At 42.6% G+C, this 135,868-nt stretch overlaps 3 protein-coding genes across 4 annotated transcripts; 2 read left to right on the forward strand and 1 right to left on the reverse strand.

Annotated features, from left to right (window-relative positions):
* Positions 1-7,270: 7,270 nt before the first annotated feature.
* Positions 7,271-34,728, reverse strand: SLC26A8 (solute carrier family 26 member 8). Its single transcript, XM_077839393.1, has 19 exons — positions 34,568-34,728; positions 30,907-31,046; positions 28,054-28,170; positions 26,724-26,899; positions 25,456-25,620; positions 24,809-24,958; positions 23,468-23,550; positions 22,307-22,454; positions 21,143-21,256; positions 20,352-20,429; positions 18,742-18,837; positions 16,159-16,265; positions 14,654-14,723; positions 13,854-13,946; positions 13,629-13,763; positions 11,848-12,231; positions 10,271-10,325; positions 9,954-10,141; positions 7,271-7,444 (listed from the first exon to the last, which is right to left on the reverse strand). The coding sequence occupies exons 1-19, from the start codon at positions 34,726-34,728 to the stop codon at positions 7,271-7,273; spliced, it is 2,634 nt and encodes an 877-aa protein (XP_077695519.1).
* A 2,693-nt stretch (positions 34,729-37,421) lies between these two features.
* Positions 37,422-87,841, forward strand: MAPK14 (mitogen-activated protein kinase 14). Of its 2 annotated transcripts, none has more exons than XM_077839082.1 (12): positions 37,422-37,996; positions 47,432-47,561; positions 62,004-62,062; positions 67,428-67,539; positions 68,090-68,119; positions 68,622-68,669; positions 69,164-69,278; positions 70,081-70,152; positions 83,110-83,189; positions 83,791-83,869; positions 84,717-84,890; positions 85,402-87,841. In XM_077839082.1, the coding sequence occupies exons 1-12, from the start codon at positions 37,881-37,883 to the stop codon at positions 85,467-85,469; spliced, it is 1,083 nt and encodes a 360-aa protein (XP_077695208.1). In that variant the 5' UTR covers positions 37,422-37,880; the 3' UTR covers positions 85,470-87,841. The 2 variants fall into 2 exon arrangements, with proteins under 2 accessions (XP_077695208.1, XP_077695207.1); XM_077839081.1 differs by lacking the exon at positions 83,110-83,189 and adding an exon at positions 77,771-77,850 and having other exon boundaries at positions 37,424-37,996.
* Positions 87,842-99,226: 11,385 nt separating this feature from the next.
* Positions 99,227-114,937, forward strand: MAPK13 (mitogen-activated protein kinase 13). Its single transcript, XM_077839147.1, has 12 exons — positions 99,227-99,345; positions 104,064-104,193; positions 105,696-105,754; positions 106,715-106,823; positions 108,449-108,478; positions 108,949-108,996; positions 109,921-110,035; positions 110,445-110,516; positions 111,040-111,119; positions 111,703-111,781; positions 114,102-114,278; positions 114,680-114,937. Exons 1-12 carry the CDS (start codon positions 99,227-99,229, stop codon positions 114,757-114,759), a joined length of 1,098 nt encoding a protein of 365 aa, XP_077695273.1. The 3' UTR covers positions 114,760-114,937.
* Positions 114,938-135,868: the final 20,931 nt, after the last annotated feature.

A 135,868-nucleotide genomic window follows, 5' to 3' on the forward strand; every position in this document is an offset into this window, starting at 1 on the left:
CTTTGAGCAGGGGGTTGGGCTAGATGACCTCCTGAGGTCCCTTCCAACCCTGATCTTCTATGACTCACTGCAGCGCCCCCCACTCTGCCGCAGGGTGAGTCCACACAGCCATGCTGCCTGGCCATACCGAGTGGCACACGCCGCCTGACACCCTACTACACACCGTCCATCCCACAAGAAGCAAAAGACACGGTACCACCTCACACAGGGCAATACCCGCCACACCCAGACTGCACACTACAATGCACACAAGTCATGATACACATTACACATGCAGGACAAGGCACGCATCGCACTATAGAACGCAAAACACACATTGGTTGATCCCTTAGGCATTACCACAATAACCATGAAGAGGTGAATCCCACGACAATACAACCACCTAATATATGAAATACACGGAAGGCATCTTACAGTATGTCATTAATCATACACAAGTCAGTGAATTATAACTTTTAAGATGTGGTTTTTATTGATACGGTTTCTGTTGATCAAATGTTTGTTTGCTTTTATGTCCATTTTTATTTCCATTTCAAGCACATTTGTGATTACGTCCTGTGCCATTACAGAAATGCATGCATGGATCACACATAACATTAAAGGGACAGGGCTAGTCTACACTACAAAGGGGTTGCTGGTATAACGCCCTAATGGAGATGCAACTTAAAAGTTCTTTCGCTGGTGTAGCTAAACCACCTCCCACAACGACAGAAGGTATGCTGTTAAGTCTACACTGGAAGTTTTGCTGGCACAGCTATGTCAGAGTGAGAAGTGTGATTTTTTTTTTCATGCTCCTGCAATAATTGTGGCCCTAACAATTTGTAACATAGCCCTGGCTACCGTCAACTTGAAATCTCGCACATTCTTTTTAAGGCTTGGTCTACATTTGTACGTTTTGCTGATCTAGCTACGTCAATTAGGAGTATGAAAAAGTCATAACCCAGTCAATATAGTTAGGCCGGCAAAGGTCCTAGTGAAAACTGCAAAAAAGTCTTTTTGCTGGTATAACTTATTTCGTTTAGGAAATTGGTATAAGTAAAAGAGGGTTTGCTGATATCTACCTACTGGTATAGTTATGCCGACAAACCCTTGTTAGTGTAGATAAGGACTAAGTTAAAAGTAGTTTTGGGACTTAGACCTTTCTCCTGATTAACCTTACCAGTTTTTATGGATTTATCACTACATCTTCCTATTTTTAAAAATGTCCCCCCCTTACTTCAATTAACCACATGCAGCAGATTGTCTACACCAGAGAAAACACTGAAATTGCCTATAAACCAATTGCTATCAAATGTACAAATGTAAGTAAACTAAAAAAATTTTTTTTACTTATGCTCAGTTATAATAATCTTATATTTTGCTTATGGCTGTTGTAGGTAAAGAAGTGTTCAGACAGAATTATGATTTTTAATTTGACAGTATCCCTTTAAATTAAAAAAAAAAACAATGCATAGAGGTCAATATGACTAAAATGGAGTCTTATGATTTCTGGATTGCCAGTTATAGCAGCCAGGTGAGTTGTTGGCCATCTCCTACCAAATGAACTTAATGTAAATCCTTGTATTCTAGTACATAATCAATGTCCTGGTCAGAGTATCTAGTATTTGCCCTCTTAAGGAATTCACAATCTCTTCCTCACTTTTATAAATAAAGTTTTATATCAAGGTGATTTATATATAATCCGCATCCCTGAACAGATATGGGCATCTATTGGTACATTTGGTAAATAATAGGAAATGGTAAACTTTGTCTCCAGGGTATTTAATCAGCCACAGAGTAAGCAATTTTAATTTAAATGTTGTGAGTTTTAATATATTCAGTGTTGTTGCAGCTGTGTCGGTCCCAGGCTATTACAAAGTTTAAAGGTGGGTGAGGTAATATCTTTTATTGGGCCAATTTCTGTTGGTGAAAGAGACAAACTTTCAAGCGTACACACAGCTCTTCTTCAGATCTGGATAACATACTCAGAGCATCACAGCTAGATATAAGGTGGAACAGACTGCTGCAGTTTCCACGGTATGTATCTGATGAAGTGAGCTGTAGCTCACGAAAGCTCATGCTCAAATAAACTGGTTAGTCTCTAAGGTGCCACAAGTACTCCTTTTCTTTTAGCGTAAGTAGTTATCACATAGTTTAAGGGACCATTCACGGTGAAGTGGCCCATTAACACCCTTTCAGTCATAAGGGTTAGTAGGTTGTAGATTGTTTTAATAAGCCATAAATCCAGTGTCTCTATTCAGTCTATCATTTTTAGTGTCGAGCAAAGTTATGAATTTAAGCTCCCAGGCTCGTCTTTTGAAAGTGTCGTGCAGGTTTCCTTTGAGGATGAGGACTGATAAGTCAGAAATGGAGTCATCACTTTGTGCAAGTGTTCACCCACAGGTGATATGATGTTTTGTCTTTTATTATTTTCCTGTGTGAATTCATTCGAGAGCAAAGTGATTGTCTGGTTTCACCTACATAGTTGTTCTTGAGACATTTAGCGCACTGGATGAGGTACACAAGTTGTGATAGGCATGTATAGGACACATGGATCTCGAAAGGTGTGTTGTAGAGGGGTGTTGGACACTGTACCAGTGGGGTTATGTCTGCATCTGTTGTTCTTCAGCCATATAGGGCTGGCAGAGGGGGTTTAAAACATTGGGTTGGTAAAATCTGTATATGAGCAACGTGTATTTTCTTTTTATTTCTAGGCAACAGAGTTTTAAAAACAACCCAAACCTGGAAGCCATTGTAGGAGTAGAGAATTAGATTAGATTATAAACATTTCCAAGGTAAGGCAAGTTTAGAGGCCAAGGTATGTCCATATGTAACTTTAAGACAACAAAAAGAAAACGAGTACTTTTGGCACCTTAGAGACTAACAAGTTTATTTGAGCATAAGCTTTCGTGAGCTACAGCTAAAGCTTATGCTCAAATAAATTGGTTAGTCTCTAAGGTGCCACAAGTCCTCCTTTTCTTTTTGCGGATAGACTACCACGGCTGCTACTCTGAAATTTAAGACAACAGTTAAAGTATTTTTCACTGTTTAAAGTTGTTGTTTTGTTGCTGCTTATTACAAGCTCCTGGGATCCCAAATCTATTTCCTTACAAAAATGTAGCTTCCCATCTATTAAATAAATGTATGTACTGGTCTCTCTAATCTCCATAGCATACTGTACATCTGATGGCACACTTGAGGCCCTGTTCCTGCAATGGGGTCTGCTGTTCCTGCATTTGTAACCAGTGACTGGCACGCTTGGTGGAAAGAAGATGTGTGTTCACATACAATTTGATCAATATTCTGTTAGTAACCATCGTAACCACCTTTCTTTCACGTTTCTAGCAGCTTGGGCGAAGATGTGGTTTTCTTCCTGCCACCAGTTTGGCACGGATTTTTTTAAACAGTGTAGATGGCCCTCTAGCTATGCCTGTGTGTAACTGGTTTGACTGGTCCTCCTCCCTCCCAGCTCCCTGTGCAGTATGACATACTAGAGTGCATTGGTCCATGAATTTCTGCTGCCAGTCTGCGTGCATGTCCCCTTTACGCTGTGGGGCCTCTGGATTGCCTTTTCTCTTGTCTCGTCATTTATTCAGTTTATTCTGTCTGGTGGTATTTGACACCCTCTTTGCATTGGACTAAGTTACTATATTATACAAAGCAATGGAAATTCAGGACCTGAATCTCCTGTTTAGGTGCCATGGGATAGCTGCCCAGACTTCCTCAGCACATAATGATACAAATAGTTAAACAGCACGCTAGCACTCACATAGTTCATGGTGATGTGTGAAAAAAGTTGCGGTGTCAATAAAACACAACCATGTTTGTTGTAACCGGGTCAGAAGAGACTGTCACAACCTGTTTACAAGCATAGGATTGTGTAGACAGACCTTTGGACCCTGACTTCCATTAGCCTGCCTTTTAAGTGGTACAGTCAATGGTGAGCTGGAGCCGGTTCGCACCGGTTCACTAGAACCGGTTGTTAAATTTAGAAGCCCTTTTAGAACCGGTTGTTCCACGAGGGAGAACCGGTTCTAAAAGGGCTTCTAAATTTAACAACTGGCCAAAAGTGGCACCTTAGGTGCCAACTCCGTGGGTGCTCCAGGGCTGGAGCACCCACGGGGAAAATTTGGTGGGTGCAGAGCACCCACCGGCAACTCCCCACCCCGCTCCGCACCTGGCCCCAGCTCACCCCTGCTCCGCCTCCTCCCCTGAATGCACCGCCCTGCTCTGCTTCTCCGCCCCCCCCGGCTTCCCGCGAATCAGCTGTTCATGCGGGAAGCTGGGGAGGGCTGAGAAGCAGGCGGCGGCTTTGCGCTCAGGCCCAGGGAGGTGGAGGTGGAGTGGAGGTGAGCTGGGGTGGGGGGAGGGCGCAAGGAGGGCCACCCGCGCCGCAGCAGGTAACCTGGGGGTGGGGGGCGCGCAGGGGAATCGCTCCCCGCCCCAGCTCACCTCCGCCACCCTGGGCCTGAGCACGAAGCCGCCGCCTGCTTCTCAGCCCCCCCGGCTTCCTGTGCGAACAGCTGATTCCCGGGAAACCAGGGGGTGGGGGGGCAGAGAAGCGGAGCGGGGCGGCGCGTTCAGGGGAGGAGGCGGAGCAGAGGTGAGCTGGGGCTGGGCGCGGGGCGGGGAGCTGCCGGTGGGGGCTCCAGCCCCAGAGCCCCCATGCAGTTGGTGCCTAAGGCACCACTTTTGATGTGATCAGTGGGGGGAGCGGCCACTCCCCCTGCTCCCCTCCAGCTACGCTCCCCTGCCCCTAGGAGCCAGAGGGACCTGCCGGATGCTTCCTGGGAGCTGCCCCAGGTAAGCACCGCCAGGACTCCCCACCTCGCCCCCTGGCAGGTCCCTCTCGCTCTTAGGGGTAGGGCGGGCACCCATTACGGTGGCCCACGAGACCCTCCTGCCCGGTTCTGGGAGCAGTCAGGGGATAGGGGTGGATGGGGCAGGAGTCCCGGGGGGCGGGGCACGAGTCCTGGGATGCGGGGCAGGAGTCCTGGGGGACAGGGGCAGGCCACGACCCCCCTCGTGGGGTAAGGAGGGAACCGGTTGTTAAGATTTTGGCAGCTCATCACTGGGTATAGGTGGAGTCTTTTGGTGCAAGGTACATGCTTTCTCACACCACAAAACTCTACCAGGTGATCTGTCCCTTGGTTAAACACAGGAACCTTGTGCACAGTTTTGGGATTAGTGTTAAGGCATTGCAATGACTAGACAAGAAAAAGACCAGGAAATAAGAAAGTGCCTGGTCTCCCACTAACTGAAAAGTACATGCCTTGCACAATTAATACACACATATTTTAGAACTGTTTTAAAACCATGTTGATGTTTGAAGTTAGGACATCAGAGTACCAGTTTGTGGAGTGGAAAGGGCACAGTCATATCTTTGCTGCTGGTATTATTTATTCTTTGCAAGGGCCAAGAGTACTCCTCTGAAATTTGCAATGGGAAGGTTCTTTGCATTGCAAAGGGCTAGTAGCACCACTCATCTTAAGTCAAGGGTGCCACAGTACAGCCCATAGATTCTGAAAATTAAGGCCTTGATTGTTGCAATTCGGTATCGCTCTGTTTTGATTGGAGCTGCCACTCAGGAAGGGACTTGGCTTGAAGCCACTGTACAGAAACACCACAAGGGAAGCCTGTGTACTATGAGAGTTACTCAACACTCTTAGGTTTCAGAGTAGCAGCCGTGTTAGTCTGTATCCGCAAAAAGAAAAGGCGTACTTGTGGCACCTTAGAGACTAACAAATTTATTTGAGCATAAGCTTTTGTAAGCTACAGCTCACTTCATCGGATGCACTGTTAGAAAGACAGGAAGAACTGAAAGTTCCATTCACAAGTGTCAGAGCTGTGAGACTGAAAGCTTCGTCCACTGTAAGAATGCACACATATATTGTTTTAAAAAACCTTTTACCATTTCACCTTACACAGATACAGTACCATGTCCTTCCTCCAGAAACTCCCTGGAAGCAGTAAGAATTTAAATTTAAAAGGTCTGGAGGATTAACTAATGCAGGTGACATTACAAATAATTAAATATTAACATTTCTATGCACCCCCATATAGTTAAAAGTTAACCGCCAGGAACAGCCCAGCCGTGGAAGAGTCCTATATAGTCTCCCTGCTACATGGACCATGCACACAGCAGAAGCTGGAGATGCTCTCCCAGAGTGAAATTCATGCTGGAGCACAGGACCAGTACAGTAGTTTAAATCTAATTTATGCTCTCACAAAAGGGCTTAAATGGTACATGGACCTTATGCTGATGAATTTCACCCTCAGTCTTCACTCTCGGTACTGAGGCCAGGGAAGAATTCCCTCAATGTACACACGGTAGGATGGGATGGGATGTGCATCCCTGATATAGCAAGACTGCTCCTGTTCCAAATAAAACCCCAGCATGCACCATTATGGTGATGTCACAGTTTCACCAGTCTATTGAGTATGAGGCTGGTACTCAGATAACACAATTGAGAAGTTTGTTTTTTTCCACTTGCCACCTATATCTTATTCTAAAGCAGCCATTTTCTCAGCTCTTAATAACGAAACTGAACTAAATGTCTCTATTTGTTGCTGTCTCAGTGAATGTCTACCAAAAAGAGAAGCAAATAACATAATTCACTGGTAGGAGGTTATAGCAGGACTGGAAAAAAAGTCACAGTATTGAGTTTTTACTGAATACACTAGGCAACTTTAGCAAAGTATCAGTGATTAAATGCTTTCTTCTAGAGCAGTGTTTCTCAGTGACCAAGTCCATGGACCAGCACCGGTCCCTGAGATCTCCTTGACACAGTCTAGGAAGGCAGCAAGCCCTGGTATCAAAAAGGTTGAGAAACACTGTTCAAGAGTGTCACCTAGTTTTGCATGCATCTGAGGTTAATGAAATAGCAGGTGTGCAATCTGCTGAAAACTGCAAATGAGATTTAGTCCCTAGAAAAACAATATGCAAAAGATGTGCCATGTTTGAGGACATTTAAAAAACTACAGAGAATTTCAGAAACATGTAAAAATTCATTTAATGGCTCCAAGCTTTATAGTTAATTCAGTACAAAGGTTAAAATTGCTGCTGAATAGTCCCTCTGTTTGAAAGTCCTGAAGAATAACTTCATACACTGTGCTAGTTTCCTTAAACCAGCAGAACCATTGGATGGACTGGCTAGTTGGCTATTTCAATAACTTTGAAAGAGACAAAGGCAAAAAACCCCAAAATGCAGGCAAGAACTACCTCAACTGTGCTGTAGCAGCACCTCTCCCCATATATTGGGCTAGGATTTCCTGTCCGCTCTTGTGCATCTCAGGGATCTCTGGCATATTTCCACTTCTGCTCCCACTCCTCATCTCTGTCACCTGGCTCAGGAGGTGGAGCATCATACTGTTGAAATATGTTCATCTCTGCTTCACTCTGGAGTGAATAAGCACGGAAGAGATCTGATATTGGCTCTTCATTTAAGAGTTCGCTCCCGGTAATCTTTAAAGAGGAAATATCTTTGTTGTTACCGGAGTGCAGACTTCTCTCCTGAATAAGACACACACACACACACACACACACACACACACAGTGCCTTCTAGTGAGCTGCACAATGCCCGACATATTGGAATGAAAAGCCCCCCTGCTCCCTTGCACTTCCCTTGATAAGGCTGAAGTGATCCAGCAATAATTTAGAAAAGAACAAAACTTCTGAATTGCCCTTACAGAGTCCTCGATCTAGCAGTCAAGTGGAGACGCATTAAAATTATGTCAACAACAAGACCATCTTTGCCATAACTCACATACTGGTTCACCCCCTGCCAACATACTATTATTAGGGTGAAATCATTTTTTGTGTATCTTCTTACGCTTCCATTGTACTTGTCATCCAAAAGGATCCCAAGGTGGCACCACAAACTATACATACATAATGGTCACTTTACCAACCAATGAAGTGCAGCAACCTCTTGCGAGGGGAAAGCAGGAGTGAGGGCAGGTCTACACTTAAAACACTATCCACAGTAGCGCTTTCATGAAGATGTGCTCCACCAACAGGATAATCCACCTCCGTGAGAGGCAAGAGCTATGCTGGCGGAAGAAGCTCTCCCACCAACACAGTGCTGTCTACACCGGTGCTCAGGTCAGTATAACTACATCACGCCAGGGTAGGGATATGAATGATTTACAGCCCTGAGTGATGTAGTTATACTGAACTAATTCTGTTGTATAGAATTATACAACAGAATTGTATAATTCTAGGCCAGGGTTTAGTTGTTTAACAACACGCATCAATAGTATACACCAGTTTAGGAAGGGACGGGAAAACAGAATGCTGTTTCTAATTGAAATTGCAGGATAAATGTAGAGAGGCTGAATTTATGTAAGTAGGCAAGGACAATGGGATTAGTTCCTTGTTTTTTCAGAAGTGTCATGGTATCTTTCCTGAATAGGAGTTGTCTTCATTGCAAGACAATAATGCATTATACTGTTGTCAGTGAGATAAGCCAAAATTCTGAAGGCTTACAGCAGGGAATACTTCCATCGACTTCAGTGGGAGTTTTGCCCAAATCAAAGACTTCAGGATTTGGCCCACAGTGAACAGAAATTTTTCCAAAATTCATCTTTGGTTTGAATTTAAGCAGGGTAAATTTAATTTCAAGGATTTTTTCTGGGAAAATTAGAGGGTATGGAAAATAGAGACTGACTTCTAATATTCAAAATACCTCCCGTCACCCTTAGCCACTGTGAATATTTTTTAAGGACTATGAAACCTGTGCTGATGTGATCTTTAAAGAATAATACTTACCTAATTATCTTCCAGGGAAAGTAGATAAGTCATTCCTGTGAGAATTAATTGGTTAACACTCAGCACTTGAGTACTGCTTTACAAATATTACTATTTGAAACCTGGCCAGAACCCAAGTGGAATCCCAGTTAGCCAGCTTCTTAGTCAGTTTCAACATCAGCAGTTAAGTGTGTAATGTGACAACACATGAAAATGTATACTCCAGTTGATCTACCTTAATTCTGTAGATCAGAGTATAAAGATGAAAAGACTTTTCAGACGGATTCCCTCTCTCTGTCACCCAACATAGCCCACAGTCAAGACATCATTTTTCTTCAACAATATATTTTCTAGTGCTGACAGAACTTATTGCTAGGAACTTTTTCTGGTATTCATTCTAAATTTATCTTTGCTTAATTTCATGCCATTACTCCTATGTGACTCTAAACAATTTCGGTCCAATTCTCCTCACTAACACCACTTTTATACTAGTGTAAATCCATTAACTTTCATGCTTGTGATTTATACTAGCATGAGAGAAGAATCAGGCCTTTCCTCTTACTTCTTGAGGTTTAATAATGCTTATCTTATATATATAGCCTGTTACAGGGTGGTACTGTTTTCCTGAAACAGCTACACTTTGCTAGCATGTTTTGATCCTGCTGGGAATGGATTAAGTGGTTTCTGATGACTCAATACCGCAAATGGTTCATTATCTCAACTGCATATCAGAGAGCTAGCAGAGGTTTTTTGGAGGGAGAGAATTTAGGTTGTGGGCTAAGCAGTCCTGAGATAGGAATCCTAAGAGCAGCCAAGCTTGTGAAAAGGTTTTAACAGAACTTGCTCTTATTGTTAATTTCTTTGTTAAAGCCAATCCCCAGGAAGTGTAGAATTTGTTTTAAATCAAATTGCGAAAGGCACCTGGTCACAGCCCTATACATCTTCAAAACTGCTCTGCAAACATTCATTAATACAACAGGCAATAACATAGGGCAGTATTATTACCCTCATTTTACAGGTGAGGAAACTGAGGCACAGACTGATTAAGTAACTTTCCCAAGATCACAGAGGGAGTCTACATAAGAGTTGGGATTAGAACCCAGGAATCCCTGGCTACCATATGCCCACACTCATTCCCGTAGCTCAAACTGCCTTTCTATGTTTACACCTTCAAATCCTTGTAGGATCACTCGGCGGTATCTAGATTTAAGCGGAGTACCATACCTTCTGTTCCTCTGTGAGCCCTTCATCTAACTCCTGTTCAGGGTCTCCAGCGCTGAGTTCCACAATCTCTGGCCTTTGATTCTGTTCCAAAGCGGCCAGCACAGCGTCATGCAGGGTTAGAAAGAACCGGGCTTTGGTGACGCAGCCATCAAAGAAATCATTCTTCTCAAAGATTGCTATTACAGAGACTGTAAAAAAAACCAAAACCACCAGGGCAGACACGAAGGAGCACAGTTATAGCATTTCACCGAGGTTTAAAAACGTATCTTTTTCTTACAAAAAGTGGCTAAATACAGCATTACCCATACTATACTCACGGTGGCAGCTGGCTATCAGGACCGAAATACCAAGATTCTGAAACATATGGAACATCTGTAGAGAGAATCCCATATTAATATTAGTGACACTCTCATGATCTATGCAGGAACGGCCATAGAACCAGAAGGCAGGACATGCAAGGGGGGAAAAGCTTTTGCTTATAACTCTGCTTTTCTGAAGATACCGTTCTTCTAGAAGACTTAGTCCGGGGTTATAGGTCAGTGCAAGACCAGCAGAACTCTCACAGTTCAAAGAATTCTGGCTCCAAAGAGCCAGGCCCCACATTGGACATCCTGTACCACAGCCTGCAGGATATAAATTTGGCCTTCCCAGTATTCAGATCAGTTGCTTTGGTTGTACAGGAAGTGGAGCTCCCATGTTAAGTCAACTGGAAATGATTCAATGCCCACACACCTGCGTGCACACATGCAAAATATGCCCCAGAGTAAACAATGCAAATAAGGACCTACGTTTTCAAACATAACCATTAATTTTGAGTGCCTGGTTTTGGGTGCCCATCTTGAGACACTTAATTTCAAAAGGGACCTGATTTTACAGGGCAGGTGCTCAGCATACCTGGAAAATCAGGTCCCTTTATGATTAAGGTGCCTGAAGTTGGGCACCTCAAAATTGAGGCCCTTAAAATCATTAGTTGCTTTTGAAAATCCAGGTCAAGTGTAAGTAGAGAAACTCCTTAAAAGATCATCTTTAATATTGATGGGGGACCGGGTGAGAATCCCAGTGACAGGGTATCTTCAGAGAACCGCTGCTACAGGCAGTCATTTTCTCTACAGATACGGTCTGCCAGGGTTCTCACTTGACGACTAAGACGCTAAAGAGCTGTCCCAAAGAAAAAGGTAGATAAGGCTGCAATGAACAACAATAACAAACCAATGTCAACAGAGAGAACAGACATTTTTTATCTACTCTTCCTGTCTAGGACTAAAATAACTCTTAAATGTCCAGACAAACGAAAAAATGCTCACGTACGCTAGAGACAAAGACTTCCTGTAAGAACATGCTAACTTGCAATGAACTTTTTAAATAACTTTTTAAATAAAACATCTCAGGGAATGAGAGCGTTTATCCTCTCCTACTCTGGAAACAAGAACCAGCCCTCTGAGTGTCCCAGACAGGATTTCCTCCTGGAGGCTGAAACGAAGTACAAAGCACTGAAGTTCCAAAACAACCGGCACGAAGTACTACGGAAATATGCCAAAGCTCCCAGTTTGCTGTGTGAAGGGCAAAACACGAACAGCAGAAATGGGGAAAAATAAATGAAAGATTAAAAAAGTCATCTGAGTTGACATAATCTCAGATATTATTAGTGAGTCAGGTAAGGGCATTTCTGCATGTGTTTTTTAGATCTACAGTGTACCTTTAAACAAATAGCCAGGGAATATATGTGGATCTTCGAAATTACACATTTGTGAAAATACAAAGATCAGTCTTGCTCCCATTAAAGTCAATAGTAACAGGGCAGGTGCTTATATAATAGGTAACTTTAGGGTAATGGGAAGCATCTGATGTTGGGCAAACTTCAGTTTCTGCTTTTACATGCATTCAAGTGACTTGCCTGCCTCAGTAAATCTGAAGCTTGCAAATCCACAAACTGCACCATGCTGAAGTCTAAAATAATAGTGTGGACTGGATATGTTGAAAACTCTGTGGACCGCAACTGTGTTGCTTCCTGGCACAATAGTGTTGTGGAAGTATCTACTCCAGGGTCTGAAGAATGCCATGTTCTCTCCCCTTCATCCTTCTTCTTTCCACTCTCAGGTCTTGCTGCCCTGAGCCTGATGGCTGTGGACTGAGCATGCTGTGTTTGCAACATTCCTGTTGGGAGAGTCCCAGAACTGCGCTTGCTTTCAAACTTTGACCAACGTATCAAATTCAGGGAAGATGATGAAGACTCATTATTCCTATGAAGTCGCTTCACCAGTTTCTCAGTATAGGGTATCTAGAATGGAAACGTGGAGAGTAAAGACAGTTAAGAGAATTGTGTCTAGAAGGTTGCAGTTGCAGTTATGACAGCATTGTAAATCATTTGATATCTTTCCTCTCTCATGGTAGAAATACCTTTGAACTTGTGCTAAATATAGCACTAAGCCACAACAGTACATAAATTAGAAGGAGATTGATGCAAGCCTTGGTTGTGGTCAGCAGAGTACCTTCAGCTACCCTGGAAGTGCTGTGTTAGCTTAGTCCTGCACGCCTTGAAGTTGCTTATTACCATTGGAAAGTGGGCCACTAATTTAATATTCCATTTTTTAAAACAGAAGCATTTTTTTCAGGTTTTATGTACCATATTCTTCCCCTATGAAAAGTAGTTCCTAAGATAAAGTGATGAGAAAACAGAGACGCGGTTATCATTTTTTTCCTTAATAGTTTGAATATATGCTTTTGTTATTTAACTTTTAAACCCAACCCTTTCTTGTGATGGTTCCTTGGTCTCTCCACCCCCTGCCCCTTCTAAGCCTAGCTGCCCTTTCAGCAATAGTTGGTCACCCAGCCAATAATTTTAACTCAATTCCTTTTAAAAAAAGTTAAGTTTGGAATACTGAATAGCTCCAAGTTTGGCTTTTGCACTAGTAAAAGAGTTAAAACCAGCTAAAAGGTTCACACTCTGCAGCTTGGTACTTTGGAAGAAGATGGCTGTTCAAAGCGATCACTGACTTTCTTCAGAAACTCAATCCTGCCCATCCTTCCAAAACTGCTTCCCTTCATGCCCCTTCCGCATGAGGGGCCTTTGTTATCTTTTACGAAGTGCATTAGATAGTTTAGAGAATTAAGAATATTGCCCTGAAGCCTCTTCCATCCATTTACCTATCACACTGTCAAATTCCAATTATGGGGCGTGTGACTGGCTGTACAGAAGGCGTTCATAATAAGGAGAGGAGAAATCCTCTGATCACGGAGATTGTGACTGGTAGGATTTGACGTATTTAATGATCATGCATTTGTGGGTATCTCACACTAGGAGTGGCTAGAATTCTGCAGGCAGCCAAAGACAGTCTTGGACTTGTGTGGGAAAAGGAAAGCAAATCCCTGTTGAGGCATCTGACAAAGTTAGTTCTTTCAGCCCCAGAAAGGAAGGCAAACATGTTGGGTTTTCCCATGCTGGTCAATTCAACCAACAAGCAAAATCTCAGTTCATCTGCCATGGAAGATATAAACAAATATAAGGGTTGAGAGCAAAGAGAAGGGTTGTGCCTGCTTATTTCTGGTTTGCAAATATATGCAAATGTATATGCAATTAGGTATGGCCTTCAGGCAAGCTAGTGACATGGCTCTCAGTGTCACAAAGTCTGGGTTTGTTTATTAAAAAAAAAAAAAAGAAAAAAAAAGGGAGCTGACCCTGGGTAATGGCTCAGGTGGATCACAAACACAGGCACACTGAAAATCCTTTTTCTCCATTCCAGTGCTAGACAGACTAACGGAGATTAAAGCTCTCATTTCGTTTTCATCGAGGGGCACGGCTTTCACATCCATCTGAAAAAGACAGACGGTATCTCAGAGAGGGTTGTGTGCTTCCACTGGAGGAGGTTAGAAGCTGATGGTGATTGGAAAAGTAGCGTTTACCTTCTCTAACAAGTAGCCTTTGAAGTGTCTCATATTTGCAAAGGAGATGGAGGAACAACACTGGAAGATTTTCACACCTTCAATCTCCGCTGCCTGGAAGACAAAACCGGAGTCTCTGAGGTTTGTGCCTATGCTAGAAAAATGATCCACCGTTGACATTGACAATGGGTCTCCTCTGACCAGGACAAGCCACATTGTTTCCAAAACTCATTAGTGAAAATACCCTATGCCTTGTCTACACCAAACCTTTTTTTTTTTTTTAAGTTCTTCCACCTTTGCAGCTCCATGAGTTCAGCAATACGGGGAGAACTAATGTAGACATTGCTGTTCACTGCAGCATTATCCAGATCTGCATAAAGTAGGGTCAATAACATTATGGTAAAAATATCAGTGCCCTGCTCTTGCTACCACTGCTGGGAGAATTTTTAAGAAACTCTAGTACGGACACAGCCATTATTGACATCTGTTGTGAAAAATGAGTCATTTTCCTAGCATAGACAAGACCTGACTAAGGACAGCAGATCAGCAATAAATTCTATATAGTTCCAGCAATGACAGGGAGCAAGCCTTTCATTACTGGGGGAGCCTGGATCGATTGAATGAGCTCCCAAAATGACAAGTCAGACTGATCTCCTGATCTTTGGGCAATTTGTATCACTCTTCGCTGCCAATATTCAAAGATCCTTACAGATTTTCAAGGCTTGAAGTGAATGAACTGAGTCTGATGGATCACTCCCAGGTGTCCAAGTGAAGAAGCTGGATTACAGAGAGGAACTGAGTATTAGGTTTTGTTCTCTTACTGCTTTGTAGTCAGATAAACTTCTGTATAGATCTGTGTTTGGAATCTGGCCCAGCATCACAATCTTCATTCTGAAATAAGATGTTTATTAGGTTTTCTTAGAGTAGAGAGGAAAAACTAGCACCACCCAATATTTTGGTCCCTGTCCCTATCTTCTTTATTGGGGACACCCAAGCACCTGTGCCCTTCACATCAAACCTTGAACCGTCTAGAAAGCTCTGTTTCAAGCCACGGAACACTCCAGGCAAGGGTATGTAAGAAGGCATGTAGTCTCTCCCTCTCCCAAATCCAATATATTCTCCAAAGAAGGGAGGAAGGAGGATCTAGATCGTGGCTAGTGTCAGTGTGTAGCGACACTGTACTCAAAGGAATCCATTTCCTGGTAACTTTTCTCATTCTTTAGAGTATTGTCAGTACACACCCCCACTTTTGAGAAATTCACCAGCAGTAAAAAACCACCAACATGGTATGAATGCGGAGGATATTTAAATGAACAGTTATCCGGAACTCTTTCTCAAAGTGCTCATTAGATGTCAATGCTAGGTCACGAAAATGATGCTGCACAGAAGTATGAGCTAAATTCCATGTCGCAACTTGAAATATTTTCATAATTGTGACATTCTGAAGGAATGCCTTAGAAGCTACCTTGGATCAATTCAACTGAGGGCTGTAATACTTTGGTCTAATTCCGGTTGTTAGCCTGGTATGGGGGTGGCTGGATGGTATTTAGTAGCCTGTGATATACAGAAGGTCAGACTTGAGGATCTGGTGGTCCCTTCTGGCTTTAAACTGTATGACTCAATAAATGTCTTCTGATACTTTTAAGGACTGGGATACCTGCTAGCTCATAGCATGTCTCTGTACAGAATTTAATGTCCTTTGATAATCACTAGGAAGAAATAATCTGTCCCATAAGTCTATCAATGTAAACCTTAAATAACTGGAGGTGGGGAGGGGGCGGGGAGATTTTACAGAAGAGTTTTGTTCTGTTACAAGAGTAGAGAAGGGTCCATTTAGTGTCGATCTTGAGTAAGCTGATCTCCCCTGGCAGTGAATGCATTTAGTGAGAAGAAAGATACGTTGATGGACCGAGTCAGGTGAATATCAATGACCACTTTAGGGATAATCTTGGAATGAGGACACAGTGTACCACCTTATTGTTATGGAAGACTGTGTATAGAGGGTAGGTGATTAAAGCAAGCAGCTCACTGACTCTCCTGGCTGATGTTATCATCACAATAAATGGTCTTCAGTCAGATGACAGAGGCACCCTTTCCAGAGGCTCAAATGGATAGTCCATCAGCTAGGCTAGGAGGTTAAATTCCCCAAAATGTACCAGTTCATGCGCAGATGGGAAATCATGAGACCTGAGAAAAACCTTGACCGAAGGGTTTACCCCACAAGCACAAAACCACTTCTGTACTGGACTGTGACATACTGCTATTCCCAAAATAACAACTTTAGGTACACTTAGTGCCCTGCTCTGAGGGTAACATGACCCAGTACCTGTGTGACCTAACAGTGATGATGAAGAAGGTGAATCCCATTGCGATGGCCAAGCCGATATCGAGACCAAGACACAGAACGGCTGCAAAAGTCACAATCCAAATAACCTTTGAATAAGAGGCAGGGAGGACAATATTAGCTGCTGACAGGGTCAAACAAGAACACACCAACAATGTACCCATGTAACCTGCTCCATCTCAGCCACCAAAGACAGCAGCTTTCACTGAGTCAAACCAATAATTCAGCTGTGTCCTGTACTGATGAATGTACTTGGGACGACTTCTCTTGTGCAGAGCTACTGTAAACCTCAGAAAGGCCCTAATGACTTTTCAGTTGAACTGTTCTGGGCAGCACCATCAAGCTAGATTTATTATTATATTATTTGTATTACAACAGCCCCTGTGAGCCCCAGTGATGGCCCAGGAGCCCACGGTGCTAGGGGCTACACAAACACAAGCAGAATGAACTGTGTGATGGCTGCAAACATCATGTTAGTTCTGCAACATTTTTGAGAAGGGAGATTTGGTGGGTTTACTTAGGAGGGGATCAGCTAAATGGAAAGAAGGAGAATGGGACAGGGCAGGGGAAAAGGTGTGAAGGGAAGCTGAGGTGAAGATCCTGTGAGAAGGAAGTGGAGGGCTGGAGCAAATACCCAATCAGCCATAGGGCAGAGAAAGTCAGAAAACATTCTACAGTTTTGATTGGACTGTCCAAAGGCCAAAAGGTCCCTGCTTTGGCTTCTGCTGGTCCTACCACATGGCATCTCTGGCTGGCTTCTCACTGCAGCTCATTTGGTTGCTGTACGAAAGTAGAGGTTAGAAATGGTAGCATAGGTGAAGTGTCTCAACTTCACTCCTGGAACATTTCTAGCCTGGAAGTGGTGACAGACAGGGATCAAAGCACAGGGCTTCAGAACCTCCACCACAGACTCAAGCTACAAATGCTGATAGATTTACTCCCCCTACTCCACCAAATATACAGGCACCATACATTTGAGGATGCAGAATCCAAAGCCCATAATACACTAGGGAAAGTGTTATGTGTAACTGCAAGGGGATCCAAGTTTGCATACATAATTGTACCCTACACCAAGAGGACTGTAAGGATAAGAAGGCCTGACTGAGACAGGGTGCTGAGAATTCCCAACATAGGTCTGGAGCGCCATCCCCAATGGCAGAGAAACTGTACTGAGTCCCTGGGTACCAAGACCCAGTCTCTCCCAGAAGGAGCTCATGTGCTAAATCCCGGAGTGGAGTAACAGGGGAAAGAACCCTGCTGTGGTCAACTGAAGAAAACACAACTACTCTCGTTGGAAATGGAGGCACAAGTGACCCAGATGCTCCATCCTTTCCAGTGATCAAAGGGAGCATTGACCGAGGTTGACACCAAAGTCTCCACAATCTGAGGAGAATGAAAAGCTGATGCTCAGTCGGAATCTCAAGCCTCCTTAACAGGGTTTCAGTGATGTGAAGGTATCAAATGGCAATTGGGGTCATGCTCCTCTGAGCTCAGACTCCTGCATGAGGGGAGAGGGGATGTGGGTCCACAAACGGTGGGAAGACATCATGGCTCCAATGGACACTGCTTCTTATAGGTTCAGTAGTTCAGTCACCAAGAGCACACTTCTGCCTACAGTGTGAATCTACTTGGCTAACACTTTTTAAAAGCAGAACCTGCATTTAAAGGGAGAGGTTGGCTATAGGTTACAGGCTGCTTTTACACCAATATGTGTTTGAATAAATTACAGTTCAGCTAATGCATTTTTTAATACATGTATGTTTTAATAAGCTGTTTTAGTTCAGCTGGAAATGTTCTAGGTTCATAGAATTTTAGAAAATCTTGTTTCCAGCTATAAGCCTTGCCAAGGAGTAGGTGAGTCAAGTTTTATAGTGTTTATAAACAGGCTACTAAAGTTATGGGCCTCTTTTGTCCCAGCTACCAAAACCACAGCACAGGCTGAGAGCATTAAAAACAGAATATATGATCTGGAAGCAAACCTCCTCAGGTAAATTTCCTTTCCTTAACACGCAGAACACTGAATGAGGTATCACATTTAGTTTATCTTTTTATCAGTTAGGTGTGTATACAATGCTCATCACTGTGGGATCTCAGCATTCAACATTTGTCTACTTCAAACATATGTGGAGATAATTTTGTTGATTTTTTCATTGCATATATTTTATTTTGGGAGAAACTTTCTTAAATATATTTGTTCTTTTTAAAAAAACAGGATACAAAGTAATCTATAGGTGAAAGAGGGTGTGGGCTGGCTTGGGTGCAGGTGAGAATTGTTTCCCTGCAAACATCCAACTCTTCCAGCCTGAAGTCACCCACATGGTACCTGAACAGTTTGCCTCCCCTAACATTTTGAGGCCATAAGCAATTCTGCCTATATTGAAATAATTGCAAGTTAATTTGTAAAACTATTTCGCTGCATCAAACAGCCCCTTTCAGTAATTCAGCTTCCTCTGTGCAGCAGAGGACCATCTCTCCAAGAGCACCTGAATTGTTTGCTCTGCATCCTTCCCTGAAAGCATACACACACCCCCGCTCCAAATCCCTGTGTGAGTCTTTCCCACTTACAAAATGATACTTATCCTGTCTCCACAGGGTGGGGACGTCCATAAATTTTTCAAGAAATGGGAACATGTTAACCATTACAATCGCAGCTAGTACAGCCTATGGGAGTCAGAGAAAAATAGCATTTATTCTCCTGTTAATTCGTTATGGGACTCTAAACATGCTATGAAATGGATACATAGACCATGGCTAGATAAACTGCTAAGTTAAGGTGTTAAAATATCTACATTTCAGTAATTACCGTGTATACATATGACTAACAATTTTCTTCTGATCTGTAAACCCATATTAAATTTGTATATAATCTCTTGTCTAATTTCACAGGAATGTCTGCAAATATAATTGCATCGTCTGTTGAAATATGTGTTAACTTCCGCTGCCGTACTCTTCAATAAACCACCGCAAATATGCTTTTGCCTCCTGAAACACTAAGGGAGGGCCACATCGCCACCACAAAAATACTGCTTCGATAAGGAATGCTTTTAGCTAGCCCGGACAACACGTAGCCAGACAGGGGAAGCTGTCTGACACCGTTTGTCAAAAACACCCCTTTTTCCTAATGCAGACAAGAGAATTGGGGGTGGGTAACATCCAATTTGTTAGCTAGTTCTGGGAAAGGGCTTGGTCTTCCTATCTTAGGCCATGTCTACACTTACAAGCTGATACAGCTGCGCTGCTGTAAAAGTGCGCGTGTAGCTGTGTTATGCAGACGGGAGAGCGCTCTCCTGTCGACATCATAAAACCAGCTCAACGAGTGGCGGTAGCTATGTCGGTGGGAGAGCGTCTCCCGCCGACATAACGCTGTGCACACGAGCGCTTATCCTGGCAACATTTATGTCGCGCAGGGGTGTGTTTTTTTCACACCCCTGAGCGACAAAAGTTTTGCTGACATACGTGTTAGTGTAGACATGGCCTTACAGAGAGGCCAGGGGACACTGGAAAATAATGCTCGGTCTCAGCAGTTCCCTAAGTAAAACTTTCCAAAGAATGGGAGAGCCAGAGGAAATATTAAGAGATGAATGGAAATATGGGTCCCTGAAAAAACAGTATTTTATTAGAGTCTCATAGGGCAATGAAAGATCTGGGGCAGGCAGTTTAGGAGACCATTTGGTTTTGGAATAAATCTCAAAGTCCAAGCTGGTATCACACATACTAAAACCAAATTCCAGTTGGAGGGTTTTGTGTCCTTTAGTGAAGTCTGAGGCACCAATCCTACAAACATGTACACATTTGTGTCTAAGAGTACTTCATGGAAGCGTATAGCCCTGTTGAGTTCAATGGGACTACTCGGTGTAAGAGTTTGCAAGATAGGGGATTAAGATAATAAGCAAAACCTTTATTTCTAAATGATGGATTCTGGCTATGACGTTTCATTTATGCTCCAGCCCATGAGATCAAGCTCTTTCTAAACAACCAGAAATGGGCCTCAGATGCAAAATTTTCTATCTGGATTTTCAGCAGGCGTTTAGGGGCGTTTGAATCTGTGACTTTGGTTTGGTCCCATCCCTAGAAACCGTTAACTGTTGTGTAATCCCTAATGCATTCTGGAAGACTTCTGTATTATGCTTAGTTATGGGAGCAGCCTACTTACATCCTGTTTCAAATTCACTTACATTAGGCAGAGCCTGGAAAAAGTGTCCTACTTTCATCACTACCACTAGCATTATGGATGCTCCAATTAGTGCTGCAAACTGAACAGAGATATTGTGTTAGAGATGCATTCCCGACCTGACCATGTGTTGCTCCCCTGCTGAGCTCCTCAGATATCGAAGGCTGTATGGCCACCAGCCACGCATCTTATTGAGGGAAGAAACTAATGCAGGATTTCACATTACAGCGGGAAATAGTACTGCAAAAGTACTCTTGCTTTGTCCAACCCTCCAGCTCTAAAGCGCCAGCTTTCACTGTGCGGTTCAACCCATTGGCCTAATCCCACTCAGAGGATTCTGAAAGAGTCTGGTGATGTTGTATGCCACTCAGATACACTCTTCTTTTCAGCTGAAGGACCATTTGCCCACAAACAGTATACGCAGGGGGATTTGAGACCGCCTTCAAGTAAGGAAAGGGGCAAAGGAAACTGTGTGCTTCTGATTGCAAGATCACCACTATTACGCCCTAGCACAGGAGTTGCAGCAACAGTAGATGACCCATCGTGTTCTGCTCCAGATACTACAAAACTAGCAGTCTGTGATCATGTAATTAAAGACTGCATGTTAATGCAGAAGCATAAGGGGACGGAATTAATGTTGCACAGGCAGAATTGTGAAAAGTGGTGTTTACAGAAGTCTGTAAATTGCTTGGATGAAAACCAGGGCCCTAGTGGAATTATATTGATCCTAGAGGAGGGTCTGGAAGCTTGACCTCCTGATCAGGTATCGCAGCTCATAAAACCAACCCAACTCACCTGTGTTTTTCCACCTGTCTTCTCCTGAATGACAGTCCCCGAAATAGCACAGCTGACGGCAAAGCTTTTGAAAAATGAACTGAAGATATTGCATAGCCCTATAGCCATGAGCTCCTATAAAGCACAGACAAAACAAAAACACACAACCCCAAAACTTACTTACTTATAGTAACTGTGGTTTTTTTCAAGAGTGATATTACTGTCTGCTCCCGTTTATTGGATGCCCACCTGTACTGCTTGGCTTTGGGGATGTTTTGAAAAGCAGGGCTAAGGCGCTCCCTTTCATTGTACCACATGTTCACACCTGAAGCACTGACCTCAACAACTTCAGTTCCTTCTTCTAAAAGAGTCCTTTGAGAGTGAACTCTAGCCCCCTGAATGATATGACACCCCAGTTAACATGCACAGCATAATGTACCTATGCAAATGCTGGGTGCAAATGACATGCCCTTTGTAGTCATCCCCGAAGGCTATAAGAAGTCATGCTGACTTCCTACCTGCCTTAGTTCCATCCTAATAAAATCTCAATGCCTTCGTAAGAAGCTAAATATGAAATGGCGCAAGCTTGCTAGTTACTAACCAGAGTACACTAGAAATAATGGAGTTTGAGGCCAAAGACTTCCCATATCATCACTCCAGACAGAGAAGATCCTTGCACCAACAGGTGGCTACAGAAAGGAAGGAAATGAGGCTATTCAGCCCTTTTATAACCTTGGCTATTAATGTTTGGGTGCTGTGCACTTTGAACAGGTTCCAAAATTCATTGGCATAAGCGGGGGGTGCACCCCACAATTAGGAACATACAGAGGTCAGGTTGTAGAAGAAGTAGCTGTTTTAGCCTGGCCTCTCCAACCCCTCTACCATATCCCATATCTTTCTTCAGGGGCAAACAAACATCCATATGCATGTGATTGGTTTCAGCCAGGGTGCTGGAAGTCACCCATTGTTTTAGCCTTTCTCAGCTCGTACACTGCTTCAGATAGTTGTGATTCAAGTGCTCTTCCTCCTGTTGGGAAGGTAGCTGAGTTGCTGTAAAGCCACTGGGCTGCATTTCTGCTCTGCCCCTAGGACTCCCACCACACTCCGAGACAGTTAGTGGCTTTGGTAAGTGACAAGTAAGTCCAGGTTGGCTGGCCTAGGAAGCATGTGAGGTTGTGCTCTCACCTGGTTGCTGGAGATGTTGTAGTTGTGAATACAAGCGTACCTCTTTCCCACGAAAATGAGAAGGAAGTAGCTTACAATAGCCAGGGAGAAGGCATGGGCTACAATCCTGCTCAAATTTGATAAGTCTGGCAGCGTAGGAGGCAGAAACCTGGAATAGCAGAGAATAAATTGTCTTAATCTTGTTCTGTGCCTTACGTACAGTTCCCCTGTTCAGGACCTCAGCCAACGGCATTCAGAACTCTTCAGGGGATGCTCTGAATCTTGTTGGGGTGATCACTGCCATCTCATGAGAATCCCTTGATGGGTCTGTGCACAGTAAATGTAAGTCAGTAATCTGTGGAGAATACTGTTTAAGAGAGGAGCAGATGGAGGGTGGATCAAAGAGCATGCAGGTAGCCTCTTTCTAACCAGCATAGCCACAGGAGCGGGGCAGGATGCCAAGCATTACCTTAAGCACTAGGCAGAGACCTGGCTAACACACAGAGTAGCATTTCATGGCCCTATGGGAGGTGGGAGAGAGCTACTAGTTGGGGTGTGTCTAGGCTCCCCTATCTACATGTTGCCTTCGGCAGCACACAATGAAGGGAGCACAGACTGCATCTATTTTCAGCAGCAATAAGGATCGTTGCTGAATGTGTTTCACCCAGAGCCCTCCTCTCAGAAATATCCTGCACTGCACTTTCCACTTGGCTTCTACTGCTGGTCTATAACCTCTTGGGGCCTGAATTTCAACCTCTTGTAAAATAAGGATATTTAATATCTCAATTGCAGGGATAGTGGGAGGTTTAGTTCATTAATGTTTGTAAAATACTTTAAGTCCATTGCAAGGCAAGCCCAATGTAAAGAAAAATGACCAGGAGGGAAAAAAAAAGACATTTGGAAAAACAAAACAAAAAACCCCCACAAACAAGAACCTTTCTCTACAATTTAAAATAAAATTTAATCTAAAATGTAAATAAATAAAATTAAATTTGTGGATGGTAAATAATGGTGAGGAAAGGGCAGACATACAGAACAATTTGGATTACTTGGTAAGATGGGCCCATTCAAACCAAATGTTTTCATAAAGCCAAATGCAAAGTCATACATCTAGGAACAAGGAATACAGACCATCTCTCTCTCTCTCGAGTACGTTTTCATTCATAACTGGAAATTACCAACCTGTGTGGAACCATTTTGGCTGCAAGCATACTGGATTCGGCATGCAGATGCACATGGTTAGCAATAATGGTGATTGTAATAATCTGGGAAGGAAAACAGGAAAATTATATTATAGATAGTAAATTCTGGGGGGAAGGGGGCAGAGACTGTCTTTTCATACATGTTATATAATACTTCCTTAAGAAATACACCAAAAGAAATGCAGTTTCTAGTTTGTGATAATGGAAGATGAGGAGAAAGCTAAACACTTGCTTACAAAATTCCATCATAACTTAACTATGGAATGTTCAAAATTCCACAAGAATAATTACAGAAGCTACCTACAGATTCTTTCTGCAAGTGGAAATATATGAGAACCTTGAAATAACCTGTAAAATGTTCTTTTCAATAAAATACATAACTACTGGCACTTCTGAACTTCTTGCAGGTGACCATGATTATGATGTGGCACTACATAAGGAGATATTACAATTAACTTTATTATTGACTTGACACTTTTTGAACACTAAAGAGTTAAAGTGTTCTTTCTCCAGTTGTTAAATTAATAACAAAGCAGGATAGAAACCAGTTTACAATCTCCGATCTTGGATTCCGACATGGCCATTGTCACAAACGCGCCCTATTCTACGAAGTGCTGAGTAACCTCAACTTCCGTTAACATCAATCACAGTTGGACTCTAAGTACCTTATTCCTGGGGAAAAGTACCTCTGACCCGCTGAACTTTCAGACTTCTGGCTGAGCAAAATGGTCAGAGTTTTCCTTTCAGCCTTTTTTAAACTATTTTTACATTTAATATTTTTGATCATTAAAAAAAAAGACACAGGAGAAGAAAAAGAGAAAGAGAAAAAGTAAACAAAAGATGACACCAACAAAATCTGAATCCACAGCTGGAGCCTGTCTCTAAAATAGAATGAGTCTGAACATCCCCAACATCTGGGAAGGTTCAGACTCAGACCCGGATTTAGAAACCCCAGTGAGTGTTTGGATGCAAGGTTCTAATTTTGCTCACAATAAATAAAGATAAGAGGTTCAAACTCTGATCAAGACGGGAGACCTGGTGTTTTGGTTTGCGCCAATTTCTGAATAATACTTTGCATTTATACAGCACTTTACAGACATTAGTTACTCCTCACAGCATCCTCAGGAGGCAGGGATGCAGAGATTTAGTAATTGTCCAAAGCCACTCTGCAAATCCGTGGCAGAGCAGATAATGGGACTCGGGAGCTCCTGGTTCACAGCCCCGTGCTCTAACCACCAGACCAAGCTACCTCTCATATAGTGAGACTTTGCTGGTTTCTGTTAATTTTAGTTATCATAGTGGACATATGGAGAAGACTTACCAGGAGAAGTTCCATAGGGAATGCAACAGGACTGTGCTTGTAAGTTATCTTGATACAATTGCTGATCCTCAGCATGACTAGGCCAACCAAAAATAGCAATATACTGGTGGCATTAGCCTTTGGGAGAGCCATGCAATACTGAAACAGGTTCTGAATGGGAAACATCACAGAGAAGATGAGAAGGGGATATTACAGCGTTTTTTATATGAGCTGGCATTTCACACTCTCTAAAAGGATGACAAAGAATGCCCTTGTATTTCAACTAGTAGGCCCTTCTGTGACAAAAGTATCTTTAATGGGAAGAGGGAGACAGCTACTAAGAACACAGCAAGATTTTAAAAATATGTTTTCTATAGAGAGCAATACAGAAAATAACAGCACAGATATGGCTTTGTACTTCTCATTGTATTTTCCAAAGTGAGTAGAGAACCCTCTCCAGCCCCTCTCTCCTCCTAGCATCCAGAAAATCTGCATACACTGTATAGTACACCCACCTACGAAGAGTGAACGTAGCTACGGTTGAGACTTGCCTAATTTCTCCCCTAGCAATGTGCTTATACTGAAATTATCTTAATTTCTGAAGCTGTTCATTCCCTTCCCCTCCAAGGGGCAGGCACGTCTCTGAACCAAGTGTCTGGTTTACTCACGTAGAAAATGGCCAGGGGGCCCATATGGAAGTTGATCACAATCCCGAAGATGAAGGAGAACTGGGATACGATGACATGCAGCGCTGCTGCAGTGAGGTAAGAATCAATGAGGGTCTTTGGCAGATAGGTTGTGACAAACCCCAAGCAGAAGCAGCCTAAAAGCAACTGAAAGGAAGGCAAGAGAGGAATGAGAAGTGGTGGCACAAAGGGGACTGAGCCTGACACTAAGTGATCAGCTACTTTGGAACCTAATCCTTAACTCTCCAACACCCTCCTTGTCCTTTATACACCAAAGGCCTGATTCTCCACTGCTTTACACCAGGTCAACTCATTTGTACCTGTTGCATCCATTTTGCACAATGAGTAAAACACTACTAAAGCAGCTTGATAGCATTTTTCATCCACTTTGTACAGGTATAAATGACTACATAAAAGTGCAAGCAGTGGAGAATCAGGATGCCAAATGCAAAGCATTTAACTCTAACTATCCAGTATCACACAAGGAGATTCTCTGGCCTCCACTTTTGATCGGATGGATTAGAAATAATTCCAAGACAAAAAACAATGTTAAAGAGAAATTAAGAGTCGGTATAGAAATCAGTACATGTAAGGGTAAATCCTTATAAGGACATGGCAGTTAAGAGAAAAACCTACTAGAAAAGGAAAGACATTCAGATTTAAGGTTAAAACTTACAAGAAACCCAAATATTTGAAAGCATGGAAATCCACAGATAAATTACCAAAACTACCAGGCATCACTGGCAAGAGACAAGAACTGACAACTGGGGCAAGGCAGAGCAATAAAGAGTCTTAAAGGTAGAGTCAAAAAGCTGAAATTTGATGCAGTAGAAAATGGAGAACCAGTGAAGAGATTGAACTGGAGCATGTGTACAAGTGTTTTGGAGGGACTGAACAGAACAGGCAATCACTGAGTGATCCATCCCCTGTTGTCCACTCTCAGCTTCCAGCAGTTCTTGTTGTGTGGACAGAAAAAAATTCTGATTCAGGAAATATTATGGAGGAGGATGTACCAGGATTTGAAAATGAATTGAATGTGTGGATCAAGGGGTAGAGGCACCTTAACATAACTTGGTCGGAAATCCTAAGAGGAAAAAGATCTAGAGCCCTGTGTTCAATGCACTGCAAAAAATATATATTCAAACGTGTGTGCTGGGAAAGTTTAACCTCTTGGTAGTTCTAGTTCCCTGGTTTGTACAATGTCCATCAAGGCCACATCCATTGGGAGCTAAAAGGAATGCAACTTCTACCTGGATGATCCCAGTCAGAAATGTCGTTGATGCAGTAAGTGTCAAGGCTTCCATGTAACTTTTCATATAATTTGCATCTGAGAAATTGGCAAAGGTTCCATTAGCAGTCAATATAGGGCTGAAATTCAGAGTCTTCAGAACATCTGCCACCATTGCATTCAGAATGCTGAATGAACCTGTGACCAACAGAAGCAGAGAACAGAGAAGAAGGTTGTGTGATTCCCTGCAACCACAAGTCCATTTTTCACCCCCACCCATGCACTAGAAGGTCTATTTTCACCATCTGTGTGTGTTTGTGTGTATACATTCACACACACTTCTTAATAGCTATATAAAATGATGTCTGAAACACTGATTCTCACACACCTCCCTCCCAAGTATATGAAATTCCTGATATATCATTCAAAAGCAGATTACATCTACAACCTCACAAACATGAACTATCAAGTTGTTCAGATGCATGACCAAAGATTATTTCAATACAAACTCTAAACAAGCTTTTACCCCACTGTCAAATAGATTGAAAAGTGAATGTGAAAGAAGTTAGCTGAAGAAGGAAGTGTAGCTCTGGCTCAAAGACTAGAGGGCACCCTATACCCACTTATTGTGATACAGTGGCCAACCTTTTCACCTGAAACGAAGGGAAAACAAAGGAGGAGGTTTAGGATCAGAACCATTGCCAAAAAATAAATTGCCAGGACTCTGTTCACAGATTTATGTCTCCAGTCCATTTGTTTGTTGATCTCTTTGTACAAATTTCTCTCTTTCTCGTGTGTTTGTATGTATTGTGAATATATAATTCGGAAGAGTGCAGAACCATTAAGGATGTGATAGTGGCAAGCAGCTGTGTGACCCCCACGAGCAGACCAGAAGCCAAATTGTGACTCTCAGTCTGGTTCCCCACTTGCTCTCGGGGATGGTGGGGGAGAGAAGGAAGGAAGAGTATTCTGCGCAAGCCCTGCTGTGTCTGGTGCTGATTACTCTTCCATGGCATTCTGGCTCTCTCCTCTGTGCTGGTACTTGTGATGTGGATAGTCCATGCAAGGAAGTAAGTGGACACCTTACTCCCTTGTGCGGGCATACAAGGTAGTCCACAGTTGAGTCCTAAGTGATTTCCTCAGGATCATACAACAAGACAGTTACAGAACTGGAACCGAACCCAAGCAGGTGATTAGGAGTGAGGATGCTCACTCCAAGACCATGCTACCAAGTAAGATCAAGTAGATGAGACAAAGATAGATATAAGCACCTCCCACACTCTTTAATGACAACTCTGCACATGACCCCATAAGTCCTGGAGACCCAATTCACAGAGCAGAGTAAAACTTACCAATGGAGATATGGTGCGAAGTCCCGAATATGACATATGTTAAAGAGCAGCAGAATGCAGAATAGAAGCCATTGACAACTGGTAGCGGTAACCTCGTTAACAAAACTCCTGACAGTCCTGGAGGAGAAACATACATTTCTAAAAGCAAAGTGTGCCTGGCAAGATTTTATCTTCTACTTTTATTTTTGAAGTGAAACTCTGCTTGTGAAAAAGTGCCTGCCTGGCAGCCTTGAAGAATGAAGCTCCGTATTGATTGACAGAACAGGCAGAGCACAAGCAGCAAAGCAAGATTCCCTCATACTGACCCAGTACTGTCTCCATCTGTGTCTGGAGAAGCCACCTCCACAGGTGACAGGACAGTTCAGCCCCCATAATCCATTCTGCCGAGAAGGCAAGAATTGAGACTGACAACTATGGGGCCAGTTAGTGTCAAACCTCGTGGTTGTTTTGTGACATGGGCCCCTGTTAACTAGAAACTGGACTTAGAACCACAAACTCATTTCACTTAGGTCACCTAACGATGATCAGATGCTAAAAGTTTTATGACAGGTTTCAGAGTAACAGCCGTGTTAGTCTGTATTAGCAAAAAGAAAAGAAAATGGCCCAACTTGATTATCATACACATTGTAAGGAGAGTGATCACTTTAGATAAGCTATTACCAGCAGGAGAGTGGGGTGGGGGGAGAGAAAACCTTTTGTAGTGGTAGACACCCATTTTTTCATGGTTTGTGTGTATAAAAAGATCTTCTGTACTTTCCACAGTATGCATCCGATGAAGTGAGCTGTAGCTCATGAAAGCTTACGCTCAGATAAATTGGTTAGTCTCTAAGGTGCCACAAGTACTCCTTTTCTTTTTTAAAAGTTTTATATATCTGGCCAATTAAATTGCACTAAAAAGTATGAAAAATATGATTCACAGCAGTCTGATGTTTTGTTCCTGCTCACTTGAAGCAAGCAGTTCAGCAAAAGCAGGTGACTACCAAATTCTCTTTGTAATTCATTTAGTAAATTATTGGTGGGCATGGAGGTGGTGTTCAGATACAGCTTGGGATTAGATTTAAAATGAGGACTGGGTTTGAGGCCAGATCAGGGCTTAGGGACAGGTTCCGTTTCAGAATGACTAACAGTGAAGTCTGAGCATTGTTTTTTGAGATTTTAGGCCCAATGGATGGAAATCTTGAAAGCTCAGTTGTTCTCATGGTATCTGAGACATATCTGAATATAACTGGAAAATAAGTCCCTTCTGGTTTTAGATATGACCCAGGAACTGAACCATGTGGTGGATTCTATCAGGATTCTAACAGATTCAAGTTTCTGGCTCAACATACCATCTTCTATATAGGTCTCCTTTCAGTTTTACCTCCAGAAGTTGGAGATAGGTCATCCAGAAAGGTCCTAGAGGGTCCTGATCAACATTATTGGAACCTGTAGCTGAGCTGTAAACCTCATTGTCACAAAGAATACTAATAAAATACTCAAAAAGAAAAGGAGGACTTGTGGCACCTTAGAGACTAACAAATTTATTTGAGCATAAGCTTTCGTGAGCTTACAGCTGAGCTGTAGCTCATGAAAGCTTATGCTCAAATAAATTTGCTGTGGTACCTTAGAGACTAACAAATTTATTTGAGCATAAGCTTTCGTGAGCTTACAGCTGAGCTGTAGCTCACGAAAGCTTATGCTCAAATAAATTTGTTAGTCTCTAAAGTACCACAAGTCCTCCTTTTCTTTTTGTGGATACAGACTAACACGGCTGCTACTCTGAAACCTAATAAAATACTGAATCTTAGAAGGCGTACATGTGTGTATGCATATTTGTTTGAGAGCACATGTGTGCCTCTCTGTGTATGTCTAATATTGTGCATAAGAGTAAATGCTGAGTACAAGTACAAACATATGTATGCAGATGTTTACAGGCCTGTACATAGCAGGCTATAAATTCAGTTAAGAAAATTTGATGTCAACTTGAAGCCCATTGTATATTCCCCAATAAAAGCTATGTTAAGATGGCGGTAAAGACTGAAAGTATGTATCAGTAATTTAGGGGTAAAATACATTACAGGGATGTTACCATTATTCCAGAACTAAGCATTATAAATCCTGGAAATTCAGAGTTCACGTCAAACTTTAAAAAAATACAAACATGTCAAGGAATGGAAACAAACAGTCAGGGCATTCAAACAATCTTAATTCTGCCCTGTATTTAAACCATTCAATAACCATATGATTTTTATTAAGGCATTTTAGTGTTTGTGATCCCAAATTAGATTAAAGTAAGTTTCAGAGACAAATTAGTTTTTTTCCCCTCTCACAGCATCCGTTGTTTAAGAAATTTTATCTCAGCTCATTAATTGTAAATTCTCAGAAAATGTATTCTGTAATCAAAGAGTAAATGCTGTAACTTTGGGGAGAATACATTGTGTTCTTCATTCATAACAAAGTGGCTGAATCCCTACTTTAAGCAAATAAACAAACAAACAAGTAAACACAAACTCAACTATGGAACAATGAGCAGTGCTTCCATACTAGGGTAAGCATATGCAAATGTACACAAGCATACACATGTGAGCTGAAAAAGCTACTTTCAAATTCATCCCCCAAAACGAATCCTGCAAGTGCGCATACACATGCATACCCACATCAATGTGTGCATATATGCAAGATGCATACCTGAAAAACAGGCGCACTTGCATGTACAAAAAAGCACGCATATACAAACTCTATCCACTTTAGGACCCTGCATGACTGGAGAATAAACTTCTGATCAGCCTAGGGAGAGTGGAGGAAAAATGAGGTGTGAATAAAAGGAAAAAGATGGAACGGGGAAGACACGCAAGAATATTTTTCTTTGCTTACCTTGTGGAATCTGGACCATCCCCACACTTAGGCCAGCATGTATATCGTTCAGGAACCATTCTCTGACTCGATATGCACACAACCAGTTCAGGATAGGAAACATCTTGAGTATGATCTTTCTGAATCTTGCCCAGGAGAATCTGAAAGGAACCAGACAAGTTCTGTGTGCACTGTTGTTCAGTAGTTCCACCTCTGTAGCTTCTTACCAGGCCTTTGTCCTTTTTATGCCCAGAATTCATAGAGCTATGATTAACCCCTTTCAGGTCCTGTAGAGACATATAACATGAATGCAATGTAGTGATTCCTATGTCTGGTTCCCTTGCATTCCATTCAAATCAACAGCAAACATTTTATGTGTCACTCACATTAGTCTTTGAATTAAGATCCCCAACTCTGGACATACTGATTTCTTATTTTTGGTACCAAAGAGGATAAGCGGAAAACAGTGCTTAGATTCCTGCTATTCTGATGAGGGTGGAAAACTGGAAATGATAAAATCTTTGAAAACTGAGGTGAAAAAGACTTATTAAGTCCCCGTGTCCATCTACCACAGGGAACAGTCAAATTTGTTTCTCGTACTATATTCGGTAATACAGGGATGTCAAACTGATGGCCTGCAGTCAGGATTAAGAACATAAGAATGGCCATACTGGGTCAGACTAATGGTCCATCTAGCCCAATATCCTGTCTTCCGACAGCAGCTGGTGTCAGATGCTTCAGAGGGAGTGAAGAGAATAGGGCAATTTATTGAGTAATCCATCTGCTGTCATTCAATCACAGCTTCTAGCAGGCAGAGGTTTAGGGACACTCAGAACATGGGTTTGGGTCCCTGACCAGCTTGGCTAATAGATACTGATAGACCTATCTGCCATGAACTTATCCAATTATTTTTTGAACCCAGTTATACTTTTGGCTTTTGCAGCATCCCCTGGCAATGAGTTCCACAGGTTGACTGGGCATTGGGTCACATAATGCATTTATATGGTCCACATGTCTTTATCAGAGTTTCTAATAACTAAGCTTTCATTTAAAAAAAAGAGCAAGTTTCTAGTCCCCATGTATGCAATAACGCTCCAAAGCGAACCAAATGTAATTGATGCAGCATCTGCCCAAGTCTGCAGACAGCCTGAAACAGTGACTTTGAGGAGTAAACTTCCATCTTCCCTATTAATCTGATTGGACTGTCAACTTTAAAGCCCAGTTATGACACTTTGATGTCAAGATTAACTATTTAATCACTGATCATTGTCGTGGACAGAATGGGGGCATGGGGAGTGATTGAACTTCAATGAAGAAAAGGAGTACTTGTGGCTACAGCTGTAGCTCATGAAAGCTTATGTTCAAATAAATTTGTTAGTTTCTAAGGTGCCACAAGTCCTCCTTTTCTTCTTGCGAATACAGACTAACACGGCTGCTACTCTGAAACCTGAACTTCAATGGTCTGGCAGCTAGGAATGAAACACAGAGAAGGAACAGAAGAGACTCACAAAGATAGGGAAGTGGGCCAGACACTGTGAAAGGAGGATGAGGAAGCAAGAGAAACAAAAGGCAGAAACAACAGGCCTAAAGGGGGACAGATTTTCTCAATGAATGATGAATGCAATAATAAAGTACTGAACAAATAATGTTGAGCTACTACATAAAGGCCATATTCTCCTCTTGCTCTCTGTGCAAATCTCCTACTGACATCAGGGGGTAGTACACAGACCTCAGTGTAAACTCCAGCTCTCAGACCATAACTAAATAGAATTCGACCCTCTCCTCCAAATAACTTTGATACCTTTGTTCTAGTACTTTGTCTGATCTCTCTTTTATTTAATATCTCATATGATGGAGCTTCCTTGATCTCTGTGAAGGATGTTTTTCTTTCTGATTATTCCTAAAGGTAAAGGAAGAGCTAGAAAAGGAGGCCAGGGATAAAATTGCACTCTTATTTACATCAATGTAAATCTAAAATGCCTCCACTCACTTCAGTGAAATTACTCCAGATTTACAACAGTGTAACAAAGCTGAATTTGACCCACAGTCTTAGTTAGCTTTGAACCTCAAGTCACACCAGGGTCACAAAACAGCAGGTGAAGCTTCAGCAGTCACTTCAGTTCTAGTGAGCAGTTGAAACAGAACACCAAGAAGTGATAATTCAGTGATGTTTCAGGAGACTTGGTCTCAACTTCTTTATAAGAACAGTGGTATGTAGGTGCTCCTATTAAGTGACTCAAGAATAAGGAACTCACCTAGTCCACTCACAGTGCTCTGTCGGCCAATCCACAGAACAATAACTGGTATTATTTCAAAAGGAAGCCCCTATCCTGATCTCCATATGGGAGAAAGGAAGTGTGCCCACGAAGAAAACCTACCACATGCAACCCCCTGATGAACCCAAATAAATACCAATGACTGACAGAGTAAAGCCTGAGACAACACGGAGATGACAGTTCAGTCTGGGTGACAGAGTCCCACAACAAAACTAAAGGGAATGTGACAAATGATTTTCCAAACTTTGATTGGTTAATTTTTCCATGGTGGAAGAACAAGACATCCTCTGATGCTGCTGAAAGAGGCTCCTTTGTGGTCAGCACCTGCAACATCTCAGCATAGATGACAGGTTTCAGAGTAGCAGCCGTGTCAGTCTGTATCCGCAAAAAGAAAAGCAGGACTTGTGGCACCTTAGAGACTATCCAATTTATTTGAGCATAAGCTTTCGTGAGCTATAGCTCACTTCATCGGATGCATTCATGAAGTGAGCTGTAGCTCATGAAAGGTTATGCTCAAATTAATTGGTTAGTCTCTAAGGTGCCACAAGTCCTCCTTTTCTTTCAGCATAGATGGGTATTTTGAGTCTTTGTGTATATACTCTGGAGTGCAAGTCCCTACTGGGAAGAACAGGGTGGGGTTATATTAACTAATGCTGCATTTGCACACTCACCTCACCCATCCTAGAAGGGAACCTTAGAGTGCAGCAGCAAGCAAGGCAGAATGAGGTAGAGCAATTTCTACCATACTCTTAGGAAACCTAGTCTCTTTCTACTCTAGGCAGGAACTAAAAGTGATACTTGGGAGAATTTAAACAAAAATAGCAAATACAAATGCCAGAAAAACCAGATGTAACCTTGTGTCTGCCAGCTAGGGTGGAAGGAAGCACCGGAGGGGACTGAAACAATTAGTAGAATCCCTCCTCACTATGCATAGCTGCCTCACATTACCACAACTGTGAAATGAAGAGAGACTTTTGTGGTCTGTAGGCAGAAACTCCCCCAGTGTTCTGGTAAACCTGACACACATGCAGGGCTGCCCCTGGCGGTGGGTGACACCCTGTGCACCAACATTTGGGGGCACTAAACCTTTGCATTCAGGGGTCCCAAATCCCTGATTTTGTGTGGGTTTTTTTCTCTCAACAGTTTTGCTTTTGTTTTGCTCAGTCATCTGGAGGGTACCAAAAACATTTTCCATCTTTGGTGGGAAAACAGATACAGATGGCCCTGCTTACCTGCTCTAGACATGGGACTCTACAGTTTGGTGCTTTGATTAAGCTTCTATCAGTCACCTCTGTATTGTAGTACTGAGTTGGGGCTGCAGGAGGGTCAGTCGCTGCTTTTACATTGGTAGGTGAACAGGCTCCTCAGTTTCTTCATACCTGCCAAATTCCTGGTATATTACTCACCTGCACTGGACCCTTCCTTGGATTCTGAAGTCCCTGTTCCTTGGGGAGGGAGTGTTTCTTTCATAGTTTTTCTGGAACTGCTCTTCAGTGTATATGTCTCTCTTGATTCTGTACTTCCCTAGCTGCCTGGGAGCGCTGACCGTCTCAGCATCTGGCTCCATGAGGTCACACTGAGAGTGGGCAGTCAAAAACGTGGGAATAAGGGAAGGCGAGAGAGTGAAATCAAAGTCACTGTCCTTACCCGTGACACTGAAGGGAGGAAGGAGGTCACAGACCCGGACTGTCTCACTGAAAGAGAACGTTTAACTGGCTAAGCCGGGGATACATCCATCCCTGGTGTAACTCCATCCAAGCAGGGGCGCCGGAACAATTTGTTCAGTGTGGGTGCCCAGAGCCATTGAACCAAACTGTAAACCCGGGATATGCTGGAAAAAACCACTTCAGGCCAGAGGGTGCAGCCGCACCCCACTTCCAGCACCCAAGCCACTGGGAGCAGTGGTGGCGCTGTTATCACCCCCTCCACCGCAGCAACCCCCAGGGCCACTGCGGGAAGATTGGGACCCGTGCTCCCAGATCCCTGGGGCAGCTCTTCAGAGGGGCTGGGGGCCGAGTGCCCCCGGGGGGCCACTCTCAGCCTCTTCCCCCCCCCACGGCCCCTCCCCTTATTCTCCCCGCCAGCCACGGCCCCGCCCCGCCCCGGGACACCCCCCTCGCTCGCCGGGAGCAGGGGGAGCCCAGGGCCCGCTCACCCGCGGCAACCTGAGCCGCCGCCGCCGCCCCGGCTTCGAGACTCGCGGGGGCGGCCGGGCCTCGCCAACTGCCAACCCCGGGGTGGGGCGCGAGGGGCACGGGATGCTGCCCCCAGCTGGCCCGGGGGGGGCCTGGGCCCCGCCTCCAACCCCGTGGGGTGACTGGGTCTGATCCCCTCCCCGCCCTCTTCCAACCCCATGGGGGGTACATCTGATCCTCTCCCCGCCCTCCTCCAACCCCATGGGTGGCACATCTGATCCCCTCCCCTTCCTTCTCTAACCCCATGGGTGGCACATCTGAGCCTCTCCCCACCCTCCTCCAACCCCATGGGGGGCACGTCTGATCCCCTTCCTCCTCTAACCCCATGGGGTAACCGGGTTTGATCCCGTGCCCTCCAACCCCATGGGGGGCACGTCTGATCCTCTCCCCGCCCTCCTCCAACCCCATGGGGTAACCGGGTCTGATCCCCTCCCTCCTCCAACCCCATGGGGGGCACGTCTGATCCCCTCCCCGCCCTCCTCTAACTCCATGGGTGGCACATCTGAGCCTCTCCCCGCCCTCCTCCAACCCCATGGGGGGCACGTCTGATCCCCTTCCTCCTCCAACCCCATGGGGTAACCGGGTTTGATCCCGTGCCCTCCAACCCCATGGGGGCACGTCTGATCCCCTCCCCTCCTCCCCCCGGAGTGATTGGGTCTGAGCCTCTCCACTCCAACCCCATGGAGGCCACGTCCGATCCCCTTCCTTTCCCTCTCCTCCCCCGGGGTGACCTGGGTCTGAGCTTCTCCCCTCCCTCCTCGAACCCCACGGGGGCCGAGTCTGTGGATATTGCACAGATACTGAAGAAAAGTGCATGTACAGCTCATAAAACTTTTCATCCGCTGCACGGTACATAGTGAAGCAAAAAGATCAGGCACTTTGATAGCCCCAGTATTTTAATGGCCTCTTCTAGGGCAGTTCTTTGGTTTTTCTTGCATCCACCTACTTTCTCAAACCCAATTTTATGTAATTGCAAAATAACCAGCGTTTCATGCATTTGCCACTCAGAAGCAGTTTGGTGACTCACGTCTGTCTTGAATAACGTAGCGCCTACAAAACTGGCCACCTCAAGTGAAAGATAGCATGGTCTAGCGCTTAAAGGGAGGGGCCCCTGCATTCAAAGGCTGACCGCCACTTATTTGTTGTTGCGCGACCTTGGGGCAGCCACTTCACTTCGTTATTTGGTGCCGACACTGAGCTTGAGCTCCATTTCACAGGGCATTTCAGCGCATGCTGCACTCTCAAGCAAAGGCTTACATCCCACTGCTTCCCAATTCTCAGACCCGAGCTCGGCGCAAAGCCCCTACACAGCTGCTCGCTCCGCTGCGGATCCTTGTGCACCGCCCAGCCCCCAAGAGGCGGCTCCCCCGAAGCGCCTACAGCCCAGAAGACAGGGCCACAAGGCACGGGAAACCCTGGAGAGGATTTCGCAGCTTTCCTCCGCCCCATTATTCCGTGGGCTCCTGCGTGCAGACGGTCCCAGGGCAGAGGGCTGAGTTGGGAGAAGTCAGTCACTGGGGGGGAGGAAGTGAAATGAATCCCGAGGCACTAGACCCACAGGGGCCGGTCGCCTCTGATGTACCAGAGCCAGCTAGCCCCATGCCCAGCAATGACCAGGCCTGGCCCCCTGCCTCTCTCCCCCAAGCCCAGCCGGCCCAGCTGCCCCCGACGCCGCTGGCAGCAGCCCGGCGCCCTGCAGCCCGCGGGCTCCAGGCAGCCGGGCCCAGCCGCCCCCGGTGCCGCTAGCAGCAGCCCCTTCCTCCGCGCCAGGCTCGCCGCCCACGCCGCCCGCCGCGCGGCTTCCCCGCGCCCCGCTAGCTCCGCCCCCAGCCCGGTCTCAGGCCGCTCTCGCGAGAGAGGAGGGCGGTGGGCGCTGGTTCCATATTGGGTCATCGCCGCGCTGTGCGCCTCAGCTCTCGCGAGGCGGCGGCGGCGGCGGGGCGCGATCGATTGGTCGGGGTTCCGGGAGGAGGCGGAATCGCCTGGGCAGTGCCACTGGGCACGGGCGGGGGAGGTCACTCCGGAGTCGCCTTCGCCGCCTGCCTTGCTCTGCCTGTGAGAGGAGCCTCCCCCCCCCCCCCCGCATCAACATCTGGTTCCTTTCAGGACCCCCCCCCTCCCCTCACCCACGCGCTGTCCCGCCCCTTGGGGTGACAGTGCGGAGCACCCAGGGGGCGCGTGAGGAGAACCCTAACAGCTCGCGCGGGACAGCCCCCACTCTTTTGGTTTTTTGGGGTTTTCTTTTTGGGGGGGGAGGCGCTGCACGAGACACCCGCGGCCCCTGGGGGGGCAGCAGCGCGCGACAGGGGAGGGGGGGGTCCGCGGCGGCTGTCAACGGTCACTGGCCCGGGCCGTGGTGAGGGGGGGGCCGGCGGCGGCCCGAGGCCCCCCTGAGGGGAGGGAGGGGTGCAGACCTGCCCCTCTCTCTGCAGGGGGGGGGGGCGGGGGAGGAAGAGCCGCTGCTGGGGCCGCCGGCAGAGTCCCCCCTCCCGCCTGGCCGGGCGGGGCGGGCTGCGGAGCCGAGATGTCTCAGGAGCGGCCCAAGTTCTACCGGCAGGAGCTGAACAAGACGGTCTGGGAGGTGCCCGAGCGCTACCAGAACCTGTCCCCGGTGGGCTCCGGGGCCTACGGCTCCGTCTGGTGAGTCCGGGGGGGGGGGGGGGGGGGGGGGCGCAGGACGCACGGGAGGGAGGCTGCTTGGATCGGAATCTGCCTGTCCGAGCTGCACCCCGGGTCCCCCCCCCCCCGCTCTCTCGGGGGGGTGGAGAGGAGGTGGGGAATCTGCCCCGGCTTCTCACCCACTTCGGGGGGACCGTCGGTGTTGCACGTGCGGGGGCGGCGACTGAGTTGGAGGGCGGGGGGTTCCCTGCCCTCGGTGGGGTTCGCCCCCTTCCTCCTGCCCCCAATATGGGTGAATCGGCCTTGCCCACGGGTGACTTTTATCCCTAGATTAGTGGAGAAACCGCTGCAGAAGCAGCGTCTCCGCGGTGGGATGCAGCAGATTGCACCACATGGCAGGTGGTGGTAAAGTCAATTTCACAGAAGATAGTCTTGTCCCACTCTTCCTCCAGGGTATTAATCCGCACACTTTCCTCCCTCTCCCCCACCCCCTTTAGTTACTGAGTGGTGGGGCGTGCCAAAGTCTGCTTTGCAGAACAGGTGCCTGGTAGCTCTTGTTCCAGTTTCAGCTGGGAACTGCAGAGCAGGTGGCATTTGGGGTGATTTTAAAGAGAGGTTTGTTGATACTGGGACGGTGATGTGGTGGGAAAGGCTATGAGGTGATCTCCTCTCCCTTGCCCTGTCTGCCAGGAGTGCTCTTACAGGTAACAATTCCATACCACTGGCCATGGGAGGTTAACATAGGGAAATTCGTGGTCTTTCCGGAGTGAGAAAATTAGGTGTAGATGCCTATGGTAGCAAAATCCTGCTGTCAGAGCTGTGAAAGTGTGGACATAACTGGCAGGAAAAAAAACATTCTGGTCTTTAATCTTTTCTTAAACTAATAAAGATAAGATGTGTATCTGCAGAGCTTGACTTGCCTGTAGTCACAGCAGCATGATTAAAAAGGTTGTACTCCCTTGTTGCATCAAGTATTTTTGCTCATTTCATAATGCAACAGTGCTTATTAGTTTTGGTCTTCAAAATATAGAATAGGAAATGAGTTTGTCTACTTGACTAGCATCAGTTTTGCAGTCAAATCACAGTGATGCGTGAAAGCTTTTTTAGGCGGCTTTGCCCTTTTTTAAAAGAGAGAATATGTAAAACATTAATGTCTTATGAATGCATATAGTGTTTAAAGCTTTTCTGCACCCAGTATGTCAGACCCTGATGAAGATTTTGTAATAGTGTTTCCACACTGTGGTCTCCTCCAATGTGTGAAGTGAGCATGCATTAATGAACTTTTATGCAATATGTAAATTTATATCTACAGTGTAGGACTCACAGTAAACAATACTAATGAAGAAAAGTAATAGCCATGTATACACTGTAGCTTTTAAAAAACCCAAACTGTCAGCTGTTTGTTTTTTTAACAAAGGGTGATTATATTATACTAAATTGTTTGCAAAGTTCCATTTAAATAACCTCTATTAAAACTGTTATGTACTAAAGTATATGAGCATTTGTCCTTTATCTTTTGTATAAAGGTTAAACAGGTTCTAATAGTATGAATGTGTTCCCCCCAAAGTTTTACTGTAGAAAGGCTGAGCTTTATTGAAGTAGTAAGATAAGGGCTTGACCTTGTTGGTTGGTTGATATCTCCTGGGATGCTGAGTGTTCTGATTGCCCACTACAATCAATAGGAGTTTAGGGTGCTCAGTGCCTTGTGGCAGGGTCAATCCTAAAAATAAAATGAGCAAGGTCTTCTCCTACCCCCAACTCCCATTGTGCTTTCCAAAATGCTTGCATTACTTCCAAATATTTCTTTCCACTACCCATATAACATAAGGGTTTGCATCATGAACTTCCTGTTTTGCTGTGTCAAAACTTTTAAAGATTGTGCAATTGCATTAGTAGCAGAGGAAGTTGTATTTTCTGTTGGAAGCAGCTTCAAACATGTAGCTAATAGTTGCAGATTATCAAAGTTTATTATATTCACACAAGGACTTGCTCTGGTCTGGCACATCTTTTCCTTCCTGATCCTAATGTAAAGTCACTGTGTTGAATGAGGCATCAAATTAATTTTCATTGTACCAGATTGAGACTGCAAACACAGGATTATGATTTTAGTGTGATTAACACCCTCAAGATAGAAAACTCCCCAGGCAGTGATGCTGATAAAATGTACTAGCATGCATCACTACTTGCACACCAAGGTGAGGGGGTTAAATAGGATGAATGTCTAGGCTGTTAGGGAGAAGACTCTTACTCAAACATAAATAACAGAGCTAACAAGTCCTGTAGATTAGTGTTTTCCAAATTATGGGGTGCAGTAGTTGGGAGAGAAGGCACAGGCAGATCTCTCAGTTTGTTCTTAAGTCTCGTCCTTGATTTAAAAAGAATAGAAGGAAGATGTATACATTAAGATGTGGAGATGAAAGATGGGCAGCTCAGTTTTCAAAAGTCTGGGAAACTCTGGTGTAGTCAGTGAAGTTGCCTATGCTGATTTATGAAACCATTGCAGTAACACCTATTGTGTGAAATGCTTATGCTGCTTGCTCTTACAACAGTTTAGCATCTTCATGCAACATAGCTGTTGTTGTTTGTATTCTTATTGTGCATTCACATGAAGTGCACTTTACAATCATGTTGGCATCAATTCATTCTGGGATTTCTGAAGCATCTGTTTCAGAATGCTTCCATGTGGTTGTTAGGTACAGGAGATTTTGATTAACTTCCAAATGCAAGGTACTACATTGTAGAATGGAATTGGGACAAGTGACAGAATTGATGCTGGTGCAACTCTTTTGGCTTCCTGACCATATTGGGGAGAAATCATTGGTTACAGCATGGGGTCAGCTAGATCCAAACTAAAGACTGTCCCAGATGTTTCAGGTTTCAGAGTAACAGCCGTGTTAGTCTGTATTCGCAAAAAGAAAAGGAGTACTTGTGGCACCTTAGAGACTAACCAATTTATTTGAGCATGAGCTTTCGTGAGCTACAGCTCACTTCATCAGATGCATACCGTGGAAACCAGATGTTTCAGTCACTTTATGCAATTGGTACTTATAAAATGTGTTGAACATCTGTTGTGTGTAGATACAAAGTGTTGCCCAGGCGTTGCAAGTTCAAAGTGTTCCAAGCAATGTGTTTTTACAACAGCTTTTTTGCCTAATGTATAAAAGGCCTCAGTCCATAAATGCTCTAGATTGCCTCTTTAAGGCCGTACTTAGTTTGGGGAAGAATGTTATAGGTTATGTAGCTCTTCGAAAAGAGGTATTCTTTATAAAGAATAGTAGACTGTAAGAATACACAGTACTGAGTTTATCAGTTGAGAGTCAAAAATCAAAGGCTCAAACCCAGACTCTGAGTTTCTTGTATGTTATGCTACACAGCTAATTCCCTTTAGTTTTAAAGAAAAAAAAAACTACCGCACATTTAAGGAACTGTAAATGTTAAATTTTTAAGGGGAAATTAAGTAAAAACCTCACATCTCTTCAAATAGTTTTCAAAATCATTGCTTCTTTAAAGTGTTTTTGGGATAGCATCTGTCTTCACGCTCACCAATCCATCACCAAAGTATCTGATCACTTCTGAATTTAAAAATAAAATAATAAAATAGAAATCATTATTTTTACCTTTCCAACCTTTAGGAGAAATAACTTAATTGGTTTATAGGGTGGTTTGATTTGTTTGTGAATGGTTGTAGTGTGTCTATATATGAAGTATCCATGTGGGGTGCATGTTACATGGTGAAAGACAAACTCATTTCTTTTGGCTAATGGGAGGGACTTGGAAGAAAGCAAGGTTGCTGGGGAAGAAGGGTGTTCCTGGTGTGGGGCATGGCATGAAAGGAGCCATGGAGTTCACTAGGAGGAGCCTGAAAACAATTTAGTAAGGCAGGTGGCATTAGCAGAACATGCAAGCAGGGGTGTAGCAGGAGACAAGTCATACACATGAGGAGGTGCTGGGCAGAGCCTTGAAAGTGAGGTCAAGGAGTTTGAACTTGTTATAGAACTTGAATTTTAAGAAGTGGAGGTATATTGTGAGTCATTTTCCATCCTGAACTACTTACTGTACAGCAAAGTAATATTCATGGATATCTGGTATTGTAGCTTTTTGCGAACTGGTGCTGACTTAATATGATCAAACACAGGCCGGGAAGAGGTGCTGAAATACGTGCCTTTTTTTATAGCTGTATGCTGGATTTGTGGTGTTTGCCATATATATAGGGACTGAACTTGTAAATGACTGTGGTCTTAGTAATATGTAAACAGGACTCTCAAACATTTTGAAGGCCATAGATTTCCTGCTTACACAATGGGGTTGGTGGTCTCTAAAACAGTCTTCAGGACAAAAAAGAGGATACCACTAACGGGACTCGATGAGTAGCATGTTTGCTTGCATAGCAGCTAGTGATACGCAGAACAGAATTAGTGTTAGATTTGAAAGAGACTGATAATGTTACCCAGTTTCTAAACAAACTCTACTTGAAGAATAGTTTTGCCAGTTCTTTAGTTTCAGACCGCTGAAAAAACATAACTTGTCTCGACAGTAGTTCTCTGGATTTGTTCTGAGATCATTCTTAGAGGGTTAGCTTTGTGTAAGTGACATACAATCACAACTCAAAGTGGTGTGTGTTCTGGTAAGTTAGGAGGTAATGAGGCAATTTCCTGAATTGCATCTATGATAGAGCCTAACTGGCTGTGAAACTTGCAAGCTGTGATTTATGACAGAGGCATGTAAATCCTAAACTCATGTTTATCATTCTTAAAAATGGGATTTATAGTTTCTACTTGTCATGAGCTTCTCTTCCTCAACCGTCTTTTTCAGCTGAAATATAATGGATAGATTTAATGCAACTGTTCTAAGGTTGTAATAAATGCTGATTTTAGGTAGTGTTTAAAAAACACTTTCCAATGTAATAGCCGTTGTGTAGCTCTGTGTTCTTATTTGTAAAAGCATTAGGCAGTCATCTACATCAGCCAAAAATTACTCAGCATGCTCAAAAATCTTTAGAGAAGCTCTGTTTCTAGGCCTCAGATATGACCTAACTTAAAACTGTTATAATTTGGGGGTAGAGAGTATCTCTGTAGTACTGACATCTAATGTTAATTGTTTTTATGGTGTGTGAAAAGTTATTGTACTGGATACATTGACACCTCTCTTGGGATTCCTCCCTTCCTCTTCTGGCTCTGCAGCAGGGATGACTAATATTTTAAACACAAAGCTGGCTACAATGTACAACTTTAAAGTCCAGTCTGTTGAGATATCTTGATTCAAGTGGATACAGTCTATTTGTTTATGTTAATTGGGTGCTGCCCTGGGAGTCATGACAAGTTGAGCAAAGTTGTGGCTCCCTTGCTTTGCAGTAGCTTTTTACAAACATTGTTCCCAGAGAGCTTTACTGCTAATGACATCAACTGATGATGCTGTTGTACCACAGTGATTTTTTTTTATGAGGGCCAGGGGGAGAACTGTTCTGTAAGTTAAAAATGTGAAGTGCAAAATTAAAGATATATTGTCAGTTCCCTTAAAGTTACATAGAAAAATATAAATTTTACAAGTAGAAAAGGGCAAAATTGGTAGGTTTGTAAAAAACCTTCTCTTAATATTTAGAGTGTTCTGAATATGGAAATTTTTTTCTAATATAGGAGCATAAAAGAATATGGTGCAAAGAAAACAAGAATTGAACTATTAAAAATAATTTGTATTCTGGTACCACCTAAAGGTTGTAAGTGACGTTGGGGCCCTGTTGTCCTAGGCACCGTACAAACCCCTAAAACAGAGGTCCCCAGACTGTAGGGCGTGCCCTAATAAATGTAAGCTCTTCAGGGAGGAAACTGTCTATTTAGGGCTATGTCTACACTAGCACTTATGTCGGTATAACTTACGTCACTTAGGGGTGTGAATAAGCCATGCCCCTGAGCAACTTAATTTAGCCAACCTAAGCGCTGGTGTGGACAGCGCTATGTTGGTGGTAGAGCTTTTCCTGCAGACATTGCTGCTGCTGCTCGGTGGGAGTGAATTAAGTCGATGGGAGAGCTTGAGTGGCTGCACTAGAGAGCTCACAGCTGCAGTGTTGCACCTGCACCACTGTAAGCTCTCTGTTTTGTCTACTTAGGCTATGGCAGTACTAAAGTGTGGGCGAGGTATCTTTCTGTAAAGTTTTCTGGCTTATTGCTCTTCTCCATAAAGAAGGCTAACTGTAAAGAATAATGTAGAAATTTTTTAAGGATAAAATATTCTCCAGTTTGAGGAGCATATTGAAAGGAAATATATGGAGTGTAGGGACCTTAGTTTGGGTCAGGATCTTTACTTCTAGCACTGCTCAAGTACAAAGTAGGAAGACTCTTGTCACACTGAAGCCATAGGAGGTTTAACTGTCAAGTAGTTGTCGTGTTTTCATTTTTAACTTCCCTGGACCCTGTTTCCTTCAGGTTATTGGAGGCATCTGATCAATTTATGTAAGTTCAAACTAGATGTAGCCTATATGTGCTTGTTAGGAACAGAACGGTGGCCTAGTGGAGGTAGAATTAGTTTTAAAATTGTATTTCCTCCCTCCCCATCACACATCACTATTGCACCACTGTAACTGCATCTGTTTAACTGAAGTTATTCCTTATTTTCTGTGGTAAATAAGGAAAACCTAGCCAAGAATTCCAATCCCTTGCTTCCTTGGTTGGCAGGGTTAGGGATGCTCTGGAAGCAATATATTGTGTTCTGGTAAGTGAGAAGTGTGGTAATAGTGATTGCAGTTGTGAAGGTGAAATAAATATGCAGAGGATTCTCTTTTTTCCAAGGCAAGAGAGATTGTTAAACTGTGTTGTATGCTACCTGTTGCAGTTGAAAGAGGTGGAGCCTTAAAGAGGATGACCAATTGACATCGGTCTAGTTTGGATTATGATGACTAAGATTTTATTTTGGAGCTGTGAAGTATATCTGGAAAAAACCTCATGCCTCATTAAAATTATGCTGTTGTGTATAGACCCTAAATTCAGATTTTGTGTGTAGTATTTTTTTTTTTAAAAAAAAGCTTGCATGAAACAGAAAATGAAAATAGTATTTGAAATATTCCCCTGCAGGGTTTGCTACTTCAACATTGATACGTTGTAATTGTGCTTGAGAACTTGAGATGAAAAAGCAATCAAAACAAAATAAAACCAGTACTAGTTTATTTTGATTGTCCAATTTAGTGAAGTGTAGGAAGTAATACACACAAATGATGAAGAGCATAGTAGATTTCAAACACATTTTGATTAATTCAAAGCAATGTTAGTAATTCTACTACAGCAGTCTGAGGCTTCTGTGATCTCTGGGAGACTTTTCCAGCTTTATTTCCATATCTTTTTCTGTGAGCTGTTTCAGTGGAATGTACTCTCCTGCACAGAAGGGGCTACTGTTGTTCTGCAGAGAAGGATTAGAAGTACTCTCTTCATATCGCAATAGTACAAAATAGAGAACATATGGAAGATGATGGTTGCTGGTTGAAAAAAATTTAAGTGTTCGGCTACATAGTTGCCAAGTTTTTCATAAGCTTCATTTCAGCACTCTGAGTGGAGAGAGCACACGGATTTTAACAGGGGTATTTTTCTTAAGTGAAACTTAGCAAGTCACACTAATAAGTAATGTGACTTCATTTTATAGAAGATAAATAGACTATGGTTTGGAGCAGGTATATATTTAGTTTTTATTTCTGACTTGTATAAAGCTTTGGATTTAGTATGCATATGCTTTTCCTGCTGTGACTTCTCTTCTGTGAGATGTGGTGATGGACTTTCCATTACTGGCCTTGCTTCCCACTTTGAACTTGTAAACATGAGCTTTCCCTTCCTTTTCATGATTATCAAGGGAAATGGTCTTTATAGATCTTAGTTGAATCGAGAGGCAGGCTGGTTTGAATAAATGTTCTGTGAAATGGGCAAATTATGTCCTAATACTCTTGGCTTCTCTTCCATTCTCTGTACCCTTTCTCCATTATCTTACTATTAAGCTTAACTTCATCAATTTCACATCCTCTACCTCTTCCTCTCTCTTCTTTTCAACAAACAAGAAGTTAGATTTCAAAAACATCCAAAGGGGGAATAAAGCAGAAGTGGTATTCAGTTGTTCACAGCTAAATATCCATCTTTTGTTGGTGCTTGGAATCTAAAATTCTCAGCCAGGGCTCTGGAATATTGTGTGGGGATATATCTTAGGTGTAATAGAATAATGCTTTTCATCTATGTCAAAATCTTTTGTGATAACATTCAGGATGGATTGATTTAAATCAAAGCAACTTAAATTATCAGGCAGGAAACATTGATTGTAAATCAGTTTTAAACTTGTTTTGCATTTACACCTTTTTTCCCCTAAAGAGAGGTTGATTCTCGTTAGTTGGTAACCATTAAATCATGTTGATTTACAACTAAGTATAATCTTTACATACATTTAGTACTACTTTTTGCCAACCAGGAGGATACATTAAATCTGTACACATTTTTAAGCAATTATATAGCTTAACAGACACTTACTCAGACTCTTAAGTTTTATTTGTTTTGTTATGTTAGAAAATGGTGAATGATGCATTTTTTAATTTGGAGATTAGCTTTTTATTCTTGATTCATGTCAAGCTCTGTTTGGATGGAAACTGGAATTCATTTAAAATGCCCGAAACAGTTATGGTTTGATTAGTTAAATAAAACTACTTTAAATGTGCTGATACATAAGAAAAAAATATCAAAGCATGTTTTCCGTTTAAAATTGATTTTATTAAAGGTAGCAGTGTATGTAGTTAGTGAATTGAATTGATTTTGTCTGGTCATCATATTGTTCAAGATTTTAGAACTAGTATATCTCATCCTTACACTAATATTTTATTCATAGATTGTAAGAGGGAATACAAGCTTTCCTACTTTTTCAATTCCCAATCTGTTTCTTAACTTGGAATGAACTAGTAATTGAACTGAACTAGTTGAATAAACTGAAATGAAGCTTCGTAAGGGATTTCTCATTGAGCTGTGAAATGTTCAGGGAATCTTGCAGGACACTTCCTTGTAAATTACGTATTTTTGCAAGGCCAGGCTCTCCAACTAAAAAAGACTTGAAGACTTTGATTCTTTCTTACTGTATTGATTTTTGAGAGAGAGAGACTGCGTGTGTTTGCCACATCTTAATTCTAAAGTAAATTAAAATGTTCTATACAAATATTTTGAGGGTATGCATCAGACTGCTTTCTTAAAGTACGGTATACACACCTCTTCTGCAAAACCCCTTTCCTGTCCTCCCTTCCACTGATCCTGATGCAAAGGATTCATCTAGCTCTTTGCCTTTTTTCCTTGGAAACCAAACATAGGTATGGAAAGGTGGCTTTTTAAAATGTGGCACAGGGTACTTTGGACTAATTTCACTGGGGGAAATGAGTTATTTCAGTCTCAATCCCTAGTTATTTTTAAAGTATTTTTTACATTTGGTAACTTTATTTTTTTTAAATTGTAGCTCTGCCTTTGACAGAAAAACTGGGCTGCGAGTGGCTGTGAAGAAGCTGTCCAGACCATTTCAGTCCATCATCCACGCCAAAAGGACCTACAGAGAACTACGGCTACTTAAACATATGAAACATGAAAATGTAAGTTCTAGGATAGTGGTTGCAAACTGGGGTTCATGAAATGTTACAGGGGGTTCTCGGGGGGGAAAAAATTCCCTAATGGCAGACAGAGCTGTCCCTAGGCACCCTGGACAGCACAGGGCCAGCAGCCCGGAGCCCCTGGACTTCCAAGAGCTAAGCAGATCAAAGCAAGCCTATCTATCACACTGAGGAGATTTAAACTTTAAGACTTCTTATAAAAAATGGAAAGGGAGGTGGATATTTTTTGCTGTTTTTAAAATTAAATAGGCAGCTAGTGGTGTTTTTTAAATTATTATGAAGAACAAGTTTAAGATTTGTTGTAACGTGCATTGTTTGCCTGGACTGCTCAAGACCTGAATGCTTGTGTAGGAGGAACTCTTTGAGTTGGCTTCTTAAATACCTTCATGCTGTTTCACATCTGATACTCCTTGATGAAGCGTAGGAGCCTTGTCTTATAACAGGCTTATTCAAAGTGATACAAGCTATGAAAATGAGATCTTGGAAGAGTGTAGCCATTTTCATAATGTAATAAAATACTGTAATGATAATAGTAATAAATAGTGTGTAATAAGCATGTCATAAAAACAATTTTATATTTCCAAGATCACTGCTTTTATAATTTATATTCAGGTCAAGGAGAAAATCCCTGGAAATACTCATTTTTAGGAGGGGGTTCGTGAGACTTGACATTTCAGTGACAGGGGTTCACAGGTTGTTAACATTTGGAAACCACTGTCCTCGGAGATGCCCAGAGACATGCAATGTGTGGGAAATTGGATGTTCATAGCTGTGAAAAGCTTGATCAAATGCAGACCAACCCAGTGATAAGTAAACTGAACCTCCAGCATGACTACATTCAAAGTCTTGTAGTATGGGAATTTAGGTATCAATTAAAACGTTTTTTAGTACTTTGAGAAGGTGACAGAAGTGAGTCAGAAGTATGGGTACTTTTTTTAGTAGAAAATTAATTAACGTTAGGGCTGTCAAGAGTAAAAAAATTAGTTGTGATTAATCACGCTGTTAAACAATAGAATACGATTTATTTAAATTTTTGGATGTTTTCTACATTTTCAAATATATTGATTTCAATTACAACACAGAATATAAAGTGTAAAGTGCCCACTTTATACTTATTTTTGATTACAAATATTTGCACTATAAAAAACAAAAGAAATTATTCACCTAATACAAGTACTGTAGTGAAATCTCTTTATTATGAAAGTTGGACTTACAAATGTACAATTAATGACTGCATTCAAAAATAAAACAATGTAAAACTACAAGTCCACTCAGTCCTACTTCTTGTTCATCTAATCACTCAGACAAGTTTGTTTACATTTGCAGAAGATAATGCTGCCCGTTTCTTGTTTACAGTGTCACCTAAAAATGAAAACAGTCATTCACATGGCACTGTTGCAGTTGGTGTCGCAAGATATTTACGTGGTAGATGTGCTTAAGATTCAGATGTCCCTTCATACTTCAACCACCATTCTAGAGGACATGCTTCCGTGCTGGTGACACTGGGGTTCTGCTTGATAACGATCCAAAGCAGTGTGGACTGACATGTTTATTTTCATCCTCTGAGTCAGATGCCACCAGCAGGAGTTTCAGCATTGGAGTATTGCTCTTTTAAGACTTCTGCAAGCATGCTCCACACCTCGTCCCTCTCAGATTTTGGAAGGCACTTCAGATTCTTAAACCTTGGGTCTAGTGCTGTAGCTGTCTTTAGAAATCTCACATTGGTATCTTCTTTGCGTTCTCAGATCTGCAGTGAAAGTGTTCTTAAAACAAACGTGCTGGGTCATCATCCGAGATTGCCATAACATAAAATATATAGCAGAATGCAGGTAAAACAGAGCAGGAGACATACAATTCTCCCCCAAGGGGTTCAGTCACAAATTTAATTACCGCATTACTTTTTTAACAAGTGTCATCAGCATGGAAGCATGTTCTCTGGAATGGTGACTGAAGCATGAAGGGGCATGTCAATGTTTAGCATATCTGGCACATAAATAACTTGCAATGATGGCTACAAAAGTGCCACACAAACACCTGTTCTCGCTTTCAGCTGACATTGTAAATAAGAAGCAGGCAGCATTATCTCCCATAAATGTAAACAAACTTGTTTGTCTCGGCGACTAGCTGAACAAGAAGTAGGACTGAGTGGATTTGTAGGCTCTAAAGTTTTACAATGTTTTGTTTTTGAGTGCAGTTATTTAACAAGAAAAATCCAACATTTGTAAATTGCACTTTCGTGATAGAGGCCGCACTACAGTGCTTGTATGAGGTGAATTTAAAAATACTGTTTCATTTTTTTTATAGTGCAAATATTTGTAATCAAAATAATAATAGTAAGTGAGCACTGTACACTTCATATTCTGGGTGTTGTAATTGAAATCAATATATTTGAAAATGTAGAAAACATCCCAAAATATTTAATTGGTATTCTATTGCTTAACAGTGTGATTTAAACTAAGATTAATCGCTATTAACTTTTTAAGTTGCAATTAATTGTTTTGAGTTCATCTCATGAGTTAGCTGTGATTAATCGACACCCCTAGTTAAGGTCTGCTACAAGTCTTTTGGGGGGAGGGAAGTGCTGATTTGCAGGATGTTCAGTAAGTGTTGGGAAGGAGGACTGAGGGAAAAGGCAATGGTGTAAATGCTTTTGAAAGTGACCAAACCTCCTTAGAGTAACCTGATTGAAAACATAAGATGGGAGAAGTACCTGATTATTAAACAGATGACTGTTGCATACTTGTTGTAGTTGATTTTGGGTGTTAAGTATATTTTACTGGGCTTATAGAAGATCCTTAATAGTAATAAATTGGTCTAGTTTCCTGTAACTCCACGAAAGTTTAACGGTTAAAAGGGTATTTTGAGAGAACTAACCTTCAGGAATGAAGAAAGGCTTGCAATATAACTATTTCATAGTAAAGCCTCAATTTGATTCACAGTATGTTAAGTAATAACATAATTGATTTAGTGCTCTGTCTGACATTTGTGCTTTTAACACGTTTTACGATATTCTGGGAGGTTTGGTTTCTTCCATCCACTCTGAGGTCAGTCTTTGCATGTGAGGTAAGATAAATGTCACTTGACTTTCCTCCTGCTGTGCCTATTCTAGTCAGGGCTTCAGTAGTGCTGCTGAACCCCAACGCCCCCTGCCGCCTCCCCCCCGCCTGGTGGCTCCAATTGCTCATCTTAGCATTAGTTGCCACTGCCCTTGCAAAGATGGATGTGGGGAAAGTGTCTTGAGACATGATGACTTATCTTCCATGATGCTGGGACTCTCCAAACATTAGGAAGAGGTGGTTGTCTCTTTTTCGTGTTCCCACTGGGTGGGTTTTATTGTGAATTCTGTGTCTCTTCAGCTATTGCATTCTTCACTGACAAAGATTGTCCTTGGCCCTGACTTTATTATTTGTATTACAGCAGGTCTCAATCAAGGATCATGGCCCCATTGTGCTAGGCACTGTAGGAACCATATAATTTTGTTCTTGTTCCAGAGAGCTCACATTCTAGGTTAGGGGAGGAAAACCTAACCTTTGGACTGTAGCATGGGGGGAACTTTGTCCCCCATTTTCTTACCTGGTACCTGGGCCATGAGACTGAGAGGGGGAATACAAACACTATCTTTCATACCCACTGCACTTCGTTCCCTTGCCCACATCTTCGAATCCCTTCACTGATTTTCCATTGCCTCTGTATCAAGTTCAGGCTTCTCATCCTCATGTTTAAGGCTCTGCATAACTCCGCTCCATCTAATTTCTTCTGTAATCTCTTCCTACTCTGAATTCTTCCTCATTTCCTCTGCTTTGGCCATACCTTCTGTCTTATTGCTTCCTCTATCCTTCTCCCACTTTCATCCCTGTGCCTCTTGTCACGCTATACCTTCTGCGGAGAATGTCTGTGGCAGTGTGCCAAACATCTACCCTTCTTTCGGATCCCTTCTTAGAACGCAGTATGAATCATCCTAATAGTGCAGTTGTGTATCTATTATAAAAAGAAAAATATTTGCACCAATATGTGATAAATTGATCTATCCTGGTTATTGGTGCTGTGTTTTTTGTGTTTTTTGTTTTTTAACCTATGTATGTAGAATTGTGATTGTAAGTGCCTTTTGATAGAGACATTGTCTTAGGCCAGGTCTACATAACACATTTCGGTATAACTATGTCACTCAGGGGTGTGAAAAAATCCACACCACTGAGTGATGTAGTTATATCAACCTTAACTCCCCATGTAGACTGTGCTGTGTAGGCATGAGAGCTTCTCCTGCTGACATAGCTACTGCCTCTTGCAGAGGTGGAGTTATTAAGCTGATGGGAAAGCTCTCTGCTGTCACTTTAGAGAGTCTTAACCAGAAGCACTACAAAAGCACAGCCATGCCAATGCAAGTTTGTAGTGTAGACCTGCCCTTACTATGTTCTGCATCATTGAGCATGCTGTTGATGATCAGTAAAATGTACATTATTTTTGGAGTTAGATACCTTCTTAAAGAAGCTAAATAGCAGTATTTCTGCCCTCTCCAATTTCTTGTGTTGTGCAAGAAGTCTTAAAGTTGGTCCTCTGGGAGGGTGGATCAGGTAATATCAGAGGTTTCTTGCAACCCTAATAGCCTTTAAAAATGCTCTCCAGTTTCTGTATCTAACTTCTGTGCACAGGATGCAGCAAGTCTTAGCAAGCAAGATAAGATTTTTCTGGGAAGGTTAAACGTAAACAATGATCCCAATCTGTGTTGAATTTCAAATGCTGCTTGTCTTAATTCTCTCACTTGTGTAGTATCGTGTATACCTTGGGGATTATTTTCTTTTCTCATCAATTTATGCCATGAACTCCTCGAAAAAGTAAGAGAATGGATACAATTCTGACTTTTTGAGAATATATCCTTGGCATCCTGGAAGTGTGTGTGTGGAACTTCTGTATTGCCCTAGGACACGATCTGGTTTTGGATGAATAATTCTCATTCACTGCAGCGTTAAGGCACCAGCACATCAGTGCCATACGCTATTTTGAGGCAGCAAAATCACATGGCTGAACGTTCTCCAGCTCTTTGTACAGCTTCCAGAATGTTAAGAGGGAGACTTCTAACTTACATTTTATATGAGCTTTAGGTTGACATTAAGAAAATTCCTGAAATTTTGGCAGTGAGCTGAGCCTAATCTGCTTCCAGTGTCTTTATCTAGTGAGGAAATAACATCCCAAAACAACTTAATTCATGGATTCTCTTGGGCATTTTGACTGGAATTTCTCATATTTTTCATTCCAGTGTGTGTAGTTGGCTGTCAGCCATGTCAGTCAGCTGCCAGGATCACCAAAGGCTCTGACACTTCAGCAGTCCTTCTTGACAGTGTTCGTATTGCTAACTTAAGTGGAACTTTTAAAACACGGGCATATTATGAAGAATATTCCCCAACAACACCTGCTTCATGCCATGGTGAGGGTAGAGGTCTAGTGTTGATGGTATTGCCCTAATAGACACACCTACCAAGTTTCTCTTGAACCTTTTTGGGCTGCTTTTTTCTTCCCAAAATTGCTGTGGACTGCTGCGGAAACCTTCCCTCAAGATAAACATTTTATTTAACTAGTTCTGGGCATCAGCCACACACTGGGCTGAGTTAGTAGGAGTAAGCAGTGGAAATTAGAGTAGAGATTTTATCGCTAATTATGTTTATCATCATGTACTGTTACTTTTGCTCTTCCCAATTCTTTTGTTTCACTGCAGTCTTCATCTACTTTGAGTCTTTCTCATTCTAAACCCTGTGCCTGGAATAATCTCCCTGTTCTAACCTGGCAGGCACCTTCTTTCTCCTATAAATCTCTTAAAATACATTTCTTCAGATAAATCCTCCTTCCTTATCAGTAATCACCATATCATTCCTCCTCTGAACTATTGTCCTATCTTGTCTCAAGATTGTAAACTCTTTTGAGTAGGAAATAAATGTCTTATGTTGGCAAAGCACATCAAATGTCTAATGCTATATAAAAAGAAAAGGCGTACTTGTGGCACCTTGGGTACTAACTCATTTATTTGAGCATAAGCTTTCGTGAGCTACAGCTCACTTCATCGGATGCATCCGATGCATGCATCCGATGAAGTGAGCTGTAGCTCACGAAAGCTTATTGTCAAATAAATTTGTTAGTCTCTAAGGTGCCACAAGTCCTCCTTTTCTTTTTGCGGATACAGACTAACATGACTGCTACTGTGAAACCTGTCATAATGCTATATAGATTTACTTTAATTCTCAGAAAATCTGTTATGTACTGAGTAGTGCTATAATTTTGAGAATGTGTTGCATTCCTCATGCATAAAAGTGGTTGAAGTGTAAAACTGAACTCTGCTTTAACTGCTGAACCTGAAGTGGCATATTCATAATATTAAGTGTTCTAGAATAGAATTAGAAATCAGTATTTGATAATTTTGTCTCACATAGATTAATCTGTAAAATATTTTACAAAGTGAAATGCCGTTGGGCACCATGATAGTACTTATATGCTCTGATTGGATTTTGGTTGTCTTTGAGGCTGTTTGCGAAGGGTTATGTAATTGGACGCAGGATTGTAGGATAATAATTGTATTTCTAAACAGCCAGTGTGTGAGGGCACAGTCATTGACTATACCCCTTACAGGAAAAGCTTCTTCCTCTGAGCATCTCCTGCTATGAAATACCTCTGCTGCTACAAACAACTGGTTATATAATTGGGCATCAGAGCATCTTGGACTGTGCTTTGTTCTTTGATCAGTCTATGTACAGATAGTCCACTGTCAGGCTGGGGCTCTGAATGTAGTAGTGATTAAATTTCCTCAGAATTGCGTTAATGATACACTGCAGAAGGAGTGTATTTAAGTGTTGTAGATAATGGGTGGCTGTAACTTCTCTGATGAAAGATAAGGGTAGACTGTAACTTGTCACTTTAAAATGTGCAGATTCAAAGTGATATGGTCAAAATGAAAGTTGGAATGGAAAAGGCAAGTTCTGTCGTCTTGTGCTAAACTGGGGGCTGATGCAGATATTTGGCAGACTAATTCTTACGTAAGATGGAAATACCCTCTGAAGAAATCTTACAAGTGTGTGATGACTTTTGTAATTCTTGCTCCCTTGCACTATTCAGGGGATGAATTTGCTGTTTTCGTCCTGAAAATGAAATAACACAGTTAATGTGAACAGAGGGTTGGAACAAGTCTATCTAATAATGTATTTATTGTAGTGTAGAAATTGAGTAATCTTTGGGATTCAGCATAGGGCAGATCTGAGGAAGTTCAGATTGTGACTTGTTTCATTTATTCTCTAAATATGTTCTTTCCAAAAGCATAATCTTGGCTCCTCAAAACTTGTGCCCTTGAAACCATGTGCTTAAAGTTGACTTGGCCAAATTCTGCCTTTGAAAGTGGAAGAACTAAATTCCACCTCTAGTTACACATGTACAATTAAACTTCATTGGTGTTGCAGGGGTGTGAATGTAGACAGAACTCAGCAAATCTCTGTGAGAGAAGAGAGAAACTGAACTAAAATTGGAGAAATACGTAGTGGAACACCGTCCCTTTATCAGATATGCTTTTAGAAAATCTGCCTGTTGAGAGGGGAAATATAAACAAACTGGCAAAAATTAGAGCAACCTTAAAAAAACCCATCAAATGAATTTACCCTCTAGTGTAGCGATTCTCAAACTGTGGGTTGGGACCTCAAGGTGGGTTGTGACCCCCTTTGAATGGGGTCACCAGGGCTGGCTTAGACTTGCTGGTGCCCGGGGCTGAAGCCTAAGCCCCACTGCCCAGGGACAAAGCCAAAGCCCAAGAGCTTCAGCCCAGGGCGGCAGGACTCAGGTTGCAGGATCTCTGCTTGGGGCTGAAGCCCTTGAGCTTCAGCTTTGTATCCCATCCCTGGAGCGGTGGGGCTTGGGCTTTGGCCCCGCTACCCGGGGCAATGGGGTTTGGGTGGGCTCAGGCTTCGGTCCCACCTCCTGGGGTCACAAAGTAATTTTTGTTGTCAGAAGGGGGTCATGGTGCAATGAAGTTTGAGAACCCCTGCTCTAGTGTATCTGAGAGCTGTTAGTCTTATGACCCTGTAAATAGATTTTTTTTCCAGGAAGTAATGCAAGTGTACTAGTTCGCTCTGCATTTAGGGGAATGAGGATTTTTGATCAGTAAAAATTCAAAGGTGAGGATGGAGGTTGCATAGGTAGGAAAGGTACAAGTGAGGGTATGAATCTGAGCTGTTCTTGCAAACTGGCTCCACCTTGAACGTACTAAACAGCAAGTTCTTTTCCAGCCGAGTTAGACCTCGCAAAAGGAAATTAAAACAAATAGTAAAAAGTTCTTCAGTTATATAAATAAAAAGAAAACAAGGAAAGAGGAAGTGGGGCTACTTTGCAGTGAAGATGGCGTCGAGATTAAAGATAATTTAGGTATGTCTCAAAATCTAAATGAATACTTTGACTCAGTTTTCAACAGGGTGAATAAAAATCCATGATTTTTTTTAAAACTGCTTTTATTTATTTAAATTGGATTTTTTTGGTTAGGTTTTTTCCTCAAAAAGCATTTTATCTAAAGATGGTTTTAATTAAGATACTTTATAGCTCAAAGATATCTTATAATGGAATAGGGATTATAAATTCTTTTGTATGAGACAATATATTCACGTAATGTTTAAGAAAAGTTTTGTAAATAAGTTCCAATAGTTCATGGATTAGAGACCCAATCTTATGGGTTTTCAGGGGCTTCTGTATAGATTATTTAGATTAATCTTTTCATCTACCCAATGGGACTCAGTACTGAGTCTAGAAGATACCATCAGAGATGCTTAGTTTTGCAGTTCTCAAACTGTGGATTTATGTCTCCAGAGATAACATGCTTGTTAACAGCAAAATGTTTTAAAATAAATAATATATAGAGGTGAGAAATAACAGACCTCAACCCTATTGTCCCTCTGCAAATTTGTGTACCTTACCTCTCTCTAAAAGTACAAAGTTTCAAAAAGTTTAATGAATAGAAGATTGTTGGGGGCGGAATAGATCTGGACAAGGAGAAGACTGAAGATAAATGTGAGAAGGGAGGGACAGACAGTTGAAACAAAAGTGAAACTGTTTGGGCAGTAAGTCCGAGTATAGCCTTCATTGATTCCCGTACCATTCTCTCACTAGAAGGGAAAACCTATAATGGCAGCAGGTCGTAAAAGAGACCCAGTTTGGGAATAAGAACCATTCAAGAAATATATGTTTGCTGCTGATGTTTTAAAGAAAGTCACTCGAGTGAACTGGTGGAAGTCACTTAAGCACTTGGATTCAGAGACTGTTGAAGTGATAATCTCACTTTTAACAGCAGTAGCTTCTTCTGCTGGTGTAGAAAGAATATTTTCTTCCTTTGGACCAATTTGTTCCAAACTGAAATATCGTTTGGGACCTGAACAAGCAGGAAAGCTTGTTTTTCTTTTCCAGATTATGAACAAACAGGAAAATGAAGGTGAAGACGACTGAGTTGGCTGCAGAAGCCAATATTTTAAATTTCTCATGTTGATCTGGCTGACAGTAGTTTTTTTTTTAATATTTCATTTAACTATTTTAGTTAAAAACAATTTTAACAAAAACAAACCAGATTTTAAAAAACTTGAATGTTTAACTAAATTCAAAAATTCAGATGCTTGTTTTGTTAAAATATTATATGTTTACCGTTGAAGAAAAAAATCCAGAATACACAGCATTGCTAGAAGAAAAGGAGGACTTGTGGCACCTTAGAGACTAACAAATTTATTTGAGCATAAGCTTTCGTGAGCTACAGCTCACTTCATCGGATGCGTTGCTGTTTTAGTTAACTAAAACAATTTAAATGTCTCTCCGGTGGTGATCTCCTCCTAATACAGCATGGCAAGAAAATCCTCCAAATATTAATGATTAACCTGTTGAATGAGAGACAGTTCACTCCCAATGACTTCATAAATATCTGCTTCAATTACCTTTGGTAAATGAAATAGCCAAACCATCATTTGTTTTCTGATATAGCTGCAAAACTAATCTGAAAAGTTTTCAAAATAGATCACTTTTTAAAAATGTATGGTGTGTACCTTCTAAAAATGAAACTACATCTATCTCTGAGTTGTGAAGAATATGCATTAAGGTTATAACAACTAACAAGAATGCACTTTTATGTAGAAATCCATGATTAAATAGTCTTCCTGAATCAATTTGATTTAAATCAAATCCATCCTGGTTTTCAATAAGGATGATGGTGTAAAACATGGAGACAAAGGCAGGAAGGCGAATGGGAACGGGTGTATGATAATTAGAAATTACCACATCTAAAGTGGAAGCAAAACTCAGAGCTTAATATACTCAAGTTAGGGGGACCTGAGAATCTCCATCCCAGAATACAGAAAGAATAGGTAAAATTACCAGTATTTTTAATAAATCTATCAAATCGGGTTTGGTACTATATGACTGGAGAATAGCAAATGCGCAGTACTTCTGTTTAAGAAAGCGGGTGGGAGGGAATGAACCAAGCAACTACAGATCTGTTATTCTGAACTCAATAATATGAAAGCCTTTTTAGAACAAATTTTGAAGAAAAGAATATAGTGCCAGACTAAATTGACATCTTTATTTGAGAACTGATTCTCTAAACAAGGGAAATGCGTTAGATCTAATCCAGAGGTGGGCAAACTATGGCACAGGGGCTGCATCCTTCTCTTTAGATGTTTTAATCTGGCTCTCGAGCTCCCGCCGGGGAGTGGGGTCCGGGCTTGCCCTGCTCCGGCGCTTTAGCCAAGGAGCGGGGTTGGAGGCTTGCCCCACTCTGCAAGTGCTGTTGCTCTGTGCGGTTCCTGGAAGCAGCTGCATGTCTCTACTCCAGCTCCTACATGTAGTGGCAGCCGGGGGCTCTGCATGCTCCCCATGCCCCAGGCGCTGCCCCCACAGCTCCTATTGGCTGGGAATCAAGGCCAGTGGGAGCTGCAGGGATGGCACCTGCAGACAGGGCAGCACGCAGAGCCACCTGGCCGTGCCTCCGCATGGGAGCCGGAGGGGGGACATGCTGCTACTTCCAGGAGTTGCTTGAGGTAAGCGCCGCCTGAAGCCTGTACGCCAACCCCCTCCTGCATCCCAACCCTCTGCCTCAGACCTGATCCCCTTGGTCCCAGCCTGGAGCACCCTCCTGCACCCTGAACCCTTCATACCCAGCCCTACCCCCATACCCACCCCCCTGCCCCAGTGTGGAGCCCCCTCCTGCACCCTGAACTCCTAGTTTCTGGCCCCACACCAGAGCCCGCACCCACAGCGGGAGCGCTCACCCCCTTCCCAACACCAACCCCCAGTTTCTTGAGCATTCGTGGCCTGCTATACAATTTCTACACTCAGATGTGGCCCTTGGGCGAAAAAGTTTGCCTGCCCCGATCTAATCTATCTAGACTCCAGTAAAGCGTTTGATACAGTGCCACATGGGAAATTAGCATCCATCAGCAAGGGCTGCCTGATTACCTCATGGGCTTGCACAATGCCCCTCCCTAAGCAATTGAATGGCTAAGACATTTAGATTTACACACTTGACTTGAAAATCTATGTAAATATAATCACAATAAACAAAAGGCATCTAGTTAAACTGGAGAATATGGGAATGAGTACAAGGATTGTAAGGTGAGTAAGGAACTGGCTCAAAGGGAGACAACAGGTTGTGCTGAAAGGGGAGCAGTTGGACTGTAGGGAGGTTATTAATGGAGTTCCTCAGGGACTGGTCTTATTTAATATTTTTATTACTGATCTTGGCTCAGAAAGTAGGAGTGCGCTAATGAAATTTGCTGATGACATAAAGTTAGGCGGCACTGTCAACACAGAGGAGGACTGGAATATGACAAGAACTGGATGACCTTGCTGGTATGGAGTAATAAAAATGGGAAGAAAGTGAATAGTACAAAGTGCAAATTTATGCTCTTACAGACTAAGAAGAAGATTTCCATTATAAGCTGGGGGCTCGTTGGAAACGCCAGAGGAGGCGAAAGACCTGAGTCACAGAATGAATGAGCTACCAGTGTGGTGCAGCCCTGAAAAAGCAAATTAGATTCTGGGATGCATCGGGTGAGGTATATCCAATAGAGGTAGGGAAGTATTAATACCATTGTGTAGAAAGCACTGGTAAGACCATCTCTATAATACTGGGTACAGTTCTGGTCATCCATGTTCAAGAAAGATGAACTCACAAACTGGAGTAGTTGCAGAGAAGGGCTACAGGGATGATCGGGGGAATGGAGAGCCTTTTGTATGAGAAGAAACTAAAACTGCTAGTCTAAACAACCAAGCTAAGTGAAGGTTCCCAGGGGATCTGTTTGCACTCAATAATTCAAAAGGGAGGAAAAAAGCTATTTAAGATAAAGGACAATGTTGCCACAAAAAAAAAGTGGGTATAAACAGACCATGAGTAAATCTAGGCTGGAAATTAGAAGAAGGTTTCTACCCATTGCAGAAGTGAGGTTCTGGAATAGCTTCCCAAAAGGAGGAATGGGGGCAAGAAACCTGATTGGTTTCAAGATGGAGCTTGATAAATTTATGAAAGGGATTATATGATGTGATTGCCTGCGATAGCTGGGGACTAGAATCAATGTCCTGGAAGATTTCTTTCATTTGCATCTTATGTTTGTTTTTGATTACAGAGGCCAGAATTTTGCTAGGCACCTTAATAATGCAAATAAAAAGGCATGGAATCTCTAATGCAGAGCTTACAGTTTAATCAGATGTATGGCCAGGTCTCTAAGCAGGGAGTAGACTGCTGCCTAACTCTCTATCTTGATGTGTATCTTTTCTCATCCACCTTGTTTCATAGCCAAACTTTTTTGCTGGTCACTCAAGTAGTGTGTAGCTTCAGGGTTTCCTAAAACATATTCTGTCCTATACTGGATCTCACCACAAAGCCTTGGGGATATTTTGTTTTGTAACCTATTAAACTAGGGTTTACACCTGCGTCCTTCTGAGTTGATCAGTTGCACAGGTTTGTATTGCCTCTCAGGTCAGGATCTTCACTGGGAAAGGAGGTGTTTAGACCTGTTAAGTAAAACTTTGTGTTCACTTATTTTGATTTCCTTCTCTATTGACATCTAGAAAATGGGGAGTTATTGTGTTAAGTGTAAAGAACTTCTGTATTTAAAATTCTTATGTACTCCATAAATCAGAATGAAGACTGGAACTGAAGAATATTTGAAAAATTCTCTGTGACTTGGATTATTTTATTTAACAAAAAATACTAACTAGACTCAGATAAAAATACAAAAAAAGACCATTCTTTATATTCAGATAGAAAATAACTTAAATAATCTGTCATCATGATAAAACATCATAGAGTTATAAAGCCAATCATTAACCAATAGTTAACAAAGGATAATTAAAACACAGACAGGTATGGACTTCCTATATTTGATGTATAGTTTTTCCAACAATACCTTCTTGGTCTCTGGCATCTTAAAGGTGTTTTGGATCAATATAATATAATAGAATTATTTCCACCAATAACTTAATTTAGTAGGAAAGAATTATTACTTCTCAATCCAATAATTCTGATTTTAAAACCTCAATTGTATGCTTTCTCTACTGTGCTGTCTTCAAAAGCATTTTGTTTTGTAATTAGACTTTCAATTATCCACTGCTTTCTTTTCCTCCTCCCTAATAGATTATCCAGTATTTCACGTAGCATTTTAAACTTGCACAACACTTTCAAAAGATGTGTCTGGGAGCTTAAATTCATAACTTTGCCAGACACTAAAAATCACGGACTATATAGGGACACTGGATTTATGGCTTATTACAAAAACCTGTAACGCACTAACAACTGTCCCTCCCACCAGCTGCTTTCCCTTTCTCCTTTTCTCCCTGTGACTAGAGGAGTTTTTAATTGCCAACTTCACCTTGAATGGTCCCTTTCGGTATGCGTCAGCTACTTACGCAAAACAATCTGTTCCACCTTGTATTTAGCAGTGACGCTCTGAGTACCTTTCCTAGACCCGAAGAAGAGCTCTGTGTAAGCTTGAACGTTTATCTCTCTTGCCAACAGAAGTTGGTCCAATAAAAGATATTCTCACCCACCCTGTCTCCTAATATCCTGGGACCAACGTGGCTACAACAACACTGAATATAGCATTTGTGTCAATTGATAATATCAAGTTGCATTACTTGATTTTTCACCTTTCCCTATTTGATTCTTTGGATGGATGATTGGGGTAAAAATGGCAACCATATGTATTAAAACTAGAAACTTTTTCCCCACAAGAACATAAGCTGTATTCAGGATCATGAAAACTAATTTCTTCCCTCCTCCCCTGGCCTCTTGATGTGTTTGGAAGAAAAAAGTGAGATGGAGTGAATCTTTTCTACTCCAGTACAGGAACTAACCATTTATGAAGTAGATCAAATTATATTACAAAATATATTGCACAGTTTTCTCATTTTTTGCCTTTTTTTTCTTTATAGGTGATTGGTCTGTTGGATGTGTTCACACCTGCTAAGTCACTGGAAGAATTCAATGATGTGTAGGTAACATCTTTGAAAACTGCAGCCCAAGCATACGATTATAGAAACGTAGGGCTGGAATGAACCTTGAGAAGTATAATCCAGGCCCTTGACTGTGGCTAAACCATCACTGAAAGGTGTTTGTCCAACCTGTTTTTAAAAACCTCCAGTGATGGGGATTCCACAGCCAGCTTTTCCTAAAATCTAACCTAAATCTCCCTTGCTTCAGATTAAGCCCATTACTACTTGTCCTACCTTCAGTGGACATAGAGAAGAGTTGATCATTCTCTTTATAACAGCCCTTAACGTGTTTGAAGACTGTCACATATTCCCCTGCTGCTCTTCTCCCTCTCTCTCTCCTGCTTTCCCCTCCGTCCCCCCCATAAGCACATAAACTACTATAGTAGTGCTAGCTGCACTTGGTACATGGTTGAAATTTGGAAGGATTGTGAGGATTATAGTTAAATTTTGTTTTGGAATCACAGGTCTTTTCTATCTCTAATTTCTTATTAATCATCTTATCCTTCCTCCTGCCAGTGTAGGATTGTTCCCTATAGTGCTTTTACTAGCACCTTGTCTAGTCTAGTTTTAAACCTCTGAAGTGTTGGGACTTCTTCTACATCGCATGTGAGATTATTTCAAGGCCTAATCATTCTCCTTGTCCAGAAACTCTCACTTCTAATTATATCTCCTTGTTATGCCATAAACAACTCTTCCCCTGTTTTATATTTACACCCTTCAGGTACTAGTAGACGTCCTTTGTGTTCCTCCCATCACTGTTTACTCTTTACTGAGCCAACCTATACATATTTAGGCTGGGGTTTTCAAAGGCACCCAGTTCCCTTTAGTGCCTTTTGAAAATCCCCATTTTAGCTCCATTAGTCTCGTCTAATGATGTAAAATAATCACCCTTTTTAAATGACAAAAAAGCAGGAAAGGGGCAGTGCATTCACGAGTTCTTCAAAGCCATAGCATATAGAGTGGGGTGTCCTGGTCAGCTCCCTTTGTGCTGCTCAGGCAATGCAGTCGATACCTGCCTTGGGGGGTATGAGTGCTTTGGAAGAGATTGACAGGGTTGGGAAATTAGCATTTACCTTATCTGGAATGAGACCACCTGTGCCAAGCCATTCATACATTTTTTTAAAAGATATGATCCAGTAGATATTTGTGTCTCATGTTGGATTAAAGATGAAACCAATTAACTTTGAGAAACAGTGAGTCTGTGCCTATAGATTGAAATTAACCTGGAAAGAGAGTATGAAAGCAGTCTTTTTTGGTTACTTTAGTGACTCCAAAACTGCTATAGTTTATCACCAAATTCCAGCCCCGTATGGAACAGGTTTATATTTCTGGAATCGTGATGTTCCTGGGAATGGCTTGTAGCAGGATACAGCTGTGAGCTGCTGCAAGCAGTTGACAAGGCATTGTCATATGCTGTATAAATACAGTCTTTGATCCTGACAGATGGAGGGTGAGACAGAGGGGAAGTGGATAAATGGATATCTAGATCCGTAAGTTGTTCTTGGATTCCACACAAGTGTGATTCTGCAGCACAAAGGACAAGAGAGCGTAAAGGACATTACTCTGTTGACTGTTGTATGCCTAATGTGGAGTGCTCTTACAAGTCTGCTTTCAGCTAGTCCATTGGCATATGAAGGATAGTGGTCTCTGGGGCCTGTGACCTCCTCGCTGGCTTGCAGATAGTAGCATTTGACAAATGGGGTATTTGTATTTTCTTCAAAGGCATATTTAAAGCAGATCTTTACTGTTGAGTCTGTGCTCCATAACATGTCTTGCAGGATTCTCCTAGGTAAAATCCGTTACCAGACAATACTTGGTTGGCTCATTCCTGCTCCTGCTAAACAGGCCAGGATCTCTTGTTTCCAGCCATGAGTCCCTTACATTACTATGCACTAGCTAAATGGAGCCACAATAGCTATTTTATCTTTCAGTTACTACTTGTTTATATCTCTCTTTTGGCTCAATAAAACTATGGTAAGTGTAGTGCCTTCAGCTTTCTTTAAATAAAATAGAATTTGATCGTTGTGCCTCTTTCTCAGTCATCTGGTCTTACCACTTTAGGTCACCTGCCTCCATTTTGTTTTTCTTTGCCCCTCCCCATCAAAAAGGAAGCAGCCCTTTGGCTTGCACAGTGGCGAATACACTGGTTCAATGGCCAACAATATGGTTGCCATTTTCAATGTTTAGGCAAGAACCACAGCTGTCTTATCTGAATTCCGCAAGTCTAGTCAAGACTTGGGGTGAGCATTTAACACTTTTCTGGGCACCCGAGTCCAAGAACAAGGCTAAGTCAGCTAGAAAGTTTAGAGGTAAAAAGTATCTTATAATGCCATAGTTGAGCGAGCTGGCTGGGTGTTAATTGTGTGCTTGGTTTCAACACAAGTTAGGCATGAAGTCCTAAGGTTGCACTTTGACTTCTTTGAAGTGTTCAGCTGTGTCATGCTTTAGGACATTGAGGTCACCTCAAGTCATGCTCACTTCCATGCTGGGTCATATCCCAACACCAGGGGTACATGGGTAGCTGTTTGTTATCTCCTTCATGTCCTTTGTTCCATCATATTGCCATTGCTGCAATTCATGCAGATGGACGTATCCCCTCTGTGCCTCTTTTTCCATCTACAGAAGATGGTGGTGGTTTAACCACCTTTTTATAAAGCAATGTGATAGAAATGGATGAAAGCAACGTAAGAGCTAGGTGTAACTTGTGATTCAGGGTGCTGTACTAACGCCAGTGTCCCAGGCCCTGATGCATTGACACAACATTCTTTGCTTGCCACATGGAATGAAGGAGACGTTTATGGTAACAAAAGAAATCCCTGTTATGTGGATGCTGCTTAATGAGCCTGAAGACTTTTCAGATACATTGCAGATCTCCACAGGAATTGAATTAAAAGCTACACATTACCACGCCTGAGAGTCCAAGATAGCTAAGGGATACTTCTTCAGCTAGACAATCAAGGATTTCCGAGTTAAGACCAGTGGAGTGCTTTGAACTTAGGCCACACAGAAGAAAGGTCGCAGTTGCCCATCAGCTCAGACCAGACTGAATGAGTGGCAGTATTCCTCATACAACACTAGCGTTTCTGAATTGGTAGGATACAAATGCACTATGCAAAAGTGACTATGGCAACAAGGAAAACTGCCCATGGTTTGATGCCCATGATTTTAGATGTGGGTTTGCCTTCAGCAGGGAAGGGTTTCCAATGTGAAGAACCTGGCTTGCATAAACAAGTACAAAACTATACTATAGAAGATCTCCAATTTTTAGATTCTCTCCCACAGAGATTTTTCTTCTGAGCAAGCCAATTTAAAGTTCTTGGGTAAAATTTACAAAAGTGACTAGGAACTTAGGAACTGAAATGCCAAAGACACTTCTGAAGGTGGAATTTAAGGTCTCTTAAAAACATTACTTCTGGTGTTTTTTAAGGTGCTCTTGATGCCATAATATAAACATCTGCCTTCAGGGTAGAAGTCTCTGCATTTATGCGTGGTTGCTAATTGTCAGAGACTCATCCCCCTTGGGTTTCAGAGCCTGGGCTCTAGCCCGAACAGGAATGTCTGCAAAACTATTTTTGGCCCCATAATTTGACCTCAAGTCCATTGACCCTGGGCTCTGAGACTCTCTGCTGCAGGTTGTGGGGTGGTTTTATTTTTGCATTGTCGACATACCCATAGACTTCTGATGGGGGAGAGATCTCCAAGTTTTATATACTACTATACAGTGAGAGTTTAATGTAATTGGCCCCTGCCATCCTTAGCACTGTAAACAAAATCTGTATCATTCAGAATTTGACAAAACCCTTGCTTCTGAGCTTGGTAAAGGACCTTTGCTACCAGAGGGAATAGGGGAGAATATACAGGGACTCCTCTGCTCATATACTACTTTATAGCAAAACATTGTTATGTTCTTTATGGGTTTGTGGCAGCAATGTCTATTAGGAGAAGCACTACAGAATCAGCAGAGTCCAGAGTATCTTATTTGAGGTACTGTGGGAACCAGCAGAGAAGATTGCTTCCACAATTACAAATTAAATTGAAACTTTAAAAAATTTCAGCACGGTTTTTTAAACACTTAATTTTATGAAAAATACTAAACTTCTGAAGTTAGGTGGTTTTGGGCTTCCTAATGTAAAACTATTACATTGCAAATGGTCTTTCACAATCTGCTCTTTCTCTTGGATGTACTGAATCATGTCTTTGGGTACATTTAGATGGTCTAGAAATGGTACTCTGCCTGTTTGCACTAATGGAAAAAGAGGACCAAGTCAGTATGAAAGTATAGTGAGACTGTGTGGGGGCATAGCTTCTAGTTTCACTAGAATTTATTATTCTTTGATGTAAATTTCTTACTGAGAAGAACAAAAATAGAAAGTATTGGTGGGTTTTTTTTTGTGCATTTATATTTGGATGGCTGGCCAGTTACCTATTGTATCTTTGGAATATCATTACTAAGGTGCATTTATCATTGAAAGTAACTAGCAATAATTAGAGTAAAATCCTTATACAGAAAATTATTGTTGGTGTTTAAAATACAATTTCTTGGCTTTTTAATCTCTTTGTAGTTGTTACAAGGTGGAAAAAAAGGCAGACTCTATGGACCCCTGAACACCTTTATTGTTAGGGTGTCATAACTGAGGAAAACCTTGTCCAATCATTTTACATTGGATAGAACCACATCTGCATTAGTAAATTTGGCCGGAATAGCTAAATCAGCAAATCCTCCTAGTGTAGACTCAGTGTATCTTATTTTGCTCACCGAACATATGGGATTGAAGTAGTGTAGTCCAGGACTTTACAAACCAATATTTTTGCTTGATTGTATGGATATGGGTAGTTTGGAAAGCAGTGGACACTTCATATCCCAAAGAAAACTGGCATTCAATTTCATGCTTCAGGACATAAGCCGACATTGCCACTGGGTCAGGGAGGAGTTTCTTGCCCCACCCACTATTCCATCCCATAGTTCTGCATGGGTATTCTGCTTTCCTGTGAAGCATTGGTATGGCCACTCACCTGGACTGGCAAATGTCCCAGTATGTTCCCAATGCCATGCAAATGAAGAAAATTGCTCTGCTATTTCAGATATTTCTTAGTTGAGGAAGGGTTATGGAAAGAAAAGAGGAGTCTTAAATGGAGCTGCCTTTTAGTCATGTGTATTGAACAAGAAAACACGTTGTTCAGGAGTGTGTGAGGAACAGGAAGGATGTCTCCATAGTGGTCAGTTATTCTAATATCCTGTTCCATATGAAGCAAAGCTTCATTTAAGCCCTGTGGGAATGCTAGTTTGCTTAGTAATTGTCTTTCGTGGGAGAAAAGGGTATTTCCTGGTGGCTCTCCCTGTCCTACCTTTTCTTTTGTTTCTAGGTACCTGGTGACCCACCTCATGGGGGCTGATCTGAACAATATTGTGAAATGCCAGAAGCTCACAGATGACCATGTACAGTTTCTTATATACCAAATTCTTCGGGGTCTGAAGGTACTTGTACCAGTCCTATCAAAATACTGGGGAGATGGAAATTCCTGAACTGTACAATCCCCCTTACAGAGATTAACATGAATGGATTGTGGAGTTTATTCACTCTCTTAGTTCATGTAGGGTAACCTTCTGTTGCCCTTTCTCCTGTCCACTTAATGATTCAGTATTGTTATAGTGCTCCACCAGAAACTCAAAATGTGAGTACATTCTCACATTATGCATAGCAATGGGCTGAGTCTGGAAGGTTATGAATAAGAGCTGTTCTGTGCACTATCATAGTGGATCTTTTATCCCTGCAATTTATATCATTATTCTAGTTTCATTGTTGGTAACAGTGAATTCTTCAGTGTCTGGAAGGAGACAGACTAAGCATGAAACACCTTTGTGCATATGACCCTTGGAAGGCCTATGCACCACTTAAGTCCCACTTAATTCCTGCTGCAAATTAATTGTGTGTGCGGGGCGGGGGTTAATATGCTCTACTAGTAAGGACATGGGAGGATGTTTACTCCATACTGATCTGTAAAATATGTGTCATCTTGTGTTACAGTACATCCATTCGGCTGACATAATACACAGAGTGAGTATTTGTACTAGGTAACTTTGTTTAAAATGTACGGAAATCAATAATTTAAAAGGTGTGACATTGAATCCATTCATCACAGCAGCTTTAGAATTGGGATGAAAGCTTTTGGGGAATATTGCAGGAAGTTGTCTTGTAGTGGGGAAAATGACATTAAGATTCCTGGGTTCTGTTCCCAGCTCTGCTTTGACTTGCTGTGTCTTTGGGTAAATTGCATTACTCCTCTCCATTACCTTAATAGAGGTATTGAGGCTTAATTAGCCTTTTATGAAAGAATCTTGAAAAGACTGACTGCTGCTTATACAGAAGGCCTATGAGAACAGCAGAAAACTCAGTAAAAATTGGCTCTAGAATGAGACCCCCCCACCCAAAAAGAAAGTTGCATTCTTATTTAAATGGTTGTTAATGCCAAATGCAGACAATGCATAGACTCTGCTGTAACTGCAGCTAATATGTTATTATGCAAGGCTGATGCTAATATTGTTTTCTTCTTTTTTAGGACTTAAAACCTAGTAACTTAGCTGTAAATGAAGACTGTGAGCTGAAGGTAATCTGGTGATAGTATGCACTTAGTTTGACTTGTGGTTTGAGTAGTTATGGTGGACATTGAAGATGCAGAACTTATATAAGCAAATCAGCTTCTTAATAGCTCAACTTAAAATGCCTGGAATACTTTAGTCCTCACCTGTTGTATGTTTTCAAGGGGCTGAAAGGAGGTTTGTGCAAAACTTCTATTGAACTTTTTACGTGTTGTGTGAATTTAGTGCTCATGAGAGTAAAAGCTAACAACTCTGGCTTGGAATTGAGTACAGTAGAGTTAGAGGCAAGTTATGCACACACAACTCTGCATAAATGCTGGTACTCGAGGTCTATTGTATTTTTGTCTAGTGCCTTAATTTGTGTTCCATAATCTACTCTTTGCATCATTCCATCCAGTTCTTTCTCCACCCAGTCTCAAAACTGCCTGATTATTTGTTCTAAAGAATTTAGGTTTCATTTTTCCATTACAACAATGTGCAGCTTTCTTTTATTGTTCTGCAGATTCTGGATTTTGGTTTGGCCCGGCACACAGATGATGAGATGACTGGGTATGTGGCTACCAGGTGGTACAGGGCTCCTGAGATCATGCTGAACTGGATGCATTACAACCAGACAGGTACGTTAGCAGAGGGGTTCTCATTTTTTATCGTGTAGCTCTCATCTTGATAGGGATTGTTTTATGGACACTACCCCCCCCCCCCTTCCATTTGTAAATGAACCACTGGGGCAACTATAGCAACTGTACTTGAGTAAAGCTGAATGGGAGGAGGCAGTGTTGTGTGGCCAGCCAGCTGTCCATGGACCACAGCTTGAGTATCATTACATTAGCATTCACAGGATTTCATTTAAATAATTCACTTACAATTTTTGAGATTATAATGAGCAAAATATCTGGCCTCATAGATATTCCTCTCATTTTGCCAGGTCATGACTTCCTATAGAAATAGATAGTATAAATCTGCTCCTTTGATTTCATACCTCTTATTTCTTTTTGTGTTCTCCTGTCACACTCTCCTCTTTACTTGTGCGTACATCCCCCTGAATGTTTTTGTGGCTTTCTCTTTCCATCTGTTTCCATTTGGGTATGACAGGAGTAAGACCAGGCCCTCTTGCAGCTGTGCAAATCCATCCCACAGAGATCTGTCTGCCTCGAACAGGCTTTTCCCTCTTCGTCTGTGGACTTTGATGCCTGATGGGCATTATGCCCAGCTGGGGAAACTTTCATCTAATTTGGTATTAGGTTTGCTTCGTCAAGTATCAGCTGATGGTCACGGAACATTGTTGGCTGGCCTGGGACATGGTATAATTTGTATTTAATGCCAAAGCATGGAGTTATTTCTACTTATTGAAGAAGGTAATTCTGTTGAGATTTTATTTTTCCTAGACTACATTTATTTTTTTGTTTTTGTTTTGTTCAGTTGATATTTGGTCAGTGGGGTGCATTATGGCTGAGCTGTTGACTGGAAGAACATTGTTTCCTGGTACAGACCGTATCCTTTTAAAAACTTTATTTTGTCTTTTGAAATGTAAATTAGAGCTCTTCACTTTCACACATTTCACAAGGAAATAAAATTTTCAGTGATGACTTCTTGTGCTCCAGACATGGCTAGGTATGTCCCACATGAGAAATCATTACTGTGCAAAAGGAGGCAGAACTCTTCCTCTTTATTGGTACCTGTCATTACTAGAACTATCTTGTTGTCAATTGCTGGGAGTCCCACACCTTGTCAGTCTGGCAAAATTATTGCGTTCTGGGTTTGGTCAGTGGCACAATATGCCCCATATCCTTATTGTATCCTTCTTGTGCTTATTGCAGATTCCTTACAAGTATAAAATATCCCTTATTTCTCAGTAAGGTGACCTTCTCTGTATGTTTAAACGGGGCGCTATTAAAACAGCGATTCTTCTGCTTCTTTAGGTCAGGGATCCCTTGTCAATTTGTTCCAAATATCCAGCTCCCTTGTCAGACGCTTATTAATTTTAATCAGATGAGTTCCACTCCCCCTTTCAGTGTGTGCTGGGGCAGATGTGAGAGCTCAGGCTCTGGTAAGACTTGTTTCAGAATTGTTTTGATAGCACCAAAGTGGCCTGGGTGAGATCTTTTGGCAGACCTACAAGAGAGGGTAACTTGTTCAGAGGAGAATAAAGTAACTTGTTCAGAGGAGCATCTTAGGACAGTGGTCACCGGTCGATTGCCATTGACTGGTCACTCCTAAAGGATCTCCCAGTCGATCGCGATCTCCAGCAGCACAGTGTGGCTGCTGCTAAGGCAGACTCCCTGCCTACACTGGCTCCACGCCACTCCCGGAAGCTGCCAGCGCAGCCCCGGGGCTGGGGTCTCCCTCCATGCGCTGCTCCTGCCTACAAGTACTGTCCCCACAGCTCCCATTGGCTGGAAGAGCTGCGGGGGCGATGCTAGCAGAGAGGGGCAGCATGCGGACCCATGGGCCTACCACAGGGGCGTGTTGCTCCCTTCTGGGAGTGGTGTGGGGCCGAGTTAGACCCTTAGCCTCGCTGCACCCACCACCAACTGGGTGCCGCCAGAGGTAAGTGCTGCCCAGCAGGAGGCCACACCCCAACCCTCATCCCTGAGCCCCCTCCCGGGGCCTGCACCCTGAGCCCCAGCCCTGACCCAGATCCAGCACCTTGTACCCCCGTCTTGCACCCCAACACTCTGCCCAAGCCTGGAGCCCCCTCCCAGAGTGAGCACCCCAACACTCTGCCCAAGCCTGGAGCCCCCTCCCAGAGCCAGCACCCCATACCCCCTCAACGCCCTTCCCCAGGCTCAGCCCAGAGCCCCCTCCCACACTGCAAACCCCTCGGCCCCAGCCCAGAGCCTGCACCCCTTCCCAAATGCCAACCCCCTCCCCCAGCCCAGTGAAAGTGAGTGAGAGTGGGGGAGAGCAAGTGACCAAGGGTGGGGGGAATGGAGTGAGTGGGGCGGGGGTGTGGGGAAGGGGCGGGGTAGATCCTGGGTTGCCCTTAGATTAAAAAAGTTATCTTGGGCATAAAAAGGTTGGAGACCACTGATCTAGGAATATCTTCCCCAGGGAATTAGAACAAAAAAACCCTACTGTTTGGAACAAATTGGTGTATTTCAAAGAAAAAAACAAAACTTTAGTACAGCCATTAAATGACTAGGGATAAAAATCATCCCTGGCAGAGGTGATTGAGTAACATCTGAATATAGGGATGAATTTTGCCAGAGATTAACCACCTTTCACCAAAACTCCCCCCACACCATACTCTCGATTGTAGTGTGTCTGCATAAGCACTAACATTTACATCTGTTTACTGGAACATATTGTCATTCAGTTTTCTAGTAATGTTTAATATGTTAACGTACTGTTTAATATGTCATCTTGGAACACGCTTTCCTAGGCCTTAAAAAAAACCAAAACCCAATTGCTTTTTTCCTTTCATTACCCTTGTCGCTTTCTGTTGTATGTTTTCTCTTCCTCCTTCAGTGTGTCTAACTATTCCATCCGTCTTCATCTCCTTGTTTTGCATTATCTACTTCCTTTCCTTCCCTACTAACTGTGATCTTACTCATCCCTCTAAATTTGCTAAATATGCTCTCATTCAACATCAGTCATCATCTCTCCCCTTCTCCTCTTTTCAGTTCAGTTGGGCTACTTGAACCCCAGTTCTGCTTCTCTCTCTCTCCTCCTTGTCTGGGGTCTAGAAGAGAAAAATAGACAAACTACTGTCTCCCCATTTTGACTACCTAATTGCTGGCAACCAATTTATCAGGTGGTCTGGCTTGGACATTTGGCTTTTTGCTGCAGAAAAAGAAACCAGAATATCTGTATCAGCAAAAATATCACTGCTGTTGACATTTGACCCTGGAAGCAGTGGCACCCTGAATTCAGAATGTAAATAGGAGAATACTGATTCAGAGTCTCTAACAAAGGTTGCTTAAACTTCAGGTGCTTCAGATGAGGTCTCTTCTGCCAGATGTAACCAAAAAAGCTACAAAGACGTGTAATTAAAATGTCTCAAATAGGATTTGCAATATAAGAGAAGCAGTGTGGCCTAGTGGATAGAACACTGAACTGGAACTCTCAGGACCTGGGGCTGCCACTGGCCTTCTGGGTAATCTTTGGCAAGTAACTTCAGTTCTCTGTGTCTCATTTTCCCCCTCTTTAAACTGGGGGTGTTACTTCCTTTATAAAGTGCTTTGAAATCGACTGGTGAAAAGTGCTGCATAAGAGTTAGATGTTTTGTTAAATGCCAGGAAATAATTCTCAGTGTGTACTTTACTGTACCGAGCAAAATAGATAAATCTCTCCTTCCAAGTCTGAGAGACTTTCCTCTGACTTTTTAGAATGTGCCTTATAGGCGTATAACTACTGTGCAAAAGAAAGTTTGATTTTAAGAAATCCTGTCCTTTCCTGTGTCATGGTAAGGTACTTTACTAGTTTATATATATTTCCTGCAGATACTTGCAATTCTCTATCTTGAACGCATGCATTCTTTCACACATATTGATAATTTGTCACATCATGATGTTTTTCTCCTAATCAAGGCTTGATTTTTATATAAAGGTATTGAGGCCCTTCCCACACCACCTCCACAGATATAGAAGGCCTATAGTAGTTCTTTGACCATTGCCTGCATGGATCCCCACCTTAAGTGACATGAATATCCTATGCACGTGAGATTAGCACATTCTGGAAAACAGTATCTGTTGGGGGTTATGTGTGTACCTTACCTAAGCCTTTACGCCCCATGCCAAAGATATAAAAGGGGGCTAACACCCTCCCAAACCTTGACTCGGTCCTGCATAGACAGCAACAAGGAACTAAAGGTAGTGACTCACCCAGATCTGCATTTGTTAAGATCAGTGCCCTGAGCTCCCAACATGTTCAGCATTGGGGGTTATTATTCAAGTGATTAGCCATAGTTTCTATAATTATACGTACAGTGGGAACATTAAGTCTCTCAAGTGTTATCTTCGTCTTGGTTACCTCTGCGGTGAAATTCATAGATCAACTGTGAGGTTCTATAGTTGTTAAAATCTTTTTTGATGAGGGAAGAGTTGTAGGGAAATCGACAGATGCAGAAAATTTTGGGGTGATGGGAATAAGATCAAGGAGTGTATTTGACTGAAAACCTTAATTTCTCACTACCACACACAATTAGATTAATCATTCACTGTCCTCTTGAAATTCTGTCATTTTCAGAAAATGAATTAAGTGATTTCAGATATTTTTAATCTTCCCTTATGTTTAATACTAATATATGTGCTTTTACAAGCATATTTTTCCCATTGATTAAAAACATTTTTATCACCTCTTTTTTTCAATGTGACTAGTCCACTCAAATAAGAGAGGAAGCTGATTTGCTGTTTTCCCTGTACAAAGTACTGTCATGTGCAAAAGGAAACAAACATTTCTTTCACTGTTGGCAATCTTGGACGTTTGTTACAACAATATAGACAAAATTATATTTCTCTGACTGTTAAATTGACTGTATCCCTTTAAATTCTGTGATGAAAATATATATTTTTGCCATCCAATCATGTGCTGTTCTACAGAAGTTTCATGTTGAAAACGAACCATTTGGAAATTACATGGTCTCTTGGTACATTTTGCTCTGCTTGTCTAGTCTCTCAAGTATTCTTTGGACATGCTTTGCGTGGATAAGCTCTTGTAATCTTGCAGTGTCTGCTGTTGATGATGGAAGATTGATTGTTTTCTGCATTTCAGGATCATTGGGACTTGAGTCCTCGGAGAGCCTGTGGCGATCCCTTTTGAGGTTTGCATGCTCTGCTTTCCCTTTCCATACACTACTTTTCTTGTGAGTGTTTTTTTGTTTTGTTTTTCTTGTTTTTGTTTTCCTTTTGCTTTGTATGTTTACTAACTTTGTTAGTTTGGTGTGTAACTGTTCAGAGTTCACTTCACTCTGGCACCACTTGCCCCATTAGTTAAGGCTATGCTTGTAATTCAGTGGGATACAGATGGTAGGCCTAAACTAGATGCAATAGTTCACATGTTTGCATGCTGCAATGTCCACTCAGCACATTAGTTTTGGGAGCTACCAAGGTACTTGAAGTGTAATACACTTCGGAAATTTCTGGTAACTTCTAATACCTTGCTGTCTCCTGAGAATAGGGTTGACACGGCAGATGGCACACTATGTGCAATAGCGTCATTTGCACACCTGTGTTCACACGCCATATCAAAGCCAACACTCTGGGTTTGTTGTGAATGGGTAACTCAGTTAAGGAGTTCAGACCCTAGCACTTCTTTTTTTGATCATCTTTTCTTTATCAGGTAAGATTTAAAAATAAGAGCATCTTAAAATTTAGACACAATTAAATATTTTTCTTTATTATAAAATTATATATTGGATTTGTGTTTAATAAAAAAGATCAAATCAATTTTGCAAGTGCCAGCTATTTAAAAACTCAATAAAGTGTAACTACCAAAATAAAAAAAATGCTTCTGACTCTCACTTTAGTTCAGTTCTTTCACACTTATAAATCAAGTCCTTTTAGCATCTTAAAATAACACTGGGCAAATTTAATATTAATATTTCATTTTTCTATCAAGATTTAGATGCCAAAATACTTGGGCTTGTCTAGATTAGGGATAACTGTGCAGGTGTATCCACACAGGTGTAAACACACTGATGTAGATTTCCCTAAATGGTCATGTCCTGCATTTGTACATTATACATGGTTATCTTTTCTTGCAATCACAAGAGCACAGCAATGCTGTAGTAGTTTAGGACAAAAAGTAAGGATCTTGTTCAGCTAAAACTTCAGATCTTTCAGAATACTTTTGACATTTTGAATTTACTCAAGACATCCAGGGCATCACTGTTTCTCTTAATAAAAATCATGGAGTCTTTAATGATCACAAGTGATCATGGCCTCTGTTTTGTCCTTAGTGACTGGCTATTATACAGAAGGGTCCTATGATCCTGTTAGGTCTTAAACTCAATGAATCTACATTTACAGCAACTATTCCCATATTTCTTAATGTGCATAAACATACAAACTTCATTCTGGCTCTCTATTTCAACTTCAGTACCATAATGTCTCCTTTTGGGTAACGTGTTTTAAATAGCGGCCTTAATCCATAATTCTGATAGGTGTAAGCATGATTCTGAAACACACTTAAAAAGGCATTTAAATTAAAAAAATACAAATAAACCAAAGAATATCAAACTCAAAGTGAAGGCAGTCCTTAGCTTGCAAAAGAGCATGAGTGAAGGGTGTAATGGCTGTCTTAAATTGGCTTTCATCAGGGCCATTTAAATATAGCTGATTGTATTAACTATAGCAGTCTTCTGCTATTTATATGACAGAAATGTCTGCTTCCATTATAAGTTTTGATGCCTAAGAGTTTGCAATTCAGTGATTACAGTAAATCTGTCTAGGTACATGTATGTGACCATTAGCTGTAATGTTTGAGTTCCTGTTTTGATTCAAACTTGATAAACAGTTTAATCAATGTGAACTTTTTGATAGTAAATGAAACATCAACTCATCTGTTTGTCCAAGTATATTATAGCATAGATTTTTTTTTTATCCATTTTAGATGCATTTATTGTAGACCAAGCTTTAGTCAAAGTATGGCTTTAACAAGTAGAATTGGACATGCAAGGAGTCCTTAATATCAGCAGATGCATTTTGGGAGTACAAGGCTCCTTTTTAAAAATAAGTATTTGAAAAAACAACCCCTGAGCATGGGCAAAATTTCATTTAAATGTTTCCACCACTTGAAGACTTTTGTAGTAAGAATTGTACTCTAATTTGTGCAAAATGATGTAGTAAGAATACTCAGTAGTAATGTATGCATTGTGGCATTTGAGTAGAGAGATGCCATGTAGTGAGATACAATTGCAACTGCATTTATGAGATCAGAGTGGCATTGTTTCCCTTGCCGTGAGCCATGCTGCCTAAAAAGATTATCTTGTATTTAAAGAAAACCACATAACTATGTTAATGTAATTTTAAGGGTATGATATTCCAGAAACAAACTTGAATGGTGTAGTGTGAAATCACTAATGGGATTTGGACTGCAGCATATTAGAGCAATTTAGAGATGGAATAAGATTGCTCCCAATTTTTAAAAAAAGTTGACTTCCAGTCTGGCTCTTTATTCTTGTAATTATCAGACCTGTAACAGTATTTTAACAGATTTCTCCATGTACATTTTTTCAGATTTCTTAAAGATTTATTTTCTACCTTTTCAAAGAGAGCAGCTCAGTTGTCTAAATGACCTGATGGTAGCTCTGTTTTGGACTGGGCATTGTGTCTATTCTAGATCAGCAGTCCCATTGGAAGCACAAAGCTTTTTATCATACAAATATGCAGCTTTGGGGACTTTCAGGCCCTATATGTGCAAAGCTTCTGCCTGTTAGTTTTTGTTTTATTTTGGCAGCAGTGTTGAAACAAGATGATGTAGTCCGCTTCATATTTTCTAAAAGAAGCCAGTAGGAAGTAAGCACCCTCTGCTGGCTATGTTGGCCACTTCAGTGTTCTGCAGTTTAGCGTGCAGCATGGGAAGTGGGAGACGGGTGCAGCAGGTCAGTTTTTAGGTTGCTAGAACAACTCTAGACAGCAAGCAAGTTCCAGTCATTCTGTGACATCCGGAGTTTGTCACAAGTGGTCAGACTGTCTCAGCAGTATATTGCAAATGGCCATGTATTGTTGCATACTAGCACCTACACTTGCCAGCCTTCTGCTTTACTGCATCTATTACTAACTTGCTTAATACTGCTAGCTACTAAAGCTCTGGGTGGATGTGAAAGGGTGGAGTGAGCATGTGAACTAAGCCTTGCCAGTGAGACAAAAGTTTTGTCTTCAGTGTCTGCTGTGCATTGTTCATGGCAGTCAAGTGTAAGTGACCAACTCTGCTCAATGCATGTGTGCACATTTGTGGTCCAGTTGTTTAATATAAATGATTTAGACACAAGTGCATTGTGTGGGGATGTTTAACTTTATACAGAAGGAATGTATAAAGTTTGCTTAAAATGACTATTCAGACAAGGTCTTGTTAGACCTTAACTCTCCAGCTTCATTAGGTTGATACTCTGAACTTTTTTTTTTCATTTTGATTTGTCCCAGCATTTTCCTTTATGGTTCACCATTAGATATTGATCAGTTGAAGCTCATTTTGAGACTCGTTGGAACCCCAGGGCCTGAGCTTTTGAAGAAAATCTCCTCAGAGTCTGTGAGTTTATACTTTGATTGTAATACCTGCCCTTTTGGGAGTCAGTGTGTTTTCTACCTCTGTTCTGCCCTCTCGTAGTGTGTCTGTACTTTGTGATCTTTTTCCTGGATTTTTGGTCTCTTCCTTTTTCATTTTTCTCTCTTGGGGTGTCCGTGAGTCCATATTTTGCCTGATCTCTCTTCCTCCTGCCCTACCTATGATGTGAACTCCGCTTTCCCATCTCAGTTTACATTTTCCTGATTTCTTTTTGTGGGTCTATACTTCACAAAGGATCACACGGGCAGACGCTACTGGAGAAGCACCTCTCATGGTTGGGATCTTGGGACTTACACCAATCACTGGTTCTCCAGATTGACTGTCCAAGGGACTCTCTATGGGCAAATGATCCCATCCAGAAATGAGCATGACATCTAAACGTGTGCAGTTTCTCTATGGGAGTTTGTGTGTTCTTCCCAAAGAAGTCTTTCATATGACAGCAGAATGAGCTGCTGCCGCTGCCACCACTGAGACTCTTTGGTTTTCAGTGCATAAAATCCAAACTGCATTGCAGGTGCTAAATTATGAGAGAGATGGTCACCATGGAAGAAGTGCACAGCCAGCCTAGCCACTTCAAACAGTCATGCTGTGCTAATGTATGTGTTAATTTGCACTGTACTTTTGCCAGCATGTATGTTATCTATGACCACTGAAGCTTTATTTAGACAGACTTCTATTTAAATGGTGACCAGTGTCTTCAGTCTTTCCTGCTGCCTTTGCCATGTAAAAATGTTTGTTCCTGGATTAGGAACCTCTTTGGGGAGGCAAAGTATAAAATAAATCAGACTTAATTTTACCTGTTCACAAAATTAAAATCCACAGAAGTTACACCAAGGAGATACGACAATAAAAATATTAAAATAAAAAAAAGAGTATATGGGGAAGGGGGGAGTAGCAGAAGCTAATGGGTTGCTAATACATAGTAAGTGCTGATGTAATGAACTGGCTTACAGGTTTCTAGTGGCAAGCTGCAGAAAAGTGGTATTGAGGTACTTGTTAAAGAATCAGAGGATCAGTTTGGTGGGGGACGAGTAGACTATTTCATATATCATATATCTGGGAGCAGCAAAGGCTTGTCCTCTTATCAGACATGTGAGAAGTCAGATGAGCAGGTCAGGTATAGGGAGAGCTAGAACTTGGTGGCCAAGAAGTGTCCTGAAGATATGGTGGGCTGAAGCACTGTGAATCAACAGAACTTTGAGTGTGAGCAAATTTGGGGGAGGACATAAAAGGACTTACAATAAAGCATGAAATCAGTGAGCAGTTCATAGAAGGAGTGTCACTGTAGCTGTTGTTTTGTTGAAGAAGTTACAGGACTTTGACTTGCAGAGTTGCAAAGAAAATGTATCTGAGTGATTGCAGTATTACAAATCTGAGAAGTGAACTCATGTTCAGAATTGAGATGAGCTAGATAGATGTAATTAATGGTATTCCCCTTATCAAGTAAGAGGATAGCCATCTTTTATGGTGATTGAAGCAAGTTAAGCTAGAGCTGAGTGATATGGTCGAGCAGGTAGGCAGACTGTAAATTGAAAAGGGACACTTTGCTCAAGTTTTCACAGACCTCAACATAAAAATGGTCCTGGAATGTCTATGAAATGCTGAACTCTAGTAACGGGTGGTAGAGAGAGAGGAAAAGAGGGTTGAGAACAAAGCCTTATGGGATCCTTCTATAGTGGTATAGTATTGTCTCCCTTGAGTAAAGCAAAACCTGGGGTGCAGATACACCAGAGGTAGTATTCTAGGAGCATGGTATGGTCAGTAGTATCAAACATTACATTATAGTCAAAGATTGAGGGAAGGGTATGTAACCAACTGGCTTTCGTGAATGCCTTACATGGTGAAGCTATTGAAGAGATGAGATTTTTCTCCAGTATTGTGCTGAGATAGCTAATAGCAATTGGATTTGGTGGGTTTCTTTGTGATGTGATAGCTGTGGTTTTTAGCATGACAGGGATAGTTCTGCTTATGGGAGTCATGAGGAGATGTAGAGATATGGTCTCTAGAGTGGAGGTGGCTAGCTTAGAGTGGAGCAGTTTTGGTGGGGGAATATTGGCAATTTTAGCAGGAGCTGGCTGGAATTTAAAAACTACAATTTAAATGAATTTGTGGGGAAAACAGCATGAAAATGGCAATATATCTCCTTCAGAAAAAGCCTGAGTAAATATGCCTTGCAGGATCTGGAAGATCAGTAAGTAAAAACACTGGCCTTGTCTAGACTAGAGAAATAGGTTGGTTTAAAACACAGTAGGTAATATGGGTGTATTAACATGACTTTAAACACTGGTTTAGACAAGGTTTAACATTTTTAAAGATGTGTTAGTTTATCATGGTCAACCTTAATTTCTTTGTATTTAAAAACATGTTCGATAAGGTAACACATTTTAAAACGCAAACTTTCTTCATGGTTTAGCCAGGGCCACAGCAAATAATTGAATTCCAGACTTGAGGGCCCTCCACTGTCACCAGCTCCTGATATCTCATTTACAGACTGTTAGCTCGAAGATCTCTTCTCAGACATAGGGCTGAAGCCCATTTGGATACACTTGCATATTTGAATATATAGAAGCAGCCTAGGATCTGATAAGGATCCTAGGTCTCAAATCTGAATTACAAAAGATGGGTGGACCTTCTCATTCAGCTGAAAGGGTACCTTCTCCATTTCCTTTGATAGTTTTCTTCAGACTACCATTATCACCTCCGACTAATTTGGAGTGGACTTCACCCTGTTAGCTGTGATTTTCAGCCAGACACCGAAAAAGCAGTGTGATTGAACTTTCTGGAACTGATGAATGATGTGGAGCTGAATTTCAAGGATATAGTGCGTGGGTTGCAACCCATTGATATCTCACTAGCTTCTCCATCAGCCTGATGTAAATGTTGAATAAGAGACGTAATAGATTGTAGGATCTGGCTGAACTTCATGTAAGAGAGCCCTTGGGGTTAACTAACTATCCCCATACTCCCCTCTGATAGGTCTACTTGAAGAGAAATAAAGTTAGGAGGATAGAGATGATTGTGATGTGATTATGAATGGATGCTGCTTACATGGAGTAAAGTATCCAAGTCTTTGCAGTGGGTGGCAGGAAGGGTGGAGAAGGCAGGTAAATGAAGGCATGCAATGAGAGCGTTTGAAGAGTTGAGTGAGGAGTTTCAGTGACTTTAGAAATTGCAGAATGATTAAAATGTTACAGATTAGTGAGGGGTCTTATAGGACTAAGTGGCCTTTCCAAGCCCTTTACTAAACTATATGAGTTTTTTTGTTTGGCGAATCAATATTTCCCCTGTTGATGACCCGAAGTCCTGCAGGGTTGAAGTTCAATGTTATATTGGGACTTACGGGAGGGTGGACTACTGTGTGCCTAGATTGTCAAAGTAGCTGAGACATACACAAGCATGTTGTAGTGCTCTCAGCACAGATATTGGGGAAGTTTGGGAGAAGAATCACCGAGGGATAGGATTTGACCCAAAGGGCAGAAGGTATAGGGTACTTGAGGTGACTGCTATAGTAGTGTGGAAAAGAGGGCAGTTTTGGTGAATTGGAGATTAAATTTAAATTATGCGTTGATGACTAAGCAGTTGATCCTTCAGGAGAAATCACTGATCTGGCCAAGAATGTGGTTGATTTTGTTTGGTGTCAGATTGGGAGAAACTAAAGGTGCGAAGGGGAGGCGAATATTCTGGCTGTCATTGAAACTACCACCTGTAGGCTGAGGAGAGGCTGAATGAGGTGAAGGAAGGAAGGATTAGGTTAAACAGTTAGGTGAATAATTCAGGGCTTGTCTAAACAAACAGTCTGCAGAAAGATCAAATTTTCATCTGCCATGGACTATCTGTGTGGATGCTGCTGATGCACATTAAGTTTGTTAGTGCACTTTGATCTAGTCCTGTTTCAATGAGAACTAGCTCAGAGGTCATTAATCAACTGTTAATGGACATCAGTAAGGTCTGCACGGACAGTTATCAGTGGAAGGTTTTAAGCATGATAGATTCACACACACCAGGTTGCTGCAAACTAAATGTTCATGTGAACAAACCCTGAATTTTAGATTTAGAGAGAGCATTAGGAGAAAGCGACAGATATTGGGAAGACCAGGTGGGTGAGGTAATATCTTTCTTTTTCTTGGACCAACTCCAATAAAAGATATGACCTCACCCACCTTGTCTCTTTAATATCCTGGGACCAACACTTCAAACCATATTTTGGGAAGGAAGAAAATGAAGTCGAGAGAGAATGTTTGAGGCATGATTTGAAGCTGGTGATGCCACTCTCTGCGCCAGTGGCGTGAGAACAATGGGTGTGATAGAGGCTGGGGAAGGTCAAGGGGACTAGATTAGTTTGTATATCAGGAGGGACTTTTCAGAATATAGACACTGAGTTGAGCAACATGGGTTTACTTCTATGAAGGAAAAGCAGAGTTCCTTTTTATCTAAGTCTGCACTAAGAATCTTTTCCATAAAATACAGGAAAGTATTGACACTGCTCTGTTTTGTACTGTATGAAGATAACCACTAGCTAAGTGGATCGGGATTTATGTGTGGGGCAGGGGTGATGTTCCTATAACAAGCTCTGATTTGCATTGTTCTTTGCACTTGTCCCCGGCAGGGTTTTCTGCCTCATTTTAGTTGCTGTTAAACTCTCTCCACTTTTGTTCAGTGACATCAGCTAATATTTTATTTTGTGCAATGCTAATGTCTTGCTAACCCTGCATATGTTGTCTACCATCACCTCATCCGCATATCACACTACCTGCGTAGCTGTTCAGAGGGAAGGTGCCAGTTGCTGAGCTAATATCACCAGCATCTAGGCCACAAGGGTCTTGACAGCTTCCTGTGCAGTAAGTCAATAAAGCTATGCATTTAAAGCCAGTTCAGAGGATCAGTTTGTTCAGAGGCCACATGTGAATGCAACAGCCTGGGTAAACTGTTGGGAAGTTTGAAGGAGGAAAATCTGTAAATTAAGTTTGAGTTTGGCTGTTAAACTCGTGCCTGTTTGTGCTGACAGGCTATTAGCAATTGAGAATTAGGAATCACTTGCTTTAGCTGCTCACTAGTCCGCATCACTAAACCTCACAAGTATGTCTGACTGATTGAGTGGTTCTTGCCTGTTTGATCTGTGCCTTGGGGGGCGGGCAGAAGAAATAGTTTGTATGCAGCTGCGTTTCTATGTTTAAAATGATTTTTTGCACTGTTCTTAACAAAGCCCTTGACTAGGCACCTAAGATATTAACCAGCTTCAGCAGATCATGCGGCTGACGGGAACACCCCCTGCATATCTGATTAACAGGATGCCCAGCCATGAGGTGAGACCTGACAGGATGTACAGGGGTTTGCAATTCAGGTCACCGCTTCTTGGGTTCACTAAATGCTCGCATGAGGCATGGGATGGGCACTAAGATAACTGCCTGCTACAGCAAGACTTTAAAACAACCCTAAAGCAAACCTCAAACTAGAATAGTGCAGACTAAACTGTTGGCCTCTGGGACGTAGGAGAACCTGAATGAGTTGTTGTTTTTAGAGCGTCATTTAACAGTTGAATGATTTACCACTGGATACTATGAAGATGTCTATATATCATAGCAGTATATGATATGCTTCTTATGCCTTTTAGAGGAGGCAGTAAGCTTTTGCAATAGGTCTCTGGGCTGTACTTTGTTTCCACTTTTGCACAAACCATGGAGCAAGTCTTGATTGTCAATATCTCTAACCCCTTCCCCCCACCATGGATGGTTGGTAGGTGAGAGAGGGTAAAATTGATGTGCCTAATAAGAGTCTCAGAGGTGCGAGCAGGAAAATCAAAGTAGGCAGGCAGTATATACACAACAGAATACTTCTGACAAATTGAGGCGCGCTCCATATCTTGGTGGCTGGGAGATGTTCTTTAACAAACATTTATTTCCACAGGCAAGAAACTACATCCAGTCTTTGTCCTACATGCCAAAGATGAACTTTGAAAATGTGTTTATTGGTGCCAATCCACTGGGTAAGGCTTGCAGCACTTCTCCTGGGAAGGGGATTTAGTGGCAGATATTGTTAGGTCTTGCTCATTGGTTTGGAGACTTGGGATTTTCCCTTTGGGTTAGTGTGAGGATGGATTTGTTTAGATGGGCTCTGGGTGGTGGAGAGGTGGAAGTGAGTGAGTCAGCTGTTCCATCTACTTTCAGGAACACCATTCTAATAGACCATTAGGAACTTTTTTCCACAGCAAGGTGTATAGAATAAACATTGCAACCTGCAGCATGATATTGCAACCCTGGTATAAGTCACTAGTTAAATATAAAATTTAAAGTCCTTGACGCTTTTATTTGGGCCTCTAAAGTAGGAGATATTTACCAGTTAATGTTTCAACTAGCTGCTTGGCACTGACTTCCTGGGAGATGCTTCTGCATTGTTTTAATACAGATCTTAATTATAATCCGGAGTATTTGCTCAGGAGAGGGAGAAACACTTGTTCTTGGCTTTGTCCTGTACGCTTAGCTTGTGGTGTCTATATTAAAAGTAGAATCCACTACTGTATATTTTTTTAGCTAATTGCCATTTTAAAACCTATCACTCTGGCTGGCTGTAAAATCTTGAAATGAGGAAGTATGAACATTAATTCTGGCATATCTTGGAATACTGAAATTTGTTCACTCATGTTTGTTTTTGACTACGGAGTAGTTCAATATGGAGATGCCTCATATACCTTGAAAGGATGGGGGCGGGGTTTCATGAAAAACTACAAACTTCCTTAGGTGGTACTTATATAAATGTGAGCCTTAGAATAAAGTGTTTTGATGGCTCCCTGTGTGTAAAACGCCATTCTTTTCTCTGTCTCGGGGTTCTGATAGCTGTGGACTTGCTGGAGAAGATGCTGGTGCTGGACACAGACAAGCGAATTACTGCAGCTGAGGCACTGGCCCATGGCTACTTCTCTCAGTACCATGACCCAGATGATGAACCAGTGGCAGACCCCTATGACCAGTCCTTTGAAAGCAGAGAACTTGAGATTGAGGAATGGAAAAGTGAGTCCTGTGAAAGGTGGAATCACTGAGGCAAGCTGCATATCTTATGGCAGATGTCATGAGCTAACATCGAACTATAGCTTTTGTGGTTGGTTGGAGCAAACCTTTGGAGGTGGAGAGCATGAGAGGGAGCTGATAGAAACATTGTGTGTGCTGACAGAGGGTCTCATTAGTTTTGTTGCCTCTTCATTCATTGGGAATACCTTGTACTGTTCTGGTGACATGCTGTGTATAGAATGAATACAGTCATCTGCTAGTGGTAATACAAATCAGTTCATGCAGACAGTGCCGTTCAACCCTTTGGAGACTGCAAAAGTATATCATGCCGGCATTCTGGAAGTGGCATTCCGATGTAGACTGAGTTGGCATATCAACCCATTGGCTTTTTTGCTCAGAATAGCTAGAGCATGTTTTCTTTTTGAAATGTGGCTCTAAGGATTGGAATCCAACAGAAGCTGTGTTATAGAACTGCAATCTTGCTGTATTAAGTCTGTCTCTCTTTCCCCTCCAGGTCTGACTTATGATGAAGTAGTCAGCTTTGTGCCACCGCCGCTTGACCCAGAGGAGATGGAGTCCTGAGAAACTGCTTCTCTTCTGTTTGTCCCACTTCACTGTGAGGGGAAGGCCTTTTCATAGGGACTCTCCAAATATCATTCAAGTGCCTCTTGACACAAAGATATTCTCCTTGGTGGAGGGGTTTTGTGTGTGTGTTTGTGTGTGTACTGAATGGGGGGGAGGGAGGAAGGTTGACTGTATGTAAACATGCTGCATGCTACCGTGTATTCTGTGTACAGCTAAGGACAAGCCTCTGAAGACCTATTTGTGACTTTTTTTTTTAAAATTTTTTTAGCCCTTCCAGAGTAATAGACAGCAACCAATTTGCACTGCTGCTGGGGCAAAGCAGACATAATGCGGGGAAGCTCAGTTAATTCTCAGTCACATTTGTTGCCATTAAAATGGTTCTCCTCTGAGGAAGTGACTTTACAGATAATGGAAGGTAGCTGTATACTTGAACGGAGCCCCTTGCTTTCTGCAGCAACAGATTTGGGGTGATGTCTTTTCTATTTCATGTTAGATGGCTGATCTACATCCAAAGCCTCTTTCCAGTATTGTGTACCAGCAGAAAGTATGAATATCTCTGTTTAATTCTTGAAACATGAGAAGGATTTGTTTGAAAATGTAAATATGTTTTGTGCCTTAAATGAATGGGAAAAGAGTGAAAGTGAGTTTGGAGTTAACATTCTTGAATGGAATTCTGAGCCCACTGCTTTCTGTGGGCTGCAGGTAGCCAGGCATGAACACTATAACCAGGAAGTTTACTGTCCAAGGCAACAGACTGTGTGCCCTTCGATTGGGAATCACCATATTTCTCCTCCTTCTATTTCTCTCATTCTGAGGCTTCCCAGCATTAGCTCCCAATAGACACAGGCCAAAGCTGGAGATGATTCATGCTGTGTCTGTGTGCTTGTGTACTTTATTCCTAACAAGATGGGGTGTTTTTTTTTGGTTTTTTTTGTTTTTAATGTTGTAGCTGTATGTGCATGTAGACCTACTTTTGTTGCATTATCTTGACGGAGGGCACTGGAGCAGGAAGTCTGCCAGTGAAATACTGTACTGAGTTCCTCTGCTGTAGGAAAATCACAGCGTCCTCCCTCTTGTAGCACAACTCATTGTGAACATATCTGCCATTCTGGGAGCTTTGATAAAATAGATGGGACAGATAAACATGCACCTCTTTCTTTTTTCTGGGTTCAAAAGATTTGGATTTATAGGGTAAAGGATAAATAAAGTCCTTCAAAGGAGCAGCTAAACGTGAGACAATTTAATTGTCCAAACTTAGATGTTAATTTGCCCCCCAAAAGAAGTTTCTTAGAAATGCTGGAGTCCAAAACAAAGAATAAGCATGCGTGAAGTCAGAACCTCCCTTTCACTGTCTGTATTGTGTGGGTGTGTAATTAACACTTTAATAAGGTGATTTTATTTTTACCCTCCTGGGAAAGAGCTTTTTGGCTATTTTAGTGGGTTGGTCTCTGCCTGAGGAAACAAGAAAAGGGAGTATGTTTAAAGACAAAGTTGGTTAGACTATTTTATATTTTACAGGGATCCTGTGTGAATGAAATGGCCATGTTTAGGGACTGGGGGGAGGAAAGTGTCTTTCAGTATTTTGTATACTGCAGCTGTCCTGGGTGGCTCAGAGGCCCTTTTTTCTTTTTTTTTTTTTTGGGGGGGATATACGGGAAAAGGCATTTTCATAAGTTCATGTATTGCAGGCATCTCCTGTGTGGGAGAAGCCGGACTTTTGCAGTATTTTGTATCCTGATGGATCTTTGATATAGGAGTTGAGAGCGGCTGTTTTAATGTATTTATTCCTATGCATAAAGAGGCAGCACAAAGGGGTGGGAGGTGGATGATAAAGCCATCAGTTTTTCCTAGAACACTTTCCAGTGATCTCTCTTCAGGTCAAACCCTCTTAGAGAAGCTTGGGATAGGGTGGAGAGAGCAATTCTTTCATGCCTTGGGTACAGAACTCTCCCCCTGACCAAATGAAATTGACAATAGAAAACCTCCTTCTCTCCTGGATCTGCAGTCCAGGTATTTAAATGGAAATCTGTAAACCTACAGCAAGACTATTTTTATCAGCCATGTTATGTGTAGACGCTACAGTGTGATTTCATGCAGAAATATCGCTAAAGATTTTTTTAAAATATAGACATTGCATGTATGAGTGGGAATCTTTCGAAGTCCAGACTCTAATGGGAGCTCACGTGGCACGCACTCCCTGTTTTCAGAGCGGTGCTGTTCTTCTGCCTGAATTTTGAACAGAAGTACACACTTCAAAAAAGAAATTCTGCTATTTTGTTTGTATCCATGAACTTTGCTGTAATCAGTTATGTCATATAGGAGGTCACACAATACCACTGGTTTAAAATAAAACTTATTTTTCAGATTTACTGGCTGCTGTTGCTTACAAACTTGTAATGTTAAATGTTTCATTTAAGTGAGTTTGGCTCCTCCAAGAGACTGCATGTTTGGTTTCATACTGGATCCTAATTGATATAAAGGCTCAGGATGCATACCTTTCCTCCACTTACTCTGAAATCAGTATCCACAATCCTTTGACTTGGCTTCTCCAACCAATACAGAGACCGTTTAGAATTTGACCATGAATGTTGTCTGCCAATGAAAAGTGTGCTTTCTAGTTCCTAGGCAGCTCTGTTAGTGGAAACTTAAAAAGTGTTCCATCCAACATAATGGTCCAGGTTTTGCCTCTGTTGCAGAGCTGACACTAGGGAGGTTACCTATGGAGGTGGTGGAATCTCCTTCCTTAGAGGTTTTTAAGGTCAGTCTTGACAAAGCCCTGGCTGGGATGATTTAGTTGGGGATTGGTCCTGCTTTGAGCACGGGGTTGGACTAGATACCTCCTGAGATCCCTTCCTACCCTGATATTCTATTATTCTACTCAGCCCTCTGCCTGCCCCTCTTCTAAGTAATTCTGATTTTTGTTTTCTTTCCTCTTTTGCTATTTACAGGTGAGTGTTCTCTGGTTCTTGTATTGTCACTTAGATGGTGCAATCACGGGAGCATAGTCTTGCGGTTTTGTGTCTGTAGGATATAAGGTTCCCTAGTATACCACTCTTGCAGAGGTGCAATTACTTGTTGATCAAATCAAGCTGCATTTTTGGAAATCTCTAGTAAGAGTCTGACAATAGCTGGCTATTACCAAAGAGAAAACTTTATGGGGAAATTTTATTACACAAATGTAAAGAGTGAACTCATTCAATAGATGCACTATGCTAACAAATAAATGTATCCCAAAGTACTGGCCAATATACTATATGGTACAGTTCAACTGTACAGGAACAGGTTAGGTGAACTGACTGATGGAGAGACCTACCCTCTGAGCTTGGCTGTGCCAATTCAAAGGGAACGACAAGTTGGGGAGTTCGCCATACTGGAAAAAGGATTTGCTTGGTCAGCCCTCAGAGGCTTCTACACTAGAAAACTTCATAGCTGTAGTTCCCCTTTTTGTGACAACAAACACGGCAGTTGTAGTACAGACAGGGCTTAGGCATTTTTATTACAGTGTAATGTATCCCTGGCATAGAAAAACCACGGTGGTAAAAGCCTGAGCCCTGTTTACCCTACAGCTTTTACTGTTGCTGCACCACGGTGAGCTAGTATGCATTACAGCATATTAAGTATTTTGAACACCATGTCTACTACTGTAGTTTAATTTTTAAGGAATCTGCTACGTGTGTACATGTCCAATGCACTACTGCTAGGAGCTGCAAAACCCAATGAGCCATAAAAGGGTTCTAAGCATTTCTAAAGCATTCTGAGATTCTCTGAAAGGCAAGTGAAAAGGATGACCGCTGCAAAGAATTTTCAAAGCCATCAACTATCCTTGAGGTATTCTTCCTACCCTCAATGGACACTCCATTCTGACCGGCTACACTAGCAAATCTGTGTAACATAAGACCTCCCATTTTAGATATTTCTGTCATTTGTTGTCTTTGTTTCCATCTAAGAGGATGAAGAGGCTTGTATGTTACTTAGTCTAAAGAGGAGTTTGTGCATTTGTAACTTAGACCAGTTTGGCTTTAAAGCTGCAGTGTCATCTATAGGCAGCTACTTTATGAACAAGGTCAGCCAAAAAGACTTGCCTTTCAGTGATTAAGTATCTTTGGTTCAATACTTTTTTTCCATTCTGTGGACAGATCAGTTTAGTATGGACTATTGCCTTGACTGCAGTTACAGCTGTCACTGAAACCACTGCATGTATGTAGTGCAGTAAGATGCAGTCTTCAGCAGATTCCAAGCGTGGCTCTTGCTGAAGCTTGCAAAAGCACTGACTGAAAATCCTGTTCACTTCAGCATATAAGTATAAGGTCTCTAAGTATCCCTTTCCATACCATTGCCACACAGACCTCATTCAGAGCGGATATTTGTTCTGTGGAGGCTCCTAGGAACGTCACTGTGAGTAGAGACCCCATATATCTAAAGGACAGTCTGTTCCTCATACCTCCATAACTTTGTGAGCAGACGTTCCTTTTAGCATACTGCAATATTAAAAAATAAATGGGCCAGCTCATTTTGAGACTAATATATTTCAGGAGATTCCCTTGAAATACTTTGCCTTCTCATTCACTGAGAACTGATTACCCACCTGTAGGAAAACGGGCGGCATCTCCGGTGCCGTAGCTCCTCATATCGTGACTAGCTGAAATCTGTGAGTAGCCATATCCGTTATGGAGAGGTAAACCTACTGACTAGAAAATAATTAGACAAATTAGGACCTATCCCTAGACCAAACAGTTCAACAACAACAAGATGTGGTAGCTGTGAAACATCTTAGACATTTGTAATGTCCTAATCACTTATCTAGCGACCCATATCTGCACGTCATTGCTTGAGACTTGTTTAGCTTTGCTTACATACATGAGCTGTGGACTTGCACATGCATAAGCAATATTTTTTATTTCTTTTGCAACAACTTCTTTAGTTGTATAAATACACAGGTGAGTAATCTTCTGCATATTCTCCTCTCCCACCCTTATACCTGTGCTGTGTCCACTTGAACAAAATATAGTAATGGCCATACTGGGTCAGACCAATGGTCCATCTAGCCAAGTATCCTGGCTTCCAACAGTGGCCAACACCAGGTGCTTCAGAGGGAATGAACAAAACAGGCAATCATCGAGTGATCCATCCCCTGTTGTCCGCTCCCAGCTTCTGGCAAGAAGAGGCTAGGGACACTCAGAGCATGGGGTTGCATCCCTGACCATCTTGGCTAATAACCATTGGAGGATCTATTCTCTATCTAATCTTTTTTGACCCCTGTTATAGTTTTGGCCTTCACAAGATCCTCTGGCAATGAGTTCCACAGGTTGACTAGGTTTTGTGTGAAGAAATACTTCCTTCTCTTTGTGTCAAACCTCTACTGCCTATTAATTTCATTGAGTGACCCCTGGTTCTTGTGTTTATGTGAAGGGGTAAATAACGCTTCCTTATTCTTTTTCTCCACATCATTCATGATTTTATAGACCTTTATCATATCCCCCCTTCATTGTCTCTTTTCCAGGCTTAAATGTCCCAGACTTTTTAATCTCTCCTCATATGGAAGCTGTTCCATACCCCTAATCATTTTTGTTGCCCTTCTCTGAACTATTTCCAATTCAGATTTTTTTTTTTTGAGATCTGCAGGTCACCAGAACTGCACACAGTATTCAAGGTGTGAGCGTATCATGGATTTCTATCGTGGTATTATGATATTTTTCTGGTTTAGCTCTCCCTTTCCTAATAGTTCCTAACATTCTGTGAGCCTTTTTCAACAGCTGCTACACAGTGAGCAGATGTTTTCAGAGAGCTCTCCACAATGACTCCAAGATCTTCCAGGAGTGGTAACAGCTAATTTAGAGCTCATCACTTTGTATGTATATTGGGATTATGTTTTCCAATGTGCATTACTTTTGCATTGATCAACATTGAATTTAATCTGCCATTTGTTGCCTAGTCACCCAGTTAATGAGAGCCCTTTGTAACTCTTTGCAGTGAGTTTTGGACTTAACTCTCTTTAGTAATTTTTTATCATCTGCAAATTTTGCCACCTCACTCTTTTACTCCTTTTTCCAGATTATTTATGAATATGTTGAACAGCACAGGTCCCAGTACAGATTCCTGGGGGACACCACTATTTACCTCTGTTCATTCTGAAAATTGACCATTTATTCCTACCCTTTGTTTCCTGTCTCTTTTAACCAGTTACTTATCTGTGAGAGAACTTTCCCTCTTATCCCATGACTGCTTACTTTGCTTAAGAGCCTTTGGTGAGGGACTTGTCAAAGGCTTTCTGAAAGTCCAAGTACACTATATCCACTGGATCCCCCTTCTCCACATGTTCGTTTGACCCCCTCAAAAAATTCTAATAGGTTGACAAAAACCATGTTGACGCTTCCCTAACAAAATGTATTCATCTATATGTCTGATAATTGTGTTCTTTGCCATAGTTTAAATCAATTTGCCTGATACTGAAGTCAGGCTTACTGGCCTATAATTGCCAGGATCACCTCTGGAGCCTTTTTTTTTAAATCGGTGTCACATCAGCTATCCTCCAGTCATCTGGTATGGGGGCTGATTTAAATGATAGGTTACATGCCATAGTTAGTAGCGCTGCAATTTCATATGAGAGTTAAAACTCTCGGGTGAATCCCATCTGGTCCTTGTGACTTCTTATTGTTTACCTTACCAATTTGTTCCAAAATCTCTTCTATTGACACCTCTGTCTGGGACAGTTCCTCAGATTTGTCACCTAAAAAGAATGGGTCAGGTGTGGGCATCTCGCTCACATCCTCTGGAGTGAAGACTGATGCAAATAATTCATTTAGCTTGTGTATAACAGCCTTGTACACCTTCCTTTAGCACCTTGATTGTCCAGTGGCCCCACCAGTTGATAGGATTCCTGCTTCTGATGTACTTTGAAAAAAAAAAAAATGTATGTTTGTAAAACTTGTGTATTTATGTAAATGATATATAGACATATAAGACCAAACTGAACACAATACTTTCCAACCAGTAATTATTTTTATATAATAAAAAATACCAAAGCCCTAGCCTGAAAACCACTGCTGTTTTATGAACTTGACCACTAGTGAATGGATGTTGTTTCATCATTATGGAGCATAAGAGCAGAAAATTGAGGGCAAATAGGAACTGCTGATGGAACCCTATGCTCTACATTATACTTCTGTATTTGAACATTCAGGGGACCAAATGTGGAAAGTGTATAGGGAAAAGATTTCTCAAAAGGAGACTTCTAACTCGGGCCCAAGCATCCTTTTTTTCCCCCTAGCAAAAATCCATTTTCTATTGACTGGAACTAATTTGTATGACAACTGAGCTATTTCTTGATTCTTGTGCATGATCCTGGAGAACTTGATCCCTCGTGATGTTCTTGCCTCTGTTTTTCCTCCTAACTAGAATCAGAGGGGAAATTTTAGAACTAATACATTTTGGGGGATTTTTTTTAACTGTTCCCCTTGCTCCTTATCTGTGTACCTGACTTGTCTGTCCTTAGAGTGAGCTTGATAAGACAGCGTCCCTTGAATCACTGGGAAGCCCAAGCACATTGTAGTTGCTACTACAAACAGATAAATAACAAGCTGCTTCATTAGTAATGTATTTATTTCCAGATGGCCTAAATGTCATGTAATCTCTCAAGGTGACTGAGTTATGGACTTTTGCAAAGGAGGATTGAATGTAACCAACAAGAGCTTTTTCTTAATAATAATAATAAAGAAAAGAAAAATTGTCTAGCATAAAAGATGGTTGGGGAAGTAGGAATGAACTATCAGGTTTCACCATGACAACAGGTTTTGTGCTAGGATTGGTAAATATATTAATGATCTGGGACAAAGGAGTGAACAGTGAGGAGTCAGTTCACAGATGACCATTATTTAGGATAGTCAAAACTAAGTAATTCTGAGAGACCTAAAAGAGCTAGCTGAATGGAAAGCACAATGATGTATAAAACTCAGTGTTAAAAACAAGGGAATGCACATTCATAGAATCATAGAACTGGAAGGGACCTCGAGAGGTCACCTAGTCCTGTCCCCTGCACTCAAGGGAGGACTAAGTATTATCTAAAAAGAAAAGGAGGACTTGTGGCACCTTAGAGACTAACCAATTTATTTGAGCATGAGCTTTCGTGAGCTACAGCTCACTTCATCGGATGCATACCGTGGAAACTGCAGCAGACTTTATATACACAGAGAATATGAAACAATACCTCCTCCCACCCCACTGTCCTGCTGGTAATAGCTTATCTAAAGTGATCATCAGGTTGGGCCATTTCCAGCACAAATCCAGGTTTTCTCACCCTCCTATTCGCAAAAAGAAAAGGAGGACTTATGGCACCTTAGAGACTAACCAATTTATTTGAGCATGAGCTTTCGTGAGCTACAGCTCACTTCATCGGATGCATACCGTGGAAACTGCAGCAGACTTTATATATACACAGAAAATATGAAACAATACCTCCTCCCACCCCACTGTCCTGCTGGTAATAGCTTATCTAAAGTGATCATCAGGTTGGGCCATTTCCAGCACAAATCCAGGTTTCGGTGAGAAAACCTGGATTTGTGCTGGAAATGGCCCAACCTGATGATCACTTTAGATAAGCTATTACCAGCAGGACAGTGGGGTGGGAGGAGGTATTGTTTCATATTCTCTGTGTATATATAAAGTCTGCTGCAGTTTCCACGGTATGCATCCGATGAAGTGAGCTGTAGCTCACGAAAGCTCATGCTCAAATAAATTGGTTAGTCTCTAAGGTGCCACAAGTCCTCCTTTTCTTTTTGCGAATACAGACTAACACGGCTGTTACTCTGAAACCTAAGTATTATCTAGACCATCCCTGACAGGTGTTTGTCCAACCTGCTCTTAAAAATCCCCAGTGATGGAGATTCTACCATCTCTCTAGGCAATTTATTCCAGTGCTTAACCACTCTTGACAGTTAGGAAGTTTTTCCTAATATCCAACCTAAACCGTCCTTGCTGCAATTTAAGCCCATTGCTTCTTGTCCTATCCTCAGAGGTTAAGAAGAACAATTTTTCTCCCTTCTCCTTGTAACGAACCTTTTATGTACTTGAAAACTGTTGTCCCCCCTCACTCTTCTCTTCTCCAGATTAACCAAGCCAGTTTTTTCAATCTTCCCTCATAGGTCATGCTTTCTAGACCTTGAATAATTTTTGTTGCTGTTCTCTGGACTTTATCCAATTTGTCCACATCTTTCCTGAAATGTGGCACCCAGAACTGGACACAATTCTACAGCTGAGGCCTAATCAGCATGGAGTAGAGTGTAAGAATTACTTCTCGTGTCTTGCTTACAATACTCCTGCTAATGCATCCCAGAATGAGATTCGCTTTTTTTTTTTTTTTTTTGGCAACAGTGTTACACTGTTGACTCATATAACTATGACCCCCAGATTCCTTTCCGCAGTATTCCGCCGTAGGCAGTCATTTCCCATTTTGTATGTGTGCAACTGATTGTTCCTTCCTAAGTGGATTACTTTGCATTTGTCCTTATTGAATTTCATCCTATTGACTTGAGACCATTTCTCCAGTTTGTCCAGATCATTTTGAATTTTAATCCTAGCCTCCAAAGCACTTGCAACCCTCCCAGCTTGGTATTGTTTGCAAATTTTATAAGCGTAATCTCTGTGCCATTATCTAAATCATTGATGAAGATATTGAACAGAACCGGACCCAGAACCGATCCCTGCGGGACCCCACTCATTATGCCCTTCCAGCATGACTGTGAACCACTGATAACTACTCTCTGGGAACAATTTTCCAACCAGTTATGTACCCAGGAAGGAATAATTTGATCTACACACATTGCTGGGCTCTGAATTTTAACTGTCACCACTCAGATGGCACTCTAGGCAGTTAATAAAAATGTTCAGAATATAGTGATGATCAGAAAATAAACAATTTTGTAAAATGCACAAGAAATGGGATTAAAAAATACTAAGTATAATCTTACCTAGAGCAGGTAAATTAGGTGATATTTACCCTCTAATGCAGGAACAAAGGGACATTCAATGAAACTGAATGGCAAACTCAAAACTTATGAAAGGAAATACTTTTTTACAAGCTGTATACGTAATCAGTCTGCGGAATTTATTGCAATTCGCTGTCATCAAGGCCCAAATAATAGGATATAAAGAAGGGGTTGATACTTATATGAATGAGAATAGCCACAGTAACATAAAATTTGTTTGGAATAAAACCTCTCCTGCTTCAGGGACAAACCACTACTTGATGATGATTTCCTTATGGGCAGGGGATTCCAGAATTGCCCACTCTGGAGTTCTTGGATCTTTGAATTACCTGGTGCTGAACTATAGGGACCATTGAGCTGATCAACTTCCTGTGTTTCTATAACTATTTCTGGAGACCTTTTTAACTGAGGACTCATTATTATCGTTCAGTACTACTCTTTCCTTCTCCCCACCTTTGATAGTTGTGTGGATTGTTCTTTTCATTTGTGGCAATTTTCCAAAATCTTTAGAAGAAACGGTTTGGTTTTTTTTTTTTTTTTTAATCTGAGAATAGCTCATTGTAGATTAGCACTTTTGATCCCACGCTTTCAAGGAGAAGTCAAATACAAAGTCCTTTAGTTTTACATTTTTGGTCTTTTCAGGTCCTTGCGCTGCCCTCCTGCTTTTCTAGGTAAGTTTCTTTCAAAAGTTGAAGGCAGCAGCTACCAAAATATGTTGTTGCTTTTTTTTTTTAACCACAGTAGTTACAGAATCCCTCTAAACAGGGAGGGATGAGAGCAGCTGAATGTATTTTGGCTGGTTGACACCTTCAGAGAACAAGCTTTCCAGGAAAGTGTGTTTTCCAAAATTCCAGAGACTCCCTGAATTCCCACTGTTTGAGATTTTAAAACTCAAGGAGTTTGTCTGGAATGAAAATGTAACATCCTTTACAAGTACTCACACAAATGCTAACATGCCTTAGAAGTTTAAACACAGCATCTGTTTTTGTATATGTGAGGGGCAGTATTCCTCAACCGTGTGAAGAACAAATGAAGGGTAAGATAATGAGAATTCTAAAAGAAGGGGCACCATCAAGACAAGATTCTAAGATTAAAATTCTAGGACCTGGAGAGTTTGGCACGCCTAATGATCTTAAACTCTGTAGCATGCTAACCAGAACCTAGGTTCCTGTTTATGCAAGAGGCAGAGAAGACCGGGTATAGCAGCTTTACAGTCCCCTCAAGAGATGTATCTGAGGCTGGCTGCTGAAGGCACTCCACTCCAAATACAGTGAGTCTAGCTATGACCTTCAGGCTGTGGGTCTGCCAGCTTGTAGCCATATTAGATGAAGTCAACTAGCTCTCATCGCTTCTCGGTTTTTCTGAGGCACTCATTAACATTCTATCTCAGAGGTGGTTAACCTGAGAATGAGCCAGAATTTACCAAATTACATTGCCAAAGAGCCACAGGAATACATCCGCAGCCCCCCATCAGCTCTTCCCCACCCCACCTCCCCACTTCCAGCGCCTCCCACCCACCGGCAGCCCCGCCGATCAGCGCCTCCCCCTCCCTCCCTGTACCTGCTAATCAGCTGTTTTGTGGCATGCAGGAGGCTCTCGGGTGGAGGGGGAGGGAGCGAGGGCACGGCAGGCTCAGGGGTGGGAAGGGGGCAGGGCCTGTGGCAGAGCCAGGGGTCAAGCAGTGAACGCCGCCCGGCACATGGGAAAGTTGGCACCTGTAGCTCCAGCCCCAGAGTCGGTGCCTAGACAAGGAGCCGCACAGTAACTCCTGAAGAGCCGCATGGGGCTCCCGAGCCACGGCTGGCCACCCCTGGTCTATCTAGATGTCGGGTATTCCTGATGAAAGTTAATTATTAGTGTCTAAAGGTACTAAAAGCTGGGTCAACTTGAAGGGTTTTAGTTGGTTCCATTTAGTTGGCTCTGTCCTTTGCTAGATGAAATGTAGGTAAGATGACTGACTTGTTAAGATAAACTCCTTGGTTCCCTATGGAAGGTATTTTGGGTGCACCCACAGCACTACCTTATCCTTCGGGGGATCATCCAGTAGATTCTGAAGCGCCTTCATTATATACTGAAGTTTCTCATACCAGAAAAATGACTCACCAGGTAAGATATATGGGCTTACTGGTCTGTAGTGACTCAAATTGACTCAACAACGTACACTTGCTTCCCTTGCTCTCTGTATGGTTGGAGAAGATGGGGATCTAGACTACAGGCACAAGGAACAAAGGTTACGAAGTGTGGCTTTAGTCTCCTCAGCCTTTTTCTGGCCAAAGGAGATCAAGTGTGCGGAAAGATATTTTAAATGGAGAAAATCTGACCTAGCATGGCAGTGCAGGATACAAGCTGAAGGGAAGAGTTGTGAAGGCATCAAGGATTGCTGTGAGCTGGGATGATCCAGCAAACTGTAAATGGCCCCTACTGTGTTCCTTCACTGACTGTGGTCAGAACTAACTCTGGAGTGCAGGAAGGAGGCTACTTGCTTGACTGAGGATACATATGATGCCTCTAAGGCTGTTTTAAAACCAGAGGTGGTTTCATCTGCCCTCTGCTGAAAGCAAAGACCCATGAACTCACCAGTGACACAATTACTGTTGCTTACTAACCTATTGAGGGATGGTCCTGTTTCATCCCATTCTTCTCTACAACCCTCTGTGCTGGAGAAGGTCCGTGTACCGTAGAAAATGGTATTTCCTCTTCTCCCCTTTCTCCCCTGTGTCACCCAGCATAAGTGAGCAGACCACGTTCCCTATTGCCTTTTAGGTTCTTCAGTAGGAAAATTAAAAGCAAATGGCGGGGAAAAATAATGGGGAAATTACTGGGTGTTTTTAGACGGGCGGAATCAGCTGCCCTATTATCTTCAATATTATTAGTTCAAAACTCTCCCTCTCTACAAGCAGCCCCAACATGAATGAGATCTGCTCCCCTCCCTGCAGGAATTGGCATGTGGAAACTGGGCAGCTTGAAATTAATGGAAGATGGGAGATTAAATACCTTTGAGGAGCTGACCCTTAGTTCTTCACTATGGTGATCAAGAATACCCAAATACAAATTGTATATGGTTCCTTCCATTTAAGGCTCAAAAAGCACTTTACAAATAGAGTATGAGCCTCATTAGCACCCTGTGAGGTAGGTCAGTTTTACCCTCGTTATATACACCCGCACACCCAAGCAGGGAAACCAAAGGGAATAGAAGTGATTTGATCAAGGTCACTGAGTTAGTGCTAGAGCTGGGAATAGAATCTAGATTTCCTGACTCTCAAAACAATCCTGATCTATCAAGGTACAGCTCCTTGATTTTTACAAGACCCATTTAACTGCATTAAGGGATTTTTAAATGAAGAAAATGTGTATTGGTGCACCAGGGTGGGCCCATATTCTCTCTTCCTAGGAAGCCAGAGAGTCTAGGGTGTTCCCTAGTTTTAACAGCAGTTTCCAATTCTGCATTTTGCCCAGGTGAGTTTGCTACTTAGCTACTTGGACAGAGGAGGACTGTGTTCCCTGCTTCTGGTAGGGCCACCTCACAGGCACCTGTGTGAAGGCAGAGGTGTGTCTAGATTGAAACCTGATGCCTCATCCTTGGGCTAGTGTGGGGGTGGAAGGAGGAGGGACATGTTCCTTCACGCACACAGCTAATGAAGACAGAGAGAGAAACTGTCCAGGACTTACTTTCTCAGCTGAAGACAGGAACAAGGGGTGTCTTTTCACCTCTTTCCCCCATAAGTCTCACCCTAGCCCTGTGCTCTGGAGGAGTCAGTCCAGGGCCAAAAGAAGATGAGTTTAACCCGGCGCAAAGGTTTTTACAGGCAGGAAGTAAACAAAACTGTCTGGGAGCTGCCCAGAAGATATACCTCCCTCAATCCAGTGGGATCCGGGGCTTATGGCTCTGTCTGGTGAGTAGATCTTGGCCTTTCTTTTTTCAAGGGCCCTGGTAGGAAGGAATGGGGTGGGGGTATTTAAAGCATGGCTCACGGGAAGAAAACAGGAGAGGTGCCTCTTAGCTGTCCTCCATTGTGAAATAAATTTGCGTGTTAGATGAAGGTTTGTTTCCTGCCCGCCATACCTTAAGTCACTTTCAGCTTGAGCAGCTGTTCTGCTGTGTGTGTGTGTGTTTACTGCCTGAAGAGCTGGGCCTTCCTAGCCCTAAATTACTACATTTTGGGGAGAGGTTACTGCTGTACCGATCACCCTCCAGGTGATGGGGTCTAGAGGCTCATCCCTTCTGTATGATTTTATTTGTTCAGTCCCTTGGTTTCCTCTCTCTCTGATGAACAGGACAGCCAGCCCCTGCTGTGCTCTGTCCCAGGGGTAGGAACTAGGCAGAGCTAGTAGTAGCAGAAAAGAACAATCTGTTTCCAAGGGTGACATTACTCCCCCTCCCCCCCCCCAAACGATTTTGGGGCCTCTTGTTCCCCAAAGGGAAGATGGGATTCTGCTGCTGGTCCTATACCAATAGCCTGGTTTAAACTAATCCAGCCCAGCCGGACTGGAACCTCTTGCCAGTTTAATGACGAATTCTGAGCTTAGGAAGGGACATGACAGACAGGAAAACAATGTATAGTCATTCAATCCAATCAGCTGGGCAAAGGCAGCTCACACAAAAATGAATGTATGGGGTCAGATTCTGCTCGGTTGCATGTGTGTAAATCTAGAGTAACTCCACTGACTTTAATGAGTTACCCTCAGTTTACGTCCTTATGAAATCAGAATCTAGTCCATACACCAAAACACGAAGGCAAGAGAGAGATTTATTCTCTGTACTAGGTATTCTGCAGGAAATATCCTGCCTGATTGTCATTACCAGGGTCACATAATATATCTATTTCATAGCCCTGGGACCATTGGACTTGCACCCTGGTTAGCTGTTTTTTGATGCATAAACAGGGTCTGAAAGATTTGTTTTCTCTACTTGTTTTTCATTTTAGACATATAGATTTTTGTCTACTTTAAAAGACAGCAGGTCCCTGGAGAAAGAGTAGAATTATGGCAGCACAAGAAGCAAAAGCGAGTCACAGAAAGAAAGGGGGGTTTTCACTCCAATGGCTTGAAATAGTATTTTGGGTCATATCTATTTAACTTCAATAACCAACATTCTTTCTCCAAAATGTTCATCTTTGTTAACGATTCAACATCTCTGCCACTTCACTTGCTATGTGCGTGCTCCTAATAGGCTTCTCCACCAAAATCAGGGAAAACCAGACTTAATATTCTTGACATTTGTAAAGATTAAAAAAAAAATTAAAAAGGAGGGTGAGAAATGATCCTTCTGGATCTTCTTTATAAAGCCTAAAGCAAGAAGAAAAACACAAACAAAATAAATCCTTTCCTGCTTATGCTTTAAATAAAACCAGTCTCTAGCTCAGCTGATGTGGAAACTCCCAAAAAACAGCTGCTTGGTTGCCCTAAATGACATCCATTAGACTAAACTGGGTCGTGCCAGAACTCCCTGGATGACGAATACTTGCTGGTTTTGGTGCTGATATCTGGATGAAGCACAAGTGGAAGCTTGTGGAATTAGGATTTGCTGTCCCCTGCTGGGAACCGCTGGGATGTTTCTTTCTACAATAGTCCATATATTTGGGTTTCTTTAAAGCTCTATATGCTGTTACAGATACTTAAAATAGAAGCAAATAAAGCAAGTTACAAAAGCTTCCCCAATTGGCCCTGAAAAACGAATTCCTTTGTTAAAATAAAATATTTAATAATTGCTATAGCAGATTCACAAGTCTGTATGGAGAATTAGTTTTGATCAGGATTGAGGAATTCGGATGCAGATGCATCCAGAGGTGGTCTGACTACCTTTGCAGGTCAGCCAGGATCTTGGAAAATTGCTTGTCTGAACCATTAGCTATCAAGCAACTACTGCAGTTTAGAAACAGTTATTTTGCATAGTGGTTCCCTCTGACCACCCTTGGAAATCCTAGATCCACTACTGGTCACCAGGGCAAGAACAGGGGCTGTAGCCAGTAAGTGTGTGTGGACGGGTGGTGGTAGGAAGTGACACTTTCCTTTCAAAGGTGCTAAGAAGAGAAAAGGGACCATCTGGTTTCAAACAGGAAGTAGATATGGGATGAAGTGTGCAATGTGATAATGCTGAAATTCACATGGGTTTGGTCACGCCGCACCACTAGAAGTCACAGCAGGAAAGACCTGTTGATTTACAGCTCTCCAGTTTAATGAGCTGAGAGAGCAGGAATTGCAAAGTGGCGGGAAGTGCACAGCCCAACAAGGAGGCTTGGGCTGGAAAGCCCTGCCTTTCTCTTTCCCTTCAAGAGGCAACAGCTGGAAGCTGTCAGCCGTAAAACACAGGCAACCTCTCACAGCCATCCAGGGTTGACTGGCTCAGCGAGGTGTGATGCAGTTCATTATGGAGGTGCCTCTTCAAATGCTTTCACCCTGAAAAGCACTGGGGAGAATCTGAAGAATCATAGCAGTCTCTGGACGGCTGCTGTTGATGGCTTTTCTTTCCATCCCTTTGCTGATTAAATCGAGGACCTGCCTTCTCTGCAACTCTGCCACAGGACTTTGAGAGAAGAGGTGTCACTGAATTGCTTCATATGGAGAAATAAATAGGAACTATGACGAGGGGACCCTCTTGACAGCACGGGGCTAGGAGCTAAGAACTCCAAAGTGCTAATCTTGGTTTTGACACTGACTCCTGCTGTTGTCCTTTTTGCATCAATTTCATATCTATAGAATGGGGATAATACCTACCTTACCTTAGAGATTTGTTGTGAGCATTAATATAGTAATATTTATATATTTTTGAACATGAAAAGCATTTTCAAGTGCTAAATACTATTAACTATCTTAAAAAAAACACCTGTATACCAAATGTGTAGCACAAAATACTTTTGTGTTCAGAACACTTTACAAACATTATCAAATTAATGCATAGATTTTTTAAATTTTTTTTTTAAGGCTCTGAGAGATTACTGTGACCATCTAATCTGACCTTCTGCATAACACAAGCCAGAAAATTCCACCTGGTAATTTCTGCATCAAGCCTATCAGCTGTGTTTGAGTTAAAGCATATATTTTAGAAAGACATCCAAGTCTTGATTTTGAGACTTCAGATGAGAGAGAGAATCCACCACATCCCTAAGTAAGTTGTTCCAGAGGTTAAATAAAATACCTGCATTCTCTCTCTCACACACACACATGCACACGCTGTTTGAGTAGGCAGGTATTATTAGAGCTGAGTGGGAAACTGTTTTCTGTCCCCTGAAAATTACAGATTTCAAAAAAATTTCCCATCCTGAATCAGGATGAAAAGTCAAAAAATTTCACAAACCAGGAAAAAAAATGGATTTTGGCGAATCGGCATATTCTGATTTTTAAAAAATGCTTTTTGAAAAAGTGCTATTATCCCCATATTACAGATCAGAAAACTAAGGCAGAGATTAAATGGTTCACAAATAATAAGATAGTGTGACCAGACAGCAAGTGGGAAAAATCAGGACAGGGGGTAGGGGGGTAATAGGAGCCTATATAAGAAAAAGACCCAAAAATCAGGACTGTCCCTATAAAATGGGACATCTCGTCACCGTATAATAAGATCACACTGTGAGTCAGTGCAGAGCTAGGAATATAGAACCTAGGATTCTTGACTTCCAGTCCTGTATTCTAACCACACACACCCGTCTTGACCTTGTCGTCGGCTAGGGCTGGTATGCTCTCTGTCTGCCCTGCAGGCTATGCACTGGTTTTATTCAGAAATACTTGCAGCTCCAAAGATCCAGCATGCTGGGAAATCAATTGAAGCAGCATATCCTTTCCACACGGGGATGTTCAGGGATTCTTGCCCTTCCACTGCACTGGTCCACAGTGCAGTGGGGAGGGAAGGGCTGACTCTTCTTCTTCTTAGCGTGGCACGTGACCAGGATTCATTACCGAATTTGGTCCGCTGGTTGGATCATTAGCTTCCGCGGGCTGAGTACTGACTGGGAGCGCTGCTCCATGGCCCCCAGGGCTGACCCTCTCCCAAGCAATAACAGCATCCTGGGCGATTCACAGAAAGTGAATCTGTATATCTCCCCTCTCACAAAAAGCCCCTCCCACGTCCTTCTGTCCCCAAATTTCAGAAATCCTGAGCAGAAAGAGCATAAGAGCAGAGACTCAGCGGGGTTCTCAAGAGCCAGTTAGCTCAGAAGAGAACTGTGAGAAGTGGGTCTCAAAGAACCAGTGGAAGGACACAGGGTGTGGGTACAGGATTAGGGTTAGCCCTGACCTCCAAGCATTTGTCTTCACATTACCCACCATTTCTCTAGCACCAGTATATCTTCATTGGCTGGCGCAATGGAGAAGTGCTGCTGTAATTGACCATGCTGTCATCTAACCTCCCTCAGAGCAGATATAGCTGGTTAAAATCTTGGTAGCAGTGTGTTTATACCAGAGATGCAATAGAAAAAAATTGAAGTACAATGCTAGTGTCTACCAACTGCATTCCTTCCATGTACATTGTGGAAAGATCAAGGGAAAATGGCCCTTTTTCCTTGATCAGCTCTGCACTCCAGCATCCCTTCTTCTTAGGCCACTTGTTGGATTGACGTTGCATCATCCATGAACACTCATTGCTTAACTCAGAACTGGTTTTATCTGTTTGCCACAGTTCAGCCATAGATAAGAAGACGGGGGAGAAAGTGGCCATCAAGAAGCTGTGCCGACCATTCCAGTCCGAGATCTTTGCCAAGAGATCGTACAGAGAGCTCATGCTGCTGAAACACATGCAACATGAGAACGTGAGTACCTGCCTCTCTCCATGCGGACACGAGAGAGAGAGGGCTACAGAGCTTCTCCCACTGAGTTACCAGAAGATCAAGTGATAGTGACTTTAGGGACAAAAGCCCTGATGTTTTTCCTGAAACTGCTGCAAGGTGGGCTTCGCTGCCAATCACTCCTGGGGGAATACTGCGCATGCCCAGAGTTTGTCCCCCACAGAAAAATGACTTTCTGATGGGGAAGCCACAAGAGCAGTCATGCAACCCTGCCCAGCAGTATGTTTCGGGTGCCCAGGGTCAGTAGAGAGGTAAATCACTGTGGGGTGGGGAGTGGGACTGGGAAGACCTGGCTGGTGGCTCGTACCTTGCGCCGGGCTCAGCTGCTAGTCCTGGCTGGGCTGGGGAGGACGGGACTTCCTCTTCCCCTGCACGGCATCTGGGGCTGGGTCAGACCCATCCTCAGATTTCTCCCCCAGTTGCAGAAAGCTGTGCAAACTCCACCCCCCCGCTGTTTCCTGCACCCATTGTTCCTCAGCTGCAGGGGGAGGGATCCTTGTACAGGGAGCTGTTCCCCCATCTGTCCAACCCCCGTGCATCCAGACCCCCTCGCACAGAGACCCTCTTGCCGAGCCTCACCCCTGCACTCAAACCCCCTCTGATGAGCCCCACTCCCCCTGCACCTGGACCCCAGCCAGCTGCACCCCCACTGAGCCTCCCACACTCAGACCCTCCCACTGAGCCCCAACCACCTTCATCTGGACCCCCCTGCAGAGTCCCATTACAGTTGCACCCAGAACCCCCCAACAAGCCCTTGTGCATCCAGATCCCTCCCACACCTGGATCCCGCACTGAGCTGGATCCCGCAACAATAACCCCTCCACTTGGATCCTGCATTGCTGAGCCTGCCTGTCTACACCTGGTGCAGCTGGCATGGAGGGGCAGGGCACTGCAGTGTTTCTGGGGCAGGCCTGGTCCTTGCACTGTCAGGGTTGGGTACAGCTTCACCTCTGAATCCATGTCTTGGTGGGAGGGGGAGCTGCACAGTGATTCCCCACCTCTGTGCAGCCAGTGGCCTGTGCTCCCCAGTGCCATGCTGGAAACTCCACATTTATTTGACAAAATCTGCAGAATTTTTATTGTTTTAGCACAGAACTTAATTTTTTGGGGCACAGAATGCCCTAAGGAGTAGCCAATGGACGCCCAGCCTGATGTAGAGGACCCCACCCTCTTTGGCGTGTAGAGGAGAATTCAGTTTCCATGTTCAGTTCCCAGTTCCAGGGGTTCTTTGTTGCTGCCACCCTGCCATTGCTCCAAGAGTGAAGTTGGACTTGGAGCACAGACAAATATTCAGTTTGTTTGTAAGAGAGGAAATAGACTCTTGTCAACGGGCTTTAAGGCTAAATCCCTCACGTGGAATCCTAATGTCATTGACCCGTGACTCTTGAGTTGCAAGCTGTTACAGAGAATACCGCTCTTCCAGTGTGTGTACTTTCCAGTCTTACATTTACCCACTTATCCTGTAGGTCATTGGGTTGCTTGATGTCTTCACCTCAGCCACCTCCTTCAATGGATTCCAGGACTTGTAAGTTTTTTGTGGGGCTTTTTACCAAGTGTTTTGCATTTGCTATAGGTTCAGTCGTTGCCCAGGACAATTGCAGATTTAGCACTTGAAGAAGGAAGTTTGTCATGCTGAGAAGCAATCCCATGAGTTGATTTGAAAAGGGGCCAATCTAAAGCCAGAGATCCCTAAATAAAATTCTATTAGGAAGGTCAGAAGCACAGATCAGTTCCAATTGCTAAAATCCCTGAGAAAAATGTAAGCAGGCAGCTCATACACCCCGTATTCTGGGAGCATGGATCAGATGTATTGATTTATATAAGGTAAATATCAGAAACTGGTACCTAGATATAATGGTGATGGGCACATTAGACATTCCTAAGATAGAACAATACATATTAGCGTAGTGATTTATATGTCATGATGGTGCATTGAGGGCACAGGAACAATAACAAATTATTTGTCAGATCCTAGACTGATAGAATTTTAAATATCTATTTTTTTCACCTTTTATGTTGATGTTTTTTTTTCTTTTTTTGTCCCGGGAGAGGCTGGGCATTGCCTTCAGCTTGGATGGTGAAGCTGGACCAGCCAGGGTTAAGGCACTGTGGGAATAAGTCTGAGACCTGAGACAGCAGTTTTGAAAAATCCCCTTTAAAACTCCATAAGATATTTCAGACACCTGATTTGCCCATCGCTGATGATCGAAGACTTTAAAGCAATGAACAGCGCGCGCGCTCTCTCTCTCATATTTGGTATCTTGCAATGCGTACAATGAGGAGGACAAATTTTCCAAATTCAGGAGAGTAGAAATAACAATTTTCAGAGCAGGTAGCAACTTTAACTTCCTCACTGGTTGTCTTGGTAACCCAGAGACACATTAAGGCTTGCTGCAACTGATCTGATCTTCATAGTGAGAACAAGGCTAGCATGGCTCCCTATGTTTTTCTCCTAGACTCAGGGACTTATCTTACTGCCTTTTAGCTACCTGGTGATGCCGTACATGCGGACAGATTTACAAAAGATCATGGGACATGAGTTCAGTGATGAAAAGATCCAGTACCTGGTCTACCAAATGCTGAAAGGTTTGAAGGTAGGTGGGTCTGGAATAGCCAAAAGCAAGAACTGGTTTCTGAAGGATTTACACATTGAATCACCAGGTCTGCCTTAGGAGTGGTCTTCGCTCTGTATTATCCCTGAGTGGACCCTTAAATCATGGACAGACTAACCTGTAGGATCATCATCCTTATAATACAATTCATGTCTCCACACTTATCCATTGAAAAGTCATTTTTCCTTCTGAACTAATCTGGATCTACCACACGTCAATCGGAAGTACAGTTAGGCAGGAAACGGTTATCCCGTCCCATGAAACTTTGAGATTTCAAGTGCTTTCCTGGTCTGCAGTGGGATGAAACTGAGATGTTTCAAAATTTTTGATGGAAAAACCAGAGAGCTCGCACCCCACTCAGACTAGCCAATAGCCCAGTGTTAGGGCAGCTGTAACCATTGGGCTGTTGGCTCTTCTGGGGTAGGTGTCTCTCTCTGGTTTCCCATCCTGAGAAACTTTTGCTGACAGAAGTTTCATTGCAACTGATATGCTCCCGCAGAAAGATTTTGTTTTGACAAATTATTATTTTCTGACCCCAAAAAAGGGCTAATAGAAAAATTCCTGACCCGCTTTCACTGAAAGCTTATGCTTTTGAGGTATCAGAGGTGGCTTTGGTTTTTCATATTGGTCAGCAGGTGACTTAACCAATTCAATCCATCATAGGTCATGCAATTTCTTGCTAGGGAGGCAGTTGGCTTGCTCTATTCAACTCACCACAGCCCAAGATTCCTTAGCAAAACTATTGATGGTGGCAAGAGGCTTTTAGCAAGTGGAGCATCTGTTGGTTCCCTCATTCCATCTGCTTTTAGAGAAAACACATGGAACACAATTTCCTCAGTTATTATGAGCCAAGAATGTCCATTTTTAAACTGACTATGACAAAGTGGAAAGGTAAAAGACAACCCCTTATAACAATCTGAACTCTGAACTGTAGAACTAATGATTGACAATACTTCACACTAGACTGCCCTCCAGCTACAATTCTCACAGTGCTTTACGAGCATTAGGGACTTAAACTCCACAACGCCTCTTTCCCCAGCTCACTGTGAAACCCAGATGGGAGAAACCAATGCACAAAGAGGTTAAATGACTTGCCCAAAATCGCGACGTGAGCCTGTGGAGAGGTTAGACTAGAACCAATATCTCAACTCCAGACCTTATGCATTAGCTGCTAGACTCTGTTTCCTTCCTATATGATTTGACAGGCAAAATAACCACAACTCATGCAATTTAGTGATTGCATTCCTTCTTACAATGAGCCCATACCTGCTCACTAGATAAGTTTGAGGCTTCTAAGATTATAGTTGATTTTAGTAACTTTCATTCCATACCAGCTATGCCTCTTCAAGAGGTATTCTAATTCCAGCTATTGTAAAGAACGTAGGGTAGGGAATGGGTTTCACTTGGGTTTCTTGCAGCAATTTTGTCTTCCTATTTGTGACCTGGGCTGTAGAGTCACAGAGTTGGGAGTGAGGATTTTGCAGAAGAAGAATGCAGGTTGCTTTGGTCTCAGTAGACAGGATCTGTTGCTAACATGTGTTTCTCCTATGGGGAAGTGAAAGATCTGCTTGCTGGTGATCACACTGTGGCTTCCCTTTTCATTGCAGTACATTCATTCTGCCGGAATCATTCACCGGGTAAGTTCATGTGCACTATTACTCTGCTTTTATTTCTGATCTCTGAGAGAAGTATGACTCAGTCAGAAAGTTAACAGCTTCTCCCATAGCCTTGAACGTCATCTCACTAAGAGCCTTGGCCTTAAGTTCTCCCTAAACTAAGCCCCTCTTCCCTTTTGCTGCCTCATTCCCTTCCTACCTCTGTTGGCCTGGATTTGCTCTGTGGGCAATGCAGTATTTTGCAACAGGCTATGGAGCATTTTGTATGCTTCCCGATTAATGAAAGATGCTTCAGAAAAGAAAATAGTCCTTGTAATACTCTGGGATGCTGAACTGTGTAGCAGGCATGTTGTCTCCACTGCTGTGGCAAGAGTGGATTTGGGATGCGATGATACAACCCACCAGAGGCCAAGCTGAGACTCGGCTGAGATTTACATTGTTGAATTGCAGTTCGCTTTGTGTACTGATTGCTCTGCTCTCGTTTGCTGCAGGACCTGAAGCCAGGCAATCTGGCTGTCAACGAAGACTGTGAACTAAAGGTAGGAATGAAGGTGCCACTTCACGGCTTGCGAAACATGCAGCGTGTTGGGTGGCTGGTGAACCGCTCTGAGTCCGTGACTCCTGACGTTAACGCACCAGTGTGGTTCCCATTGCAGCCTGAGGCCCCTGTTCAGCAAGGTATTTAAGACCGTGTCTGTTGAATCAATGGGACTATTCATGTGCTTGAAGTTAGGACATGCTCCAGTACCTTGCTGAATCGGCCTGCGGCTGGAGTGAACATCCTGGCACTGGGTGCAGTTCCTACTGCACTCTGAAGTCCACAGCAATACCTTACAGACACTCAACACGCTCGGGCCACATCTCTATTCGGAAAATAACAGAAGGATGATAACTGTGGGCAGCCACAGTTCCCCTGCGCTCCCATCGGCTAGAGCTGAGGACCTATTGTAGACAAAGCCATTTTCAACTCCTGGTAGAAAAGGCTTGTTAGAGCCCCGGTGGAAGGAAGGGCCTGCTTTGCCGGGGATTGTTAAAAGTGATTTGGCCCTGTCTATGCTAAAGGTCAGGCCAAAGCATTTCCAGCTCCTGCTGGAGGAATACTGGTAGCCACAGGACGTTTTCGGAGGAGAGGTGGGGTTGGAGAATGGCTTGGCGTAAAGGACGCAGAACAGTCCTGTGAAAAATAAGAACATGTTTCAGGAATGTGGTGATCCTATCGGTCACACACTACAGATTCCGTCTGTGGGGCTGCAGGCTACAACTGGTTTTGCAGCCTGGCTATAATTTACAGTGCAATTAAGACAAACCCATTCGAACCATTGGCTGGGGTGGCTCTGGTGTAGCGGTGAGCCTATAGCTCTCTGATGGGATCTACTTCATTTCCTCATGGAAACAGGTTTTCTTTTGCCTGCAGGATCTCTCTTTTCCTTCCCTCACCATCTCCCTCCTCCGTTGATCTGTAGATCTTGGACTTTGGCTTGGCGAGACACGCCGATGCTGAGATGACTGGCTATGTTGTGACGCGTTGGTACAGAGCACCAGAAGTCATTCTGAACTGGATGCATTACAACCAGACCGGTGAGTTAAATCCCTTCAGCTGCGGCTCTCTGGAGATCACCACTGCGATCCCCTCAGGAGGGTTAGTGTGGATCACACACAATCCTCTTCTTTTGGCAGTTAAGTTGAGGAGGAACAAAACGCACCTTATCTCAGCAGCAGTTATGAGGCTCCCAGCTAATCAGACATCGGGAGGCTCCACCCAAAGCTGTCACCATTGGGAAAGCTGAAACCCAAGGTTGTAGTAACCCAGAAACTACAGTTGGTGGGAAAAGGGGATTGAAGGTGGGAGCAAAACCACGCCAATGACTAAATAACTCCACAGACGTTACTGTAGGTCCCCAAAGCAAGACAAGACCCCTGAACTGTTTCTCCTCCCTCTGCCGGCCTTGTTCTTTTCTCACGCTCCTCTTGGTTTCTTCCCACACAGTGGACATCTGGTCTGTTGGTTGTATCATGGCAGAAATGCTGACTGGGAAAACCCTGTTTAAAGGAAAAGATTGTATCCTTTCAAATTGGGGCAAACTCCTCTGGGATGGCCCAGAAGCCCTCTAGCTGTGCCTGAAACGAGCATTTACACAGGCATGAGAGGATGGGGATACTGGGGGAGGAGGGTGTCAACTTGGTACACTGAGGTAAATTCTACCCCTTGTCCTCTTGCATGCATGCTGCCCTGACCAGTCAGTGGTGTTCTGTGCTGTGGGGAGGAGCAGAGGTTACCTGTGCAGGGCCCCAAGCCCATTGCAGAACACAGCTCTGTGAGGGCTGCTTGCACGCCATGGCAGAAGGGGGCTGGAGCAGGCCCTGCGGATGCACACATCCAGCCACCAAAGCCTGCATAGGGAGGTCACAGCAGCTGGGAGCTATTGCAGCTCTGACTCTGCATTAGGAGTCCCGGAGCCATTTGGAGTAAAGAATCATTCTCCTTAATCCTTACAGACCTTCCTAGCCACACAGCCAGCCTACTTGGGCTGTTGGCTACGTCCAAGATTTGGCCCTAAATAACCTTTAACTCAGCCTGACAGATCTAGATCAGCTGACCCAGATCTTGAAAGTAACCGGACTCCCAGGAGAGGAGTTTGTGCAGAAACTGGAGGACAAAGCGGTAAGGAAAACACTGTGCCTAGGGCTGTACTTCTGAATGCATTGCTGTGGAAACCCCATGAAAATAAGTTATTTTTACATTGTCTTTGACATGTGCATGCGTGTGGTTTTTAGTAACATAAATCATCCTGCCAAGGCAGTGGCCTTGGCATCTATCCCTGCCAGTGGCCCCTCCAAAGCATTTGACTTTAAAAGAAAGTCCTATTTACCAGTGAGGCAAAGTATTCCTTTAAAGGGGGTGGATGGAGAATGTAGGAGTTGAGTCAGGACTCCTTGGTTCTGGGCCAGAGGCAGCTGGCGACTCATTGTGTGACCTCGGGCAGATCATTCCTCCTCTCTGTAACCCAGTTGAGCCCTCTGAAAGATTGGGATATTTCTGTACCTCACAGGGGTGTTGTGGGGCTCTCTTATTTGTAGAATAAACAAAACAGTTCCTCACATGAAAGAGGCCCAAAGAAATGTGGAGTCTTGGATATTTTACTACTATCCTGCTCATCTAGACATGGACCTGATGGACTTTTCTACAGACCCCTTTGTCTGACTGCAGCAAGTTTGTATTCTGTGCATTCCTCTCTCTCTTTCAGGCTAAGAAGTATATCCAGTCCCTTCCCAAGATTCCCAAAATGGATTTATCCCGGCTTTTCTCCAAAGCCAATCCTCTGGGTAAGTCCTCTTCAGTATTTCTCCCACGCCACTTCCAGTCCATTATAAGGCAGATGGGCACACTGTTCATGGACTCCAGGACTTTTCCTCCCAGACCTCATGACTTCTTGCTACGTCCCCTTCAGGGGCTAATGATGCTTCTCTTGCTGGCCAGCCCTTTCCACGGGGGCTGAAGATACTTACAATTACGTGGAAAAACAATTATTATTGACATTAAAATAGCAGTTACTTGCTCTTCTTTGCTCTCTCCCTTCCCCTGCCCTTAAAATAAGATCCAGGACTTTTGGCACTTTTTCCCAAACTTGTGAATTTTTTGCCATGACTGCGAACCCAGCCTTAGTCATAAATATCTCTCAGCCCCATAGTGCTGTGGTGGTGAGGAGAATGGGACTGACCTAAGTGCAGAATGTTAGTCCATCTGGAGACTTCTGTGGCACCTCTTCCAAGCTCACTTTTTCCTGCAGTCAAAGGAACCTAGTTCTATGAGCAAATTGAGATGGAAACTTCTGGTTTTACACACACTTATGAGGACAGGGTGGAGACACACCGGCGAAAGGAAGACAATCCTATACAAACCCAGTTCACTTTGGTTTCCCAGAATCCAGAGGCCATTAGATCATGGCTGAGGTCATTAGATTTACTGAACTGAAGGCCACATTTGCCTTAAGTCAGGAGCTTGAGGGTCACACCTAATTTGCTTAAAATGGAGCAGAGGGCACCTGCACTCATCATTCATGTACAGCTCACAGCATGTGATGCTCCCTCGTAAGCCAAGCGGCATGGCTTCTTGTCCGAAGAGAGACATTATGTAATGGAGCCTGGAGAATGCAGTTTCCCACACCTTCCTATGGAACAAGGCCAGGAACTGATCACAGTGTAGAACTCTCTGGGCCCCAGTTGGCCAGTGGAATGTACCTTGGCCACAACTGAGCTCCAGGATCAAGTTGCCTAGAGCAAACCGGGCGGTATCCATGTTACGCCTCTTTCCTTTGTTCTTTTCCCAGACCCAAGGCAGCGTGATCTCTGGCATGGGGCACAGAGAGTTGCATACACTGCTTCAGCCACCTTTTACCAGGGAAAGTATATGAATCACTTCCCAACTGCGTATCAGATATCTGGACATTTTGATACAAAGTTGGTAACTGAAATTTGTTTACGCATTCATGGTAAAAAGTAAGCCTCCTACAATGAACTGTTTCCCCTCATAGGTCATAGGTGTGGGTAAGCAGAACTCTACCAAACTCTGAAACATTAAAGCAGTAAAACCAAGAAGGAAATCAGCCTGCCTTTGGCGTTTCCTGCTTTCCTGTTTACCAAGCCTAGTATAGATTACTTTATAGATTATTTGGGTTGCTTATATTTGCTTTGTAAAATACTTTTGACCCCCCTGCACAACTCAGATTGGAACTGAAAGAATTTTAAACTTAAAGTCACTTCTCACTATTGATGTCCTTGAAGCACACTTGGTTTCAACAAAAAGAAAAGGAGGACTTGTGGCACCTTAGAGACTAGCCAATTTATTTGAGCATGAGCTTTCGTGAGCTACAGCTCACTTCATCGGATGCATACTGTGGAAACTGCAGCAGACTTTATATACACAGAGAATATGAAACAATACCTCCTCCCACCCACTGTCCTGCTGGTAATAGCTTATCTAAAGTGATCATCAAGTTGGGCCATTTCCAGCACAAATCCAGGTTTTCTCACCCTCCACCCTCCCACACACAAATTCACTCTCCTGCTGGTAATAGCCCATTCTCTGTGTGTATATAAAGTCTGCTGCAGTTTCCACGGTATGCATCCGATGAAGTGAGCTGTAGCTCACGAAAGCTCATGCTCAAATAAATTGGTTAGTCTCTAAGGTGCCACAAGTACTCCTTTTCTTTTTGCGAATACAGACTAATACGGCTGTTACTCTGAAACTTGGTTTCAACAATGAAGCTAGATAGCTCTGTTTTACTCTTCCCTCCCTAATTTTCAATAACTTGCATGAGGTTATGTTTGGGTTCGCAACACTGCAGGGGAAAGCTTAAATGACAGAAAAAACCCTTGAAACTGTGAAACGTTTCTTCTCTTTGTGTTTTGTATCCCTTCCCCTTTCAATTCTTTCAAACAAAATTTAAGTTTGGGGTATAAACTAGCTGATATTTGGCCTATTGATTTTACTGCCTCTGTACTGATGGGGACTTCTGCCCACTAGAAACCCATTATATTCTTGGATGCTAGGAGGATGAACCCCAAGGTCCTCACAGACTTTGTGTAGGACATCCTAAATATCACTGCTTCACTCACCTAGCCAAGTATTCCCATCCTTCTGCAGCGGTGGACCTGCTCGACAAGATGCTGCAGCTGGATGTGGGAAAGCGTCTCACAGCCACAGAAGCTCTGGCCCATGCATATTTTGACCAATTCCGAGACGTTGAGGAGGAGACGGAGGCCCAGCAGTCCTACAACGATTCCTTGGAGCACGAGAAGCTTTCCATGGATGAGTGGAGAAGTAAGACGTTGAACTTCTATGGGTTGCCGTCAGTCTTGTGTGGAACTTCCTAGCCCCTCCCACTGTCCTGTACGTACCTTCTGAGTATGCCTGATGTCACCCCCATGCCCATATGCTGCCCCCTACACACATGCTGCCGATGTAGAGTAATGCCCATCCTCTTCCCTTAGCCTCTAAGCACACGTTGAAGATACCTTTTGCCTACATCTTTCCAACACTGAGCTATATTTTATCCTTTCTCCTCCTTTCAGCCTCCATGTGATGTCCCCCTACATCTGAAATTTGCCCCCAGCTCTTATGTGCCTTTATGCTTATGCTCTCTTTAACACCCTCTAGAATCATGTGACAATATTGTTTTAAATATGCTATTGATATTCATTATTATGTTGTTCATTTTCAAGGGCATACTTACCATGAGATTCAGTCCTTCAGTCCGATTGCCCGGAAGGACTCCAAGAGGCGGAGTGGTATGTCATTGTAGTGGCTGGGTCGGCCAAGGTTGGGGCTCACTCCCTCTGCTGGGTCACAAAAGAGGATGCTGATCAGGATTTGGACCACCCCAGGGCCAGATATTTATCAGCATGGGTGTGTGGAACTTCTGTACATGTGTGGAACAGAAGGATGTTGAATACCCAAAAGTGTTGGGCTTTGTCCTGTGGGAGGAAACTGCACCAGATACATCTTTCAGTGCCAAAGATTAATGTATTTCTCATTAAAACCTCAAGTAGTAGAATTGTACCTGGTGTTTTTGTTTTCTTACGCATTTGCACCAGTTTTTAATTGGCTCTCAACTTAGTTTTCAAGAGTTTGGGTCATACACACCAAGTTTCTAATCTGGTCTGCCCAGGCTCCACCCCCGCTCCACCCCTTCCTCCAAGGCTCCACCCCCACTCTGCCCTGCTCTGCCCACTCCACTGAGCATGCTGTGCCCTCGCTCCTTCCGCTTCCCCTCCAGCACCTCCTGACGCTGTGAAACAGCCGATCTGCAGCAGGCAGGAGGCGCCGGGAGGGAGGGGGAGAAGGCGCTGATCGGTGGGGCCTGCTGTTGGGCAGGAGGTGCTGGGAGGAGGTTCTGGTAAGGGAGCTGCTGGGGGGGTGCTCAGCACCCACCATTTTTCCCCCGTGGGTGCCTATGGTTCGGGTGTTTCAGTGAGTCCTTCTCACTGTTCCTTCGGTGTCCTATTTGCTGCTTTTCCAGTTCTTCTAGAAAAGCAGTTAGGACTTTTGCAGGTGGCATCACAGTGAGTCAGGCAGGAAAACGGAGTTTATTTGAGAGGCCAGCCAGTAGGGTTACTCGTTAGAGAGAGGGACAGGAAGTCAGAACCGATGGGTTCTACCGCAAACTCCTTATGTGAATGTTGGCAAGATCCTTAATACTGAGTTTCCAGAAATGGCCTCTAATTTTGGGTCCCTCTATTCTTCGGTTTCCAACTGCAGACACCTTAACCAAATTGTTTGAACTTGGGTGTTTACATTTAGGCACCAAAATCGAAGTGGCCTAATATTCAGAAGTGCTCTGAGATCAACTTCAAATGAAGAGTACTGCATAAGTACAAAGAACTGTTTTGCCTCCCATTAATGGTTCTGTAACAGATGTAAAAGTATGTTTTGTTCTTTAAAGTGATGTAATATATAGGTATAGAGGCAAAAACTGACAAAATGCATTTGTTGAATTGTTATATATTTGAATCTTTTTACACAGAGTTAGAAAGAAATTCAAAATGTTATTTTTTTAATTCATGCAGTTGGCAGCCTGGAGGGATCTTCGTAGCTAAGCCAGGTTTTTCAATGTAGCATCAAAAAGTGCAAGGACTGGTTCTTGGCTCTATGCTATTTAACGTTTTTTATCTATGACCTGGAAGATCACATAAAACCATAACTGATGAAATCTGCAGATGACACACAACTTGAGGGAGTGGTAAATAATGAAGAGGACAGGTCACTGATTCAGAGTGATCTCGGTTGCTTTGTAAACTGGATGCAAGCAAACAATGTGCATTTTAATAAGGCTAAATGTAAATGTATACGTCTAAAACCAAAGAATGTAGGCCATACTTACGGGATGGGGAGCTCTCTCCTGGGAAGCGGTGACTCTGAAAAAGATTTGGGGTCATGGTGGACAATAGGTTGAACATGAGGTCATCGTGTGATGCTGCAGCCTAAAGAGCTAATGCAATCCTGGAGTACATAAACAGAGGACTCTCCAGTAGGAGTAGAGAGTTTTTTTTCCCTCAGTATTTGATACTGGTGTTGGGATACTATGTCCAGCTCCGGCGCCCACAATTCAAGAAGGATGTGGATAAACTGAAGAGGGTTCAGAGAAGAACCACAAGAATGGTTAAAGGATTAGAAAACATGCCTTGTACTGTGAGATTCAAAGAGCTCAATCTGTTTATCTTAACAAAGAGAAGGTTAAGGGGTGACTTGATCGTAGTCGGTAAGTACTTACACGGGGAAAAATATTTAATAATGGGCAGCATAGGAGAAACCCACATTCACCCAATACTGTGAGATCCCAGCCCTGGAATCCTAAACAACAGAGTTGTCTAGCCCCAGTCACTCCATCCCTGGAATCTCTCCCCTCTCTGACTACAGGCTGCCCTTCTGTCCCAGCAGGACTGGCTCAGAGGCACATGTTCCTGTCACATGACCCTTGTATTCTCATCCTGGCCACCTGGCACAGGTGAGGCTGAGCCTTTATCCTCTTAAGGGGCCAGATCATCCTGTGATGCTAAGGAAAATTTAAGCCAAATATCAGGAAACACTTCCTGACAGCCAGATGTGTTCAGCTATGGAATTGGCTCCAAGGGAAGCAGTGGAAACTGCACCATTTGGGGATAAAATTCTAGAAATTATATTGCACGAATAATCCAGTCTAAGCAGGGGAATGAAGTAAATGATCCTTGACCATCTTGTTTAAAGATTTTAGCTTCTTGGTATTAAATTAACTCTCTATTTCAGAATCGTTTTTAAAAACAGCATTAAAAATATTCCACATAAAAATAGAACTGTCCAAGTTTTTTTTTCTTCCTTGAATGGATTAAAACTTTTTAGACTCCCTTTCCTGCACTTTCCTGTAGGGTTTTGTATTTCTCATTCATATAAATAAATTCAAATACATTCCGTTTGCCAAATAACTCTTGGCAGCCACAATAAATTGCCTCTTTATGAGTTACAAGGCTTGAATGGGATGAGAACAGAGTTCTCTTCAGAGCTCAGGTGGGGAAAGTGTGTTGGCAGACTGGATTTTTTGTTACAAAACAAACTCTGGGGTCTCTTGTTTGCAATTTTCAGTTCCCAGTACTCAGCCAGGGATGCACAGGGCACGCTGGCAGGGCATGGGGTGGGGGTGGTTACACACAATAGGACATGTCCGCACGGTCTGGAGGTTTCTGGTATTCTCTGGCCCATGATCGTTCTCTGCAGTGGACTTAGTTTTTTGTCTGGGAACAAACAAACATTAAAATCTTTCTGTTGTTGGGTGGAGGAAGAAGACAAAATTCTAGGTACAAAACACCTGTTTGGATTTAGGTAATTTGTAAGAGGCTCAGAGATATGGTGATGAGAACAGTATAAATACCTAAACATACACACAGTGTTTTGTGAACAGCTAACTCTCCAACCATCCAAATTCACTTCCTGGAGGAAGCTTAGAATTCCCCACTTCAGACTTGCAGATACTTTCTGATTGGGAAGACGCATCATGGGCTGTGAAGATGGGGTAATGTATGATGATATGTATGTGTCGCTTTCGATGTGACAGATTACAGACAAGTTTTTGTTTTGGATCCACACATCAAATCACAATATCGGGGGTAGTAGTATTTATAACCTACATCTATTTACAGATAGCTGGCAGAAAGAGAGAAGGGAAAACATTTACAAAAATAAAAGTGGTAAATCGCACTATGCTCACTTTCAGCTGCTAGCACGTCTACCTATCCAAGTTCTTACACTGGGGTCATTTACTGCCTACATTTAGAGGTAATACAAGAATCTGCAGGCTTATGTTTCAGAAACTGGGATCTTTTATGATATTGTAGATGCTCGTCCTCATTAAGTCTCTTGAAGTATATCTCATATATGCTTACACAGCTTATTCTAAGATAACATAACTGTTCTGGTTTGACCACGTGTTCAAGGTAATGTCAAGACCCTTTCCTGTGCCTGAGGCTATTGTATCCCCAGATATAGACTAGAGTGTGTTTTAGGAATTTTCCCTTTCCTTCTTGCTTGGAAGTTCTCACTGTTAATATGCTAAATAGCTAATAGCCAGAGCTTCCTACACACCTTAGGGCTATTTATCCTTCTCTGCAATGCTGCAAAACAGATTTCCCTCTGACAGCCGTTTATTTCTGCCTGTTTGAAATATAAATGAATATATTTCACTCCTACACAAAATCACCAAATATGTGTTAGGGTCCCCTGAATATGTCACACACATCCTTCAAATTCAGCCATGGATAATAACCACAATCTTGGAAATGCACATTGTTACGCCAAAGTTTACAGAGAGATGTCATTGGCAGGTTTTGCTCTTAATAGGCTACAAGTGCACAGTCATTCATAAAGAGTGATTGTCTAATAAGACACCTTCCTACACCGTTGTTGATGAATGCAGATGATTAGAGTTTGCCTGAGTGGAATCTAATATTCCCATGACTAGATTACAAGCTACTTTATATAACACTGATGCAAAGAAAAGTCCAAACCGAGATGGGCAATGACTCCTCCAGGTTTAACACTTTTCACAATGCCAAAAGGGCCTGCACAGATGTATCCAAGGATACCATCAGTCAGTGGATGATGATATCCACCTTATCCAAGTGTCTACACTACAAGGGCTACAGTGACACAGCTGTGGTGCTGTAGCTATTCTGCTGTAGAACAGATGCTTGCTACAATGATGGAAAAAGTTTTACTGTGTCACTGTAGCAAATCCACCCCCTTGAGAGGCAGCAGTTAGATTGATGGAAGAATTCTTCCTTCCGTGTAGCGGTGTCTACGCTGGGGCTCAGGTCAGCTTAACTGCTCGTGGGGTTTCAGCGCAAGGGCCTCTGTCCAAGTGGGAACATCTACATGGCTGATTTTAGCCCTGTAGCACGAGCCCTGCAAGCCCAAGTCAGTTGACCCAGCTCTGAGACTCATTGCTGTGGAGGGAGGGAAGAGTTTCAGTGTAGATGTATCCAAAATGCTCCGACTCATTGCCAAAGGGCAGTTAGAGGGAACTGAGGGTGAATGGGTCATGCTGACCTTTGGGGAGGAGGTGCATGGGCAGGCCGAATGCATGTGCCACCCTTATTGGACATTGCTATTTGAACTTCTGAACTCCTGTGCAAGGGGCGTTGCTGCACAATAAGTGGAAGCCACATGCCCCGGAACTTGAAGAACCTTTATATTTTTCTTAGAATGTCCTCTGCCTATTCCCACTCGTGGGATAGTTTGGTAAGCAGTAGCCCGTCAATGGACGGTGGGACTCGGAGTCCTAATTGATTTGGGATTGAAGCACTGCCCTCACAAACTGAGCATCCAATCTAGACACTAGGCCTAAGGAGTAGTGTTTTGTAAATGTGTCAAGCCCCTATGAAGCAGCCCTACAGATCTCAGTAATTGGAATGTGGCCACTGCCCTGGTGGAATGTGATCTTATTCCAACAGGGGAAGGAATAGATACTAGCTTACAACTTTCTTCCATACACAGTCTAAACCATCTAGATAATGACTGAGAAGATATAGCCTAACCCTTACTATTAAGATAATAGTCTAAAGTTTTCTTAGCCCCTAAAGTATGTAACTTTGATTTCCCTATGTGAGTGTGAGGTGTAGGGAAGAAAGTTAGCTAAATGCCTGATTAACGTGGAAGTCAGATAGAAAGCTGGGAAGGAATCTAGGGTTAGGGCAAAGTACAACTTTATCCTTGTGAAAGATAGTGAAGGGTGGGAGCTGCCAGGAAGATGTGTAACTTACTCACTCACTTGGCTGATGTTATGGCTATTATAAAATCTGTTTAAACAGAGCGGTGGAACAGAGAACAACCTGCCAGAGGTTGAAATAGAGGCTTAATGAGCTGCTTTAGGACTTGAGGTCCCATGATGGAACCAGTGTCTGACTGGTGGATAAATATTGGCAAGTTCCTCCATTAATCTCTCAATAAATCTGTCTTTGCACATAATACAGTTATCTGTGAATGCGTGATGTGCTACTATAGCTGGTAAATGTTCTTTTAAAGAAGGTATGGAAAAACACGCTAGTTTTAATTGAATAAATATTCCAGAGTATATTGAATTGGTACCCGGGGTGGATCTCTGTTTCTTCCTTATCCACCTCACAAACTGAGTCCACTTTAGATAAGACCTTCTACTTGATTGTCTTCTAGAGTTCATCAATACATGCTGCACTTCTAAAGGGCAAGATTTTTCAAGATCCATTGAAGATCTATAGCCTGTGCAATCAGGTGTAGTGATAGAGGGTTCAGCTGATAAATTCTGCTGTCTTGTTGAGATAATGGTCCAGTACAACTGCAAGAAGTTTGTACACTCCCTTGGAGAGATGAAGAGAGGCTGTGTACCACTGTTGTGTTGGCCATGCTGGGGCAACTAAAGTTATTTTGGTTCCATTCTGTCTTATCTTCTTTTATCACTCTCTCTGGAAAGGAAAGTGGGGGTTGAGTGGGGGAGCATAGACTAGACCTCTCCTCCAGTTCAGAAGGAAAGTGTCCAATCTGGACAGACTGTCTCTCCCTGCTGAGCAAAAGCAGGGATGCTTTGAATTCTGTCTGGTAGCAAAGAGATTTAGGTTAGGAACTCCCACAGGTTGAAGATGTCATCTATCGCTGATTTCTTTAGTGAACATTTGTGTAGTTCCAATGCATCTGTGTGCAGCTGATCCACTGGGCTGTTGTCCTTGTCCACTAGGTGTAGAACAATGGGATAAATCCTGTGCTGGTTACACCTATCCTGTAACACAATTGCTTCCTTGAATAGTTGGGAAGAGCGAGCTTGCTTCCTTGCTTGTTCATGTAATACATTGCTGCTGTTGTTTTCTGTGACAATTTGCACCACCTTGTTCTGGATGTGAAGTACAAAAGATCTGAGAACCAAATGGGTTGCTCACAATTTTCTAGGACGTTTATGATCTGTAGCTTCTTTTCTCGAGAGCTCTAATGACCTTGAACTATTAGTCTGAGATATGCTCCCCACCCTTTGTTGGGGTCATCTGAGACGATTGTTATTAATGGACGTGGAAGGCTGAATGATACCCACTTCAAAATATTTGTACACTGAGTCCACCATGTCAAGGAAAGCAGAATTTCTTCCAGGATAGTCAATCTTATGAACATCCTGTCTGTACCTGGTCTGTAATTTAACAAGTTCTCATTCTGAGCCTGGCATCAGGTATGACATATGGCTGAAGCCATGAGATCTAGAAAGAACATTACTTTTTGGGTAGGACTTTGATGGAGCACGCTTATCGTGGATTAAAGCTTAAGAAAAATTTCTTCAGTCAGAAATGCTCTGCCCTCATGAAAATTAAGAACTGCTCCTATGAAAGGGATCTTCTGTGGAGGAAGCAGAAGGAATTTTTCCATGTTTAACAAGAGTCCTACACTATGTATGTTTCTTTTTTGAGTGGTTATGTCCTTGACATGGCCATCTTCTGGTGAGGCTCTGATGAGACAAAAATCTGAATAAGAGTAAATGAAAGTACCCTGCCTGCCATCTAAAATACGCTGCTACCGGAGATAGGCACTTCATAAAAACTCTGGAGTCAGTAGATAGGCCAAAGCGTAGGACCTTATATTGCAAATTATTTTGACCAACTATGATGCAGCGATTCTTGGTGTGACTTGGTCTGATAAACATGTAGAAAGGTGCATCCTTTAGACTGAAGCTGCAAACCAATCTAAAGTGGAAAGTTAAGATATAATGGATGCTAGAGTTAACATACAGAAATGGAATCTTCAGATAAAGGCCTTGCGCTTCCTCAGATCCAATACTGGACAAAGCCCTCTGTATTTTTTGGTATCAGAAAATATCTGGAAAAGAAGGCCTGACCTCTGACTTCACTCAGAACTTCCTCTCTTGCTCCCACTTGTAGCGGGGACTGAATTTCTGATCTTAACATGCTTTCATAAGAGGGGTCCCTGAATAGGGAAGGGAGAGGGGTGTTGGGTGTTGACACAATGAGAAAGTTGGTTTCCAAAGGGTGGGGAGGGAGAGTTGGTGCAGATTGGTCTGTAGCTTCTGATCCTCATGTCAAACTTGATGCCTGACATTTGGATCAGAAGTCAAAGTTGAAGGTTGTTTCCCTTTCATTCGTGGCTTAAGAAAGAGGTCTGCTTCTCTGGTGTGGCTGTGAGGAGGAAAAGGTTTTTTGCTGTTTAAAATGACATTGTTGGAAATAGTAAGATGGGGAATAATACTGGACATGGTACCTGAAGACAGGTCCAGAGGTCTTTCTCCCACTTGTTTGGAAGACGTCCAAAAATCTTGCTGTAGACCTTGTGTCCTTCAATTTCTTCAGTATCTCATCAGTATTGTTACTAAGTAACCCATCCTCTTCAAAAGGAAGGTCTTCTGCTTTTGAGTTGATTTCTGGACAAAGAGTAGAGGACCTCAGCCATTCATATCTGCAAAGTATACTAACATAAAAGGAGGCTCTGATTACATGTTTTGCCATTGTCTGACCGTCTGTTATTAAAGACGCTAGCCAACTTATGCTGTTCCTCAGGGAGTGCTTTTGCAAACAGAAAACTGTTCCTATAAGTGATATTGAAACTGTGACATCACTGCCTGGGAATTTGCCATTTATACCAAGTGAAGCAGAATGAGATTATCCTCTTCTATGCCTATGGTCCACTGCTGCCACTAGTAGAGAATTGGGATTAGGGTGCATGTGAAAGGAAAAAAACCTCTCATATAGTAGCTGATACAACTTGTCAGCCTTTTTTTTGAAAACGCTTAACGAGACAAAGGGGTAGACCAAATGGCTTACACTGGTTGCAATAATCCATCTAAAATTGGGAGAGTGAGTTCATTCTTTGACAGAGGACCTAGGATCTGAAGATTTCCTCCAGTGTGACAGATGGTAGCTTAAAAGTCCTGGCCATTCAAGATCATGAAACGACAAAGCATCCTCAGAAGAAAAGGAAGCAGAAGCAACCCCACAATTTTCATCTGGGGAAAATTAAGCTTCCAGTTCTGCCTCTAACTGCTGGTATTCCATTTCTTCCTCTGATAAACTGTCAGGCACTGTGGTGGGAGAATGCTCTAGAAACCAGGAGACATGACCAGATCTGGGAACCTCTGATCTATGGAGTGAGTCTCTTCCTGGTCCTGGATGGAGAAGCATTCCTACAACTGTGGAACATCTCTGAAGTACCTAGGCAACAAACATTCGTGCCATCCAGCCTTGGGTGGGCCTTGTCAGTTGTGCCAGTAACTAAACTCCAGCACCATATTGTATCTGGAAGGGTGAGATGTATGCAACGTACCTAGATGTATACTCTCTCTTTGACAGTGAAACTCAGAGGAATATCTGTAATCTTGGCACGATCCTGTTTCTCCTCAGACTGTTTCCAGCCTTGGATATGACATAGATGCTACTGGTGAAGCTACGTGATCTGGCATGTGCAAAATGGAGAAGGATGAAATAACTTTACTAGGAGAGGCTGAAGGTGTTTTAGGGGACAGAAGGGAAATGCTTGGGGAAATCTGAGAAAAGTCATCTGGCCTCCTTTGTTTCTCAGGTGGGTTTGTGCAAGAAGGTAAAGTTACAGGAATTTACCTTTTCTCCCTTCTAGCTGAAGAGTCTTGTGGATCCAGCAAATGATCCAACTGCAGATTCATGTGATGCTGTTGAGCCACCACTGTGAGAGTAAGCTGAGTAAACTGGTGACGAAGCTACCTCTGATTCCAGAGCTTCTTTGGATCCACTGCAATCCTCGGAACTGGGAAATGATCTTTACACAAAGATTTACCCTCATCTGAGATCCTAGTCTTTGGGCATGTATTTATGGAGTCTGTGCACAGAAATAGGGATGTAAATCTACAACACGCCAGCCTGCTGAAAACTAAGTTGCGATGTAGACCCTGCTACCGCATGCTAGTGTGCTTTGATGTACTGCTGTTCTGGTTTAGAATTAGTTTTTCTTGGCTCTTCCTCTGACAGACCGGAGGAGTCTCATGAATGTGATTTAGCCTGCTTACAGGAGCCTTTTTGTCCCGCACAGACTTTTTCAGAACTGATATAGGTGGAACTGATGATTCATTTTGTGGTTTGGCTCTTATCTCAGATGCTGACACCGACAAAGTCTCTTAGTGCTTCAAAGTCAGATCTGATGACTTAGGAACTGACTGCTCAGCAGTCCTGGAACCTGATTCTGAGACCACAGTTTTTTGCATCGTGGTTGTCTTCTTTTGACCCAGAGGCATCCAGAGCCAATAACAGTCTTTGTGATTGGGTCTCTCAGAGGTGTCAGATCTCAGAGGATTCATGACCAGAACTTCCTGAACCAATAAAGTTTGCAGCCTATTCTGGTGCTACTTGTGCACTCTGGGGATAAATGTGCTGCAGGAAGAGCATTTTGCAGGACAGTAGCCTTCACCAAGGCATGCCAAACATCTAATACGGGCGTCCAGCTCCATTAAGACTGCTGGGCCAGAAGCACCCCTTTTAAACCAGGTCTCTTTACCTTCAGATGTTCTACGAAACCAGTAGCCAGAAACTATAAACTAAACTAAGAATGAAACTTTTCCTTACCAAACAAACTAAACCTACCCTCTGATTAACACTAACAACAAAACAGTAAACTAAACTAAATTAGGGCCCTATATTTTTCTTGAAAGAAGGATCTGGAGGATCCAAAATGATGCCCTTGCTGCTGCTGCGGCTGGAAGGAACTGAGGTCGCCGAGCATGCCACACCCACCTTTTATAGCCTCACCCTCTGAATGCTCAGGGACACAGAAGGGGAGGAGGATGAATGCTCAAATGGGCTCTGCTTATCAGAAGATTCTGACATTTGGGGCAGCACCCGCTGGTGCATCCCATGAGTGGGAATATGCAGTGGACACTCGAAGAACTGATTTGTACTGTGGATGCAATGTACCAGTGCAAGGACAAACAATGTGCTTTCATGCACGCAGCTACAAAGATGATGGACACATTTGAAAAAATTAGATTCTCCCTGCAACAGTGCATTTGCCTACTACAACTGGACCCTTAATAACTGTGGTACTGTTTCTTGCTCCAAGATATTGAAAAGTGAGATGTCTAATTACATCCATATCTATAGCTCTAGGCAGATATTTCATCAGGCCCAGGAGCTTAATTTTTCTTTAATGTTCAGATGGAGAAGACTTTATTCACATCGGTGAGCAGTTACTCACATGACTAGAGCCACTGACTTCAATACATCAATTTGTATGAATAAGTGCTCACCAGTCTGAGTAAAGGGTTCACAATCTGGCCATTTATGAGTATGAGATATTATAAAAGCTTTCATATAAGCATGTGAAGTCTCCACGATTGTTGATTCACAATTCAGTAGGTCAGCAAAAGAGTTGCATCATTCTATAGGATACTTTGTTAGCAAGTTTCAGAGTAACAGCCGTGTTAGTCTGTATTCGCAAAAAGAAAAGGAGTACTTGTGGCACCTTAGAGACTAACGAATTTATTTGAGCATGAGCTTTCGTGAGCTACAGCTCACTTCATCAGATGCATACCGTGGAAACTGCAGCAGACTCTATATATACACAGAGAATATGAAACAATACCTCCTCCCACCCCACTGTCCTGCAGCAGGACAGTGGGGTGGGAGGAGGTATTGTTTCATATTCTCTGTGTATATATAGAGTCTGCTGCAGTTTCCACGGTATGCATCTGATGAAGTGAGCTGTAGCTCACGAAAGCTCATGCTCAAATAAATTCGTTAGTCTCTAAGGTGCCACAAGTACTCCTTTTCTTTTTGTTAGCAAGCAATTCACTTCCGTCTGTCATGCTAAGGAGCAGTTTATCCACTCTGCTGGGTCAAAGACTCTTCTAAACACTTTGTGAAATGTTTGTTTCTCACCTTGACAGGCTTACGTCTGTTGTTCATGTGCTGTCTTATACCACCGGATAATTTGCATATATCAGACTTATTTTCACACATTTCATCAAAGACCTTTGGTTTGCCTTTTTTTCTGAATGTTTTTTGTCCTCTACGACAGCTTTATGCTGGCCTGCAGGGGTTTGCTAATGGCCAAACCATTTTCACTAAACCAATCTTGTTTTCGTGTATCTTATACGCAAATATCTCAACGACAACCAACTCCAGTTGTTAAAAAAATATATATATATAGTCAATTATTTTTCACAAACTATTGAAGCATCTTTGTGGTTGCTGAGCATCTTTGTAGTTGTTCCATGTCATATCCATCAGGACACAGATGCAAACAACCCTCAATTTTTAGGATGAGAAAAAACTGCTCTTTGTTATCCTGTTGAGTCTTCAAAACCCTAGCCTAAATTCCTCTCTTCACCTTATCTTCCTGCTATAAAATATCACTTCTCAGTTGGACTAGGATGACACACTCTTTAACAGTTTAAAATTCTTTTACATTCATTGTCACTTCCTCTTCATTGATTATATGAAACACAATTTTGGTCTTCTGCACATTCAAGGCTTCAGAAGATCTTATCCAGAAAGCAGAGAAAGAATTTAGATGTAACAGTATCTCATTTTGTAAATCCATGCCCTCTGCTCAATCTGCTCATTCTCCTTGTCTTAACTGTTGCCGCACCATGTATGTAGCTATTTCAGAACTCTTACATTTGTATTTTTTTACTTCTTACTCTTCTGTTTACAAAACTAGTTTTACTTCCACAACTTCGAAGGCCTCTCCTTATCTTCAGAAGTCACATGCAACCGTTTGTAATCAACACTCTTTCCTCAAGTTTCAGAGTAGCAGCCGTGTTAGCGTGAATTCGCAAAAAGAACAGGAGGACTTGTGGCACCTTAGAGACTAACAAATTTATTTGAGCATAAGCTTTCGTGAGCTACAGCTCACTTCATCGGATGCATTCAGTGGAAAATACAGTGGGGAGATTTATATACACAGAGAACAGGAAACAATGGGTGTTACCATACACACTGTAACGAGAGTGATCACTTAAGGTGAACTATTACCAGCAGGAGAGTGGGGGAACCTTTTGGAGTGATAATCAAGGTGGGCCATTTCCAGCAGTTGACAAGAATGTCTGAGGAACAGTGGGGGTTGGGGGGGGGGGGAATAAACATGGGGAAATAGTTTTACTTTGTGTAATAACCCATCCACTCCCAGTCTCTATTCAAGCCTAAGTTAATTGTATCCAGTTTGCAAATTAATTCCAAATTCAGCAGTCTCTCATTGGAGTCTGTTTTTGAAGTCTTTTTGTTGAAGAATTGCAATTTTTAGGTCTGTAATCGAGTGACCAAAGAGATTGAAGTGTTCTCCAACTGGTTTTTGAATGTTATAATTCTTGACGTCTGATTTGTGTCCATTTATTCTTTTAAGTAGAGACTGTCCAGTTTGACTAATGTACATGGCAGAGGGGCATTGCTGGCACATATCACATTGGTAGATGTACAGGTGAACGAGCCTCTGATAGTGTGGCTGACGTGATTAGGCCCTATGATGGTGTCCCCTGAATAGATATGTGGACAGAGTTGGCATCGGGCTTTGTTGCAAGGATAGGTTCCTGGGTTAGTGGTTCTGTTGTGTGGTGTGTGGTTGCTGGTGAGTATTTGCTTCAGGTTGAAGGGCTGTCTGTAAGCAAGGACTGGCCTGTCTCCCAAGATCTGTGAGAGTGATGGGTCGTCCTTCAGGATAGTTTGTAGATCCTTGATGATGTGTTGGAGAGGTTTTAGTTGGGGGCTGAAGGTGATGGCTAGTGGTGTTCTGTTATTTTCTTTGTTGGGCTTGTCCTGTAGTAGGTGACTTCTGGGTACTCTTCTGGCTCTGTGAATCTGTTTCTTTACTTCAGCAGGTGGGTATTGTAGTTGTAAGAATGCTTGACAGAGATCTTGTAGGTGTTTGTCTCTATCTGAGGGGTTGGAGCAAATGCGGTTGTATCGTAGAGCTTGGCTGTAGACAATGGATCATGTGGTATGGTCTGGATGAAAGCTGGAGACATGTAGGTAGGAATAGCGGTCAGTAGGTTTCCAGTATAGGGTGGTGTTTATGTGACCATCGCTTATTAGCACCATAGTGTCCAGAAAGTGGATCTCTTGTGTGGACTGGTCAAGGCTGAGGTTGATGGTGGGATGGAAATTGTTGAAATCATGGTGGAATTCCTCAAGGGCTTCTTTTCCATGGGTCCAGATGATGAAGATGTCATCAATGTAGCGCAAGTAGAGTAGGGGCATTAGGGGACGAGAGCTGAGGAGGCGTTGTTCTAAGTCAGCCATAAAAATGTTGGCATACTGTGGGGCCATGGGGGTACCCATGGCAGTGCCGCTGATTTGAAGGTATACATTGTCCCCAAATGTGAAATAGTTATGGGTGAGGACAAAGTCACAAAGTTCAGCCACCAGGTTTGCTGTGACATTACCCAAGATCCATAAACCTGGAAATCCTGGATGCCCCATCATCTCAGGCATTCGCACCTGACAGCAGGATTGTCTGGCTATGTAGATTCCCTCCTCAGGCCCTACGCTACCAGCACTCCCAGCTATCTTCAAGACACCACTGACTTCCTGAGGAAACTACAATTCATCGGTGATCTTCCTGAAAACACCATCTTGGCCACTATGGATGTAGAAGCCCTCTACACCAACATTCCACACAAAGATGGACAAAGTATCCCCGATAATGTCACGGCAAACCTGGTGGCTGCTTTGTGACCGCTATTCCTACCTACATGCTTCCAGCTTTCATCCAGACCACACAATACAATCCATTGTCTACAGCCAAGCTCTACGATACAACCGCATTTGCTCCAACCCCTCAGACAGAGACAAACACCTACAAGATCTCTATCAAGCATTCTTACAACTACAATACCCACCTGCTGAAGTGAAGAAACAGATTCACAGAGCCAGAAGAGTACCCAGAAGTCACCTACTACAGAACAGGCCCAGCAAAGAAAATAACAGAATGCCACTAGCCATCACTTTCAGCCCCCAACTAAAACCCCTCCAACGCATCATCAAGGATCTACAACCTATCTTGAAGGTCGACCCATCACTCTCACAGATCTTGGGAGACAGGCCAGTCCTTGCCTACAGACAGCCCCTCAACCTGAAGCAAATACTCACCAGCAACCACACAACAGAACCACTAACCCAGGAACCTATCCTTGCAACAAAGTCTGTTGCCAACTGTGCCCACATATCTATTCAGGGGACACCATCATAGGGCCTAATCACATCAGCCACATTATCAGAGGCTCGTTTGCCTGCACATCTACCAATGTGATATATGCCATCATGTGCCAGCAATGCCCCTCTGCCATGTACATTAGTCAAACTGGACAGTCTCTATGTAAAAGAATAAATGGACACAAATCAGACGTCAAGAATTATAACATTCAAAAACCAGTTGGAGAACACTTCAATCTCTTTGGTCACTCGATTACAGACCTAAAAGTTGCAATTCTTCAACAAAAAGACTTCAGAAACAGACTCCAATGAGAGACTGCTGAATTGGAATTAATTTGCAAACTGGATACAATTAACTTAGACTTGAATAGAGACTGGGAGTGGATGGGTCATTACACAAAATAAAACTATTTCCCCATGTTTATTCTCCCCCTCCCCACCCCCCCCTCCCCGCCCACTATTCCTCAGATGTTCTTGTGGACTGCTGGAAATGACCCACCTTGATTATCACTACAAAAGGTTTTTTTTCCCCCGCCCCCGCTCTCCTGCTGGTAATAGTTCACCTTAAGTGATCACTCTCGTTACAGTGTGTATGGTAACACCCATTGTTTCCTGTTCTCTGTGTATATAAATCTCCCCACTGTATTTTCCACTGAATGCATCCGATGAAGTGAGCTGTAGCTCAGGAAAGCTTATACTCTTTCCTCAAAACTTTCTTCACTCCCTGCAGGTGATTTATGATTCTGCTGTGCAGTTACAAATAAGGAAAACTGTGTCATGCATACAGAAAACTCCCAACCGTGGTTTGTGAGTGCCATTTGCAATAATAAAAAGCTTCCTTGTGAACTGGATAAGGTATTATTGGATTTCCTGGAAGTTTCACAGCTGCAGTTTAAGCTGTGTTATATCATTTGTTTTCTTAGTTTTCTCTAGCAGCAGTGATGTGATGTACATACATCTAAATGCAAAACTGGATGTTCCAAATTTCTTAATACTTTTTGTTGCTGGCCTATGTTAACAGTAAAGAATCTTTAGAATAAATTAAAAGCCTATTCACAAAAGTTGTACTGATTTTCACACAGACCCCACACCCTACATCTGTACATCAGCCTTGAAGTCCTGAGATACTGAGTGTGGACTTGTTGGGTAGTTGCTCCTGCATTTATTATTAGGGCTAGAAAGCACTTTTTTAAAAAAAATTGAAAAGTGAAGCCTTTATGTTGAAAGAATGAGGCATACTTGTGGCACCTTAGAGACTCCCCAAATAAATTTAAGTCTCTAAGGTGCCACAAGTACTCCTTGTTCTTTTTGCTGAAACAGACTAACACGGCTACCACTCTGAAATCTTTATCTTGATCTACCTTGATCTTTCTGCAGATATTTTCCTTACTGCAAATCAGCAACACAACCTCGTGCTCCAGATGATCCTAAACCTCCAACTTGCCAGAAGCTGCAATTGGATCTCTTGAAATTGCCCTGTTCCGTTCATTCCCTCTGAAACATCTGCCACAGGCCACTGTCAGAACACAGGATACCAGGCCAGATGGACCTCTGGTCTGACCCACTATGCCCATTCTTATCTTCTAAATCAGATCTGTGAATAGTTACTTTGTTACTCTGTTAGAAATATCAGTAGGAAAAGAAGAGGATGAAGCCAAATCTTTTCTTCTTCAAAAGGACCTGCTATATTGTGGAATTCTCTAACAGGAACTCAGCACTTTGGAAACCAACTAGAAGGCATTTAATTTCCTTTTCATGTGGATCTTTAGAAAGCACCTATAGTTGCCTGGAAAACAGGTGGTTTTATTTTGTCCCATAGGATAAAAAATAAAACCTGATTTCACATTTAAACTGTAAACATTCTAAGGAATAGACTGGGCAGGCAAGTCACTTTCAAGTGTTAGACTGATAATTTGATGTAGAAAAAACTGAAGGGAAATGATAATCTCTGAAGAAGTTTGTTCACATTAATGAGATAATGGAAGAATGATGATTTTGGGTTCTCATGTTGTATTGGCTGACTCCTACCTAAACTTGTGATGTGAATTGTCTGTGGAGGTTTGGCTTGTCACTGGATACGGGCTCTTCTTGTTTCTACCCCAGAGAAACAAAACTGGTGGAAGGGGACGATTGAAAAACAGACAAACAAAAGCAAAACAGTGTGAGTTCTTTCCCTCCTCCCATAAAAGAAACACTTATTGCAGTAGTGATAGGTAAAAATACACAAATACTTTCCTAATATTTTTCCATGTAATCAAGGCTTTCCCTAGGGATGTCATGCAACAGTAAATGGCACATGAGGTGGTGTCTTTGAGACCTCTCTGTTAAGATGCAGTCCACATTTGAGAACCCATTCAATCAAACAAATGAGCTTATCCTAGGACGGGGAAACGTTACTGGAGGTTATGTCTATGCCATATGTGTAACATGTCTAAGCACACTGTATTTAGAAGGATTTGTCCATCAGCATCATTTCAGGATAGGAGTTTCAGTATATACAGGTGAACATTGTACATGTATTGTAGTATTTTATCAGAATCTTTGCCCAAAGAGACATTTTCTGAGCATGCCAAGTTTGCACGCTTCTAATACTGTGGCATAGCCAGTGCCACTTCACATTTAATTCCATCAACGTTTCTGTTGATTGATGACTGCTTTTTTTTGAAAGGTCATATTTCTGACCCTTTATATCATATTGCAAGCTTAGCATACTTGTCTTCAGCCCTATTGTAATTTTGATTTCATAAAAGTGACTTAAATCCTTCAAACTCTTTTTCTAAATAAAGAATTTAAAAAATGGAAACCACTCCAATTTCAGTCATTGGCATCGTGGTTTCAGACTTTTTTGCAGATAAGTTCAAGCTCAAAACAAACAAATGGGTTTGTTTTAAAACAAAAGTTTGCCTATTAATGTCAAAAAGATTTATCCACATCACAGATATATAAATGGATCAGTTAGGCCCCAGTCCTGTAAGCTGTTCCATCTGGGTGGATCCTGATGCATATGCAAAGCCCTGCTGAAGCGAGTGGGACTCCAGATGGGCATGGGTTCTCAGGTATCACATGCAAGATCAGTGCCTTAGAATGCCATTTTAAAAGTAAAAACAACAAGGAGTCCTTGTGGCACCTTAGAGACTAACAAATTTATTTGGGCACAAGTTTTTGTGGGCTAGAACCCACTTCATCAGATGCATGAATGCCCAAATAAATTTGTTAGTCTCTAGGTTCCACAAGGACTCCTCGTTTTTGCTGATACAGACTAACACAGCTACCACTCTGAAACCTGTCACCATTTTAAAAATGTAACTGAGCACTTGCAACTCCATCTGGAAATAAATGGGAGCTGAGAATGTTAGTTGCCTCTAAGTATCAAGCTTTAATCTTTAATGTGCCTTTTAGCAATGGTATTTTTAAGAACATTTTTAAAAATGACACAATATATTTAAGTTAAACAAATAGCTAAAATGTATTAATATTTCAGATTTACAAATGCAACTGCACACCTTCAACTCCAAATTGTAAATTTCCTCATGTTTAAATACAAATGTACAAGAATGAAGCTGAAGAAATTTATGATTTGGAACCGAAGGCACGCAGGTCTGTTTAAGCTTCATTGCCTGTCATTTTCCTTTGAAGGAGCAGCATTAATTTTGAACTTGCACCCTTTAAAAACGGGTAGAGAGAATAAATTGAATTAAGGTGTCCCTCTGAGACATTAAGATAAGTTTGAATGTTTTTTCAAATAACACATTAGTTCCACAGATACATTGTAAAATTAAATGATGGAGAACCTGTTATAACGCAAGGCCCTCAATCTTGCAAAGGTTTATGTGTGTGCTTACCTTTATGCCTATGAGTAGTCTTATTGAACTCAGTGGAATTATTCACAAACTTGACATTAAACATGTGTAAATCTTTACAAGACTGGGGTCTAATCTCATAAAGATAGCAATTTCAGTGCAAGCCTAAGGGTAAATCTACACTGTGAGGTAGGGGTGTGATTCTTATCTCCCATACACCTACTTGTGGTAACTCTCATCTGAGCTAGCACACTAAGAATAGTGTAGCTGTGATACCATGGGCAGTAGTGAGCAGCACTACATGGTACCCCGAGTACAAACCTGCCTGCACCCCAGGGGTATGTACTTGGAGCAGCTATGGCCCCATGATACCACGGCTACACTTCTATTTTTAGTGTGCTAGCTCACATGAGAGCTAGTGCTTGAGCAAGCTGGGAATCATACCCCTAGCTCGTGATGTAGACGTAGCCTAAAGGGTTAAAGAGACCCCGAGATGAAGCCAAAGTAAAGCAGTTGGTACAAGTTACATCACTCTATGTGCCAAAACTATGTAAACACACAAAAAACCACCTTTGTTTGAAATGAAAATGAAGTTTAACATATAAACAAGGGAAATGAGTTAATTATTGAAATTATTCTTTTAGGAATAAGGAGAAGGGTCTTCCCCACCAACATTCCTGCTTCAGATACTTGGAATATCTATTTTGTAAAGAATATTATGCTTCATTAATAAGATTGGGCCACAGTAATCGTTAATTTCTGGCCAGTTGCCATCCCACTAAAACTGATGAGAGTTTTGTAATAGTACCAGTTCTTGGCCCTTTGTTTCCAAAACTCCCACTGATGCATTTATCAAGCGCAGCATATAAGCCAGTATGTGTTACTGAAGAGTTCAGAGTTCTGGCATATGGGCGTTACCCGTTTTTTAAAGAAAAGAATGCATTGACGCATGGTTTGGAAAAGAAAGGTGGCTTAAATTTTGCAGCTGATATGGTCCTAAATTATGCATGTCCTTCTCTACAATATTCAGCACAAGTTTCCCAGTGTTATTAAACAGTTAGTTTCCCCAAACTGGGGTCCTCGGACCATGGGTGTGTTGCAAAGCTGAATGTCAGATACTGCTGGCTCATATTCCACTGCTAAATTACATCAAAAGTTAAAACTCAGGTCAGTAAATGAGAGAAAAATCATTAAAGTTTTCATTTCCATTTTTTGTTGAGCTTTAATCAGAATTTTCCACCTAATTCTATACAGGGATTTTATGCCTGATCATGACTGGGAGGTGGGGTGTCCATGAGACCTTTTTATAGGGCGACCACATATAATGTTTGGGAACCCTGGTTCCACCTCACTGATTTCCCAGCTCAAAACCTAGTTTCTTCCTTGCCCAAACCTTAATTACTCTTGCCCTCAGTTGCTGTTCTATTGTGTAACTCCCCAATACTTTAGGTGACTGTTTGCATGAATGCTGCCCTACAAAATAAATGTGGATTGTATTGTTCTGGCCATTTGTTTAATCTTGGTCATTCAGGTGAACAGCAATAGAGACAAGGTTCTGGGCTGCCTTTGAGGTGGGGTTGGAAAGGGGTGCAATATGACGCAGAGCAGTCAGCACACAGAGTGCATTCAGAGTGTGAGAGGTGGCACTCAGGCTGACCCTTCAGCATATTTTGGGGGAATGAGACGGGAGAAAATCCCAAGTTGCTGGGTGTGTGTGGGGGAAGAAAAACTCACCCGTCTTCTCAGAACACTGTAGAGGTGGGCACAACCTAAGCCTGCCCATCAGTATATTGGGGTGCAGTGACATCCCCAGGGTGGGCCCCCCACTTCAGCACAGTGGGGGTAGGTATGAGGGGATACCCCCAAACTACCCCCAGTCCAGCAGATGAGGGTGGGGGTCACCCCCAAGGCTGTACCCCAACTTCAGCACACTGGGGGCAGGAGGACAGCCCCCCAGCTTAATATATGAGGGTGGCGGTCACCACCCCAGGCTGTCCTTCACTTCAGTGTACTGGGAGGGGGCACACCCCAGGTTGCCCCTTCAGCACCCTGGAAGCAGGGGGACACCCCCTAGTTCAGCCCAGTGGGGGTCACCTCCCAGGCTGTGTCCCCCCCTTTAGCAGACTGGAGGCAGGGGGACACCCCCTAGTTCAGCCCAGTGGGGGTCACCTCCCAGGCTGTGTCCCCCCCTTTAGCAGACTGGAGGCAGTTCAGCCCAGTGGGGGTACCCCCAGGCTGCCCTTCACTTCAGCACACTGGAGGCAGGGGGACACACCCTAGTTCAGCCCAGTGGGGGTCACCTCCCAGGCTGCCCCCCCCCCCCCCTTTAGTAGACTGGAGGCAGGGGGGTACCCCCAGGCTGCCCTTCACTTCAGCACACTGGAAGGGGGAGGGCACGCCCAAGGCTACCCCCTTCAGCACACTGGAGGCAGGGGGCCACCCCCACAGC

This window comes from Eretmochelys imbricata, chromosome 21 (genome assembly GCF_965152235.1).
Source record: "Eretmochelys imbricata isolate rEreImb1 chromosome 21, rEreImb1.hap1, whole genome shotgun sequence".
NCBI classification, from domain to species: domain Eukaryota; kingdom Metazoa; phylum Chordata; order Testudines; family Cheloniidae; genus Eretmochelys; species Eretmochelys imbricata.

Excerpts from the sequence above, each read along its gene's own strand:
- SLC26A8 (XM_077839393.1), bottom strand. The coding sequence starts at position 34,728 with ATGGAGCCAGATGCTGAGACGGTCAGCGCTCCCAGGCAGCTAGGGAAG. Across the intron at positions 26,900-28,053 it reads TTCGCACCATATCTCCATTG|GTTCATTCAGCATTCTGAAT; the intron begins GTAAGTTTTACT and ends TGTTGGTCACAG. Across the intron at positions 10,142-10,270 it reads CCTGATAGCCAGCTGCCACC|TCTCTGTAATAGCAATCTTT; the intron begins GTGAGTATAGTA and ends TTTTTTTTACAG.
- MAPK13 (XM_077839147.1), top strand. The coding sequence starts at position 99,227 with ATGAGTTTAACCCGGCGCAAAGGTTTTTACAGGCAGGAAGTAAACAAA. Across the intron at positions 111,120-111,702 it reads AGAAACTGGAGGACAAAGCG|GCTAAGAAGTATATCCAGTC; the intron begins GTAAGGAAAACA and ends TCTCTCTTTCAG. Across the intron at positions 111,782-114,101 it reads CTCCAAAGCCAATCCTCTGG|CGGTGGACCTGCTCGACAAG; the intron begins GTAAGTCCTCTT and ends ATCCTTCTGCAG.
- MAPK14 (XM_077839082.1), top strand. The coding sequence starts at position 37,881 with ATGTCTCAGGAGCGGCCCAAGTTCTACCGGCAGGAGCTGAACAAGACG. Across the intron at positions 62,063-67,427 it reads CTGGAAGAATTCAATGATGT|GTACCTGGTGACCCACCTCA; the intron begins GTAGGTAACATC and ends TTTTGTTTCTAG. Across the intron at positions 83,190-83,790 it reads ACAGGATGCCCAGCCATGAG|GCAAGAAACTACATCCAGTC; the intron begins GTGAGACCTGAC and ends TTATTTCCACAG.